The 136,862-nt window shown below is 62.8% G+C and overlaps 6 protein-coding genes and 1 long non-coding RNA gene across 11 annotated transcripts; 2 read left to right on the forward strand and 5 right to left on the reverse strand.

Moving 5' to 3' along the window:
* Nucleotides 1-29,322: 29,322 nt before the first annotated feature.
* SNAP47 (synaptosome associated protein 47) lies at nucleotides 29,323-36,857 on the reverse strand. Its single transcript, XM_039913969.1, is given in 8 exon segments — nucleotides 29,323-29,517; nucleotides 30,510-30,610; nucleotides 31,467-31,720; nucleotides 31,765-31,818; nucleotides 32,742-32,885; nucleotides 32,887-33,209; nucleotides 35,899-36,018; nucleotides 36,819-36,857. Coding segments are annotated over 8 exon segments (1,230 nt in total).
* A 1,100-nt stretch (nucleotides 36,858-37,957) lies between these two features.
* JMJD4 (jumonji domain containing 4) lies at nucleotides 37,958-40,300 on the forward strand. Of its 2 annotated transcripts, none has more exons than XM_029078274.2 (6): nucleotides 37,958-38,224; nucleotides 38,315-38,480; nucleotides 38,592-38,717; nucleotides 39,410-39,644; nucleotides 39,724-39,870; nucleotides 39,944-40,300. In XM_029078274.2, the coding sequence occupies exons 1-6, from the start codon at nucleotides 38,023-38,025 to the stop codon at nucleotides 40,271-40,273; spliced, it is 1,206 nt and encodes a 401-aa protein (XP_028934107.1). In that variant the 5' UTR covers nucleotides 37,958-38,022; the 3' UTR covers nucleotides 40,274-40,300. The 2 variants fall into 2 exon arrangements, with proteins under 2 accessions (XP_028934107.1, XP_039769935.1); XM_039914001.1 differs by having other exon boundaries at nucleotides 38,315-38,429.
* Nucleotides 40,301-40,958: 658 nt separating this feature from the next.
* On the reverse strand, nucleotides 40,959-63,977 carry ALS2CL (ALS2 C-terminal like; the record flags this gene model as incomplete). The annotated part of the gene is given in 21 exon segments (XM_029078072.1): nucleotides 40,959-41,051; nucleotides 41,152-41,248; nucleotides 41,346-41,495; nucleotides 42,830-42,891; nucleotides 43,203-43,245; nucleotides 43,332-43,505; nucleotides 43,811-43,882; nucleotides 43,984-44,141; nucleotides 44,369-44,471; nucleotides 44,561-44,722; nucleotides 44,818-44,948; nucleotides 45,632-45,709; nucleotides 47,346-47,457; nucleotides 47,590-47,671; nucleotides 47,674-47,750; nucleotides 47,851-47,949; nucleotides 49,511-49,576; nucleotides 50,347-50,546; nucleotides 52,042-52,109; nucleotides 54,580-54,684; nucleotides 63,884-63,977. Coding segments are annotated over 21 exon segments (2,214 nt in total), but the record flags the coding sequence as incomplete, so codon positions are not given.
* A 7,263-nt stretch (nucleotides 63,978-71,240) lies between these two features.
* TMIE (transmembrane inner ear) lies at nucleotides 71,241-81,389 on the forward strand. The gene is made up of 4 exons (XM_029077239.2): nucleotides 71,241-71,337; nucleotides 76,120-76,237; nucleotides 77,046-77,195; nucleotides 81,073-81,389. The coding sequence occupies exons 1-4, from the start codon at nucleotides 71,260-71,262 to the stop codon at nucleotides 81,339-81,341; spliced, it is 615 nt and encodes a 204-aa protein (XP_028933072.1). The 5' UTR covers nucleotides 71,241-71,259; the 3' UTR covers nucleotides 81,342-81,389.
* LOC120638785 lies at nucleotides 75,346-86,218 on the reverse strand. The gene is made up of 3 exons (XR_005660727.1): nucleotides 85,868-86,218; nucleotides 76,161-76,318; nucleotides 75,346-75,382 (listed from the first exon to the last, which is right to left on the reverse strand). It is a non-coding gene; the product is annotated as an uncharacterized LOC120638785 (long non-coding RNA).
* Nucleotides 86,219-86,304: 86 nt separating this feature from the next.
* Nucleotides 86,305-88,126, reverse strand: PRSS38 (serine protease 38). The gene is made up of 2 exons (XM_029077241.2): nucleotides 87,152-88,126; nucleotides 86,305-87,036 (listed from the first exon to the last, which is right to left on the reverse strand). The coding sequence occupies exons 1-2, from the start codon at nucleotides 87,286-87,288 to the stop codon at nucleotides 86,667-86,669; spliced, it is 507 nt and encodes a 168-aa protein (XP_028933074.2). The 5' UTR covers nucleotides 87,289-88,126; the 3' UTR covers nucleotides 86,305-86,666.
* Nucleotides 88,127-97,999: 9,873 nt separating this feature from the next.
* MYL3 (myosin light chain 3) lies at nucleotides 98,000-111,813 on the reverse strand. 4 transcript variants are annotated; one of them, XM_029077313.1, is made up of 7 exons: nucleotides 111,745-111,813; nucleotides 102,921-102,948; nucleotides 101,028-101,177; nucleotides 100,773-100,946; nucleotides 99,824-99,901; nucleotides 99,063-99,107; nucleotides 98,000-98,414 (listed from the first exon to the last, which is right to left on the reverse strand). In XM_029077313.1, the coding sequence occupies exons 1-6, from the start codon at nucleotides 111,796-111,798 to the stop codon at nucleotides 99,079-99,081; spliced, it is 513 nt and encodes a 170-aa protein (XP_028933146.1). In that variant the 5' UTR covers nucleotides 111,799-111,813; the 3' UTR covers nucleotides 98,000-98,414; nucleotides 99,063-99,078. The 4 variants fall into 4 exon arrangements, with proteins under 4 accessions (XP_028933146.1, XP_028933145.1, XP_028933144.1 ...); XM_029077312.1 differs by lacking the exon at nucleotides 111,745-111,813 and adding an exon at nucleotides 106,867-107,078; XM_029077311.1 differs by lacking the exon at nucleotides 111,745-111,813 and adding an exon at nucleotides 106,861-107,078 and having other exon boundaries at nucleotides 98,000-98,297.
* Between the last annotated feature and the right edge of the window lie 25,049 nt (nucleotides 111,814-136,862).

Here is a 136,862-nt window from a genome sequence, read left to right on the forward strand (position 1 = left end):
ATTCGCCCAAAGTCACCCAGCGGAAGAGCGGTGGATGAATCATTCATTCATTCAGTAGTATTTGTTGAGCGCTTACTATGTGCAGAGCACTGTGCTAAGCGCTTGGAATGGACAAGTCGGCAACAGATAGAGACGGTCCCTGCCCTTTGACGGGTTTACGGTCTGATCGGGGGAGACGGGCAGACTGTGGGTATTTGTTAAGCGCTTACTATGTGCAGAGCACTGTTCTAAGCGTTGGGGGAGATACAAGGGAATTCAGCTGTCCCACGTGGGGCTGACGGTCTTCATCCCCATTTGACAGATGAGGTCACTGAGGCCCAGAGAGGTGAAGTGACTTGCCCAAGGTCACACAGCTGACAAGGGGCGGAGCCGGGATTAGAACCCAGGACCTTCTGGCTCCCAGGCCCGGGCTCTCTTCACTGCACCGTGCTGCCCAGGCCAGGGGCTCTACGTATTAATGACTGTCTCCCGCCTCCCCCCTCCCCCGAATAATAATAATGATAATGTTGGCATTTGTTAAGCGCTTACTCTGTGCCAAGCACTGTTCTAAGCGCTGGGGGGGAGACAAGGTCATCAGGTTGTCCCACGTAGGGCTCCCAGTCTTCATCCTCATTTCACAGATGAGGTCACTGAGGCCCAGAGAAGTGAAGTGACTTGCCCAGGGTCACCCTGCTGACAAGAGGCAGAGCCGGGATTAGAACCCACGACCTCTGACTCCCAAGCCCGGGCTCATCCCACTGAGCCACGCTGCTTCTCTAGACTCTAGTCTAGACAAGCTCCAGACTTTGAGCTTGTTGTGAAAAAACAGGGAATGCCCGTGTTTATTGTTGTACCTTTCCAAGCGCTCAGTACAGTGCTCTGCACACAGGAAGCGCTGAATAAATACCACTGAATGAATGAATAAACGGATGAATCTGGGGCAAACGAGCACCGGTATGTATTGAGCGCTTGCTGCTACTAATAATAATGATGGTATTTGTTAAGCGCTTACTATGTGCCGAGCACTCTTCTAAGCGCTGGGGGAGATACAGGGTCATCAGGTGAGGCTCCCGGTCTTCGCCCCCATTTTACAGATGAGGGAACTGAGGCACCGAGAAGTGAAGTGGCTTGCCCAACGTCACACAGCCGGCAGGTGCTGGAGCCAGGATTAGAACCCGTGACCCCTGACTCCTAAGCCCGGACTCTTTCCACTGAGCCGCGCTGCTCCTCTATCTGGGAAGAGGGTGGTGGGGGGGGCGGGTCTGGATTAGCGGGGAGGCAGGGGGATGGACTAGATGGGGATGGGGAAGCAGCGTGGCCTAGTGGGCTGTCTCTGTTACCGATTTGTCCATTCCAAGCGCTTAGTACAGTGCTCTGCGCATAACGAGCGCTCAGAGATGCTATTGAATGAATGAAGGAACAAATGCCGGCATCATTACGATCAGAAGGCTCTGTTGCCGAATCGTACTTAGTCCAGTGGTCCGCACACAGCGAGCGCTCACCGAATACGACGGAATGACCGGACGACTCGGGAGGCGGCGGGGTCCGCCCCGGCTCCCTTCCGTCGAACCCTATTTCGTTCACTCATTCGACGGGTCGTATTTATCGGGCGCTTACTGGGTGCAGAGCGCCGCACTAAGCGCTTGGGATGTATTATTATCGTCATTCCCGCATCCCCTCCCGCCCCCTGGGTCAACCGGGGCCTGCCCGGCCCGGGGTGACCTCTGGCCCCGGGATGGCGGGAGGATCCAGGGGCGGTTTCCTTCGAGGGCCGAAAGCCGTAATCTCCCCTCTCCCTTCTTCCGCCGCCGCCTGCGTCTTATCGGGTTTGGCCGGCGGCTCCTCTCTGCTCCCGGTCGTGGGATTCGGCCCGACCTCCCCGTCTCTCCCTCCGTCTCTCCCTCCGGGTCTCTCTCCGGGCCCTCCTCCGTCTCCGGGCGTCTCTCTCCGTGGGCCCGGCTCCCCGTTGCTTTTGTCGCTGGCCCCGTGGCGGTGGGAATCGGCCTCCACCTCGTGCGTCCCCCTGTCTTGGTCGCCGTCCCGGGCGGAGAAGGGGTCCCGACGATAATGATGATTAATAATTACGGTACGTCTTAAGCGCTTCCTGTGCGCCGGGCACTCTGCTAAGCGCCGAGGCGCACGCGAGCAGGGTTGGACGCGTCTCCTGTCCCCCGCGGGGCTCGCCGTCTCCAGCCCCATCTTCCAGAGGAGGGAACGGAGGCCCGGAGAAGTGAATGATAATAATAATAATGTTGGCCCTTGTTAAGCGCTTACTCTGTGCCAAGCACCGTTCTAAGCGCTGGGGGAGAGACCAGGTCAACAGGTTGTTCCACGTAGGGCCCACGGTCTTCATCCCCATTTGACAGATGAGGTCACCGAGGCGCAGAGAAGGGACGGTCACCCAGCAGACGAGCGGCGGAGCCGGCATTAGAACCCAGGTCCTTCTGGCTCCCGGGCCCGGACTCTCTCCTCTACAGTGGGAAGCGGCGTGGCTCAGCGGAAAGAGCCCGGGCTTGGGAGCCGGCGGTCACGGGTTCGAATCCCGGCTCTGCCCCTTGGCAGCCGTGTGACCTTGGGCGAGTCACTTCACTTCTCTGGGCCTCGGTGACCTCATCTGTCAAATGGGGATGAAGACCGGGAGCCTCACGTGGGACCACCCGATGCCCCTGGATCTCCCCCAGCGCTTAGAACGGTGCTCTGCACGTACTAAGCGCTTAACAAACACCGACATCATTATTATTATTATTACACCGCGCTGCTTCTCTAGCCATGGTAGTTGTAGAACTGTAGGTCATTCATTCTTTGATTCCATCCTATTTATTGAGCGCTTTCGGTGTGCAGAGCACTGTACTAAGCGGTTGGGAGAGTATACTATAATAATAAACAGTAGTCACGTCCGCTGCCCACGACGGGCTTCCGGTCTAGAGAGGTTGTGCTCGCGAAAACACGGGAATGCGGAGGAAAGGAAAGAGTAAAATCCTGCCGGAGGGGTGACCAGAAGAGCGATGGAGGGTTTTTGGGAGTAATGGAAGAAAAGGTAGCATTATGAACGAATAAATAGTAAGCGATCCTATTTATTGAGCGCTTACTGGGCGCAGAACACTCTACTGAGCGCTTGGAAAGTACAATTCGGCGGCAAAGAGAGACCATCCCTGCCCACAACGGGCTCACGGGCTAGAAGGGGGGAGACGGGCCTCAATATAAGTAAATAGAATTAGAGAGCTATAAAAATATGGAAGGCTTCAGGAATTTAATAGTAGTAATAATTATTACTATCATGGTATCTGCTGAGTGCTTATTATGTGCCAGGCTCTGTACTAAACCCTGGAGACGAGCAAATCAAGCTGGACACGGTCCCGGTCCCGCCCGGGGCTCGCAGTCTCCATCCCCCTTTTACAGATGGAGGTAACCGAGGCCCAGAGAAGTGAAACGACTGGCCCAAGGCCACGCGGCAGACAAGTGGCGGGGCTGGGGATTAGAACCCATGACCTGCGGACTCCCAGGCCCGGGCTCTACCCATTAGGTCACGCTGCTTCCCAAGAATAATAGTAATAATAGCAGTAGAAATAGCAATAATAATGAGTCGCAGTTTGTAAGAAGCAGCGTGGAGAGAGCCCGAGCCGGGGAGTCAGAGGTCACGGGTTCGAATCCCGGCTCCGCCCCTCATCAGCTGGGTGCCTGGGGGCGAGTCACTTCACTTCTCTGGGCCTCAGTGACCTCATCTGTCAAATGGGGATGAAGACCGGGAGCCTCACGTGGGACGACCCGATGACCCTGGATCTCCCCCCAGCGCTTAGAACGGTGCTCGGCACATAGGAGGCGCTTAACAAACACCAACATTATTAATAATGACATCTGTGTCTTCGTAGCTGATGTAACGATAACGATAAGGGTAATTTGTTAAGCGCTGACTATGGGCCCGGCACCGTCCGAAGCGCTGGGAGTCAGAGGGCGTGGGTTCTACAGCGTGGCTCAGTGGGAAGAGCCCGGGCTTTGGAGTCAGAGGTCACGGGTTCGAATCCCGGCTCTGCCCCTCGTCAGCCGTGTGACTGTGGGCGAGTCACGTCACTTCTCCGGGCCTCAGTGACCTCATCTGGAAAATGGGGATGGAGACCGGGAGCCCCACGTGGGACAACCCGCTTCCCCTGTGTCTACCCCAGCGCTTAGAACAGTGCTCTGCACCCAGTAAGCGCTTAATAAATACCAACGTCATTATTAATCCCGGCTCCGCCGCCTGTCCGCCGTGTGACCTCGGGCCGGTCGCTTCGCTTCTCCGGGCCTCAGTTCCCTCATCAGGAGACCGTGAACCCCACGGGGGGGGGGGGGGGTCAGCGACCGGTTCCAACCCCACGAGCCCGTCTCGACCCCAGGGCCGACACCCAGGGCTCGGCACCTAGGAGGCGCTTGGCGGAGAGTTTCGACGATTATCGTGCTCGACGAGCTGGGCCGAAGCAGAGAGAAGGGAAGCCGCGCCGTGGTCCGAGCGGTGATCTTCTCTTCCCAGATGAAAGCCCTCTTTCCCCTCACCCCGACGGGACCCCCCCCCCAGGCCCGGGGTCCCAGCACCTGCGAGGGGGCTGGGGGAGACGGCCGGGGAGGGGCCCGGTGGCCACCCTGACCTCCGCCGGGTCACCGGTGGTCAGCCTGGGAGCCGGCGGGAGAGGAAGCAATTTATTAGGCCGCCCCCGCCCTTCCCTACCCACAGACATTTCCTCCAGGCCCGCTTCCCCCCACCCCACGTTCCCGGGGGTCCCATCGGCCCGCCGCGGGATGGGCCAGGAAATAACGTCCTCCTCGAGGAGGCCTCGCCCTCCTCCCTCCCTCCCCGCGGCCTCCGGACGCAGACTCTCCCGTCTGGATTGGACGGGATCCGGTTCTCGGAGCCGGGGCGGGGTGACTGGGAAGGGGAAGAAGAATCGTGACGACGGTGGTGTTGGTTGAGCGCTCGCTACGGGGCCGGCCACCGGGCTGAGCGATGGGGTGGAGACGAGCTAACCGGGTCCCCGGCCCACGTGGGGCTCCCGGTCTCCAGCCCTTTTTTCCAGCTGAGGGAACCGAGGCCCCGAGAGGCGAAGCGGCTCGCCCGGGGTCACCCGGCGGACAGGTGGAGGAGCCGGGATTGGAACCCAGGACCTCCCGACTCCCGGGCCCGGGCTCCGCGCACTGGGCCGTGCTAGGACGGAAGCCGGAGAGACCGGGGGGTCTGGGGCAGACACCCCACCTCCTTCCCGCCGCCTAGGTCCTTCTCTGTCACGTATCGAGTGACATCGACGTCTGCCTAGAGGCGGCGTGGCAAGAGCCCGGGCTTGGGAGTCAGAGGTCGTGGGTTCTAATCCCGCCTCCGCCACTCGCCCGCTGTGTGACTTTGGGCGACTCACTTCACTTCTCCGGGCCTCAGTGACCTCACCCGGAAAAGGGGGATGGAGACCGTGAGCTCCACGGGGGTCAGCCTGATGACCTTCCATCTCCCCCCGCGCTTAGAACAGTGCTTGGCACGTAGTAAGCACTTAATAAATACCAACATTCGAGAGAAGCGGCACGGCCTCGTGGAAAGAGCCTGGGCTTGGGAGCCAGAGGTGATGAGTTCGAATCCCAGCTCTGCCACTTGTCAGCCGTGTGACTGTGGGCGAGTCACGTCGCTTCTCTGGGCCTCAGTTCCCTCATCTGTAAAATGGGGATTAACTGGGAGCCTCACGTGGGACGACCTGACGACCCTGTATCTCCCCCGGCGCTTAGAACGGTGCTCGGCACATAGTAGCGCTTAACAAATACCAACGTTATTATTAGGCTGTCAGCTCGCCGTGGGCGGGGAATGTCCATCGCTCGGTCAGAAGGTTGTATTTACTCAACACCTGATAGGCGCAGAGCACTGTAGTAATAATGATGACGATGATGATGATGATGGTATTTGTTAAGCGCTTACTATGTGCCGAGCACTGTTCTAAGCGCTGCGTTAAACGCTTAGACCCATTCCCTGCCCACAGTGAGCGGACGTTCTAGAGGGGGAGACAGACGTGAATATAAATCGATAAACGAGGGATAACCGGGGAGGGGAGGATGAAGAAAGGGAGCGAGTCCGGGCGACGCAGAAGGAGAGGGAGAAGAGGAAAGGAGGGCTTGGTGGGAGGGACTGTGTCTTCCAACTCTGTTGTACTGTTCTACTGTCCTCTCCCAAGCGCTCACTACAGTGCCCTGCACCCCGTAAGCGCTCGATAAATATAACCGATTGATTCCCCCGATCTTGAAAACGCCCACTCTCCCGCGCAGGTGAGGAGCGGAGACTCGATCCATCCCATTCATTTGTTCTGAAATGGTATTTGTTAAGCGCTTACTCTGTGTCGGGCACTGTACTGAGCGTTGGGGCGGATACAAGCTAATCAGGGCGGCCCCGGTCCCCGTCCCCCGCGGGGCTCCCACTCTTCATCCCCATTTTTTACAGATGAGGGAACTGAGGCCGTAAGCCCGTCAGTGGGCGGGGACCGTCTCTATCTGTTGCCGATTTGTCCATTCCAAGCGCTCCGCACATAGTAAGCGCTCGATAAATACGACTGAGCGAACGAATGAGGCCCGGAGAAGTGAAGCGAGTCGCCCAAGGCCACGGAGCAGACAAGTGGCGGAGCCGGGATTAGAACCCAGGGCTTTCTGAGTCCGGGCCCGGGCTCCTTCCGCTAGGGCGCAGACGGGGCCCGCTCATTCGTTAAGCGCTCGCTGCGCGCCCTGTACTAAGCGCTCGGGAGAGGACGACACGACGCTAAAGAGCGGCAGTCGCTGCCCACGGCGAGCTCACGGCCTAGAGGCGGGGGCGACGGACGTCGATAGAAATAAATAAAATGAGAGCGCGACTCCCCCCCCCGCCGTCCACCGCCCGGGTCCGGCCCCTCTGACCAACTTCCAGACACACGCTAAAACCGCAATGGTGTCAGTGGAAACTCCCCGGTGCGGAGGGGCCGGGGCGTCTCCCGGACCCTGGAAGCCCTTCCCGCCCTGGAAAATCCCTCTGTCCGCCCCTTCCCACCCGCCCCGGCCCGCCGTGAGCTCACCTCCCTCCTTTTCCATCCCGCTTCCAGTCTGGGGCTCCTCTCCCGGTCAGCTTCCCCCACCCCCGGGAGAGGCCGGGGAAGGAGGGCGGAGAGGGACCGGGCAGCTGACGGATTCTTGGGCCAGGAGGCCGCCCGGCCTAGCGCTCAGTACGGCGCCTGGCTCCGAGGAAGCGCTGAACAGAGAAGCGTGGGGCGAGCCGGGGCCCGGGAGCCGTTGGGACCTGGATTCTAGGCCCGGCACTCTAATCTCGGCCAGATCGCTTGCATTTGCCCCAGCGCTTAATAATAATAATTGATGACTGCGGGATTCGTCAAGCGCTTACTATGCGCCGGGCCCCGTACGAGGCGCTGGGGTGGATACAAGCAAATGGGGTCGGGCGCAGTCCCCGTCCCACGGGGGGCTCGCAGTCTCCATCCCTATCTTACAGAGGGGAAAACTGAGGCCCGGAGAATAATAATAATGTCGGTATTTGTTAAGCGCTTACTATGTGCGGAGCACCGTTCTAAGCGCTGGGGGAGATACGGGGTCATCGGGTGATCCCGCGTGAGGCTCACGGCCTTCACCCGCCCCCCCCTTCCAGATGAGGGAACCGAGGCACAGAGAAGCGAAGTGACTCGCCCGAAGTCACACAGCTGAGACGTGGCAGGACCGGGATGCGAACCCACGACCGCCGACTCCCAAGGCCGGGCTCTTTCCACTCAGAGCAGTGAAGTGACTGGCCCAAGGTCACACAACAGACCCGGGGAGGCCGGGGGGGGGGATTAGAACCCGTGACTTTCTGACTCCCAGGGCCGTGCTCTATCCGCTGCTTGGCACATGGTAAACACTCAACAAATACCATTATTATTAATAATAATAGAAACCAACCTCCTTTTGTAATAATTATGGTATTTGTTAAGCGCTTACTATGTGCCAGACACGGCGAGATTTGGGAGATGCTGACCAGGAAAACCGAGCAGAATGGCCCGGTTTCCTCTTGCGAAGCAAGCAAAACTGGGTATTTGGGGCGTGGGCGGGTTGGTGGAGAAAGGGAATGGGGTACCCGAGGCTCAGCTGGGTTTTGGGGGTCATCCCTATCCCTGCCCTCGCCGCTGGCCAACTAATAATACAATAATAATGCTAATTGTGACATTTGTTAAGCGATTACTTTGTGCCAAGCCCCGTACTGAGCGCCGGAGCAGCTCCCCGCCATTCAGGTCGGACGCGCGTGAGACTCGCAGCCCAAGGAGAACAGGTTTTAATTCCCCGTGAACCCGACGAGAAGGTCAGAAGGTAAGCACTGGAGTGATAATAATCATAATGCTGGTATTTGTTAAGCGCTTACTATGTGCCGAGCACCGTTCTAAGCGCTGGGGGAGATCCGGGGTCATCGGGTCGTCCCACGTGAGGCTCGCAGTTAATCCCCGTTTTGCAGATGAGGTCACTGAGGCCCAGAGAAGTGAAGCGACTCGCCCACAGTCACCCAGCTGACAAGTGGCGGAGCCGGGATTCGAACCCATGCCCCCTGACTTCCAAGCCCGGGCCCTTTCCACCGAGCCCCGCTGCTTCTCTAATAAAGTTGGCATTTGTAAGCGCTTACTATGTGCACTGTTCCAAGAGCTGGGGGATACAAGGTGATCAGCTTGTCCCACTGGACTCACAGTCTTCATCCCCATTTTACAGATGAGGAACTGAGGCTCAGAGAAGTGAAGTGACTTGCCCAAAGTCACAGAGCTGACAAGTGGCGGAGCTGGATTAGAACCACGACCTCTGACTCCCAAACCCGGGGCTCTTTCCCACTGTGCCGCGCTGCTTCTCTAATGCCGGTATTTGTTAAGCGCTCACTACGTGCCGAGCACCGTTCTAAGCGCTGGGGGAGACACAGGGTCCTCGGGTCGTCCCCCGCGGGGCTCCCGGTCTTCATCCCCATTTGACAGATGAGGGAACCGAGGCCCAGAGACGTGAAGCGGCTTGCCCGGGTCACCGAGCAATAAGCCCTTTACGAACACCCCAGTTACGGATTATCCTCGTTTCCCCTAGGCCACGCTGCTGCGGTTGTCTCCTCGGTGCTCAGTACAGTGCTCTGCCCGAGAAAGCAGCCCGGCTCAGGCGGCAAGAGCCCGGGCCTGGGAGTCAGAGGGTGTGGGTTCTAATCCCGCCTCAGCCGCTTGTCCGCTGTGTGACCTTGGGCCGGTCACTTCACTCCTCTGGGCCTCAGTTCCCTCGTCTGGAAAATGGGGATGAAGATTGGGAGCCCGATGACCTTGTATCCCCCCTCCAGCGCTTAGAACAGTGCTCGGCACATAGAAAGCGCTTAACAAATACCCTCATTATTATTATTATTCTCTGGGCCTCAGTGACCGCCTCTGTAAAACGGGGGTGAAGATTGTAAGCCCCACGTGGGACAACCTGATGACCTGGTATCTCCCCTCAAGCGCTTAGAACAGTGCTCGGCACACAGTAAGCGCTTAACAAATCCCATCATTATTAGTAGTAGTAGTAAGAGTCAGTGACCTCATCTGTCAAATGGGGATGAAGACCGGGAGCCTCACGGGGGGACAACCCGATGACCCCGTATCTCCCCCGGCGCTTAGAACGGTGCTCGGCACATAGGAAGCGCTTAACAAATACCCACATTACTACTGTGAGCCTCACGTGGGCCGACCCGATGACCCCGTATCTCCCCCAGCGCTTCGAACGGTGCTCGGCACAGAGTAAGCGCTTAACAGACACCAACATTATTAGTAAATTCAATTCATTCACTCAGTGGTATTTACTGAGCGCTTACTGGGTGCGGAGCACTGTACTAAGCGGTCGGGAGAGGACAATCCCTGCCCACAGTGAGATCGAGGCGTAGAGCGGGTAAATAACACCGATCGACTGATCGACTGGCAGGGCGACCACCACAGAAGTCACTTCACTTCTCGGTGCCTCGGTTCCCTCATCTGTAAAATGGGGATGAAGACCTGGGAGCCCCACGTGGGACGACCCGATCCCCTTGTATCCCCCCCCAGCGCTCAGAACGGTGCTCGGCACATAGTAAGCGCTTAACAAATACCGGCATTATTATTATTATTATTATCAGTATTGTAAACCAGCCTCCGACGCAGAGGAGCAGCCCGGCCTAGTGGCGAGAGCCCGCACTTGGGCGTCAGAGGACGTGAGTTCTAATCCCGCCTCCAGCCGCCTGTCAGCTGTGCGAACCCGGGCAAGTCGCTCCACTTCTCTCTGCCTCAGTTTCCTCATCTGTAAAATGGGGATTAAGAGTGGAAGCCCCACGTGGGGCGGGGATTGGGTCTAACCCTATCATCACTGTGTATCCACCCCAGTGCTTAGGACAGTGCTAAGCTCATAGTGAGCGCTTAACAAGTATCGCGATAACTATAATTACTCTCTGGGCCTCAGTTGCCTCATCTACAAAATGGGGAGGAAGAGCGGGAGCCCCATGTGGGACGGGGCCCGGGTCCAACCCGACCGCCTTGTATCCACCCCGGCGTTTAGAACAGTGCTTGGCCCGCGGTAAGCGCTCAACAAGTACCACGGGTATTATTATTATCCTCTGGGCCTCGGTTGCCTCATCGGTCAAATGGGGGCGAAGGGTGGGAGCCCCACGGGGGACGGGGGCCTGGGTCCGACCCCATCACCTTCTATCCACCCCAGCGCTTCCAGCAGTGCCTAGCGCATAGTAAGCGCTTAACGGATACCATCATCGTCATCATCATTATTATTATTACTATTATTATCCCAGCTGGGACCCGTGGGAAGGGGGAAGCCACCGGGCCCTGCCCCTTCTGTCCCCCGGGGACCCCCTTTTCTGGGGGGGGGGGGGGAAGGAAGGGATGGAAGAAGGGGGTGGGGGGCAGGGCCGGACCCCCAGGACCACTGAGGCCCAGGGTGTGGATGTGTGTGTGTGTGTGCGTTTGTGTCTGTTTCCATGGAGATAAACACAGGCGGGCGGGCTGCGTTTGCATCGGGTTGTCATGGATTTGAATCATCAGCCTCCCCCCCACCCCTCCCACGCAGCCCCGACCCGTGTTTGCCACCCACGGGGCAAACATTCCTTCCGTCTAACCTGAATCCCTCCCGCTGCAGCCTTGGGCTTAGGCGGGCCCCTCCCTGGGTCTCCCCCCCCCCCTCCGAGGCCCCCGCTCCCCTCAGTCAATCATTCTGTCAATCCGTCGCCCTGGTTGGGCCCTTACTGAGGGTGCAGAGCGCTGCACTAAGCGCTCGGCAGAGGATTGTACGCCAGTGGACGGACGCATTCCCCGCCCACAAGGAGCTTACAGTCCAATCTGTCCATTCCAAGCACTTAGTCCGGTGCTCTGCACATAGTAAGCGCTCAATAAGTACTATTGAATGAATGAATAATAATAATAGCAGTGGTATTTGTTAAGCGCTTATTATGGGCCAGGCACTGTACTAAGCGCTGGGGGTGGATGCAAGCAAACGGGGTGGGGGTCTCCACCCCCATTTTACAGCCCTTACGTATAGATCCGTAATTTTATTTATTTGTATTGACGTCCGCTAATTCGTACTGCCGTCTCTTCTTCCCCCCCCCCCCGCCAAATAATAATAATAATAATAATGATAATGATGGCATCTGTTGAGCGCTTACTATGTGCCAAGCACTGTTCTAAGCGCTGGAGGGGATACGAGGTCACCAGGTTGTCCCCCGTGGGGCTCCCGGTCTTCATCCCCATTTGACAGAGGAGGGAACTGAGGCCCAGGGTATAATAACAATAATAACGTTGGTATTTGTTAAGCGCTGGCTATGTGCTGAGCACCGTTCTAAGCGCGGGGGGAGATCCGGGGTCATCGGGTGGTCCCACGTGAGGCTCCCGGTCTTCATCCCCATTTGACAGACGAGGCAACTGAGGCACAGAGAAGGGAAGTGACTCGCTCAAAGTCACATAGCTGACAAGCGGCGGAAACGGGATTGGAACCCATGACCTCCGACTCCCAAGCCCGGGCTTTCTGCGAGAGCTCGTTGTAGGCAGAGATTGTCTTTCTTTATTGCTGTATTGTAATGATAATAAGGATGGTATTTAAGTGCTTACTAGGTGCCCAGCACCGTTCTAAGCGCTGGGATAGGTACGAGGTCATCAGGTTGTCCCACGTGGGGCTCACGGTCTTCATCCCCATTTTACGGATGAGGGAACCGAGGCACACGGAGGTGAAGTGACTTGCCCCAGATCACCCGGCTGACCAGTGGCGGAGTCGGGACTCGAACTCACGACCTCAGACCCCCAAGCCCGGGCTCTTGCCACTCGAGCCGCGCTGCCTCCGCCCCACATAAAAAATATTGTACTTTCCCCAGCACTGGGTTCAGTGCTCTGCACGCAGGAAGCGCTTAATAAATAAAATTGAATGAATGAATCAATTTTGCAGATGAGGGAACTGAGGCCCAGAGAAACGAAGTGACTCGCCCAAGGTCACAGAGCGGACGAGCGGCGGAGCCGGAATTCGAACCCAGGACCTGCTGACTCCCAGGCCCGGGCTCTCCCCACTAGGCCGAGCTGCCCCGAGCCTCCTTGGGCTTAAGAGAAGCAGCGTGGCTCAGTGGAAAGAGCTCGGGCTTGGGAGTCGGAGGTCGTGGGTTCGAATCCCGCCTCTGCCCCCCGTCAGCCGGGTGACTGGGGGCGAGTCACTTCACTTCTCCGGGCCTCAGTTCCCTCATCTGTCAAATGGGGATGAAGACCGGGAGCCCCAAGGGGGACAAGCTGCTGACCTCGGATCTCCCCCAGCGCTTAGAACGGTGCTTGGCACCTAGTAAGCGCTCAAGAAGTTCCGTCGTTATCATCATTATTATCATTATATGAGGAGGGAGGGCGAGATGGAGGTACCGCGGGCGGGCGGTCGTAAGAAATCAGGGAGGTGAGGCGGGATGGTGGGGGCCGGGGGTCCCTGGAAACCTCCATCCCCCCTCCAGGAGTCTAACCTAAATCCCTCTTCCCGCCGGGGAGATCACGTCGGTGACTTTGGGCAAGTCACCTCCCTTCTCTGGGCCGCGGTGATCTCATCTGGGAAATGGGGATGGAGACCGCGAGCCCCACGTGGGGCGACCCGAAGACCCCGTGTCTCCCCCAGCGCCTGGAACAGTGCTTGGCACCTAGTAGGCGCTTGACAGATACCATCCTCATTATTATTATTATAATATTTTAGGCTCCCAAGCGAGGTCCCGTCCCCTGTCCGGGGGTCTCGGAGTTGGGAACTGCCCAACTTCGGCCTTTAAAGCACTCAGTCGCCTCGCCCCTTTGCTTCCTCCTCCTCACCTCACCCCCTTCTAATAATAATGATGATGATGATGATGATGGTGTTTGTTAAGCGCTTACTATGTAGCAAGCACCGTTCTAAGCGCTGAGGGGGGGGAGTACAAGGTCATCGGGTCGTCCCCCGCGGGGCTCCCGGGCTTCATCCCCATTTGACAGATGAGGGAAACTGAAGCACAGAGGGAGTGAAGTGACCGGCCCGAGGTCACCCAGCCGACAAGCGGCGGAGCCGGGATTCGAACCCATGACCTTCTGACTTCCAGGCCCCGGGCTCCATCCGCTACGCCGGGCCGCTCCTTTAGAGAAGCAGCGTGGCTCAGTGGAAAGAGCGCGGGCTCTGGAGTCAGAGGTCATGGGTTCGAATCCCGGCTCTGCCACTCGTCAGCTGTGGGACGGTGGGCGGGTCACTTCACTTCTCTGGGCCTCAGCTGCCTCATCTGTCAAATGGGGATGAAGACCGGGAGCCCCGCGGGGGACGACCCGATTCCCCTGTGTCTCCCCCAGCGCTTAGAACGGTGCTCGGCACCTAGTGAGCGCTTAATAAATACCGACATTATTATTATTATTATTTAGATTTACTCTCCCGAGCGCTTCCTGGGCGCGGAGTCCGGTTCCGCCACCTGTCTGCTGTGTGACCTTGGCCAGGTCACTTCACTTCTCTGGGCCTCGGCTCCCTCATCTGTAAAATGGGGATGGAGACCGCGAGCCTCACGCGGGACGACCCGGTGACCCCGTCTCTCCCCCAGCGCTTAGAACGGCGCTCTGCCCCTAGGAAGCGCTTAGCAAATGCCGTCATTATTAATTATCATTACCAAGCGCCGGGCGGAGGGCAGTGGAAGGAGAAAGAGACCCATTCCCGCCCACGAGGAGCTGCCGGCGTAGAGGCCGGAGCCGGAGGCCCGCTCCGCGAAAATCCTCGGTCCATCCCAATCCATCAATTACGTGGCTCGGTGGAAAGAGCCCGGGCTTGGGAGTCAGAGGTCATGGGTTCGAATTCCGGCTCCGCCGCCCGTCAGCTGTGGGGCCGTGGGCGAGTCGCTTCACTTCTCCGGGCCTCAGTGACCTCATCTGTCCGATGGGGATGAAGACCGGGAGCCTCCCGGGGGACGACCCGATGACCCCGGATCTCCGCCGGCGCTTAGAACGGTTGCTCTGCACCTAGTGAGCGCTGAACAGATGCCAACGTGATTATTATTATTATTATCATTACTAACCCCCGGGTCCCCCTCGGACACCAACCCCCCTCCCCAGAGCTCCCCGGCCCCCCTCGCCGCCCCCAAACCCCGCCTCGGCGACTGGGTCCAGACCGGCTGAACTAATCTGTTTTTTCACCTGCAGGAGGAGGGCGGCCCAGGAGACGGATTCCAAGATGCACATGTGAGGTTTGGGTCAGAAAAATGTTGTGGTGACCCTCTATATTATTTTTTATGCGGACGCTTAACGCGGTGTAGTTTATAAACCCGCGAAGCCCCCATAAATCACCGGCCGCCGCGGTCGGGGGGCTCCGCGGAGGGGGAGGGCCGGACCCCCCCGGCCGCCCTCCCGGGGGTCGGAGGGGGCGGCGGGGACCCCGGCCCCGGGTTCCGGGTCGCCGGGCCGGCCGGGCGGCCGGCTGGGAGGTCCTGGATCATCTGCAACTTGTTAGGCGTCGGAAGGGAAACGGCCGGGGCCACCGGGGAGAGACAGCCGGGCGGTCTCCGGGGCGAGAGGGGGTCCTCAGAGGGGTCCCGGTCATCCTCCCCCCGCCCCGCCCCCCCCCCAGCACCGAACGAGGGGGTAAAACCGGAGGCGGAGGAGCAGCGCGGCCTAACGATGCTAACGTTGGTATTTGTTGAGCGCTGCCTAGGTGCCGAGCGCCGTTCTAAGCGCTGGGGGAGAGACGGGGTCGTCAGCTTGTCATTCGATAGTATTTATTGAGCGCTAAGTGCGGAGCACTGTACTAAGCGCTTGGAACGGACGGTTGGGCCACAGATAGAGCCCGTCCCTGCCCGCTGACGGGCTTATAGTCTAATCGAATGATGACGTTGGTATCCGTGGAGCGCTTCCTACGTGCCGAGCGCCGTTCTGAGCGCCGGGGGAGATTCGGGGTCATCAGGCGGGGCCCACGTGAGGCTCCCGGTCTTCATCCCCATTGGACAGATGAGGGAACTGAGGCCCAGAGGAGTGAAGTGACCTGCCCACGGTCAAGAGCGCGAGCCCCACGGGGGACAGGGACCGGGTCCAGACCGACCATCTCGTGTCGACCCCAGCGCTCAGTACAGTGCCTGGCCCGGAATAGAAACCAATGCCCCGTTAATGAGGATCGATCGGCTTAAGCGCTAGTACTCAGTGAGCGTCCGCTGGGAGCGCGCGCTGTACTGGACACCGGGGAGAGGCTGGCGGGGAGTTTACGGTCGACTGGGGGCGGAGCGCTAATAATGACAATGGGATGTGCTAAGCGCTACGTGCTAAGCACTGTTCTAAGCGCTGGGGTAGACTCAGGGTAATCAGGTTGCCCCCCGGGGGGCTCCCGGTCTTCATCCCCATTGGACAGATGGGGGAACTGAGGCGCGGAGAAGTGAGGTGACTTGCCCGAGGTCACACAGCCAGACAGGTGGCGGGGGCGGGATTAGAACCCAGGCCCTCTGACACGCTGGGGAGAGTTCGGGGGAGTGAGTCGAGATGATCCCCCCCCCCCCGCCCTCGAGGAGCTGGGCGCAAAGCACCGTACCGAGCCCCGGGGAGAGTACGGTAGAGTAAAGATGACCCCTGTCCTCAAGGAGCTTGGCGTCTATTGCGTGCAGAGCACTGTACCGAGCACCGGAGAGAGCACAATAGAGCGGGTAAATACGATCCCTCCCCTACCGAAGCCCACAGTCTCCCGCGTGCAGAGCACTGCACCGAGCACCGGGGAGAGTAGACCCAAACCCTATCCTCGAGGAGCTTCCACTCTATCGGGCGGGGGCCGGTTGTCTCGGGTTCGAATCCCGACTCCGCTACCGGTCCATCGTATTTCTCGAGCGCCTACTGCGTGCCGAACGCTGCGCTAAGCGCTTGGGAGAGTGCGGAATGCCAACGGACACATCCTCCGCCCACAGCGAGCTCACCGGGCCGCTGGGCGGCCTTGGGCAGAGCACTCCACCGCTCTGATCCTGTTTTCTCCTCTGCAGGTGGGGTCTATCTGTTGCCGAACGGGTCCGTTCCAAGCGCTTGGTACAGTGCCCTGCACCTAGTAAGCGCTCAGGAAATACTACTGAACGAGAAGAGCCGCATCGCGGCCGTCAGGCGGACGTCGATCATCGATACGACCAATACGATCGACTGGCTAATTGATCCATCGATGTGGAGGTACAAAGGGGAGGTGTTAATACGGGTCGGGGGGCCAGAGGAAGGTGGACCGGGAAATGGGGGGGACCCAGAGTCCGGCGATGGGCAGGGATGGTCTCTCTCTCTCTCTGTTGCCCCAATTGTCCACTCCAAGCGCTTAGCACAGTGCTCTGCACATCGTAAGCGCTCAGTAAATAGAGAAGCAGCGCGGCTCAGGGGAAAGAGCCCGGGTTTGGGAGTCAGAGTTCATGGGTTCGAATCCCGGCTCTGCCACTTGGCAGCTGGGTGACTGTGGGTGAGTCACTGCATTCATTCATTCATTCATTCAATAGTATTTATTGAGCGCTTACTAGGTGCAGAGCACTGGACTAAGCGCTTGGAACGGACAAATCGGGAACACTTCTCTGGACCTTCAGTGACCTCATCTGGAAAATGGGGATGAAGGCTGTGAGCCCCACGGGGGACAAGCCGGTGACCCTGTATCTATCCCGGCCCTTAGAACGGTGCTCGGCCCCTAGTAAGCGCGTAACAAATGCCGACATTATTATTAAATACTATGAATGAATGAATGAAAGGACAGGAAATGGGTGGAGCCAGAGGGAAGCGGGACCCGGAAATGGGTGGAGCTGAAAGGAGGCTGTGACAGGAAATAGGTGGGGCCAGAGGGAAGCGGGACCCGGATGTGGGGCTAAAAGGAGACCGGGATGGGGAAATGGGTGGAGCCAGGGGGGAGCTGGACAGGAAGAGGGTGGGGCTAAAAGGCTGGAAGAGGAAATGGGTGGGACCAGAGGGGGGCGACAGGAGATGGGTGGAGCCAGGAGGAGGATGGACCCGGAAATGGGTGGGGCCAGATGGAAGCGGAACCCGGAAATAGGTGGAGCCAGAGGGAGGGTGGACCCGGAAATGGGTGGGAGCCAGAGGGAGGGTGGATCCGGAAATGGGTGGAGCCAGAGGGAAGCGGAACCCGGAAATGGGTGGGACCAGAGGGAGGATGGACCCGGAAATGGGTGGAGCCAGAGGGAAGCGGAGCCCGGAAATAGGTGGAGCCAGAGGGAAGCTGAACCCGGAAATGGGTGGGGCCAGAGGGAAGCGGAACCCGGAAGTAGGTGGAGCCAGAGGGAAGCTGAGCCCGGAAATGGATGGAACCAGAGGGAGGGTGGACCCGGAAATGGGTGGGGCTAAAAGGAGGCCAGGCCAGGAAATGGGTGGAGCCAGAGGAAGCTGGACCCGGAAATGGATGGAGCCAGAGCCAGTGGAGAAGAGGAAATGGGTCACGGGAAGTGGGCCGCAAGACCCGCTTCTGCCACAGATTCATTGTGTGACCACGGGCAGGTCGCTTTCATTCGATAGTATTTATTGAGCGCTCGCGATGTGCAGAGCACTGGACTAAGCGCTTGGAATGGACAAATGGGTACGAGATAGAGACGGTCCCTGCCCTTTGACGGGCTCACGGTCTAATCGGGGGATGCCCTGGGCCAACTGCTCCCTCGGAGAACATCGGGGAGAAGCAGTCAGGCCCTGCCCCGCCGGGATGCAGGGAGGACAGCGTCAACCGTGCGAAAGATGGGGAGACGATAGGACCTCTGCACCACAGAGTCACTGCGTGACCTTGGGTAAGTCGTTTCGCTTCTCCGGGCCAACCGCTCCCTCGGAGAACATCGGGGAGAAGCGGTCAGGCCCTCCCCTGCCCCGCCGGGATGCAGGGTGGACAGGGTCAACCGTGCGAAAGATGGGGAGATGATAGGACGTATGCACCTTAAAAAAGAAAAAAAAGATATTCCGCCATCTCCAGATTGCAAGCTACGCCGAGGGCAGGGATCGGGTCCGCCAGCTCCGTCGCGCTGTCGTTTCCTGAGCGCTTGGTACAGTGAAGTCTACGTAGTAAGCGCTCAACGGATACTTCTGACCGATCGGGGAGGAGCTAGAAATCCCAACACCTCCGGATTAGCCGAGAGAGGCCTCCCCGGACGGGGACTGGCCGGGAGGCCGGGAGGAGGGAGAAGTCCGGGACGAGGTGGACACGGGCCGGACACGTGCTAGCCTCCGAGGCGTCGTGGGCAGGCGGGAGTCTGCTCGTTGTCGTCGAGTCCCTTCCCGGGCGCTCAGTCCAGTCCTCTGCCCACAGTGAGCGCCCCATAAATACGACCGAAGGAATGAATGAAGGAATGAACGGACGCACCCTCGCGCGCTTCGGACCGGAGAGGTCGGGCGACTGGCGCGGGTCCTCCCGGCCGGGGCCCGGTGGAAGCGGCCGGTGTCTGGAGTCGCCGGCGTCTGCTTCCTGTCCGGGGTGTGGCCGGCCGGCCCGGTGACCTCATCGCGGGCCCAGGTGCCCGGGGGCCGGATCCGACACAAGGGAAAGCTTTCACCGCCCCCGCCGCGGGCAGGGCACCCGGGGCCGGGCCGGCTCCGACCCTTTCCTTCCGCCCCGGTCGGTCGGTTCCCCCCTCGGCCGTCCCCCCTCGCTCTCCCACCCCTCGGGGCCCGGGTGGAGGTGGTCCTCGATGCCACCTGCTGAGGCACCCCACGCACACGTCGCTGCAGGCGCGGACGTCGTCACCCATCCGCGCGAGCTCCCGTCCACACGGACGCCCGGGCAGGCCCGCGATGGCTGGCACGCCTAATCGTCGTAATCACGGCCCTCGTTCAGCGCCTACCCCCCCGCCGGGCCCCGGACCGAGCGCCGGCGTGGAGACAGGCGAACGGGGTCGGACACGGTCTCCATCCCCGTTTTCCAGATGAGGGAACTGAGGCCCAGAGAAGGGAGGTGACTGGCCCGAGGTCACACAGCAGGCAGGCGGAGGGATTAGAACTCACGACCTTCCGACCCCCAAGCCTCCCGCGTCTCCGGGGCGAGGCCCGGTGAGATCGGGGTAGATTTTCCCACCTTTCCGCGGCGCCGGGAATTCCCCGAATCGGGAATCTTTGGTCGGGAAGCCGGCCGACGCCGCCCTCGGCCCGGCAGGGGACGGAGCACCGGGCTGGGAGAGTCGGTCGTATCTATTGAGCGCTTAGGGCGGGCGGAGGAGCGCTGGACTAGGCGCTGGGGAGGGGACGGCAGAGCAGTGAGCGGACACGTGCCCTGCCCACACCGAGCCGACCGTCTAGAGGGGGAGACGGACGTCGACGGGAATCGAGGAGTAACAGCTTGGCTGTGAATGGTTCGGGGCTGGGACCGGGGCGGAAGAGCAGAGGGAGAGCAAGGGGGGGACGCAGAAGGGAGCGGGAAGGGGGGGGGGGCGCAGTCAGGGAAGGCTTCTCGGAGGAGGAGGAGATGGGCCTTCCATAAGGCTTTGGAGGGAGGGGGAGCAACGGTAAGAGGAAGAGAGTAAAAAGGCTTAACCTCTCTAGTCCTCAGTCTCCTCTTCTATGTAATGGGGATGAAGTCCCCTCCACAGACCCCTGCCCTCTACAATCCCCTCCCCCTCTCTAAGTGCCCCCCCTTCCCCCTCCCTCCCCTCCCTCTCCCTTCTTCCTGCCCCCTCCCCTTCCTCCACCCCCTACTTCCGCAGCCCCCCCCTCCCCACCTCTCAGCCCCCCTCCCCTTCCCCCTTCCTTCCTCCTTCCCCTCCCTCTCCCTTTTTCCTGCCCCCTCCCCCCCAAGTGCCCCCTCCCCTCCCTTCCTCCTTCCCCTCTCCCTCCCTTCTTCCTGCCCCCCCTCTCTAAGTGCCCCCCTCCCTTCCTCCTTCCCCTCCCTCTCCCTTTTTCCTGCCCCCTCCCCTCCCTCCTTCCCCTCTCCCTCCCTTCTTCCTGCCCCCCTCCCTCTCTAGGTGCCCCCTCCCCTCCTCCTTCCCCTCCCTCCTTCCTGCCCCCTCCCCTTTCCCACCTCCAAATGCCCCCTCCCCCCTCCCTCTGCAGCCCCCTCCCCTCCATCCCCACCTCTCAGCCCCCCTCCCACCACTGCCCCCTCCCCCTTCCCTTCTTCCTGCCCCTGTCCCCTCCAAGTGCCCCCTCCCCCCTTCCTCCCCCCCCTCCCCTTTTGCGCCTGCGCCTTGGCTGGCCCGCAGCCCCGCCCCCCCGCCGTGGGTGTGGTCACGTGCCCCCGGGGGGGCGGGGCCTGGCCCGGGCGCGCGCCCCCCTCCGGACCACCCAGCGCGCGCGCGCGCCCCGAGGCCCCGCCTCCCCCCCCGCGTCCGGCGCGCTCTGCCTCCCCCTGGCGGCCGCAGCGGGAAGGGCGGGCAGGCCGGCGCGGGGGATTGTGGGTGGGCCTCGGCCCCCCTCCCAGCCACCCTCCGTTCATTCATTCAATAGTATTTATTGAGCGCTTACTCAGGGCAGAGCACTGGACTAAGCGCTCGGAATGGACAAATGGGTAACAGATAGAGACGGTCCCTGCCGTTTGAAGGGCTTACGGTCTCATCGGGGGAGACGGACAGACAAGAACAGCATTGTCACCTCCCAGCACACTGTGCTAAGCGCTGGGGAAGGGGGGACGCAGTCCCCCCCCCCCCCCCCCCCCCCACACACGAGGGGCTCACTGCCTGCCCTTCCTGCTGATCCTTCTGTTTCTCCAAGATAGACAGAGTGAGCGCTCAACCAGCCCTACCATGATCCGCCTGATGGTTCAGTCGTACTTATTGAGCGCCTGTTATACTTATTGAGCAGACTATTGAGCACTGGCCTCGGGCCTCAGTTCCCTCCTCTGTCCCATGGGGATGGAGACCGGGAGCCCCACGCGGGGCCTCCCGATGACCCCGTCTCTCCCCCAGCGCTCAGAACAAGGCCGGGCCCATAGGAAGCGCTTAATAATGTTGGTATTTGTTAAGCGCTTACTAGGCGCAGAGCACTGTTCTAAGCGCTGGGGGAGACACGGGGTCATCGGGTCGTCCCACGGGAGGCTCCCGCTCTTCATCCCCATTCGACAGATGAGGCGACCGAGGCCCGGAGAAGTGAAGTGACCTGCCCACGGGTCACCCAGCCGACAAGTGGCGGAGCCGGCATTCGAACCCATGACCTCTGACTCCCCAGCCCGGGTTCTTTCCACCGAGCTACGCGGTGTGATTACTAAGCGCTTATTATTAACCAGGAAGCGCGGCCCTTGTCCGCTGGGTGACCTTGGGCGAGTCCCTTGGCTTCTCTGGGCCTCGGTTGCCTCCTCTGTCAAATGGGGATGGAGACCGGGAGCCCCACGGGGGGCAAGCCGATCACCCCAGCGCCTAGTTAGAGTGCCCGGCCCGTAGCGAGCGCTTAACGGATGGCATCGTTATCATCATTCCAGGAGGGCCGGGGCCGGGGCATCCCCGGGAGTGGACCCGCCGAGTGCCGACCCGGCCCGGAGGAGTTTTCCGATAAGGCTCCAATCTCAGGAAGCCGCACCCGGAGCTTCTCCTTTTCCTCGCGGCCTCCGGCCCCGGGAGGCGGAGGGCGGCGGGGACGGGGAAAAATAAAATCAAAACAAATAAATTATGGCATTTGTCAAGCCCCTTCTATGTGCCGCGGACTGTTCTAAACGCCGGGGTCTTATGTTGGTATTTGTTAAGCGCTTACTATGTGCCGAGCACCGTTCTAAGCGCTGGGGTAGACATAGGGGAATCGGGCTGTCCCACGTGGGGCTCACAGTCTTCATCCCCATTTTACAGATGAGGGAACTGAGGCCCAGAGAAGTGAAGTGACTCGCCCACGGTCACACAGCCGACAGGTGGCGGAGCTGGGATTCGAACTCATGAGCCCTGACTCCGAAGCCCGTGCTCTTTCCACCGAGCCACGCTGCTTCTCTTGATGCAAGGTCGATGGAAGGTCGTCGGGACGCCCCCCGTGGGGCTCCCGGTCTCCATCCCCATTTTCCAGATGAGGTCACTGAGGCCCGGGGGAGTGAAGTGACTCGCCCAAAGTCCCCCAGCTGACAAGGGGCGGAGGTGGGATTAGAACCCACGACCTCTGACCCCCATACCCGGGCTCTTGCCACTAGGCTACGCTGCTTCTCTGTTATTATTACAGCAATAATAATAATAATACTGTTGGTATTTGTTAAGCGCTCACTATGTGCCGAGCACCGTTCTAAGCGCCGGGGGAGATACGGGGTCATCGGGTCGTCCCACGTGAGGCTCCCGGTCTTCATCCCCATTTGACAGATGAGGAACCTGAGGCCCCGAGGAGTGAAGTGACTCGCCCACGGTCACACAGCTGACAAGTGGCGGAGCCGGGATGCCCAGTACAGTGCTCGGCACACGGTAAGTGTCCACTACAGAGCTCTGCGGACCCAGAGGGCACCCAGGAGAGGACTGTCCACACAGTAGAAGCTGTGAGGCCGTCTTTGGGCCCGGATGGTCTCTATCTGTGGCCGAATCGTCCATTCCAAGCGTTTAGTCCAGTGCTCTGCGCGTACTAAGCGCTCAATAAATACGACTGAATGAATGAACGAACGAACCACGGTGTTCTGCATAGCCAGCAGGCGTCCAGTACAGTGCTCTGCACACCGGAGGAACCCAGCCCAGGGCTCCACGTAGCACTCGGTACGCTCGCCTGCTGTGTGACCCTGGGCAGGTCCCTTAACCTCTCTGTGCCTCGGTTTCCTCTCCTGTAAAATGGGGATTAAATCCCCGTTCTCTCTCCTACTTAGACCGTGAGCCCCATGTGGGACAGGGACCGTGTCTGACCTAATTAGCTTGTGTCCGCCCCAGCGCTTAGCACGGCGTCTGACACGTGGGAAGCGCTCCACAGACGCCACAAAATAAAAGCAGACGTCGGGGTTTTCCGATACAAGAGAGGCAGTACGGAGGCTCAGAGGACAGGCCGGGGGGGCTCAGCGGAAAGAGCCCGGGCTTGGGGGTCGGAGGACGTGGGTTCTAATCCCGGCTCCGCCGCTTGCACGCTGCGTGACCTCGGGCGAGCCGCTTCACTTCTCTGGGCCTCGGTGACCTCATCTGCAAAATGGGGATGAAGACCGGGAGCCTCGCGTTGGACAGCCTGATGACCCTGTATCTCCCCCAGCGCCTAGAACAGTGCTCTGTACATAGTAAGTGCTTAACGAATACCATCATTATTATCATTACCCCAGTACTTAGAACAGGGCTTAGCATATAGTGAGTGTTTAACAAAAACCACAGTGATTATTATTATTAAAAAAGCACAGGCTTCTTGAGGCTAAATTCCTCTTCTTCTTCATTTTCCTCCCTCGCTCTTTTTTTCCATTCCTCCCCCTTTTTTCATTTTTTCTCCCCCTCCCCCTTTTTCCATTTTTTCTTCCCCTTCCCCTTTTTCCATGTCCCCCTTCCCCTTTTTTCATTTTTTCTCTCCCCCCTTTTTCCAATTTCCCCTTCCTTCTCCTCATTTCATTTTTTCTCTCCCCCCTTTTTCCATTTCCCCTTCCCCTTTATTCATTTTTTCTCCCCCTTCCCTTTTTTCCATTTTCCCCTCCCTCGTTTTTCATTTTTCTCCCCCTCCCCTTTCCCATTTCTCCCTCCCCCTTTTCCCATTTCTCCCTCCCCCTCCCCCTTTTTCCATTTCCCCTTCCCCTTTATTCATTTTTTCTCCCCCTTCCCTTTTTTCCATTTTCCCCTCCCTCATTTTTCATTTTTCTCCCCCTTCTCCCATTTCCCCCTCCCCCCTTTTTTCATTTTTCTCCCCCCCCTTCCAGTTCCCCCTCCCCCTTTCTCCATTCCCCCCCTCCCCCTTTTCCCATTTCTTCTCCCCCTCTTCCCATTTCCCCATCTCCCTTTTTTCTTTTTTCTCCCCTTCTTCCCATTTCTCCCTTTCACAATTTCTTCGCCCCCTCTTCCCATCCCCCCCTTCCCCCCCCCCATTTCCTCCTCTCCTCTCCTTCCTCATCCCCACCGTCCCCCCCAAAAACTCCCCCGCCAGGCCGGCCGCCCCCCGGCCCCCCGGCCCCTGGAAGGAAAGGACGAGAGGCTCGGGGGGCTCGTGGAAGGGGGGAGAGGGGGACCCTCCCAGGCCCCAGGCCCCAGGCCCCAGGCCCCAGGCGACTGACGAAGGCCGGGAGGCCCGGGGTCCCGTCGCGGGGGTCCCGAGCCGTCTGCCGACCCTCCCCCCACCCCCCCCAGACCGGGCAGGGACCCTTAAATCCAGCAAGACGCTCAAAAATGTGATGACTTGTCATAAAGGCAGGCCGGGAGGTGTTTAAGACATGAATTTCTCCCCCAAGGAGGCCCCGAGAGGCCGCGGGTGAGGGCCGGGCCGGGCCCGGGCCATGAGGACGCCAGATTTCCCGGCCCCCAGGGCCCCCCCATCATCACGACGGGCTCCGTTAGGCCCTTGCCGTGGGCCGGGCACCGCGGCTCCGCGGCGAGAGCCCGCGCTTGGGAGTCAGAGGTCGTGGGTTCCGATCCCGCCTCCGCCCCGGTCAGCGGTGTGACCTTGGCCCAGTCACGCTCCTCTGGGCCTCGGTTCCCTCATCTGCAAAACGGGGATGAAGACCGTGAGCCCCACGCGGGACCACCCGATGACCTCGGATCTCCCCCCAGCGCTTAGCACAGTGCTCGGCCCCTAGGAAGCGCTTAACAAATACCAACATCAGTAGTACTATGATATGGCCAGAGCCTCGGTTCCCTCACCTGGAAAACGGGGGTGGAGACCGTGAGCCGCACGTGGGACCACCCGATGACCTTGGAAGCGCTTAGAACAGTGCTTGGCACCTAGGAAGCGCTTAACAAATACCAGCATTCTTATTAGAACAGTGCTTGGCACATAGTAAGCGCTTCATACCATCATTAGTATTATTATTACATGTCCAGATCCGTCCCTGATTGATTTCCACTGACGTCCGTCTCCCCCTCTAGACTGTAAGCTCGCTGTGGGCAGGGAACGCGTCCGATCCGTTGGACTCTCCCAAGCGCTTAGTACGGAGTTCCGCACCCGGGAAGCGCTCGATAAATACCACTGAATGGGTGAAGGAATGCCAACTCTTGCAGGGTACTCTCCCAAGCGCTTAGTACGGAGTTCCGCACCCGGGAAGCGCTCGATAAACACCACTGAATGAATCCCAGCCCCACGGCCCTTCCGTCCCTATCTGTAATTTATCGATTTCAATTAACGTCGCTCGACCCTTCTAGATTATAAGCCTTTCGTGAGTCCGATGCCTTCTTGGACTCCCCCAAGCGCTTAGTCCAGTGCTCTGCGCCTGGTTAGCGCTCAGTAAGTCCCACGGAATGAATGAAGGCCACCTCTGTTGTACAGTGCTCTGCACACGATAAGTGCTCAATAAATCCCTCTGATCGAGAGATCCGAATGTATAAAGAATGCCCACCTCTGCGCTTACTGTGTGCAGAGCACTGTACGGGTTGATGGCAGTACTTGTTAAATATGAATAGAACAATATAGACAATCAATAGAAATGTCAATATTCAGAATAAATATAACAGTTCACAGAAACAACAGACTGTGAGGCGCTCGTGGGACAGTCCCCGGGTCCAGCCTGAGTAGTTTGCATCTACCCCAGCGCTCAGTACGCTCCTGGGCACAGAGGAATCGCTTAAAACACCCCGTGATAATAAATAGGATGATCATTATGTACCGTCTCTGCCCCGGCCCTTAGTAAACTCTTGGACACGGAGAAATTGCTTAAAACACTCTGTAATAATAAATGTTATCATCGTTATGCACTGGATCTACCCCGGGGCTCAGTAGAAAGCTGGGCACGGAGTAATCGCTTGATATAATTAAAATTATTATTATTATTATGCACTGTATCCACCCCATCGCCTGAACACTGAGGGGGGGGATAGATGGAAACGGGGCGGGACGCGGTCCCCGTCCCACGCGGGGCTCACGGCCTCAATCCCCATTTTCCCGAGGAGGGAGCCGAGGCCCGGAGAAGCGACCGGTCCGGGGTCACCCGGAGGACAAGTCCACCCCAGTCCTAACGCAGTGCTGAGCGCCGAGTGGTCGCTTAATACGATCCAAAACAGAAAGGGAAAAGAGTCTGGGTCCCCAGGGACCACCCCAACGCCTTCCCCGTCTCTGGGCTGCCCTTTTTTCCCTTTTTTTAGCCGTTAAGCGCTCACTACGTGCCAGGCCCGGGACTGAGCGCTTGGGGTGGGTACCTGCGGACGGGGTTGGACCCGGTGGGGCCTCATCCCCGTTCTCCAGATGAGGGAACTGAGGCCCGGCGAAGGGAAGTGACCGGCCCAAGGTCGCCCAGCGGACGAGGGCCGGGATTAGAACCCGGGACCTTCTGACTCCCGGGCCCGGGCCGGCGCCGCCGCGCCGCGCTAGACCGTAGGCTCAACGCGTGCGGGGAATGTGTCTGCTCACTGTTGTACTGGACTCTTCCGGGCGCTCAGTGCGGTGTCAGAAGGCCCTGGGTTCTAATTCCAGCTCCGCCACTCGTCTGCTGGCTGACTCTGGGCGAGTCCCTTCACTTCTCGGTGCCTCGGTTCCCTCATCTGTAAAATGGGGATTAACTGTGAGCCTCACGTGGGACCACCTGATGACCTTCCATCTCCCCCAGCGCTTAGAACGGCGCTCGGCACCTAGTGAGCGCTTAACAAATACCATTAGTAGCGGTATCATCATCTACCCCAGCACTCAGTACGGTGCCGGGCGCATAGTCGGCGCCTAACCGATCCCCTAAAAAGAAAAAATGAGGGTGAAGACCGTGAGCCCCACGGGGGACGGGGCCTGCGTCACCCTGCTTGGCTCGTATCTTACCCCGGCGCTCAGCGCGGCGGCCGGCCCAGAGTGAGCGCTCAACGAATCCCCCCCCCCCACCCCCCCAAAAAGGCAGGGCCGGGATTCGGGGCTGGGCCGGGGGGTCCCGGTTCCCTCCCTCCCGCCCGCCGGGACTTCAGGGCCGTGGCCGCGGCCCACCACCACGTCGACCGTTAAATCGAAAACACGCTCGGCCCGTGGAATCCATCACAGCCCTTCCCGGTCCCGAGGAGGAAAAGGAGGCTCCGTTTCCCCCCCCCGTCCACCCTCCTCAAGCCCCCCCGGCTTCTTTCTCAGCGGGTTCAAGGGTTCCCCGAGGCCCGGCCCCCATAACGTCCGCGGCGCGGACTTAATAATAACCTTGGTACTCGTTAAGCGCTTACTATGTGCCAAGCACCGTACTAAGCGCCGGGGTAGGTACAAGGTCATCAGCTGGGACAACCTGGGGCTCCCCCTTTTACAGATGAGGGAACCGAGGCCCGGAAAAGTGAAGCGACTTGCCCAGGGTCACCCCGCTGCCGAGCGGCGGAGCCGGGAATCGAACCCACGACCTCTCCCAACCCGGGTTCTTCTTCAACCCACCGAGCCACGGCGCTTCTGCTCGTCTCCCTCCAGATGGGGTCCGTCCCCCCCCCGCCTCCGCGGCCCCCGCGTCCCCCTAAAAGCCGCCCTGGGGAATCTTGGGCGGGGGGGGGGGCCGGGGACCCTCCCCACTCCCCGGGTCACTTAGCCAGTCGGTCGTACTTACTGGACGCTCAGCGGGCGCACAGCACCGGTCTCAGCGCTCGGGAGAGGACGCCGTAACAGCGAGCCGGGCGTGGGCGGGGAACGTGCCTGCTGCTGCACTGTCCTCTCCCGAGCGCTCAGTACAGCGCTCCGCGCCCAGTAAGCGCTCCATAAGGGCGACCGAACCAAGGAATAACGGTGTCTGTTAAGCGCTCCCGAGGTGCCGGGCGCCGTTCTAAGCGCTGGGGTAAAGTCAAGATTATCCGGTGGTCCCACGGTGGGGGGGGGGGGGGGGGCTCGCGGTCTCCATCCCCATTCGACAGATGAGGGAACCGAGGCCCAGAGAAGTGAAGCGGCTCGCCCGAGGTCACGCAGCCCACAGGCGGCGGGGCCGGGATCAGAACCCGCGACCCCTGAGGCCCCAGCCCGAGGGGAGACCGACATCGATAGAAATGAATAAATCAAGGGGTACGGGCCGAAGCGGAGAGGAGGAGAAGGGGGTGGGGGGGGGGTGCGGTCAGGGAAGGCCTCTCGGAGGAGGCGGACCTTCAACGAGCAGCGGAAAAGCCCGGGCCGGGGAGTCAGAGGTCGCGGGTTCCGATCCCGGCCCCGCCGCCCGTCGGCCGGGTGACCGTGGGCGAGTCGCTTCGCTTCTCTGGGCCCCGGTGACCCCGGCTGGAAAAGGGGGATGAAGACGGTGAGCCCCGCGGGGGCCGACCCCATGACCCCGTCTCCTCCCCGGCGCTTAGAACGGTGCTCGGCACCTAGGGAGCGCTTTACAGACGCCATCGTCGTCGCGATTATTCTGAGGCCTCGAAGGCGGGGGGGGGGGGGCGGGTTCGAGGAGGGACGGCCTTCCGGGCCGGAGGTCGGCGGCGAGCCGCGCGAGCCGGGGGCCCGGGGGCAGGGTCGGCACCGGAGGAGCCGGGTGCGAGGGCCGGGATGGAGAAGGGAGGCGAGGTAGGAGGCGGTGGGCGGCTTTGAAGTTCGATCCGGAGGCGGACGGTCGACCGCGGGAGGTCGGCGAGGAGGAGGGGTGACGGGGCCTCGACGTCTCGGGGCGGCGGCGGGAAGGCGGGAGGGACCCACCGGGCCGGGCGGAGGCGGAGGCGGGGAGGCCGACACGATAACCAAGGCGGGCCGGCGCGAGCGCTCCGTGGGTAATTTACCGCGTGCCGAGCGTCGCTCCCGCCCCCCTCGGCGACGCGGACCGCCGGGAGAGCGGGCCTCGCCCGGGACCCCCGGGCCGGGACCCCTCGGTGGATGCCGGCCGCGTCGGGGGAGACGCCCCGCCCGGGCGCGAGGAGGGCGCGTCCGGGGGCCGCTTCGGGGTCCGGGGGCCCGGGCCGAGCCTCCCGAGGAGAGGCCGGGCGGGGGAGGCTCTCCGGCCGGGGCCGGGGGTCCCCCGCGTCGGCCCCTACGTGAGCCCCCGGATGCGTCGGGTCTGCCCGTCCAGGGCGAGCGTGGCCCGGTCCACCTTGTCCGTGAGGCCGGCCGCCACCTCGTCCTGCCGCTCCAGTTCCGTCTCCGCCTCCGGGGCCAGGCCCTTGAGCTCGCTCAGCATCTGCGGGGGGAAGCGTCCGGGCCCCGTCGGCCCCGGCCCCTCGCCCCCCGAGGGGTCGGGAGGACCCGGGTTCCGATCCCGCTCGCCGGCCGCGGGACCTCGGGCCGGTCACTTCCCTCCCCGGGGCCTCGGTCCCCTCGGGGGACGGCATCCGCTAAGCGCCTCCCGCCTGCCGGGCGCCGTCCGGAGCGCCGGATAAAGCGGGGCTCGACGCTCTGGGCCGAGCACCCTGCTAAGCGCGGGGCGGCGTAAGCGGTCCGGTTATTTTGACGACGACGACGACGGGGATCGGAATTCTGGTATTCGGGAAGCGCTTCTGGGGGCCAGGCGCCGGTCTACCGTGACGCCGCCGCCGCCGCCCGGGCCGGGCGAGCCGGGCCGACTGCTGGAAAGGGTCCCGGGGAAGGGGCCGGGTCCCGTGATCCGGCCCCGTCCGTCTCTCGCGTCTATGACCTCGCGTGGCGGGCGTCCGGCCGGCGCCGTAAAAGCCGAGGACGTCGGGGTTCGTTCCCCGGGCGCCGGGGGCGGCTCGGCTCGGCCGCGGTAGCGCGTGGCTCGGCGGCAAGAGCCCGGGGTTCGAATCCCCGCTCCGCCGCCCGTCAGCCGGGTGACTGTGGGCGAGTCCCTTCACTTCTCGGGGCCTCAGTTCCCCCGTCTGTCAAACGGGGACGAAGACCGGGAGCCTCCCGACGACCCTGTCCCTCCCCCGGCGCTCAGAACGGCGGTCGGCCCCTAGTAGGAGCTTAACAGATACCAACGCGATTGTCGCTCTCGGACCGAGCACGTCTCCGGGTCTCCACGGCGAGGACGGAGGGGACCGGATCCTCCGCGGTCCGGGATCCCCGACCCCCCCCGGGGGGGTCCCGGGCCCGGGGGGTGGGAGAGGGTCTTCCCGCCGAGGGCCAGGCGGGGAGGGAGAGGCCGCCCCCGACGCCCCACTCGCGCCCGGCCCTCGGGGAGCCGGACGAGTCGCGCCGGGCGCCGGGGCGGCGCGGGGGGGCACCCGGGGGGTCCGCGACCGGGCGGGGGGGGGCACGTACCTCACTCAGCTCCCGGGGGCCTCCCCCTCCGTCGCCGCGGCCGCCCGGGCCCGGACCCCCTCCTCCTCCGGCCCCCGGGATCTCCTCCGTCGGGCCGCCGGCTGCAGAGACGCGGCCGAAGGGGGTCGGTGTCCGGCCCCCCCCCCCCCGGCCCCTCCCGCCCGGCCCGGGATTCAGCGGCACGTAAGGGGCGCTGACTGCGTGCGGGACACTCCGCCAAGCGGCAGAGGAGCGGCGCGGCTTAGCGGGCTCGGGGGGCGGAGGCCATGGGTTCCCTCGCGTGTCGGCCGTGTGACTCTGGACCGGTCACCGCACTCGACTCCCCCCGTGTCTCCCCCAGCGCTTCGAACGGTGCTCGGCACATAGTAAGCGCTTAACAAATACCAACGCTATTACTTCCCCGGGCCTCGGTCCCCTCGTCCGTCAAACGGGGACGGAGACCGGGAGCCCCGCGTGGGACGGCCGGGCGACCTCGTCTCTCCCCCGGCGCGCGGCACAGAGTGGGCGCTCAACGGATGCCAACGTTATTGCTGTCTTCCTCATCATTCTGTAATGAGAACCATCGGCCGCCGACCCCGGGGGGCCGCGGCTGGGCTGAACTCCGGCTCCGGCCGGCTCCGATCGGGACGACGGTTCTCGCCGAGCGCCTGCTCCGCGCCGAGCACCGCGGTCGATACGCGTCGTGGAGGGCGCACCCGGTGCCCCCCGTTACGCCTTCGACCCCCATTCTCCGGATGAGCTGAGCGAGGCCCGGAGAAGGGAAGGGACCCGCGCCGGGTCGCCGGGCGGGCGGGAGCCGGGAGGAGGACCCAGGTCCTCCGAGTCCGGGCCGGGGCCCTGCCCGCTAGGCCTCGCCGTCCCTCCCTCCTGGTCTCCGGGGCTCCTCGGGGGAAGGGCAGGGACCCGCCGACGCGGGGCACGGCGTCCCCCACGGCCCCCGCCCGGACGAAAGCTTACCCCGGCTCGGGACGGGCTCCCCGGCGAGGCCCGGCCGTTCCCCCGCGGCCTCCGGGAAGGCGGCCTCCCGGCCGAAGCGCGCCCGCAGGAGGGGCAGGAGGCCGGGCATGTGGGCGGACAGCAGGCGGCGGGCGACGTCCGGCCGGCCGACCCGGCGCCGCGGCACGGTCACCTCGAACGGAGAGTGCACGCGGACCCCGTCCGCCAGGCCCGGGGCGTAGCGGTGCAGGAGCCGGCCCCCCGGCGTCCCGGACCTCCAGCCCCGGCCCCGGCGCCTCCGGCCGCCCCGGGGACCCGCCCGGCGCCCCGGCCCGACGGCCACCAGGTCGGAGACTCCAACGCTGTCAGGATCCTGCACGGGGCGGGGGCGGAGGGAGGGGACACGTGGAGCCCCGGGTCAGTCCCGGCTACCGGCCGCGACGAGGCCGTCGGATCGACGACGATGACGCTGAGGATGACGACCCTATCGGTTTAAGCGCTTACTGTGGGCCAGGCACCGTTTTAAGCGCCGGGGCAGATGCGGGGTAGATGATGATGGTGATAACGATGACGATGATGATGCTGACTGTGCCCTCACTGTGCGCCAAGCGCCGTTTTAAGCGCCGGGGCAGGTACGAGGTGGAGAATGATAACGATGAGGATGACTGTGGCATTCGTCAAGCCCTCGCTATGCGCCAAGCGCCGTCCTACGGGGAGCAGCGCGGCTCGGTGGCAAGAGCCGGGGCTTGGGAGTCAGAGGTCATGGGTTCGAATCCCGGCCCCGCCACTCGTCGGCTGTGCGACTGTGGGCGAGTCACTTCGCGTCTCTGGGCCTGCAGTGACCTCATCTGGAAAATGGGGATGAGGACCGGGAGCCCCACGGGGGACCACCCGATTCCCCTTTGTCTACCCCAGCGCTTAGAAGAGTGCTCTGCACATAGTCAGCGCTTAACAGATACCAACGTTATTAGAGTAAGCGCTTAACAAATACCGACATTATTATTATTATTATTATTATTATTCTAAGCGCTGGGATAACGATAAGGTTGGAATTTGTTAAGCGCTACGCGCAGAGCACCGTTCTAAGCGCCGGGGGAGATCCGGGGTCATCGGGTGGTCCCACGGGAGGCTCCCGGGCTTCATCCCCGTTTGACAGATGAGGGAGCCGAGGCCCGGAGAAGCGACCTCCCAGCTGAGTGGCAGAGCCGGGATTCGAACCCTCGACCTCTGCCTCCCCGGCCCGGGCTCTTGCCACCGAGCCGCGTGAGGGGCCCGGCCCCCCCCGGGGTCGGGTGCCGGTCAGTCACGTCCACGTCGGCCTCGATGCGGTCCGGGCCTCCGGCCACGCGGTCCAGCTGTTCTCCCTGCCGGCGGAGGACGTCGGCGGCCGACCGCGGCCGCGGGCGGGGGTCGGCCGGCAGGCCGGCCAGCCGGCCACCCGCCCCCGGACCCCCCCGGGCCCTCCCCGCCCGCCGGCCGCTCGCTCCAGAAGTGGCGGACGACGGCGTGGACGGCGTCGCGGCCCGGCCGCGGGGACCCGAACCAGTGCTTGGGCCCGCCGCCCGCCTCGGCGACCGTGACGGAGGCGAAGAGGAGGGCCGAGGCCTCCCCGCGCACGGCGGCCGGGCCGGCCAGCGCCAGGACGACCGCGGCGTCCGGGTGAGGAGGCCGGGCGCCCACCGCCGCTCCGACGCCGCGTAGTAGGAGCCCGGCCGGCTGGCCACCCGCTCCTCCTCCTCCTCCTCGTCGTCGTCCATCGGCCGGCTGGGACCCGGGGACCCGGGAGGGTCGGTGGGGCCGCGGCCCCCTCCCCGCCGCCGCGCCTCCGCCCCGTCCCCCCCGTCCCCGTAGACGGCCCCGCCGTCCCCCCTTCCCCCTCGACTCCTCCCTCTCCACCCCCCCCCATCCGTTCCCCCGCTCCATCCCGTCGCTCCCGCCTTCCCAACGCGCCCCGGATCGGCCCTCTCCTCTCCGTCCCAACTGCGACCGCGTCAGTAAGAGTGACGTCGGTATCTGTTGAGCGCTTCCTACGGGCGGAGCGCCGTTCTCGGCGCCGCGGGGGGGGGGGATACGGGGTCAGCGGGGTCGGCCCACGTGGGGCTCCCGGTCTTCATCCCCGTTGGACAGATGAGATGGCCGAGGCCCAGAGGAGTGACTCGCCCACGGTCGCCCAGCTGACCCGGGGCGGAGCCGGGATTCGAACCCATGACCTCGGACTCCCAACCCCGGCTCCTCCCACTGAAGGATAACGGAAGATGATAGAAGATGACCTCGGCCGGCACCGTTCCCGCCCCGCGCCGGCTCCCGACCTAACGGGTCTCGAATCCCCATTCTACAGGGGAGGAGACCGAGGCCCAGAGACGTGCAGCGACTTGCCCAGGGTCACGCAGCAGGCCGGCGGTGGCGCCGGGATGAGGATCCGAGTGACCCGACTCCCGGGCCTGGGATCGGAGGGGCTCGGTGCTGGCGGGGAACGCGTCCCCTAGTGCGCTTCCCCCACCGTTGAGTAATGACGACGATGGTAACGACTGCGATATTTAAGCGAGCAGCGCGGCTCGGTGGCCAGAGGCCGGGCTGGGGAGGCCGAGGTCGCGGGTTCTAATCCCCGCTCCGCCGCCTGTCAGCTGGGTGACGTTTGGGCGAATCGCTTCACTGGGCCTCGGTGACCTCATCCGTCAAGCGGGGGTGGAGACTGTGAGCCCCAGGGGGAACCACCTGATGACCTTATATTGAGAAGCAGCGCGGCTCGGTGGCAAGGGCCCGGGCTTCGGAGTCAGAGGTCACGGGTTCGAATGCCGGCCCTGCCACTCGGCAGCCGGGGGACCGGGGGGCGAGCCGCTTCGCTTCTCGGGGCCTCGGTCCCCTCGTCCGTAAAACGGGGCTGAAGACCGGGAGCCCCGCGGGGGGGACGACCCGACTCCCCCGCGTCTCCCCCGGCGCTCGGGACGGTGCTCGGCACCTAGTGAGCGCTTAACCAACGCCAACATTATTGTTATATCCTCCCCAGTGCTTAGAACGGTGCTCTGCACATAGTAAGTGCTTAACAAATGCGATGATCGTGGCCTCCAAGAGGCCTTCCCGGACTGACCTCCCCCCTTTTCCCTCTGCTCCTCCCCGCCGCACTGTGCTCATTTGTCTGCACTATCTGTGACCCGGTTAATTTTGTTAACGAGGTGTCCATCCCCTTCCTCCTATTTATGGGGACGATGATGTTTTTGTTCCGTTCCGTTTCGCCCAATTAGACCATCAGCCCGTCCCTGGGCAGGGACGGTCTTCTATCTGGTGCCCGATGGTCCGTGCCGGGCGCTCAGCACAGTGCTCTGCACGTAGTAAGCGCTCAATAAATACTATCGAAGGAATGAATTATAACGATGCTGGTATGTGTTAAGCGCTCACTGCGTGCCGAGCACCGTTCTGAGCGCTGGGGGAGATACGGGGTCGTCAGGTCGTCCCACGTGGGGCTCCCAGTCTTCATCCCCCTTTTACAGATGAGGGAACCGAGGCGCAGAGAAGCGAAGTGACTTAATAATAATGTTGGTATTTGTTAAGCGCTTACTAGGTGCAGAGCACCGTTCTGAGCGCTGGGGGAGAACCGGGGGTCATCGGGTCGTCCCACGTGAGGCTCCCGGTCTTCATCCCCATTTTCCAGATGAGGTCTGGAGAAGCAGCGTGGCTCAGTGGAAAGCGTAGGGGCTCTGGAGGCAGGGGTCGTGAGTTCGAATCCCCGCTCCGCCACTTGTCAGCCGGGTGACCGCGGGCGAGTCACCTCACTTCTCTGGGCCTCAGTGACCTCCTCTGTAAAATGGGGATGAAGACCGGGAGCCCCACGGGGGACCACCTGATTCCCCCGCGTCTCCCCCAGCGCTTAGAACGGTGCTCGGCACCTAGGAAGCGCTTAACAAATACCAACAGTATTATTATTATCAGGTCACCGAGGCCCAGAGAAGTGAAGTGACTCGCCCACGGTCACACAGCTGACCGGGGGCTTCCGTCTCTATCTGTTGCCGACTTGTTCATTCCAAGCGCTTAGTACAGTGCTCCGCACACAGTAAGCGCTCGATAAATACTATGGAATGAAAGTGGCAGAGCCGAGATTCGAACTCATGACCTCTGACTCCGAAGCCCAGGCTCTTGCCGCTGAGCCACGTTGAATTATTATTATTATGATGATGATGATTATTGTCATCATCATCCCCCATTTTGCAGCTGAGGCCCAGAAAAGTGAAGTGACGGGTCCAGGGTCACACGGCAGGCCGGGGGCGGGATCGGAACCCAGGTCCCCCTGACTGTCCAACCCGGGCTCTCCCCGCTGGGGGGGTGGGGGGGCGCTGCTGCTCCAAGCACAGCGCTCAGTACAGTGCACAGCCCCTAGGAAGCGGCCAATAAACAGCCCCCGATCGATCGAGGGCCGGGTTCCCCCCAGGCCTCCCCCCGCGTCCAATCAGCTTCTCACCTCGTGGGCGGGGCGGGCGTTGCCACGGCAACCGGGGCTGGGGGGGGGGCCCGCCGGACCGGAAGCGGAAGGGAGGGGCGGAGGGGCGAGGCGGCGGGCCCGCGGGTCTTCCAGCCGCACCTGCGGCGGCGGGGGAGAGGAGGGAGACGCCTGGGAGCTATCTACTGGCCGCCCCCGGGGGGTGGGGGAGTGGAGGCGGAGCCGGCCCCGTGTGCGCAGGCGCGCCCGGCCTCGTGGCCGGCGGGATCGGGGACTTCCGGCCCCCGCCAAGCCCCGGCCGGCAGGGGGCGCCCCGGGCTCCCCCCCGGTCCGTCGCCTATTTCGGCCCGGTCGGAAAGCGGCTCCCCAGCGTCTTCCGTTCCGGCCGGTCGCTCGCCCGTCCGGAAGGCGGGGCCGCGGCCGCTCTGCGCAGGCGCGCCGCCGGGCCTCCCACTGCGCCTGCGCCGGCGGGGCCCCTCCCCCTCCCCTCCCCTCCCCTCCCCACGTGGTTTGGCGTCCTGTCCAGCCCTCCTCCTCCTCCTCGCCCCCGAGGATCCGACGTCCTGCACAGCCCTCCTCCTCCCCAGGAGGTTTGACGTCCTCTCCAGCCCTCCTCCTCCTCCTCCTCCCCCCCTCGGGATCCGACGTCCTGCACAGGCCTCCTCCTGCCTACGAGGTTTGGCGCCCCCTACCGGCTTTCTCCTCCCCTCGGGATTGGGCGTCCTCCACGTCCCCCTTTCTCAGGCGGTTTGACGTCCTTCCCGGCCCTCCTTTTTCCCCACGTGGTTTGGCGTCCTCTCCAGCCCTCCTCCTCCCCTCGGGATCTGACGTCCCTCACGGCCCTCCTCCTCCTCCCTACGAGCTGTGACGTCCTCTCCAGCCGTCCTCCTCCTCCCCTCGGGATTGGGCGTCCTCCACGTCCCCTTCTCACGCGGTCTGACGTCCTTCACGGCCCTCCTTTTCCCCACGTGGTTTGGCATCCTCTACAGCCCTCCTTCCTTCGGGATTTGGCGTCCTCCACAGCCCTCCTCCTCCCTACGAAGTTTGGCGTCCTCCACGTCCTTCTTCCCCACGAGGTTTGGCGTCCTCTCCAGCTCTCCTCCTCCCCTCGGAATTGGGCGTCCTCCAAGTCCTTCTTCCTCACGAGGTTTGACGTCCTCTACGGCCCTCCTTCTCCCGCGAGGTTTGGCGTCCTGCACATCCCGCTCCCTTCGGGATTTAACACCTTCCTCCTCCTCACGAGGCTGGACGTCCTCCACGTCCCCCTTCTTCCCCCGGAGGTTTGGCGTCCCCCCCGTCCCCGTCCCCGTCCTCCCGGTCCCTCACATCCCTCCTCCTTCCTCCCCACGAGGTTTGGCGTCCTCCACAGCCCTCCACCCTTCAGACTTCGACACCCTCCTCCCCACGGGTTTGGGCGTCCTCCACATCCCTCCTCCCCTCGGGATTTAACTCCCTTCTCCTCCCCAGGAGGTTCGGCACCCTCCACGTCCCACTCCCTTAGGGATTTAAGGACCTCTTCCCCTTCCTCCCTCGAGGTTTGACGTCCTCCACGTTCCTCCTCCTCCTCCTCCTCCTCCCCACGAGGTTTGACGTCCTCTACATCCCTCCTCCCCTCGGGATTTGAAGTCTTCTTCCTCCTCCCCATCCCTGCCCCCCGGCATTTGCCGTCCTCCTCGTCCCTCCTCCTCCTCCTCCTCCACGAGCTTTGACATCCCTCACATCCTTCCCTCTTTCTCCCCAGGAGGCGTCCTCCACAGCCCTCCTCCTCCGCCCTCCTGCCCTGGAGGTTTGGCGTCCTCCACATCCCCGCCCCGTCCTCCTCTTCCCTCCTCCTCTCCACGAGCTTTGACATCCCTCCCATCCCTCCCCGGGCGACGTCCTCCACGAGCCTCCGCCCTCCTCCCCGGGAGCTCGGCGTCCAACACAGCCCTGCCACCCTTCAGGATTTGCCACCCTCCTCTTCCTTCCTCCTCCTCCTCCTCCTCCTCCCCACGGGCTTTGACATCCCTCCCGTCCCTCCCCGGGAGTCATCCTCCACGGCCCTCCTCCTCCTCCTCCTCCTCCTCCTCCTCCTCCTCCTCCTCCTCCTCCTCCTCCTCGTCCTCCTCCTCGTCCAGGGTCCGGCCCGGCTCGTCCCCGGCGCGGATGGGCGGCCGGCGGACCCGGGGCGCGGTGGACTTCATCGCGGAGGCCGGGACGTTCGGCTACTGGGACTTCTTCCGCGGGTACCTGCTCCCCAACCTCCCCTGCCTCTTCTCCGCCGACTTCACCGAGGGCTGGGGCAGCCGGCGGCGCTGGGTGACGGCCGACGGCAGGCCCGACTTCGACTACCTGCTGCGCCGTTTCGGTGGGTCCCCGCCCCGGGGGGGGGGGGGCGGGGGGCGGAGGGGGTCCCGGGTTCCGATCCCGAGGTCCGGCGACGGCCCGGCCGTTGCAGGGGACGCCGTGGTGCCCGTGGCCGACTGCGACGCCCGGGAATTCGACGCCAACCCCAAGGAGCGCATGCCCCTGCGGGACTACCTCGCCTACTGGACGGAGCACATCCGCCGCGGGTACGCCTCCCCGCGGGGCTGCCTCTACCTCAAAGACTGGCACATGACCAGGTGGGCCGGGCGCCCGGGGCGCGTCCGACGGAGCCGGCGGGTGGGTCCGGGCCAGCCGGGCCGGACCCCCGGCGGCCCCGGCCCGTGACGCGCGTCCCTTTCCGGCGCCAGGAGCTTCCCCCGGCACGAGGCCTACACCACCCCCGTCCACTTCTCGTCCGACTGGCTCAACGAGTACTGCGACGCGCGCGGGGCCGACGACTACCGCTTCGTCTACATGGGGCCCCGGGGGTCCTGGTCAGGCGCCCCCCCTCCCCCCCGCGGTCCCCCCGCCCCCCCCCCCCCCCCCCCTTAGGATAACCGTCCCTTAAGCGCTCGGCAGGGCCCGGCGACGCCGCGTACGCCGCCGGTCTCTGTCGAGCGCTCACCGGGCGCCCGGCGCGGGGGAGACGCGGGGTCACGGGGTGGGCGGTCCCCCGCGGGGCTCGCGGTCTCCGTCCCCCTTCTCCGGACGAGGGAACCGAGGCCCGGAGGAGTTACGTGAGTTGCCCACGGTCACACGGCGATAACGTCGGTGTCCGCCGAGCGCCGTTCTAAGCGCCCGGGGCGGGGGGGGGGGGGATGCGGGGTCATGGGGTGGTCCCCCGTGGGGCTCCCCGTCTTCGTGCCCTTTTGACAGATGAGGTCACCGAGGCCCAGAGAAGCCAAGTGACTTGCCCCAAGGGGCGGAGTGGGGATTAGAACCCACAACCCCTGACTCCCAGGCCCGGGCTCCTCGCACGCCGCTGCTTGAGAAACCGGGCCCGGGAGTCACGAGGCCGCGGGTTCTAATCCGGGCCCCCGGAGAACGGGGACGGAGAGCGCGAGCCCCGGGCGGGCCGGAGCGGGCGCTCGACGGGTCCCTCCCCGCCCCCCCGGCCCGGCCCCCGCCCCCCGGCCCCCCCCGGGCGCACCCCGACCGGCCCCCCCCCGCCCGCTCGGCCCCGCAGGACGCCCTTCCACGCGGACGTGTTCCGCTCCTTCAGCTGGTCCGCCAACGTCTGCGGGAGGAAGCGGTGGCTGCTCTTCCCGCCGGGCCGGGAGGACCTCCTGCGCGACGGCCACGGCCGCCTGCCCTTCGACGCCACGGCCGCCGCCCCCGCCCCCCCTCCCCTGGAGGTGATCCAGGAGGCCGGGGAGGTGGTGTTCGTCCCCAGCGGCTGGCACCATCAGGTGTACAACCTGGTAGGCGCCGTCCGCCCCGGCGGGGGGGGGGGGGGGGCGGGGGCCGGGGGCGCGCGGCTCGAGCCCGGCCCCTCCGCAGGACGACACCATCTCCATCAACCACAACTGGGTCAACGGAGGCAACGTGGCCGGCGTGTGGAGCTTCCTGCAGGCCCAGCTGGGGGACGTCCAGCGCGAGGTGGCCCAGTGGCGGGACGCCATGGACGACTGGCCTCGCCACTGCCAGGTGCGGCGGACGGGGCGGGGGGCCGGGGGGCCGGGACGGGGGCGAGGAGGCCACGGCCGTCCCCCTCCCGCAGCTGATCCTGAAGGCCTGCGCGGGGATCGACTACCTGGAGTTCTACCGCTTCCTCCGGACCGTCGCCGAGGCCCGGCTGCGCCCGCCCGCCGCCCTCCCCGGCCCCGCGCACGCGGCCTTCGACCTGGACCGCATCGCCGCCGTCCTGGCCTCGCTGCTGGCCGACGAGGACTTCCGCGGGCTGGAGGCCGAGCTGGCCGTCCCCCCGCCGTCCCCCCGGGAGCTGCTGGCCCGGCTGACCGAGGCCCCGGGGACGGGCCGGCGGGAGGGGAGAGACGGCGACGGGCCCCCGACGGCGGGGGACGCGACTCCCGGTTCCGCTGTACCGTAATAAGAACGTGCGGCGTCGGTCGAGCGCGTCCCGCGTGTCCGGCGCCGTTCTAAGCGCCGGGGTCCGGACGGGGTCCGGACGGGGTCCGGACGGGGTCCGGACGGGGTCGGACGGGGTCGGACGGGGTCGGACGGGGTCGGGGCTCCCGCTCCGCCGCGTGACTCCGGGCGAGTCGCTGCGTTTCCCTGGGCCTCGGTTCCCTCGTCCGGAAGACGGGGACGAGGCCCGTTTCCCAACGGGTGGACCGGGGGCGCCGTTGTGATAATCACGGTATCCGTCGGGCGCTCACCATGGGCCGGGCGCTCGGCGATCCCCGTTCGACGGGTGAGGGAACCGAGGGGGCCCGGAGAAGCCGAGCGAGTCGGCGGAGGGCCCGGGCTCTCCCCGCCGGGCCGCGCCGCGTCCTCTCCCGGGCGCTCGGCCGATGCCGCGGAGCGACGGACGAGGCCCGGGGGTCGCCTTCTCGCCCCCGGGGCCGAGAACCCCCTCCGTTTTCGGCCCGAGGGGCGACGCCCGCCCGCCTCCCCGAGGGCAAAGCACGGCGGAGACCCGGCGGCGGCGGCAGAGCCGTTTATTGAGGCCCGCGGGCCGGGGCGGGCGCCTCCCGCCGGCCCGGACGCGCCGGGGAGGGAGGGCGTGGACAAGGGGGGTCTGCCGGGGAGCCCCCCGGGGCCGGACCCCCGCTCCCGGCCGGGGGCTACCGGGAGCCCCGCGGGCTCGTCAGGGCGGGCGCGCGATGGAGGCGCATGTCTTCCCTCTGGATGTGCTCGTAACACGACTGGCAGAGTTGGGCGGGGGGGAGAGAGGAGCCGTTAAAGGGGGCGGGCCGGACCCCCGTCCCCGTCCCCCCCCGCCCCCTCCGCCCCCCCCCCGCTCACCTCCAGGGCCGTCAGCAGGAAGTCGAACATCCCCCCTTGGTGGACGGGGTCCATCATGTCCCTGATGAGGTGGATCTCGGCCCCCAGGTGCTGGATCCTGGGGAAAGGAGGCGGCGGGAGGCCGCCGGGGTCCGTCCGGTCCCTCCGGTCCCCCCCCCCCAACCCCCCCAGACCCCCGCCCCGCCGGGCGCTACCTGGCCCGCGACACCACGTAGATGAGCAGGGGCAGCAGGTCGTCCATGGGCAGCTTGTGGTCGCGGCCCAGGACGCGGGAGACGGTGGCCTCGATCTCGCCGTACGTCTCCTCCAGGATGTCCAGCTTCTCCCGCGGGTCCACCGTGGCGCTGCCGGGGGGCGGCGGACGGTTTCGGCCCCTGCCCCGTCCCCCGTCCCCCGTCCCCCGCCCCGAGCCGAACCCGAGGGCCCTTTTGGATTCGGGAATTCGTCTCTCTGTGGCTGTTTGGTCCCCTCCCAGTGCTCGGCGCGGTGCCCTGCACTCAATACATACTAATACCGTCGGTGTTCGTTAAGCGCTTACTGAGCGCCGGGGGAGATCCGGGGTCATCGGGTCGTCTACACGGCCTTCGCCCCCATTTGACAGATGAGGTCGCCGAGGCCCGGAGAGGTGAAGCGGCTCCCCCGCAGTCACCCAGCTGACGGGCGGTGGAGCTGGGATTCGAACCCGTGACCTCCGACCCCCAAGCCCGGGCTCCCTCCCCTGAGCCGCGCCGCTTCTCGAATCCAAATGGCCAACCGGGAAGTCCCGCCTGTCTTTCCGACGCGTTCACTCGATCGATATCTACCGGGCGCTTACTGTGTGCGGAGCATTGCAACGACGGTAATGTTGCCGTTCGCCAAGCGCCTGCTACGCGCGCAGGGCACCGTTCTGAGCGCTGGGGTGGATAGGAGGCGATCGGGTTGTCCCCCCGCGGGGCGCGCGGGCTTCACCCCCACTTTACGGATGGAGCAACCGAGGCCCGGAGGAAGCGGCGCGACCCGCCCTAAGCCACGCGGCCGCCGCGCGGCGCCGTACCGGGCGCCTGGGAAGTATAATGCAGGAACCGTCTCCGCTCCGCCCCTCGTCTGCCGTGTGACCTCGGCCCGGCCGCCTCGCCTCCCCGCGCCTCGGTTCCCCGGTCCGTGAAACGGGGGCGGAGACCGGGAGCCCCGCCTGGGCCGACCCCGTCACCTCGATACCTCCCCCCCCGGCGCTTGGGACGGTGCTCGGCCCCCGGCCGGCGCTTCGCAGACTCCACGGGGATGAAAACGGCGAGCCCCACGTGGGCCAATCCCGCAGCTCAGGGGAAAGAGCGCGGGCTCGGGCGTCGGAGGTCGCGGGTCCGAATCCCGGCCCCGCCGCCCGTCGGGCGCGCGACCGTGGGCGAGTCGCTTCGCCTCCCGGCGCCTCAGTTCCCTCATCTGGAAAACGGGGATCCGGACCGTGAGCCTCACGGGGGACGACCCGATGAGCCCGGATCTCCCCCGGCGCTCGGAACGGCGCTCCGCACGGAGTAAGCGCCTAACGAATACCGACGTTATCGTTATCAACGGTAGCTCGGATCCCGCCCCCCCCCACCCCCGGCCACTCGCCGGGGGCCCGGCCCCCTCTCCCGCCGCCGTCTGGGCCCAGCCCGCCGGGACCCCCGTAGAGGCCGCCCGGGGGCCCCCCGAGACTCACATCATCTTCTGCAGACACTCGGTGGCCGAGAGGAAGCACTCGTCTCTGACGAGGGAGCGTCTCTGCAAGGCAGACCGGGCCGGGGGGCCCCCCCAACCCTGACCCACGGGCCCCAGGGAGACCCCTCGGGCGCCCCCGCCCCGGACGAGCCCGCCGGAAGCCACCGAGGCGTCGAACCGTCGCACGGCGGCCGTCGGGCGCTCCCCGTGGGCCGGGCGCCGTGCCGAGCGCCGGGGGGGGGGGGGGGGGGGTCCCCACGAGGGACTCACGGTCCCGGGTCCCGTTTTAGAGACGAGGGAACCGAGGCCCCGAGAGGCCAAGGGGCTGGCCCGGAGCGAGGAAGGGAAAACCGTGGCCCGCCCCCCGCCCTCACCTGATCGGTGGTCAGGGTGAGGTCCTTGAGGGGCCACAGGCGTCTGAAAAGGGACGTCGGTCACCCCGGGGGCGGGCCGGGCCCGCCGCCTCCCCGTCCGTCCCTCCGCCCGCGCCCCCCGGGGCTCACTTCTGGACGTGGAGGAACCGGAGGAGCCGGGTGTCGGGGAAGAGGCTGAGGTGGGCGATGCCCCGCCCGTAGAGGCCGTCCTCGCGCTCGTGGCGCAGCATGTACAGCAGGAACAGGTCGGGGTGGAAGCGGGGCAGGACCAGGGGCAGCACCAGCCCGCGCGCCTGCCGCTCCCTGGGGCCGAGGGGCGGGAGCGCCGTCCGAGGGGGCACCGCGCGCGCGGGGCGGGGGGTCCGGGACCCGGAGGGGGACGGGGGCCGGAGGGAACGGGGCAGGGGGCCCGGGGGATCGGAGGGCAACGGGATCCAGGGGGTCGGGGGCCAAAGGGCACGGGGGGAGGTCAGCGGGCACGGGACCGGGGAGTTGGGGCGGAGGGCCCGGGGTCGGCGGATCCGGCGCGTGGGGGGGATCGGGGGGAACCCCGGGTTGCGGCCCCCCCAGGGGGGAGGAAGAGGAGGCCTCGCCGGCCGCCCACTCACCCGTCCTCGGGGTCCTCGGGGGCCCCCTCCGCCGTCCGGCCCTGCCGCTCCAGGGCGAGGCCCAGCAGAGCCCTGGCGACGGAGGCCGAGACCCGCCGCTGCCTCCGGGGCCGGGACCGGACGCGCGCCCCCGCCCCGCCCCGCCCGCGCCGGGCCCCCCGCCGCCTCCTCACCGGTACAGCTCCCAGATGCGCCGGGCACAGTGCTTCACCTCGCCCTGGGCCATGGCCAGCAGGTGCTTGTTGGCGCCCACCCCGGAGTAGGTGGCCTGAAAGGCCAGCGTCAGGGCGGCCAGCAGCTTGCCCAGCGGGTGCACCGACGACCGCAGCGCCTGCCGACCGAGGCGCCGCGCTGAGCGCCGGGGCGGGGGCCGGCCCGGGGCGCCGGAGCGCCCGTCCCCGTCCCCCGGGGGGGGGGGGCTCGCCCTCTTCCCGTTTTACGGAGGAGGGGACCGGGGGGCGGCGCCGGGACGGGGACCCGCGACCCCCCGGGCCCGGGCTCTCCCCGCCGGGCCGTGCCGCTCCTCGCCCGTGAGCCCGACGGTCTCCGTCGCCTCACCCCGCGCAAGTAGTCCCGCAGCCGCTCCTCGGGGGCCCGGTGCCGCGGGATCTCCGCCAGGACGTCCTCGATGCTCCCCGCCGCCTCGTCGCCGGGAGGGGTCCTGCCGGGGGTGGAGGGGACGGGGCGTCGGCCGCCGGAGCGGACGCCCGCCCCCCGGCCCGCCCCGGCCCCCCCCCCCCCCCGACTGACCTCCGCGGTCCGGCCGGAGGCGGCTCCCCGGCGCTCCGGACGTGGAAGCCCATGCAGGCCTCCTCGGCGCCCGCCGGCGCCCCGGCCCGCACGAAGTCCCGGAAGGGGCCGAAGACCCCCGGCCAGCGCGTCTCCGCCGGGAACTCGGCCTCCCCCAGCTGCCTGCGGGGCCCGGGGAGAGACGGCCGCCGTCGGCGGGGGCCCGGCCCGTCCGGCCCCGCCCGGCCGCCCGGGCCCCCCCGGGGTCGGCCCCTCACCGTCCGCCGACGGACCGCCCGTCCGGTGGGCGGCCGCCCGTGTCCAGGACGCCCTGCGTCTGCAGCCCGCCGCCCGTCCTGCCGCCGAAGGTGCCTTCCAGCGTGAAGCCGTTGGGGAAGGTGACCTTGCCCTGAGGTCAGAGGTCACCCGCGAGTCGGGGGGGGGGGGGGGGGGCAGGGGACCGCGATCGGTGACGGAGAATAACCCGTCCCGTCGTATTTAACGACGACGGTATCTGGTCAGCGCCTACTACGGGCCGGGCACCGTTCTGAGCGCGGGGGAGAGACGAGCTCGCCGCAATCGTGACGATAGTCGATACCGATAACGGTACTTGTTAAGCAGCGCTTACTACGGGCCGGGCACCGCTCTGAGCGCCGGGGGAGGGACGAGCTCATCGTGATCCTAACCGTAAGCCCGTCGCACGGCAGGGGCCGTCTCTGTCGGTTGCCGGCTCGTCCGTCCCAAGCGCTCAGTACCGTGCTCTGCACATGGTAGGCGCTCGATAAATGCTGTCGAATGAATGAATAACGCTATCAAGGCTACTAATAATAATGGCACCTGTTAAGCGCTCACTGTGTGCCAGGCACCGTTCTCAGCTCTGGGGCGGACAAGCTCTTGATAATCCTAACGCTATTGATGATGATAACGGTACTGAGCGCCCGATCGTCCGTTCCGCGCGCCCGGGCCAGCGCTCTGCACGTAGTAAGCGCTCACTGAACAGGACTGAACGACTGGATGAAGACGGGGGGGGGGGCGGGAGGGGGGAGGCTCGGGTCCGGCCGGGCCGGGGTGACCCCCGCCGCGACCCCTGACCTTCCCCACGAACTCCAGGTCCCCGGAGAAGCTTCCTTCGTAGAGCGAGTCGTCCTCCGTCAGCAGCAGGCCGGGGCCCTGCGGGGCGGGGGGCGACCGAAGGGTGAGGAGGGGTCCCGGCGCGGGGGGGGGGGGGGCGGCGAGGGTAGGTCGGCGCCCTCCTGCCGACGGCGATGATAACCGCGGTCTTCCTTAGGCGCCTACCACGCGCCGGGGCGGTTACACGCTCGTCGGGTCGGACGCCGTCCCCGTCTTAAATCGCGGGAGCGCTCGATAAATACGACCGGAAGAAGAAGGACCATGAGGGCGTATCGGAAGCGCTTACTACTAATAATAACGTCGGTGTCCGTTAAGCGCTTACTACGTGCGGAGCACCGTTCTAAGCGCCGGGGTAGACACGGGGTCGTCGGGTCGGCCCGCGCGAGGCCCCCGGTCTTAATCCCCGTTTTCCAGATGAGGTCGCCGAGGCCCAGAGAAGCCAAGCGACTCGCCCACGGCTGACGCGCGACGGAGCCGGGAGTCGAACCCGTGACCTCTGACTCCGAAGCCCGGGCTCTTGCCACTGAGCCGCGCTGCTCAGTGGGGGCCGAGCGCCGTCCCAAGCGCCGGGGGAGAGACGGGGGTCATCGGATCGTCCGACGTGGGGCCTCGCGGTTTTTCCAGATGGGGCGACCGACAGAAGCGAAGTGACTCGCCCGAGGTCACGCAGCAGACGCGTGGCGGAGCCGGGCTTCGGACCCACGACCGCCGACCCTCGGGCCCGGGCTCCTGCCGCTGAGCCGCGCCGCTTCGCTGCCGAGCGCCCACCGGGTGCGCGGCCCCGGACTGAGCGCTTTAGAAGAAGAACGGTGGTATCTATTAAGCCGTGGCTGTACTGAGCGCCGGGGTGGAGGCAAGCTCCTAATAAATAATAGTAATAGCGATTATGGTATTTAAGCCCTTACTGGGTGCCGGGCACCGTTCTAAGCGCTGGGGGAGACGCCGGCTCGTAATGATAACGGCATCGATAACGACGACGCCGTTCACGACGATGATAGTAACGGCACCCGTCAAGCGCTCACGACGTGCCGGGCACCCGTCCGAGCGCTGGGGGAGATACCGGCTCATAATAATAACGGTATCGATGACGCTAATACCGTTAGTAATGATGACCACGGCATCTGTCAAGCGCTCACGACGTGCCGGGCACCGTTCTAAGCGCTGGGGGAGATACGGGCTCATGATAACGACAGCGGCATTAACATCGTCAACACCGGTGACGACGGTACGCGTTAAGCCCTCCCCGTGTACTAAGCGCCGGGGCGGATCCAAGCGGCCGGGGTGGGACCCCCCGGCCCACGTGGGGCTCCCGGTCTTCGGCCCCGTTCGCCAGGTGAGGTCACCGAGGCCCGGAGAAGGGAAACCCATCCGTCCGATCGTATTTACTGAGCGCCTCCCGGGTGCGGAGCGCTGCGCCGAAGTGACCGGCCCGGGGGGGGGGGAGGGGAGCCCGGGATTAGAACTCGTGACCCCCCCCCCCGACTCCCAGGCCGCCCCGCCGCCTCCCGGGGAGGGGGGGGTCCAGAGGGTCACCCGTGGGATGGGCCCGGCCGGTTCACTGGGGCCCGGCTGCCGAGCGCTCGCCGGGCGCTCGGGGGAGGGAAGGGCGTAAGCCGGGTGGGGGTCCCGGGGGAGGAGGCCGCCCGCCCGCCCGCGCGCCCGCGGGCCCGCTCACCACCATCTTGCCCGCGTGGAACGTCCGCCGGTAGCAGATGCCCGACTGGGTGACGACGACGCCCTGGCCGTGCCGCCGGTCGTCCCGCCACGTGCCGATGTAGCGCTCCCCCCTGGCCCCGGGGCGAGGCGACCCCGCTTCAGGCCCCCGGGCCCGAGGGGGAGACCGAGGCCCGCGGCGGGGCCGGCCCGCCCTCCCCCACCCCGGCCCCCGGCCCCCGGCCCCCGGACCCGGGACGGGGCACCTGCGCCGGTCGTCCCAGACGCCGTAGCCGTCCTTGCGGTCGTGGGCCCAGTGTCCGGTGTAGCGGAAGGGCCGTCGTCCGGCGGGGCGCTCTCCAGGACGCCGAAGCCGTGGCGCCGGCCGGCCCGGAAGTAGCCCCTGTACACCGGCCCGTCGCCGTACCTGGCCGGGGGGCGAGGGACGCGCCGTCGGCCCCGGGGAGGGTCCCCGGCCCCCCCCCCCCCCGCCCGCCCCCCGCCCGTCGCCCCCGGGGGCCGCTCACTCGCAGATGCCGTAGCCCTCCATCCGGCCGTCCCGCCAGTGACCCTTGTAGCAGTCGAACCGGTCTTCGGTCCCGTGCGGGATCAGGCGGATCCCGAACCTGCGGGGGAGGCCCAGCCCGGTTCCCGTCGTGTCCGTTCGTTCGACGGTATCTACTGAGCGCTTCCTCGGCGCGGAGCGCTGGACGGAGCGCTTGGAAGGGGCCGTTCGGGGACAGAGAGGGGCCCTCCCCGCCCCACGTCGGGCTCGCGGTCTCATCGGCGGAGACGCGCCGACCGGAACAAGACGCCGTCGCGCTAATTTAAGGGGATCATCACCGGGATCGTTCGTCATCGTCGTTACGCTGACGGTAACAAGGATGAGGGTGTTTCCGAAGCGCTTCCTCTGTGCCGAGCAGCGTCCCGGGGGAGCTACGGAGAAGCCGCGTGGCTCGGCGGCCAGAGCCCGGGCCTGGGAGTCAGAGGGCGTGGGTTCCGATCCCGACTCCGCCCCTTGTCGGCTGGGTGACCGTGGGCCAGTCGCTTCTCCGGGCCTCGGTTCCCTCATCTGGAAAATGGGGGTGAGGACCGGGAGCCTCACGTGCGACCAACCTCTTTCCCCTGTATCTCCCCCAGCGCTCAGAACAGTGCTCTGCACCTAGTAAGCGCTTAACAAATACCAACATCGTTATCATTCCCGGGTCATCGGACTGTCCCCCTTGGGGCTCACATCGTTTTAATTCCCATTTGCACAGATGAGGTCACCGAGGCCCAGAGCAGTGAAGTGACTCGCCCACGGTCACACAGCTGACCGGAGCCGGGATCAGAACCCACGACCTCCGACTCCCAAGCCCGCGCTCTTCTCTCGTTCTCTCGATCCTATCTATCCTGGTGGTATTTACTGAGCGCCGACGGGGCGCCGGGCGCTGTCCCGAGCGCTCGGGATGGCCAATGGGGCAACGGAGAGAGGCCATCCCCGCCCGACGACGGGCTCGCGCCGACCGCGAACGAGGCGCCGGGGGGAGAGGACGGCCCGACGACACGAGAGCCGGGAGACGACGGTCCAGGCGTCCGGCCCGTCGCGGGCGGGGGATGTCACTCTTCGTCGGCCCGCTGGACCCCCCCGAGCGCTTAGTACGGCGCCCCGCCCCCGGTGAGCGCTCGATAAATACGACCGGAGGAATCAACGGACGCCATCCCCGCCCACAGCCAGCTGACGGTCTGTTCGTCGCCCCCCCCCGGCCCAGCCCCACACCAGGCTCGGGGGTCGGAGGTCACGGGTTCTAATCTCCGCTCCGCCGCTTGTCGGCCGGGTGACTGTGGGCGAGTCGCTTCGCTCGTCTGGGCCTCGGTGACCTCCTCCGGAAAATGGGGACGAAGGCGGCGGGCCTCACGGGGGACCACCTCATTCCCCCGTTATCTCCCCCGGCGCTCAGAACGGTGCTCGGCGCAGAGGGAGCGCTCAACAGATACCGACCTGATTCTGATTTTCCAGAGGAGGCCACGGCTTCCCGGGGAAGGGGAGCGGCTCGAGGCCACCCGGCAGACGTGCGGCGGAGGCGGGATTGGACCCCCCAGGCCCGGGGATCTAGACCTACGCCACGCCGCTTCTCTCCCCCCGCCCGTCCCGGCCGGCCTCGGCCCCCCGGGCCGTCCACCCCCCAGCCCCCGGGGTGTCCTCACCCGTGCTCCAGGCCGTCCTTGAAATCCCCCACGTGGTTGGAACCGTCAGGCCACATCAAGGCGCCCCTGCAACACAAGCCCCCGGAGGGCCGGAGGCAGGGGGATGGACCCGACGACCTCCCGGGGGTCCCCCCCCCCCCCCGGCCCCCTTCCGACCCCGCGATCCTCAGGGGCGGCCGGGGCCGCCGCCGGAGGTCACTGATCCCCCCCGACCCTAGAGACCCCCGGCTGGAAGGTCAACCCGTCCATCCCCCTGCCTCCCGCCACCATCCCCGGGCCCCTCGCCCCCCGGTTTCCCAACCCACCCGGCCGACAACCTCCCCCGGGCATCTAACTTAGATCCCTCCAGTGCTGACGACGATAAGAACGACAGCGGCATCGGTGATCGTAATAACGTTGGCATCCGTTAAGCGCTCACTAGGTGCCGCGCACCGTTCTGAGCGCCGGGGGGGGGGGAGGCGGGGGGGGGGGGGTCGTCGGGTGGTCCCACGGGAGGCTCCCAGTCTTCACCCCCATTTTACAGACGAGGGAACGGAGGCCCAGAGAAGTGAAGCCGCTCGCCCGCGGTCACCCAGCTGACGGGCGGAGCCGGCATTCGAACCCACGACCTGGGACTCCCCGGCCCGGGCTCTCGCCAGCGAGCCGGCGCGGCTCCTCGTCAGGCGCTTAATAATCAATGATGATGGCGGTACTGACGGGGTCCGGTGAGCGCTCACCACGCGCCGGGCGCCGTTCTGAGCACCGGGGGAGATCCGGGCTCAGCGGGTGAGACCCCGGCGGGGAGGTTCCCGCGAGCGAGCGAGCGTCCGCCCGAACGCCGTCCGGCCGCCACTCACTTGCCGTGGGGCTTCCCCGCGCGCCACTCGCCGTCGTAGGTCGCGTGCTGGAATCGGCCGCCGGCGCGGAAGGTGTGGACGCAGGAGCGGTCGGCCGGGGGGTCCTCCGCGGCCCGGCCCGGCCCCCCGGCCAGGGGGGAGTCCCGCCGCCCGTCCAGGGCCTGCCGCACCGCCTGCCTCAGTTTCCACCGCCACAGCGCCTGCCGGGGTCAGCGCGCGGCGGGCCGGGGCCCGTACGGAAATGATCGAGACGAGAGGCCGCCGGGGCCGGGCGACGCGCCGCCCGGGGCCCGGGGCCGGGGGCCGGGGGGAGACGCGAGAGCTCATCGGGTTGGACGCGGTCCCCGCCCGTCCCGCGCAACGCTTGGCACCGGGTGAAGCGCTTAACGGAACGCGTGATGACGAGAACCGCGGGATCCGTGAAGCGCTCGCTACGTGCCGGTCACCGGACCGAACGCCGGCGTGGATTCGATCGGGTTGGACGCGGGCCCTGATCCACGCGGCGGCGATACCGATTCAGCGGTGTTGATCGAGCGCTCACCACGTGCGGAGCACCGGACTAAGCGCCTGGGACGGACAAGTCGGCAGCGAGGACGACTCTGGTATTCGATCGTATTTACTGAGCGCCTACTGTGCGCGGGGCACCCGACTAAGCGCTCGGCAAGTACAATGCGGGCGCTTACTACGTGCCGGGCACTGTGCCAGGCGCTGGGGTGGACCCAGGCACGTGTGGTTGGAGCTCCCGGTCTCCGCCCCCCTTTCCCAGAGGAGGGAACTGAGGCCGAGAGGAGGGGAGCGACTAGCGGGGGGGCGGGGATCAGAACCCAGGTCCCCCGGACGCCCACCCCGGGCTCCGTCCGCTCCGCCGGGCTGCTTCTCGCTCGGCACGTGGTGGGCGCCTCCCGAGCGCCGTCACCGTTAAAACGCCCGGGGTCCGTCCGGCGCCGGACGCCCTCCCCGTCCCCCCCGGGGGCCTCTCGGTCTCAGGCGGAGGGAGGAGGGGCGTTCGAGCCCCGCTTTCCGGATGAGGAAACTGAGGCCCGGGAGGAGCGGAGGGACGGATCGTGTTTTCTGAGGGCCCCCGGGCCCCCGACCCCCACCCCGGCTCTCTCCGCTCGGCCGTGGCGTCCGCCGGGAGGGACGGAAGGGGATGACGATGGTGGTATTTAAGCAGCGCGGCTCAGCGGCCGGAGCCCGGGCTTGGGAGTCGGAGGCCGTGGGTTCGAATCCCCGCTCCGCCCCCCGGCAGCCGTGGGACCGGGGCGAGTCACTCCTCTGGGCCTCAGTTCCCTCATCTGTCAAATGGGGATTAACCGGGAGCCTCACGGGGGGCCGCCCGGTGACCCCGGATCTCCCCCGGCGCTTAGAACGGTGCTCTGCGCGTAGGAAGCGCTTAACGGATACCGACGTTATCATTCAGCGCTTACGAGGTGCGACGCGCCGTTCTAAGAGCTGGGGAGGATACGAGGTGATCAGGTCGCCCCCCCCGCCGAGGGGCTCACGGTCTTCGTCCCCCTTTTCCGGACGAGGGAACCGAGGCCCAGAGGAGCGAAGTGACTCGCCCGAGGTCACCCAGCTCGGGATTCGAACCCACCACCTCCGACTCCCCGGCCCGGGCTCTCGCCACTGAGCCGCGCTTTCGGAAGGAGGGACGACGGGAATCCGGGGCGCCGAGCCCCCCCACCCTCAACTCACCCTTGACTGAGGCTCCTTGGCGGACGGGAAGAAGTCGCCCTCCGCGGTGACGATCTGCGGCCTGGAAACTGCGGAGGGGGATCGAACGGGGGATGATGATAACAATAATTATTAATAATAATATAATGATGATGATGATGACAGCATTTGTTAAGCCCTTACTATGTTGGCCCAGCACCGTCTAAGCACTGGGGGGGATACGACGTCATCAGGTGGTCCCACGAGGGGCTCACGGTCCTTTTCCCCATTTGACAGAGGAGGGAACTGAGGCCCAGCGGCATAATAATTGTAATAATGTTGTATTATTGCTTAATAATATGTTGGTATTTGTTAAGCGCTTACTATGTGCAGAGCACCGTTCTAAGCGCTGGGGGAGACACGGGGGAATCGGGTCGTCCCACGTGGGGCTCCCGGTTCTTCATCCCCATTCACAGAGGAGGGGAACTGAGGCCCAGAGAAGTGAAGGCGACTCCCCCGCGGGTTCACCCGGCTGACAGGTGGCAGAGCCGGGATTCGAACTCACGACCCCCGACTCCAAAGCCCGGGCTCTTTCCACTGGGTGCCGAGCGCCGTTCCAAGCGCCGGGGGAGATCCGGGGTCACCGGGTGGTCCCACGTGGGGCTCGCCGTCTTCCTCCCCATCTGACAGATGCTGACGAGCGGCAGAGCCGGGAGAGCCCGGGCTGGGGAGTCGGAGGTCACGGGTTCGACTCCCGGCTCGGCCGTCAGCCGTGTGACCGCGGGCCAGTCGCTTCGCCTCTCTGGGCCTCGGTGACCTCGTCTGTCAGAGGGGGATGAGGACCGGGAGCCTCCCGTGGGACGACCCGATGACCCCCGGATCCCCCCCGGCGCTTAGAACGGTGCTCGGCACCGAGCGAGCGCTTAACGGAGACCGACGTGAGTATTATTGGAACCCACGACCTCCGACTCCCGGGGCCGGGCTCCACCCCTTAAGCCACGCTGCTCCTCGGGCGGGAAGAGCCGCCGGGGAGGAGACGGGGAGGGCTGGCAGAGGATCCGGGCGGGACGACGAGGATCGTCGATAATAATAACCGGGCTGTTCGTCGAGCCCTGGCTAGGCGCCGGGCACCGTACCGAGCGCCGGTCCCCATCGCACGGGGGGCTCCCGGCCTCCCTCCCCATCTTAGAGGAACCGAGGCCCGGAGAATGCGAAGCGGACCGCCCGGGTCGCCCGGCGGACGAGGGGCGGAGCCGGGATCGGGACCCGGCCCTCCCGGGTCCCGGTTCGGGGGGGGGGGGGGGGGTCCGGCCCAGGGCCGCTGACCTGTCGGGTCCGGGCCGTCGGCCGGGGGGGCGTCCTCCACCCAGACCGGCTTCAGATCCGACGTCTGCCAGGCGGGACCCTGGGAGAGACCCGGGCGGGGCCGGATGAGCCCCCCGGAGCCCCCGGGGACGAGGGGCCGGACCTCGCCGGACGCCACCCCCCGACCCGACTCCTCCCCGCCGCCCGGGGCGCTCGGGCTCCCGTCAGTGGTGATCAAGTATCCGTCAGGCGCTTATCAGGTTCCAGGCGCCGCGCTAGGCGCCGCGGTGGATAGAGGCCTCCCGAGCCCGGCCTCCCGCCACCGGGCCCCCGCCGCTTCTCGCTCCTCCACCGTGAGCCCGTCGGCGGGGAGGGAGCGTCTCTTCCCGCGGCCGGATCGCGCTCTGCGAGCTCTGCACCCGGTGAGCGCTCCGTAAATAACGGCGGCATCCGTCGAGCGCTTCCTACGTGCCGAGCCCCGTTCCAAGCCCCGGAGCAGGTGGGGGCCCATCGGGTTGGACCCGATCGCCGTCCCGCACGACGGCGGTATCCGTCGACGATCACGTCGGGATCTGTTAGGCGCTTACTACGGGCCGAGCACCGTTCTAAGCGCCGGGGGGATACGAGGTGATCAGACTGTCCCCCGTGGGGCTCCCGGACTTCATCCCCGTTTTCCCGACGAGGGAGCCGAGGCCCAGAGAAGCGAAGCGACTCGCCCACGGTCCCGCAGCTAAGCGGCGGGGCCGGGATCCGAACCCGCGACCTCCGACCCACCCCCCCCCCCAAGCCCGGGCCGCTTCTCCGTCGGGCGTTTACTACGCGCTCGGCGCCGGGGCGGACACCGGGTCCCGCGGGGGGGGGGGCGACGGGCTCCGTCCCCGTTTACGGGCGAGGGAACCGAGGCGCCGGGGAGCGAGAGGACCCGGACGGGGGGGGGCGGAGCCGGGATCGGAACCCAGGACCCCGGGCCTCCCGGCCGCTCCTCCCTCGTCCGGCGGATCCCATCCATCGACTCACCCGCCTCCAGGAGAGGCCGGAGGAGGAGGGTGTCGACGCGGGCCAGGGAGGCGGAGAAGGCCTCCTCCAGCCGCAGCAGCGCCATCTCCTCGGGGGCGCACATCGGCGGCGGCGCGCTGCCTGCGGGAAGCGCCCCGTCCACACCGGCCCCGGGCCGGGGGTCCCCCCCACCCCCGGCCTCGAACCCGCGACCCCCCCGAGAGATCCGCGGTCCCCCGCCCAGCGTAAGCGCCCGCTAAACGCCGTCGGACGAATCACCTTTAATTCCCGGAGATCCCGGGCCGCCGCCCCACGCCGAGGGTCCCGCGGCGGGTGGGCTCCGTCCCGGAGGGGGGCCGGCCTGGCGGGGACGGGAGAGCCGACCTGAGAGTAAGAACGACAATTAGCTGCCGATGTTGGTATCTGCGAAGCGCTCACTACGCGCCGAGCGCCGTTCTAAGCGCCGGGGGAGATCCGGGGTCATCGGGTCGTCCCCCGGGCGGCTCCCGGTCTTCAACCCCATTTTCCAGATGAGGTCACCGAGGCCCAGTGAAGTGACTCGCCCACGGCCCCGCGGCTGACGAGGGGCCGAGCGGGGATTCGAACTCACGACCTCTGACGCCAAAGCCCGGGCTCTTGCCACTGAGCCACGCTGCTGTCAGGCGCTCACTATGCGCCGAGCGCTGCGGTTGATGCGGGGTCATCGGGGGGCTCACGCCCATCGACCCCCATTTGAGAGAGGAGGAAACTGAGGCCGGGAGAAGCGACGCCACCCCGCCCCAGGTCACCCGGCAGGCAGAGGGTAATAATAACGATAATGATAATGTTGGTATTCGTTAAGCGCTTCCTACGCGCCGAGCGCCGTTCTAAGCGCCGGGGGAGATCCGGGGTCATCGGGTCGCCCCCCGGGCGGCTCCCGGTCTTCAACCCCATTTTCCAGATGAGGTCACCGAGGCCCAGAGAAGTGAAGCGACTCGCCCACGGTCACCCGGCTGACGAGTGGCCGAGCCGGGGCTCGGACTCATGACCACTGACTCTCGGTGCCTCAGTGACCTCATCTGGAAGAGGGGGATTAACCGGGAGCCTCCCGGGCGACGACCCGATGAGCCCGTTATCTCCCCCGGCGCTTAGGACGGTGCTCGGCGCCGAGTAGGCGCTTAACAGATACCGACATTATTATTACTATGTGCGGAGCACCGTACCGAGCGCTCGGGAGAGGACGCTATGAGGGAGTTATAACCGCAGCCCCACGATGGGCTACTCCACGCCCGCTCCCTCCCGCCGCCCTCCTCCCTCCTCTTCGAGGTCACCCCGGGGCTCCCTGTTCGTTAAGCGCTTACCACGCGCCGGGCGCCGTACTAGACGCCGGGAGAGATCCAAGCTCGGCGGGTTGGACTCGGTCCCTGTCCCACACGGGGCTCTCCGGACGAGGGAACCGAGGCGAGCCAAGCCTCCGGCCCCAGGTCGCCCGGCAGACGAGTGGCGGGGGCCGGGATGAGATGCTCTGGGCCTCGGCGACCTCATCCGGAAAATGGGGATTAACGGGGAGCCCCACGGGGGCCACCCCGATTGCCCCGTATCTCCCCCAGCGCTCAGAACGGTGCTCGGCACATAGCGAGCGCTTAACAGATACCAACGCGATTGTGATTAAGCAGACACAACCTCCGCACGGAACGAGCTCGCGGTCCCGAGGCCGGGGAGGAAGCGGACGCTAATACAAATAACGGGACAGACTGCTCCGTTTATGGGAAATTCGATCGATCCATCCATCGATCGGGACGTCCAAGACGCCCGGAGGAGGAGGAGGGGGGGGACGGGGCGAGGCCCGGCCGACCCGGCGTCCCTGCCGGGATGCGTCACCTCCCTGACTGACCTGACGGGAGGAGGAGGGGAGGCTCAGCGGAGCCATGGTGATAATGCTAATTATAATAATCCTACCGATTCCATCTCTTAAGCGCTCACCAGGTGCCGGGCGCCGTACTCCGCGCCGGGGCGGGTGCGAGCCGCCGGGGTCGGTCCCGGTCCCCGTCCCACGTGGGGCTCGCGGCCTCCATCCCCGTTTCCCAGACGAGGCCGCCGAGGGGAAGCCGAGCGACTCGCCCGAGGTCCCGCGGCAGACGAGGGGCGGGATCAGAACCCGGGACCCCGCGATGCCCGGGCTCTCCCCGCTCCCCTCTCTGCAGGGGGGAGGACGGAGGGGGTCGTTTCCCCTCCGCCCCCCCCCCCCCCGGGTCCTGCCTCCAGGAGGCCGTTCTCGGGGTCGACCCGCCTCCGGGGGTGGGATCGGGACTGTGGATTCGCTTCCCGGCTCTCCTTGGAAGACCGGGGGCGCCCGGCCCAGGGAGCAGGCGAAGAGGTTGTACACGCCCCTGCCTGCCCGGGGGTGTGCGTGTACACGCCTGTGTGCGCACGTGTGTGGACACCGCTCCATGTCGGCCCGTGGACCCACCTGTGTGCGCGTATGTGGACACGGTTGCGTGCGTGTCCGTGGACACGGTTGCGTGCCTCCCGGTGGACCCGCCTGTGTGCGTGTGGACGCGGCTGCGTGCCTGCCCGTGGACCCGCCTGTGCGCGTGTGTGTGTGGACCCAGCTGTGGACGTGTGTGTGGACACGCCCGCGTGCGTGTCTGTGGACCCACCTGCGTGCGTGTGTACAAAGCTTAAGGTCGGGGGTCTAGCTCGGGGGTAGAGCATCTGACCGCAGATCAAGAGGTCCCCGGTGCAAATCCGGGTGCCCCCTCGAAAAGCCTCATTTTTAGAGAAGCGGCGTGGCTCCGTGGCAAGAGGCCGGGCTCGGGAGGCGGGGGTCATGAGTTCGAATCCCGCCTCTGCCACTTGTCAGCTGGGTGACCGTCACTGGGCCTCAGTTCCCTCATCTGTCAAATGGGGATTGACTGGGCGCCTCACGTGGGACCACCTGATCCCCCGGTGTCTCCCCCAGCGCTTCGAACGGTGCTCGGCCCACAGGAAGCGCTTAACAAATACCAACGTTATTAAAGCCGCGTGCCAGCCCGCGGACCCCCACCTGTGTGCGTGTCCGTGGACCCTGATGGCCCTGGAGGAAGGGGAGGAGGCACCCCGGCGTGGCTCAGTGGAAAGAGCACAGGCTTAGGAGTCGGAGGTCGTGGGTTCGACTCCCGGCTCTGCCCCTTGCCGGCTGTGTGACTGCGGGCGAGTCACTTCACTTCTCCGGGCCTCAGTTCCCTCATCTGGAAAGTGGGGATGAAGACTGTGAGCCTCACGTGGGGCGACCGGTTCACCCCGTGTCTCCCCCAGCGCTTAGAACGGTGCTCGGCACATAGGAGGCGCTTAACAAATACCAGCATTATTATTATTATTACCTGTGTGTGTGGACCCACCTGTGTGTGTGTGTGTACCAAGCCGCGTGCCTGCCCGTGGACCCACCTGTGTGCGTGTGTGTGTGTACAAAGCCGCGTGCGTGTCCGTGGACCCACCTGGGTGCATGTGCGTGGACACGGCCGCAGGCCTCCCTGTGGACACACGGGGGCGCGCGTGCGTGTCCACTGCCCACCCCCCGCCCCCTCCGCTCGCCCCCCTTACCTCGCCCGGCCGGACCGAGACGCTCCCACGCAGGCGCGGCGGCCGCCGGACCACGTGGGCCCAACAGCCCCTCCCCCCAGAGCCCCGCCCACTCACCGACCCCGCCCCTCTCCTGACTCCGCCCCCTCGATTCCGACGAATGAGATTCCTCCGGCCCCGCCCCCAGTCACGTGTCCGGCCGTGACCACCACCGGGCACGTGACCACGCTAGCCACGCCCCCACGAAGACCTCGCCCCCAAACACGGGCCACGTGATGAGCGCAGGCCCCGCCCCCCGGCTCCGTGGAAACCAGACGTCTCCGGCCCCGCCCCGACGCTGACCACGCGATCACACCTCCCTTCGATCGCGTGATCACCACAGGCCCCGCCCCCCGGCTCCATGGAAACCAGACGTCCCTGGCCCCGCCCCTGATCACGCGATCACCACAGGCCCCGCCCTCCGGCTCCATGGAAACCAGACGCCTCCGACCCCGCCCCCAGGCCCCGCCCTCCGACGCCGGCCACGTGACCCCACGGCCCCGCCCTGCCCACGTGATCGCCACGGCCCCGCCCCCCGACGATGGACACGTGACCGCCCCCAGCCCCGCCCCCTGTGGCCCGTCTCCATGGAAACCAGACTCTCCATGGAAACCAGACGCCTCCGACCCCCCGCCCGTCGACACCGGCCACGTGATCACCACATTTTCCCCCCCCCGGCCACGTGACCCCGCAGGCCCCTCCCCCAACGCCTTGCACACTGTGCCGCACCCTGACACCTTTCATTCAGTCATTCCTTCATTCATCCAATTCGTATTTACTGAGCGCTTACCCTGCTCCAAGCCCGGGGCCTAGCTGTCCAAAGGTCCTGGGTTCTAATCCCCCTCTACCCCGCGTCCGCTGTGTGACCCTGGGCGAGTCCTTTCGCTCCTCTGGGCCTCAGTGACCTCATCTGTCAAATGGGGATGAAGGCTGGGAGCCCCACGTGGGGCCACCTCATTCCCCTGTGTCTCCCCCAGCGCTTAGAACGGTGCTCGGCACAGAGTAAGCGCTTAACAAATACCAACGTTATTATTACTCTACGCAGAGCACTGTACTAAGCACTTGGAATGTGCAATTGCGCCTCCCCTCCATCCCCTCCCCCTCTCGCCCTCCTCCCACCCCCCTCGAGAGGAAGCGGGACGAGAGCTGCAGCGGGAGGGAGCGGGGTTAGACCGAGGCAAGCGCTTCCCGTCAGTGGGCGGAGGGCAGGCCGTGAAGCTGCTCTGGACGCCCCTTGGGGAGGGGTCAGGGGACCGATTTCTCCATTCCGAGCGCTTAGTACAGTGCTCTGCACATAGTAAGCGCTCAACAAATACGACTGAATGAACCAGGGACCCTCCCCGACCCCCAGGGTCTCTCCGGGAAACCCACCTCGGGCCGCAGCGTGGGTGCCGGGGTGGGAGCCCGAGGCTCACGGAGCTTGGAACCTAGTCAGCGCTTAACAAATAGCCTCGCGATTGTCCTCCGTGGTATCTACTGAACGCTTACTGTGTGCAAAGCACCCGCCTAAAGCCCTTGAGGTCACAGCGTTTCGGGGAAGGGAGAGGCGAGCGGGTCGTGGGCAGGGAAGGCGTCTGGTTAATAATGTCGGTATCTGTTAAGCGCCTACTCTGGGCCGAGCACTGTTCTAAGCGCCGGGGGAGATCCGGGGTCATCGGGTCGTCCCACGGGAGGCTCCCAGTTCATCCCCATTTGACAGATGAGGTCACTGAGGCCCAGAGAAGCGAAGCGACTCGCCCACGGTCCCCCGGCTGACAAGTGGCAGAGCCGGGAGTCGAACTCATGACCTCTGCCTCCAAAGCCCAGGCTCTTTTCCACTGAGCCACGTTGCTTAGTACAGTGAGGATGATAGGTTCTGGGAGGCAGAGGACCTGGGTTCTAATCCCGGCTCCGTGGCTCGGCTTGCTGGGCGGCCTTGGCCGGGTCGCTTCTCTGTGCCTCGGTTTCCTCCTCTGTGAAATGGAGCGGCAGCGTGGCTCAGTGGAAAGAGCCCGGGCTCGGGAGTCAGAGGTCACGGGTTCGAATCCCGCTTGTCAGCTGTGGGACTTTGGGCCCGGTCACTTCACTTCTCTGGGCCTCAGTGACCTCATCCGTCAAATGGGGATGAAGACCGGGAGCCCCACGGGGGACCACCCGATGACCTTGTGTCCCCCCCCAGCGCTTGGAACAGTGCTTGGCACGTAGTAAGCGCTTCACAAATGCCATCGTTATTATTAAAATGGGGAAATCGATCCCTGTTCCCCCTCCTAGTTCGACCGTGAGCCCCACGTGGGACGGGGACTGGGTCCCCGGCTGATCGTCTAGTCTCTAGCCCAGTGCCGGGCACAGAGTTTAGTGCTTAAGAGGTACCGTAATTCTTATAATTATTTCACACAGGCACTAAGTTAGCCCTTAAAAGGTACCGTAATTCTCATAATCCTTACACATGATCCCTCGTCTCCCTCCTAGTTCGACCGTGAGCCCCACGTGGGACGGGGACTGCGTCCCCGGCTGATCGTCTTGTCTCTAGCCCAGTGCCGGGCACAGAGTTGGCGCTCAAAAGTTACCGTAATCCTTATAATTATTTCCCACGGGCCCAAGAGTGCAGTCGTGACGGTCGACTTTCGATTCTTGGCTTGGGCGGAGAAAGAGGACCGGGCAGATATTCTTATTTATAGCGATTTATTTTTATGAACGTCGGTCTCCCCTCTAGACCTTCAGCTCGTTGAGGGAATGCGTCACTAATTCTGTGTATTGTCCTCTCCCGAGCGCTCAGTACGGTATCCTGCACACAGTGAGCGCTCAATAAATACGGATGAATGAATGAATGATTACTCTTATGGTGTCTGTTAAGCGCTTACTATGTGTCAAGCGCTGTTCTAAGGGCTGGGGTAATAATGATAAAGATGGCATTTGTTAAGCGCTTACTATGTGCGAAGCACTGTTCTAAGCGCCGGGGGGGGGGAATACAAGGTAATCAGGTTGTCCCACATGGGGATCGCGGTCCCCATTTTCCAGATGAGGTCACTGAGGCTCAGAGAAGTGAGGTCACTTGCCCACCGTCACCCGGCTGGAGCCGGGATTAGAACCCATGACCTGTGACACCCAAGCCCTGGCTCTCGCCACTGAGGCACGCGCTACGGTCACACGCGGGGGAGGCTCGGGGCCGGAGGTGCTTCCGTGGAGGCCGGAGGCCGGTCCCGGCCCCAGGGGAGGAAGCTGAAGGCGGCCCTTCCCTTTCCTGCGGGAGCCTGTGGCCGGGGAGCAGGGAGTCCTGCCAGGAAACTTCTCGCCCCATCTCTTTCCCTCCGCCCCTCTCCCCTCACCACCCCGGCCTCCGCTCCTCTCCCCCGGAGGCCCGGCCTCCATCCCTCTCCTCTCGGGACCCCAGACTCTACCTCTTTCCCCCGGGGTCCCGGCCTCCGCCCCTCTCCTTCCAGGACCTCGGCCTTCGCCCTTCTCCCCTAGGGACCCCGGCCTCCGCCCCTCTCCTCTAGGACCCCGGCCTCCATTCCTCTCCCTCAGGTCCCCGGCCTCCGTCCCTCTCCTCTCAGGACCCGGCCTCTACCTCTTTCCCCCGGGGTCCCGGCCTCCGCCCCTCTCGTTCCAGGACCTTGGCCTTCGCCCTTCTCCCCTCAGGACCCTGGCCTCCGCCCCTCTCCCCTCAGGACCCCGGCCTCTGCCCCTCTCCCCCAGAACCCCGGCCTCCATTCCTCTCCCCTCAGGACCCCGGCCTCCGTCCCTCTCCTCTCAGGAGTCCAGCCTCTACCTCTTTCCCCCAGGGTCCCAGCCTCCGCCCCTCTCGCTCCTGGATCTCAGCCTCTGCCCCTCTCCCCCGGAGCCCCGGCCTCCCCCCGCAAGGACCCCGGCCTCCCCCCCTCTCGCCCAGAGCCCCGGCCTCCATTCCTCTGCCTTCAGGACCTCGGCCTTCACCCCTCTCCCACAGGACCCCAGCCTCTGCCCCCTCCTGTAGGACCCCAGCCTCTACCGCTTTCTCCTCAGGACCCCGGCCTCCACCCCTCTCCCACAGGCCCCGGCCTCTGCCCTTCTCCCCTCAAGACCCTGGCCTTTGCCCCTCTCCCCCATGACTACGGCCTCCTCCCTTCTCCCCTCAGGACCCCGGCCTCTACCCCTTTCCCCTCAGGACCCCAGCCTCTACCCCTTTCCCCCAGGATCCCGGCCTCCACCCCTCTCACTCCAGGACCTCAGCCTCCGCCCTTCTCCCCCAAGACTGCGGCCTCTACCCTTCTCCCCTCAGGACCCCGGCCTCCGCCCCTCCCCCCCAGGACCCCGGCCTCCGCCCCTGTCCCCTAAGATCCCGGCCTCCGCCCCTCTCCCCTAAGATCCCGGCCTCCACCCCTCTCCCCCAAGACTTTGGCCTCCGCCCCCTCCCCTAAGATCCCGGCCTCCAACCCTCTCCCCTAGAAACTCGGCCTCCATCCCTCTCCCCCAAGACCCCGGCCTCCCACCCTCTCCACTAGGACCCCAGCCTCCACCCCTCTCCCCCAAGACCTGGCCTCCACCCCGCTCCCCCAGGACCCCAGCTTCCGCCCCTCTCCTCCAAGACCGTGGCCTCCACCCCTCCCCCTAAGACCCCGGCCTCCACCCCTCTCCCCCAAGACCCCAACCTCCATCCCTCTCTCCCAGGACCCCGGCCTCCATCCCTCCCCAGCACCCCAGCCTCCATCCCTTTCCCCCAAGACCCCGGCCTTCACCCCTCTCTCCCAAGACCGCAGCCTCCATCCCTCTCCCCAGGACCCCGGCCTCCACCCCTGCCCCCCCAGGGCCCCGGCCTCTGCCCCCTCCCTCAGTGCCTCACCCGGTGGCACCACCTAAGGCCCCCTCTAGGCTCTTTGGGCCCAGAGAAGAGTGAACGGCAGTGAGGCCAGAGCCACGTGCCCTGAGCCGGTGGTGTTCCCCCCCGCAGCTGGTGGTCTTAGGCTCCAGTTTCCATTTTTTCCCTGTCGGGGTAGAACTGGCCTCCTTGGAGAGGGGAGCAGGGGATGAGGATGACCAGGGCCAGTCCCCGCCACATAGGAAGCGCTCGACCAATGCCATCGTGGCCGAATTAGAACCCGCGACCGCTGACTCCCAAGCCTGGCTTTTAATAACAGTTAAGTGCCTCCTACGTGCCGAGCACTGTTCTAGGCCCGGGGGAGGACGCAAGGTGATCAGGTTGTCCCCCGTGGGGGCTCCCAGTTTTTAATCCCCATTTTCCAGATGAGGTCACTGAGGCCCAGAGAATAATAATGACGGCATTCGTTGAGCGCTTACTATGTGCAAAGCACTGTTCTAAGCGCTGGGGAGGATACAGGGTCATCAGGTTGTCCCCCGTGGGGCTCTCCGTCTTCATCCCCATTTTCCAGATGGGGTAAGTGAGGCCCAGAGAAGTGAAGTGACTTGCCCAAGGTCACCCAGCTGACAAGCGGCAGAGCCGGGATCTGAACCCATGACCTCTGACTCCCCAGCCCGGGCTCCCTCCACCGAGCCACGCTCTTACCCCGAAGCCAGGTCGCTTCTCACAGTGTGCCCGCTTAGTGTCGGCCGGTCCTCTCCCAAGCGTCCAGTACAGTGCTCTGCGCACCCTGAGCGCGCAGTAATAATAATAATCATGCATTCATTCAGTGGTATTTACTGCGCGCTCAGGGTGCGCAGAGCACTGTACTGAGCGCTTGGAATGTGCACCGCGGCAATTAGGGAAGCAGCGTGGCTCCGTGGAAAGAGCCCGGGCTTGGGAGTCCGAGGTCCTGGGTTCGAATCCCGGCTCTGCCACTTGTCAGCTGGGTGACCGTGGGCGAGTCACTTCACTTCTCTGGGCCTCAGTGACCTCATCTGGAAAATGGGGATGAAGACTGGGAGCCTCCCGTGGGGCGACCCCATGACCCTGGATCTCCCCCGGCGCTCAGAACAGTGCTCGGCACAGAGTAAGCGCTCCACAAATACCAACATTATTATCGTAAGAGGGCCGGCCGGAGTGTGGGTGTGAGTGTGCGTGCGTGTCCCCCCTCCCCCCGGCTGCACTTACCTGCCCTCCCGCCAGGGGGCTCCGGGCGGGGAAACTGAGGCTGCGGGAAACTGAGGCTGGAAAGAGCCCGCAGCTGGCGGGGGCAGAGGCGGGAGGGAGCCGGTCAGAGGGGCGGGGCTTAGCGAATGACGTCAGCCTACGGGGCGGGGTCTGTCGTGGGCGGGGCTTTAGCGAGTGACGTGGACCAATGGGGAGGGGATTAGCGAGGCGCCTACGGGGCGGGGGTCTAGTGGGCGGGGAGTGAGGGGCGGAGCTTAGTGATTGACGTGAGCCCGCGCGCGGGGATTGGTGAGCGAGGCCTGAGGGGGCGGGGCTTCGCGGGGCGGGGCTTTGAAGGACCGTCTCTGGGGGCTGGGCATGCGCCGTGGAGGTGGGCCCGAGGGGGGCGGGGCCTGCGCGGAGGAGGCTGGGCATGCGCAGTGGAGGCGGGCCTGCGGGGGGCGGGGCCGGTTCTGTGGAGACTGAGCATGCGCTATGGAGGCGGGGCTGGAGGTGGGGTTTCCCCTTCCCTTCCCTCCCCCCCTTCCCCTTCCCTCCCCCCTCCCTTCCCCTTCCCTTCCCCCTCCTTTCCCCTTCCCTCCCCCCTCCCTTCCCCTTTCCACCCCCCACCCAGACCCTTCCCTCCCCCCGCCCATCCCCGCCCCCCGCGCGAAAGAAGGAGGAAAGAGGAGGAGGAGGGGCCCGGGGCCAGCTGGCTCCCCTCTCCGGTGGCCAAACATTCCCCGTGACCATGGAAACCGCTGGCCTTGGTGCAGGGCTGGCCCAGGTCCAGTCCCGTCGGGCCCGAGCTGGGCATTCGTCTTTCAACAAGCCCCCGCCGCCCCAGCTCCCACCGTGCACCGCGCTTAGCCTGGGCGGACACCAGGCCCGACTCCCACAGTGCATTGCGTTTAGCATGAGGCGCGCAACCGCCCCGACTCCCGCAGTGCTTTGCGCTTAGCATGAGGCGCCCAACCGCCCCGACTCCCGCAGTGCTTTGCGCTTAGCATGAGGCGCCCAAGCGCCCCGACTCCCACAGTGCTTTGCGCTTAGCATGAGGCGACCAAGCGCCCCGACTCCCACAGTGCTTTGCGCTTAGCATGAGGCGCCCAAGCGCCCCGACTCCCACAGTGCTTTGCGCTTAGCATGAGGCGCCCAAGCGCCCCGACTCCCACAGTGCTTTGCGCTTAGCATGAGGCGCCCAACCGCCCCGACTCCCACAGTGCACTGCGCTTAGCATGAGGCACCCCAACCGGCGAGGCCTAGTCATAATGTTGCTATTTGTTAAGCGCCTACCGTGTGCCCGGCACCGTTCTAAGCGCTGGGGGAGATACAGCGGCAGCGCGGCTCAGTGGAAAGAGCCCGGGCTTGGGAGTCAGAGGTCATGAGTTCGACTCCCGGATCTGCCACTTGTCAGCTGGGTGACCGTGGGCGAGTCGCTTCACATCTCTGTGCCTCAGTGACCTCATCTGTAAAATGGGGATTAACTGGGACCCTCAGGTGGGACCACCCGATGACCCTGGATCTCCCCCAGCGTTTAGAACGGTGCTCGGCACAGAGGAAGCGCTTAACAAATGCCAACGTTATTATTACAGGGTCATCGGGTGGCCCCCCGGGAGGCTCACAGTCTTTATGCCCATTTGACAGATGAGGGAACTGAGGCACGGTGAAGTGACTTGCCCAAAGTCACCCAGCTGACAGGCGGCGGAGCCGGGATTAGAACCCATGACCGCGGGGCTCTTTCCACTGAGTCACGCACCTGGCGAGGCCCTGCCCGGCCCCGGCGGCGGGAAACCTGGGTCCTAATCCCCCCTCTACTGCGAGACCTTGGGCAAGCCACTTCCCTTCTCCGGGCCTCGGTTCCCTCGTCTGTAAAATGGGGTTGAAGACCGTGAGCCTCACGTGGGACAACCTCATGACCTCGTATCTCCCCCAGGTCTTAGAACAGCGCTTGGCACCTAGTAAGCGCTTAACAAATACCATCATTATTAATAATTCTTATCATCTAATGCCGGCACTGCCATTTGTGTGCCGTGTGACCTCGGGCAAGTCAGTTCCCATCTCCGGGCCTCAGTTCCCTCCTCTGTAAAATGGGGATGAAGACCGCGAGCCCCACGGCAGTCCAACTTGATCTGCTGGTGTCCATCCCCGGGGTTTAGTAGAGTGCGATTCTGTCCAGTCCGATGATCTCCTATCTCCCCCAGCGCTTAGAACGGTGCCTGGCACACGGTAAACGCTCAACAAATAGCACAGTGATGATTATTATTATAGTGCATGGCGCATAAGAAGCGCTTAACCAATATCAATTTAAAAAAAAAATGCAGACAAAGGAGAAAAGCAGCAGGGCGGAGTCAGGTTAGGCAAATCTCCCCGCGGGGAATATTTCCCTGGGAAATTTGGTGATTCATAATAGGTACAAGAGGCCCCACCCCATTCAGAGGCAGGGGGATTGATCTGTGGCCAAGTTGTACTTTTCCAAGCGCTTACTACAGTGCTCTGCACACAGTGAGCGCTCAATAAATCCGACCGCATGAATAAACGATGACTTTGGAGGGGCCATTCTGACTGGGACCTAGCTGGTCTCGTCCGGGCCAGGATTTTTTTTTGGTATTTGTTAAGCGCTTACTATGTGCAGAGCAGTGTTCTAAGCGCTGGGGTAGACACAGGGGAATCAGGTGGTCCCCCGTGGGGCTCCCGGTCTCCATCCCCATTTGACAGATGAGGTCACTGAGGCACAGAGAAGTTAAATGACTTGCCCACGGTCACACAGCTGACACGTGGCAGAGTGGGATGGCCAACTGGATCTCTGCCTGCCTCCCCCTGTGAGCAGGGAGTGGGTCTCTTTATCGTTCTATTGTCCTCTCCCAAGCGCTTAGTACAGTGCTCCACGCAGAGAAAGTGCTCAATAATTACAACTGATTGATCGACCGGGGCGCTGGGCACCACCAGCCACAAGGAATCACATGTTCAATCAATCAATCAATCAGGAAACCTTGGGAAGTAGCAAAGCCTAGCCGGCCCGGGGCCCGGAAGTCAGAAGGAGCCGGGTTCTAATCCCGGCTCCGCCTCTTGCCTGCCGGGTGACCTCGGGCGAGTCACTTCACTTTTCTGGGCCTCAGTTCCCTTTTTCGGGAAAGGGGGATGGAGACCGCGGGACCCCACGTGGGACGGGGACCGGGTCCAAACCCGACGATCACGTTTTGGGGATCAGCGCGGCGCTCGGCACATGGCGAGCGCTTAACAAGTACCGGTAAAAATAAAAACCCGTGGTATTCGGCGGTCTAAAGGAGGTCCTGCCCGGGGGGGACGTGGTGCCTGAGCGGAAGGGGCGACTGAGAGGGGGGAAGATGAGTCTAGGATCGGGCTGGCTCATTCGTTCAATCGTCCTTATTGAGCACCTACTGTGTGCAGAGCACTGTACTGAGCGCTCGGGCGAGGACGACAGAGGGACAGAGAGAGACAACCCCGGCCCACGACGGGCTCACACTCCAGTCTAGTGATGATGCTGCTACCTTCAACGGTATTTATCGAGCGCTTTCTGTGTGCAGAGCACTGTACTAAGCGCTTGGAATTCGTTAAGCGCTTACTATGTGCCAAGCACCGCTCTAAGCTCTGGTGCAGTTCCCGGCACATAGTAAGCGCTTAACAAATAGGATTTGGGGGAAGCAAATCCACGGTATTGGGCAGTGTGAGGCAGGTCCTGCCTGGATGGGGAGCAGTAGTCTGGTGGGAAGGGGAGACGGATGACTGATGAGCGAGTCTAGAATCAGGCGGGGTCCTGTCTAGTACGGTTCCGGACACATCATGATGATGATGACGGCATCTGTTAAGCGCTCATTATGTGCCGAGCACCGTCCTAAGCGCTGAGGGGGGGGTACGAGGTCATCAGGTTGCCACCCCCCCGCGTGGGGCTCACAGACTTAATCCCCATTTTCCAGATGAGGGAACCGAGGCCCGGAGAAGCGAAGCGACCGGCCCGAAGTCACCCAGCCGACAGGAGGCGGGGTCGGGATTAGAACCCACGACCTCTGACTCCTCAGCCCGGGCTCTTTCCACTGAGTCCCGCTTAACAACCAAAATGTTTAACAAAATGCTTAACAAACATTATTCAAATAAAAAACCCCCACGGTATTAGGCAATCTAAAGCACGGCGAGGCGGCTGATGTCTAGTCATTCATTCAACAGTATTTACCGAGCGCTTACTCTGTGCCGAGCACTGTACTAAGCGCTTGGAATGGACAATTCGACACCAAATAGAGACGATCCCCGCCCAACGGCCGGCTCGCAGTCCCATCGGGGGAGACAGACGGCAAAGCCAAACAGAACAAAACAAAAACAAGCAAGTAAATCGACGGTGGTATTTGTTAAGCGCTCACTATGTGCAAAGCACTGTTGACATCAGCAAGATATCTAAAATCATGGGGACGGACACCTCATTAACGAAATAAATAGGGTAATAAATAATAGATACAAATGAGCACAGGGCCCAGGGGAGGGGGAGGAGCAGAGGGTGGGGGGGAGGGGGGTTATTGTTCACCGTCCTCTCCCAAGCGCTTAGTACAGTGAAGAGAAAGCAGCGTGGCTCCGTGGAAAGAGCCCGGGCTGGGGAGTCAGAGGTCATGGGTTCGAATCCCGGCTCCGCCACTTGTCAGCCGGGTGACTCTGGGCCAGTCGCTTCACTTCTCTGGGCCTCAGTTCCCTCATCTGGAAAATGGGGGTGAAGACCGGGAGCCTCAAGTGGGACCACCCGATGACCCTGGATCCCCCCCGGCGCTTAGAACAGGGCTGGGCACGGAGTGAGCGCTTAACAAATACCATCATCAGTCCAGGGCTTAGAGCAGGAACTGAGAAGCGGCGTGGCTCAGTGGAAAGAGCACGGGCTTTGGAGTCAGAGGTCATGAGTTCGAATCCCGGCTCCGCCCCTTGTCAGCTGTGGGACTGTGGGCGAGTCACTTCACTTCTCAGTGCCTCAGTTCCCTCATCTGGAAAATGGGGATGAAGACTGTGAGCCCCACGGGGGACAACCTGATTCCCCCGTGTCGACCCCAGCGCTTAGAACAGTGCTCGGCACGTAGTAAGCGCTTAATAAATGCCAACATTATTATTATTATTATTAACAGTGCTCGGCACATTCATTCAATTCATTCATTCAGTGGTATTTACTGAGCGCTTACTGTGTGCAGAGCACTGTCCCAAGCGCTCGGTAAGCCCGTCAGTGGGCGGGGACGGTCTCTATCTGTTGCCGAATTGTCCATTCCAAGCGCTTGGGACAGTGCTCTGCACATAGTAAGCGCTCAATAAATAGACTGAATGAATGATAGCAGAATTCGGCAACAGATAGAGCCCGTCCCTGCCCGGCGACGGGCTCCCAGTCCAGAAGACACATAGTGAGCGCTCAACAAACACCATCAATATTACGCTTATCGTTAAATACGCTCGAACGAGTGGATTCATTCATTCAGTGCCATTTACTGAGCGCTCAGTGCGTGCACAGCTCTGTCCTAAGCGCCCGGAAAGTACAAGTCGGCCACAGATAGAGCCCATCCCTGCCCGGCGCCGGGCCCCCAGTCGAGAAGACACATAGTAAGCGCTTAACGAGTACCTTCAGTGGTGTGATTATTATTATTATTATTATTATAAATACGCTCGAACGAGTGGATTCATTCATTCAGTGCCATTTACTGAGCGCTCAGTGCGTGCACAGCACTGTCCTAAGCGCCCGGAAAGTACAAGTCGGCCACAGATAGAGCCCATCCCTGCCCGGCGCCGGGCCCCCAGTCGAGAAGACACATAGTAAGCGCTTAACGAGTACCTTCAGTGGTGTGATTATTATTATTATCATCCTTATTATTATTACTATAATAAATACGATCGAATGAGTGGCTTCATTCGCTCGTATTTCTTGAGCGCTTACTGCGCGAAGGGAAAGATGGGTCTAGAATCAGGCCGGCCTCGCCAGACCGGGCAGCACAGCGGTGCCGTTTTGCTGAGCCGGTGCTCTTCAAGGGCAGACAGGTTAGGGAGCACTGAAGCGGAGTCGAGTACATCCCCCCTCCCCTCCCCGGGCTTGTACTGGACGCCCGCCCGGGGCCCCGGACAGGAATTCTCCCTCGCACGGCCGGAGGGGCCCCGCCGCAGCCCCCAGGCCCAGCCTCCGCGGGCCTGATGATGATGATGATAACGGTATCTGTTAAGCGCTCACCACGTGCCAGGCGCTGTACTGAGCGCCGGGGTGGACACAAGCCCATCGGGTGGGACACGGTCCCCGCCCTACGTGGGGCTCGCCGTCTCCGTCCCCGTTTTCCAGAGGAGGGAACCGAGGCCCAGAGAAGTCAAGCGATCCGCCCGCCGTCCATCCGGTGGGATCCGTTGAGCGCTTGCTGCGCGCGGAGCATCGTACGCGGCGGACAAGTGGCGGAGCCGGAATCGGAACCCGTGACCTCCTTGACCCTCAGCCACCAGCCCAAGAGCCGCTTGGCTAACGATGGTATCTGTTAAGCGCTCACTATGTGGCAGGCACTCTACTAAACGCCGGAGTGGATACGGGCAAATCGGGGTGGACGCGGTCCCCGTCCCACGTGGGGATCCCAATCTGGGGGGGGGGGGGTCCATCCCCCAGGTGACCCCCCAAACCGTGTCTCTTCCCAGATCATCCCCGGGGGGGACGTTGTCCCTGTGATAATAATAATGATAATTATGATGGTTTTTATTAAGTGCACACTAGGTATCAGGCACTGGTCTAAGCGCTGGGGTGGATACAAGCAAGTCAGGGCGGACACAGTCCCCGTCCCTCATGGGGATCCCAATCTGGGGGGGGTCCCTGCCCCTCGGTAACCCCCCGAGGGGCGTCCGTCCCCCCCCAGCTGACCCCCCAGACCCTCCCTCTCCCCAGGTGACCCCCGGGGGGGCGTCGTCCCAATCCCCGGCCACCCCCAAGGGGTATCCAACCCCCCGGGTGACCCCCAGACCCTCCCTCTCCCCAGGTGACCCCCGGGGGGGCGTCGCCCCCCTTCCCGGTAGCCCCCCGAGGGGTGTCCGTCCCCCCGGGTGACCCCCAAACCATCCTTCTGCCCAGATGACCCCCGGGGGGCGTCGTCCCCCTTCCCGGTAGCCCCCCGAGGGGTGTCCGTCCCCCCCAGATGACTCCCCCCCCCAACCATCTTTCTCTCCAGATGACCCCCCGGGGGGGGGGGCGTCGCCCCCCTTCCCGGTAGCCCCCCGAGGGGTGTCCGTCCCCCCGGGTGACCCCCAGACCCTCCCCCTCCCCAGGTGACCCCCCCCGGGGGGGCGTGTCCCCGAGGGGGCGGGGCCCCCCGGGGCCCCCTCCCCTTCCCCGGGGCGGGAGCGTAAGCGACCCCTCGGAGCCGTCCGGCAGCGCCGGAGCGTCCGGGACGAGGATGCGAGGTTCGGGGCGGGGGGCGGCCGGCCTCCTCTGGCCCTTCGTGCTGGGGGCGGCGGCCGCTCAGCTGGTGCAGGTAAGAGCCCCCAGCGCTTAGCGCGGGGCTCCGCGCCCCCCGACCCCGACCCCGACCCCTCCCTGCCCGGGGCCGCGGGGGACCGGCCGCCTCTCCCCAGCGCTTACCGCGGGGCTCCGCGCCCTCCGAGCGCTCAGTTCATAGTCCTGGATGACAGGGAGCGTGTGGGCGTGTCTGTTTACTCCTCTGCCTCCCCTCTCCCCAGCGCTTACCGCGGGGCCCTGCACCCTCCGAGCGCTCAGTTCATAGTCCTGGATGACAGGGAGTGTGTGTGTGTGTCTGTTTACTCCTCTGCGTCCCCTCTCCCCAGCGCTTACCGCGGGGCCCTGCACCCTCCGAGCGCTCAGTTCATAGTCCTGGATGACAGGGAGCGTGTGTGTGTCTGTTTACTCCTCTGCGTCCCTCTCCCCAGCGCTTACCGCGGGGCCCTGCACCCTCCGAGCGCTCAGTTCATAGTCCTGGATGACAGGGAGTGTGTGTGTGTCTGTTTACTCCTCTGCGTCCCCTCTCCCCAGCGCTTACCGCGGGGCCCTGCGCCCTCCGAGCGCTCAGTTCATAGTCCTGGATGACAGGGAGCGTGTGTGTGTCTGTTTACTCCTCTGCGTCCCCTCTCCCCAGCGCTTACCGCGGGGCCCTGCACCCTCCGAGCGCTCAGTTCATAGTCCTGGATGACAGGGAGTGTGTGTGTGTCTGTTTACTCCTCTGCGTCCCCTCTCCCCAGCGCTTACCGCGGGGCCCCGCACCCTCCGAGCGCTCAGTTCATAGTCCTGGATGACAGGGAGTGTGTGTGTGTCTGTTTACTCCTCTGCGTCCCCTCTCCCCAGCGCTTACCGCGGGGCCCTGCACCCTCCGAGCGCTCAATTCATAGGCCTGGATGACGGGGAGACAGGGCGTGGGTGGGTCAACCCTTGTGGGCAGGAGATGGATCTCTTTGGTCCTCTCCCCGGCGCTTAGCACAGTGCTCCGCACCCCGGAAACTTCCGATAAATCGGATTGATGAGGGAGAGACTGCGTGTGAGCTCCTGTGGGCGGGAATCGTGTTTATTATTCTGTTTCTCCTCTCCCCAGCGCTTGGTAATAATAATGATAATGATGATGTTGGTAGCTGCGAAGCGCTCACTACGCACTAAGCGCCGGGGGAGATCCGGGGTCATCGGGTCGTCCCCTGTGAGGCTCCCGGTCTTCATCCCCATTTGACAGACGAGGGCACTGAGGCCCAGAGAAGTGAAGTGACTCGCCCACGGTCACACGGCTGAGGGGCAGAGCCGGGATACGGTGCTCCGCACACCCTAAGCGCTCAATAAATAGCACTGACCGAGTGTGGGGGGGGGGGGAGGTAAGCTCGTGTGGGCAGGGGATGGGTCTCTTTATTATTCTGTCGTCCTCTCCCAGCGCTTAGTACAGTGCTCTGCACACAGTAAGCGCTCAATACGTAGGATCGAATGAGAGAGTGTCCAAGCTCGTTGTGGGCGGGGGCTGGGTCTGTTTATTCTTCTGCTTCCCCTCTCCCCGGCGCTTACCACAGTGCTCTGCGCGCCGTAAGCGCTCAGCACGTGTGAGAGAGGGTGTGCAAACTCACCGTGGGCGGGGAATGGGTCCGTCTGTCGCTGTATCGTCCTCCCCCGAGCGCTCAGCACGGTGCTCCGCGCCCAGCAAGCGGCTCGGTAAATTTGAGAGAGCGTGAAAGCTCGTCGCGGGCGGGGAATGTGGCTATTTATTGTTCTACTGTCCTCTTCCAAGCGCCTAGCGCAGCGCTCCGCACTCGGTGAGCGCTCAGGCTCGTAGTGGGCAGGGAACGTGTCGGTCTACTGGCCTCTCCCCAGCGTTTCGTAATAACCGCGGTGTTTGTTGAGCGCTCGTTACGTGCCAGGCGCCGTACTAAGCGGCGGGGTGGATACGAGCAAACGGCGTTGGACACGGTCCCTGTCCCACGTGGGGCTCGCAGTCTTCACCCCCATTTTACAGATGAGAGAAGCGAGGCCCGGGGAAGGGAAGCGACTCCCCGGAGGACACCCGTGACCTTCTGACTCCCAGGCCCGGGCGCCGGCCACTGCGCCGTGCTGCTCGGTACAGCGTCCGGAGAGGCGTCTGGGACGCCCCGGCTGGGGCGGGGGGCCGAGGACGAGGCAGGGCAGGGGTCGGGTTTCGGTCTCCGTGGCCGCCGGAAATGCGATCCGGCGTCCGGGCCTAGAGGACGCCCGGACCAGAGTCCCGTCCGAAGGATCGCCTTTCCCTCCGCCGGGAGCACCCGCACGCGGATACGCACCCGGTGCGAGTCTGCGGATGGCTGTGGCATTTGTTAAGCGCTCACTACGGGCCGGGCGCCGTCCCGAGCGCCGGGGTGGAGAGGAGCCGGTTGGGCACGGGCTCGGGCAGACACGCGGGCACGAGGAGATAAGCACAGATCGGCGGGAGAAGCAGCGGGGCTCGGTGGCCAGAGGCCGGGCCGGGGAGGCAGAGGTCGTGGGTTCTAATCCCGGCTCCGCCGCCCGTCCGCTGGGGGACGTGGGGCGAGTCGCTTCGCTTCTCTGGGCCTCAGTGACCTCAGCCGGAAAATGGGGATGGAGACTGGGAGCCCCGGGGGGGGGGGGACAAGCTGATCACCTTGTCTCCTCTCCAGGGCTTAGAACAGGGCTCTGCGCATAGTAAGCGCTCAGTAGATACTACTGAATGAATCGAATGAATGAGCAAATGCCATTATTAAATACATATATATATATACACAGTCACACAAACATACACACACAGAGATGCACGTAAGAATAAGATGCGCATTAACTGAGGCCCAGAGAAGTGAAGTGACTTGCCTAAGGTCACACAGCAGACACGTGGAGGAGCTGGGATTAGAACCCAGGTCCTTCTGACTCGGGTGTCCGGGCTCTGGCTACTGAGCCACGCTGCTTCTCAAGTGCAAATATACACACACACACACACACACACACACACACATATGCATATATATATCTGTGTATATATATGTATATTTACATAGGCATATATGTGCAAAAATATATGTATATATATACAAATATATATTTATATTTATACACACAAAACATAAGCAAAAATAAGTGTATATATAATACTAATATAATACTTATACTTATATGCTAATATAATACATATATACTAATATAATACTTATATACTAATATAATACTTATACTAATAAGCATATATATATGTATCTGTATCTATCTATCTATCGATATACCTGTCTATATCTATCTATGTATATATCTATATCTATCTACGTATCTATCTATATCTATCTATATCGAGATATATCGAGATATATATATGTATATATGTATGTATGTATGTGTATATATATCTATATATATGTATGTATATATGTGTGTATATACATATACACACATGCAAAAAACCAAATGTGCTCGGGCAGATTCAGTCCCACGTGTGAGTACATGTAGACGCCCGGGGCTGTCACGTACACCCCCGGGACTGTTTAGCGAGGGGTTTACGAGGAAGTGGACCCCCTTCTTCCCAGGCTGGGGCGGGGGGGCGGGGATGGGGGAGGCTCCTCTCGGGACCCCCCAGCCCCTCCGGCCTGTGTTTCCACCCGCCCCCCCCCCCCCCCGGGGTGGGGGGAGCCTGCAGCCGAAATCTACCCTGGTGTCGTCCCCTCCCGAGCGCTCGGTACAGCGGGCCGCGCCCAGTAAGCGCTCAGTAAATACGGCCGAACGGATGAAGGAAGGATTCCCCCCCCCCCCCCCGCCCCCGGCCCCGGCCGGGCCGCCGGGCCGGAGAGGATGCTAGGAAGGCGGCGGCCGGGGGAAGACGGCTGGGAACGAGGCCTGCTTCCTCTCGGGTTGTGGTAATCGAATCACGTCAACGAGGCCGGACTGGCCGACGCCATTCCGGTGTCTCGGAGGAGACGTCCGAGCCTCAGCCGAGGGGGAACGGCGCTCCCCCGCCCCTCCGGAGCCTTCCTGAAGGCCCGCCTCCTCCCGGAGGCCTTCCGCTCGTCTGCCGTGGGACCCCGGGCCGGTCGCTTGGCTGCTCTAGGCCTCGGTTCCCTCCTCTGTAAAATAATAATAACGACGAGGGCGTTTGGTAAGCGCTTCCCATGTGCCGAGCGCCGTTCTAAGCGCTGGAGAGGCCGCGAGGTCATCGGGTCGTCCCCCGTGGGGCTCCCGGTCTTCGTCCCCATTTTCCAGACGAGGGAACCGAGGCACGGAGAAGCGAAGCGACCCGCCCACGGTCACACAGCTGACGAGTGTGGATGCGAACCCGTGACCCCCCCGGCCCGGGCTCTTTCCCCAAAAGGGGCGTGAGCCCCTTGGGGGTCGGGGACTGGGCCCAGCCCCGTTTGCTTCTGTCCACCCCGGCGCTCAGTACGGTGCCCGGCACGGAGTTGGAGTTTCCCGGGAGGGAGGAGAGGGATCGCGTCCCCACGGGTTCGAATCCCGGCTCTACCGCTTGCCAGCTGCGCGACCGGGGGCGAGTCGCTTGGCTTCTCCGGGCCTCGGTCCCCTCGTCTGTCAAATGGGGACGAGGACCGGGAGCCCCACGGGGGACGGCCCGGCGACCCCGCATCTCCCCCGGCGCTCACGACGGTGCCGGGCGCATAGGGAGCGCTTAACCAATCCCGACGTTATCGTACGGACGAGGTGACGGGGGCCCAGAGAAGCGACGGGCCTCGCCCGGGGCCGCCCGGCAGACGGGCGGCCGAGCCGGGCCCGGAACGCGGGTCTTCCCGGCTCCCGGGCCCGGGCTCTCTCCGCTAAGGGTCGGGATCTGGGTCGTGTCTCCCTGCAGCCTTCCACGGCCCCGCCCAAGCCGAAGCCGCCCCCGCTGACCTCGGAGACGGTGGTCTTCTGGGGGATGAGGCTGTGGCAGGTGGTCGGCATATTCGCCCTCTTCGTCCTGTCCGTCGGTGAGTGTCCCGCCGTGCCACCTCCTCTCGCCGTCGCGCCTCCGCCCCGGTCGCCGGCCCCAGGCTTGGCGCAGGGCGGCCCTTTAATTGATGCCCCGGTGACGGGATTATCGTTACCCACCTCCCCCGAGCCCTGCCCCTCATCCTGCCCCTCACGCCCCCCACGTTCAGCAGGGCCCGGCGCGGACCCTCCCACCCCCTGACTGTCCCCTCTCCATCCCCGACTGGCCCCCCCAGTGACCCGGCACGGACCGTCCCACCCCCCGACTCTCCCCTCTCCATCCCTGACTCTCCCCGGTGACCCAACACGGACCGTCGTCCCCCCCCCCCCCCCCCCGCCCCTCCACGGATCACCCCAGACCGCTCGGGACCTTCGGGCGTTTCCGGCCGCCGGCTCCCCGGGGGCAGGGGGAAGGGGGGATGGATTCCGGGTTCACCCTCCCCCCTTGTGGGGGGCAGAGACGTTTCCTCCTGTTGTTTCCCACCCCCCCCGCCCTCCGGTTCCGGGGGGATCCTCACCCCGCCAGGGAGAGACCCAACGGAATGGTAATCCCGCACCTCCACAACTCCCGAATTTCCCGCTCCTGGAATGCCGGCCCGGCTCCATCCGCCCCGGGCCACCTCCCCTCCCGGCCCTCACCTCCTCCGGCCGGGCCTCCCCGTCTCCCCTCCGACCAGGCGGAGGCGTCCGGGTCGGGCGGCCGGTCCCCCGGAGCCCCCGAGGCCCTCCAAGTCGGGCGCGTCGCGGTGCGGCCCGAGAGGCCCGCCGCCGACCTCTGCCCTCTCTCCCCCGCGGACCCTCCCTCAGTCGTCACCCTCTGCTGCGTCTTCAAGTGCCGCGTGCCCAGGACCCGCAAGGAGATCGAAGCCCGCTACCTGCAGAGGCAGGCCGCCAAGACCTACGCCGACAAGCTGGAGACGGTGCCTCCCCTCAACGAGCTGACCGAGATCCCGGGAGGTGGGTGACGTGCCCCCCCCCCCCCCCCGGGCCCCTCTTTTCATCACCTCCCGCCGCTCGGTCCCCGCGCGCCGGACGCCGTGCCGAGCGCCGGGGTGGATCCGAGCCGATCGGGTCGGACCCGACCCGTGTCCCGCGTGGGGCTCGGCGTCTTCCTCCTCGGAACGCCCTCCCTCCTCCCGTCCGCCAGACGGTGACTCTCCCCCCTTCGGCGCCTTATTAATAATCATGATGATGATGACGACGGTTAAGCGCTTACTGTGAGCCAAGCGCCGAAGGCCCACCTCCTCCGAGAGGCCTCCCCCGCCTGCGCCCTCCTCTCCTCCCGCTCCCTTCCTTCCTCCCGGCCCCACGCCCCTCACGTCCGTATCGCTCGTTTATTAATTTCTATTAACGTCCGTCCGTCCCCCCCCCCACCAAGGCCGTCAGCTCCCCGTGGTCGGGGCACGCGCCGGCTTACTGTCGTATCGCCCGAGCGTCCGGTACGGTGCCCCGCGCGCGCCGAGCGCTCGGCGCAGACGATCGAGTGGACGGCGGAACGGGAGAACCGGGGCACACGGAAGTGAAGGGACTCGCCCGAGGTCTCGCGGCAGGCGAGCGGAAGCCCGTCGTGGGCAGGGAAGGTGTTCATCGCTATATTCGTTCGGTGGTATTTACTGAGCGCTTACTGTGCGCAGGACACTGTACAGTAGACGATAAACGGGTCGTCTCCCAAGCGCTCGGTACAGCGCTCTGCACACGGCCAGCGCTCGACCGATACGACCGGATGCACGAACGGCAGCCGCGGGGCGGAGCCGGGATCTGAACCCAGGTCCTCTAGTTCCCGGGCCCGGGCTCCCTCCGCTAGGCCACACCGCTTTTCGCCCCCGCGGAACGCCAGGGGACGTTCGGTCGTGTTTACGGAGCGCTTACCGGGCGCCGGGCGCCGTACTGAGCGCTCGGAAAGCGCGGTTCGGCAACCGACGGAGACCATCCCCGCCCGACGACGGGATCCCGGTCTAAAAGGACAACGGAACGGAAGAGGTATTCGGGCGTCGATAGCGTCCAAAGAGAGGAATCGAATTCTAGAGGCGTACATGTTATTAATAAAATAAATAGAATAATAAATAGGTACAGATATACAGGGGGGCTGGGGGAGGAGTCCCTCGATTGGCGGTCGGAGGCGGGGACCGAGCCGTGAGCACCATCTTGTAATAATAATGACCAGGTTCACCACCCTAGGGGGGAAAGGCCCGGGCCCGGGTTCTAATCCCGGCTCTCCCCCACGATTAGTCATTCACTCCGTCGTATTTATTGGTACTACGAATTATAAGAGTGACGACGGCATCGGTGAAGCGCTTACCAAGTGCCAGGCGCTGTTAGAGAAGCGGCGCGGCTCGGGGGAAAGAGCCCGGGCTTGGGGGTCGGAGGACGGGGGTTCTAATCCCGGCTCCGCCGCTCGTCTGCTGGGTGACTTTGGGCAAGCCGCTTCACTTCTCCGGGCCTCGGTGACCTCATCCGTCAAATGGGGATGGGGACCGTGAGCCCCACGGGGGACGGCCCGATGGCCTCGTGTCCACCCTAGCGCTTGGGACAGCGCTCGGCACCTAGTCAGCGCCTCACGAGGACCGTCGTCGTCATCTAAGCGCCGGGGGGAGATCCAAGGACGCAGCGGGGTTCAGCGGGAAGAGGCCGGGCTGGGGAGTCAGAGGTCACGAGTTCGAATCCCGGCCCCGCCACTTGTCAGCTGACTGTGGGCGAGTCACCTCACCTCTCCGGGCCTCGGTTCCCTCGTCTGCAAAACGGGGACGAAGACCGGGAGCCTCACGCGGGACGACCCGATGACCCCGGATCTCCCCCAGCGCTTAGAGCGGTGCTGGGCGCAGAGGAAGCGCTTAACAGATTATTATTACGAGCCAAGGTCCCACGTGGGGCTCTCCATTTTCCGGAGGAGGTCACCGAGGCCCAGGGAAGCGAGGGGACCCGCCCAAGGTCACCCAGCGGACGAGCGGCGGAGCGGGGATTGGCACCCGAGCCGGGGCTCCGACCGGGCGCCGAGCACCGTACCGAGCGCTGGGGAACGACAGCGCTGAAGAGCGCCGATCCCCGCCCGTCGCGGTCGCCGGACGCCCGTCCCCCGCCTCCCGTCCCCTCCTCGCTGACCTCTCGCCCGTTCTGCCCCGCAGACCCCTCGGACAGCTTCCTTCTCCCCCCGTCCGGCCACGTCCCGTCCAGGTCTCTGCCCGCCGTGAAGGAAGAAGACGAGACGCTGTGACCCCGCGGGCGGCCTCGCTCTCTGTCCCCGTCCCTCCGCCTCTCTCCGCCTCCTCTCTCCGGCCTCCCCGGCCTGGCCTCCCCAGAGGAATCTGGGCCTCCATCATTCCCTCGGCTCTGACCCCCCTCCCTCCCAGACTCCGCCCGTCTCCGAGGACCCGCCGGCCGATCCCGTACCGTCGCCGAGGCCGCCCCGACGGGCCCCGGCGTGGGGCCGCGGGGAGGGGGTCCCGGTGGGAGCTTGGGTGGGTCAGGGGTTAGGCTCCGAGCCGACGGAAAGAGGCCGGGGAGGGCCCGGGGCCCCCCTCCGATCGGTCGCTCCGCCGTCCCACCCGCTCTCCGTGGACGGAGCGCTGCGCCCGGCGCCCGGGAGACCGCGACGGAACCGGTAGACGCGATTCCCTGCCCGCGGGGAGCCGACGGTCTACTGGATTCGGAGCGCTCTTCCGAGCACCTGGGAGAGGACGGTCCCAGTGAGTAGTCGGGATCCCTGCCCCTTAAAGAGCCGACCGTCTGCTGAGTGCCGGGCACCGTACTGAGCGCTGGGGAGCGTCTGGTAGAGTTAGGCGGCACCGTTCCTCTCCTCGAGGAGCTCAGAGTGCGTGTGCTGTACTGAGCGCCGGGGAGAGGACGCTAGAGTTCGCAGACACAATCTCTGCCCTGAGGAATGAGCATCGCGGTACCCGTTCAGCGCCTACTATGTGCCGAGCGCTCTTCCGAGTGCTGGGGCGGGTACAGGTTAAGGGGGTCGGACACCGTCCCCCGTGGGGCTCGCGGTCTTAAATCCCCATTTTTCACAGATGAGGTGACTGAGGCCCAGAGAGGTAAAGCGACCCGCCCGCGGTCACGCAGCAGAGTTTCCAGTCCGCCGTGTGCCGGGCGCTGTGCTGAGCGCTGGGGCGAGTACCTCAGAGTCAGCGGAAGCCATCCCTGCCCTCCCAGAGCTTCCATTCGTCCATCCATCCGATCGTATTAAGCGCTTACCGTGGGCAGAGCGCCGTGCTGAGCACTTAGTCTAGCGGGCTCAGAGATTGAGACCGGGGGCGGCGGGGGCCGTCCCCTCCGAGGGCTACGTCGGCCCAACCCCCACCCCTCGGTCACCCATCCCGCTCTCTCCCCCACTGACCCACCGAAGGGGATGGGGAAGCGGCCCGGCTTAGCGGGAAGAACCCGGGCCCCCGGGAGTCAGGAGGTCCCGGGTTCTAATCCCGGCTCTCCCGCTCGTCTGCTCGGTGGCCTTGGGCGAGCCGCTTCGCTTCTCCGGGCCTCAGTTCCCCTCACCTCTAAAACGGGGACGGAGACGGGGAGCCCCGGGCGTCCGGCCCGATTCGCTTGAATCCGCCCCAGCGCTCAGTACGGCGCCCGGCACGTTCATTCATCCGTCCAGTCGTATTTATGGGGCGCTCACCGTGTGCCGAGCGCCGGACTGAGCGCTTGGAGAGCCCGGTTCGGCAACGGATGGAGACGATCCCTGCCCGCCGACGGGCTCGCGGTCCGGAAGGGGCACGTAGTTAGCGCTTAGAAAATAGAACGCTAATTATTGTTATTATTACTACCCCGGGGAAACTCATTCCGCCTCAGCCTCGCCCCACGGAGTTGTCTCTGTCTGTCCTCTTCCGTGCAGAGGGGAAGAAGAAGAAAGCCGGCGTGGCCACCGTCTCCGAGACGGTGGACGAGGCCGAGGGCGGCAAGAAGGCCGAGAAGAGGGGGGACGTCAAGGAAGAGCCCGGGGCCGAGGACCGAAAGAGAGAGAAGAGAGGCGGCGGAGGAGACAAGAAAGAAGGCGGCGGCGGGGAGAAGAAAGGCGGCGGCGGGGAGAGGAAAGCGGGCAGCGGGAAGAAGAAGGCAAGGGAAGGCCCCAGGTCCGCGAAGAAGAAACGAGTGCCCTCCTGAGCGAGGTGCCTCCAAGGGGGCATCGGGGCAGGGGGGCGTCTAGACTTCTCCTCGCCCTGTGCCCACCCGGGCGGGCGGGTGGGAGAGGGGCAGAGGGGGCGGGACGGCTCGGGCCGGGGGCAGAGAGGAGGCCGGGATGGAAAGGCCGCAAGGGAGGAGGGGAAGATGGGGCCGGGCGGGGGGGGGGGGGGGCGCAGAGAAGCGAGGCGGTGCCGGGGGCCGCTGGCATCTCGGGGGGCACCGGGGGGGGGGGGTTACCCCCACGCACCCTCAGAGCCCAGGGAGCGAGCTCTGGAGACGGGGGGCCGTGGCCTCGCCCCGGGGAGCGAGATCCGCGCCCCGGAGAGGCGGGAGGCCTCGGTCGTATCCACCGAGCGCTTACACTGGGTGCGGAGCACTGTACCGAGCGCCCGGGAGAGGACAGAACAACAACGGACGGACACCGTCCCGCCCCGCAACGGGCTCGCGGGCTAGAGGAGGAGGTTTACGGGCCTAGAGGAGAGGTGGGAGTCGGGTGAAGGGAGGAGCGCCTCCTCCCCCTTTCACATTTACCCGCTTCTTAGGCCCGGGGTAGATGATCCTCACGGTCAGATTGGTTTAGCGTTTACTCTGTGCCAAAATCACCGCGCCCGGCCCCGGCGCCGATGCAGTCGGGGCCCTTTCGCCGAGTCTGAAAGGGGCGGGAGAGAGCGGTTATCGCATCCCCGTTCTCCAGAAGGGGAAACCGAGGCACGGAGCGTCGAGTGAGGCGACCCGGGCCTCCCAGCAGGCGGGTAGCCAAGCTGGGAAGCAGCGTGGCCCAGTGGAAAGAGCCCGGGCTTGGGAGTCGGGGGTCACGGGTTCGAATCCCCGCTCTGCCACTCGTCGGCCGGGTGACCGCGGGCGAGTCGCTCCACTTCTCTGGGCCTCGGTTCCCTCAGCTGGAAAATGGGGATGAAGCCCGGGAGCCTCAAGTGGGACAACCCGATTCCCCCCGTGTCTACCCCGGCGCTTAGAACAGTGCTCGGCACATAGCAGGCGCTTAACAAATACCATTATGTGGGAATCAGGATTTCCGGAGGCTTCCTTGGGGGGACGGAAGGGGGCTCGGGGGGTCAGACCCCCCCGGACCCCCTTCCAAGGTGCCCGGGTGTGAGCTATTCAGTCTCCTCCTGCTCCTCCTCCTCCTTTATTGTCATTTACCGTGTGCACAGCGCCGTACTAAGCGGTTGGGAGAGGAGGCTACGACAGAGTCAGCAGGCACGTTCCCTGCCCCCGACGAACTTAGGGTCTGGGGGCCGCACGTTAATATAAATAATCTATAACGTACAATTTAAAGACGCGCGCGTAAGGGCCGCGGATATTTGGGGGTGGGGCAGGTGGCAAATGACCCGAGGTCGCGGAGCCGAGAAGCAGCGTGGCCTAGCGGGCGGAGCGCGGGCCTGGGAGTCGGGGGGACCCGGGTTCTAATCCCGGCTCCGCCCCTTGTCTGCCGTGGGCCCCGGGACGGGTCACTCCCCCGCTCCGGGCCTCGGTTCCCTCATCTGTAAAACGGGGATGGAGACCGGGGGCCCCGCGTGGGACCACCTGATGACCTCGGGTCGACCCCCAGCGCTTAGAACGGCGCTCGGCACAGAGTGAGCGCTCAACGGATACCGTCGTTAGTGGAGGGGTCCATCTCGTCCCAGGCGGTTCCTTGTGGGAGTTGGGGGGGGGGGGCCCTGGGTGTCTCGAGGGCAACAAACGGTCAACAACAGGGGGCGCTGCGGTGCCGCGCTCGCATCCGTCTTTCCCAATGGGTGGAGGGTGACCCCCGTGGCTATTATTCTTAATACTAATATTCGTTATTTTAGTATTAGCAGTAATAACTGTCTCTGTCGAGTGCTTACTTGGGGCCAGGCGCTGTACTAAGGGGTGGGGTGGACACGGGCAAATGGGGTGGGACACAGTCCCCGTCCCGCGTGGGGCTCGCGGTCTCCCCATTTTACAGAGGAGGAGAAGGAGGCCCGGGGAAGCGAAGCGACTTGGTCAGGGCAAGCGGCAGGGCCGGGATTAGAACCCCTGACCTTCGGACTCCCAGGCCCGGGCCCTACCTCACGGTGCTAAGCGCCGGGGCGGATACAAGGTCATCAGGTCGGACACCGTCCCCGTCCCACGTGGGGCCCACGGCCTTCATCCCCATTTTCCGGATGAGACCTTCCGCCTCCTAGGCCCGCGCTCTATCCCCTCCGCCGCGGTCCTCGGGCCCGGAGTCCGGAGACCCGGGTTCGAGCGCCGGCCGCGGGGGAGCCCGTCCGACCGCTCGGGTCCTCCCCACCCTTGACCCCTGACCCCTGACCCCGAGGCGCCGGCAGGAGGAGGCCGCTGGGGTCCTCCGGAGACCCCGAACGGGGGCGAGGCGGGGGCGTCGAACGAGGGGGGCAGAGGCGACCCGGGGCACTGGTGGGGCAGGGGAGGGGGGTCTCTCCCCGGGCCCCCCCCCAACCCGGAAAGGGCGGAGAGGGGGTCTGGGGGGGAGGGGGCCCGCTCAGGGATCCGGGGGAGGGGGCGGCAGGAGGCGCAGCGGCGGGGTCAGGGGCCGCGGCGGCGAAGGTGACGTCGGGCACCCGGTCGGCGATCCACTTGGCGAAGGGCGCCGCTTGGGCGGCGACGACGGGCGCGTAGGGGGGCTCGCCGCAGGTCCGCCCCCACCTCACCACCCCCGCCTGCACCCAGCGGCCGCCCAGCTCGCACGCCAGCGGGCCTCCGGAATCCCCCCGGGGGAGGCCGGGCCGGGGCAGGGGGGCGACAGGAGGAGGAGGGCGAGGGGGCCCCGAGACCCTGGGAAGGGGACCCCCTCCCCGACTCCCCCCCCCCCCCGCAACACTCACACACAGACCTGGAGAGAGAATCTGCGGGCGGGAGAGGGCAGGGCCGATGTGGGCATCCCCGGGATGGGGGGGACGACGACCCCTGGGGTGGGGGCGAGGGAGGGACCCGGGAGGTTCCAGGGGGCACAAGGAGGGGACTCCCTGGGGCCTAAGACCTTTGGGGCTCAAGGGTGGGATGGGACGGGATGATGCCGGGTGGGTTTGTCCCCCTGGGGGGGTGGTCCCAGGGGTCTGGCGGGCTCTCTGTCTTCCTCTCTGTATCTCCCTGTCTCTCTCTTTCTCTGTCTCTCTTTTTCTCTCTCTCTGCCTCTCTGATTCTGTCTCCCTCCCTTCCTGCCACTCTTTCTGTCTCTCGTTCTTTCTCTCTCTCTCTCTGTCTCCCTCCCTTCCGCCCACTCTTTCTGTCTCTTGCTCCCTTTCTCTCCCTCTTTGTCTCTCTGTCTCTGCCTTCCGGTCTCTCTTTCCTTCCCTCCCACTCTTTCTGACCTTCTGTCTCTCTCTCTCCCTCTCTCTGTGTCTCCCTGTCTCTTCCTCCCTCCCTCCCACTCTTCCCGTCTCTCGTGCTTTCTCTTTTTGCCTTTCCCTCTGCCTCTCTCCCTCTCTCTTTATCTATTTCTGTCTGTCTCTTTCTCTGACTCTGCAGGGGTTCTTCGATCCCTTGGGGTCGGGGACTCTTGGGGGTGAAGGGTGGGATAAGGTGGGGTGCGGCCGGGCGGGTCCCCCCCAGGGGAGGGGTCCCAGGGGTCCGGCAGGCCTCGGGCTCTGTCTCTCTCTCTGTCTCTCTCTCTGTCTCCCTGTCTCTTCTCTCCCTATTCCTCTTTCTCTGTCCCCCGCCCTTTCTCTCTTCCTCCTTTTCTCTATGTCTCTCTCTCTTCCTCTTTCTTTGTGTCCCTCGCCCTTTCTCTCTCTTCCTCCCTCTCCCTTCCCCTCCCTCTGTCCCTCTCTCTCTCTCTCTTCCTCCTTTTCTCTGCTCCTCGCTCTCTTTTTCTCTCTCTCTCTCTCTTCCTCCCTTTCTCTCCATCTCTCCCTCCCTCTGTCCCCCTCTCTTTCTCTCTTCCTCCTTTTCTCTATGTCTCTCTCTTCCTCTTTCTCTTTGCCCCTCGCTCTCTTTTTCTCTCTTCCTCCCTTTCTCTCTCCCCCCCTCCCTTCTTCTTCCTCTTTCTCTCTGTCCCTCGCTCTCTCTTTCTAGCTTTCTCTCTCTCTCCCTCCGTCCCCCTCTGTCCCTCTCTTCTCTCTTCCTCCTTTTCTCTCTGTCTCTCTCTTCCTCTTTCTCCGTGCCTCTCGCTCTCTGTCTCTTTCTCTCTCTTCCTCCCTTTCTCTCTATATCTGTCTCTCCCTCTGTCCCTCTCTCTCTCCCTCCTTTTCTCTATGTCTCTTCCTCTTTCACCGCCCCTCGCTCTCTTTTTCTCTATCTCTTCTCTTTCTCTCTATCTCTCCTTCCCTCCGTCCCTCTCTCTCTTCCTCCTCTTCTCTCTGTCTCTCTCTTCCTCCTTCTCTGTGCCCCCACTTTCTTTTTCTCTCTCTCTCTCTTCCTCTCCCTCTTTCTCTCTGTCCCTCGCTTCTCTTTCTCTCTTCCTCCCTTTCTTGCTCTCCCTCTATTTCTCTCCCTCTCTCTGTTTCTCTCCCCCCCAACCCCACCCCGGTCTCTCTGTCTCTGTGTCCTTCCCTCTGTCTTACTCTGCAGGGGTTCTTCAGCCCCTTGGGGTGTCTCCGGCACAGATCTTGTCCTTGGTGACGACGGGCCTGTAGGAGGGCTGGAGCCCAAAGATTTGGAGGTAGGTCCTCTCGCAGGCTGTCCTGTCCACCAGGGTCAGCTCCGCTTCCTGGAGGGCCAAGGGCCACGGGAGACTCACTGGGGAAAGGACAGGGTTCCCCAGCCGGACACCGCCGGCTAAGGACGCAGGGCAGTGACCGGTGGACCTCACCCCCCGGCGCTCACTACGGTGCCCGGCCCACGGTAAGCGCCTAACGCCCAGAAGCAGCGGCACGGCTCGTGGCTGGGGCCCGGGCCCGGGCATCGGAAGGTCGTGGCTTCGAATCCCGGCCCCTCCACGCGTCTGCCGGCTGACTTCCCTTCTCCGGGCCCCGGTTACCCCATCTGGAAAATGGGGGTGGAGACCGTGAGCCCCACGGGGGACGGGGACCGGGTCCGACCCAGTGCGCTTGGATCCGCCCCGCAGATTACTCTAGCGCTTGGCACATAGTAAGCACTTAACGAATTCCATGATAATACTATCGGTAGAAGCGACGGCACTTATTAAGCGCCGACGGCGTGTGGAGCGGATACCGAAACCGTGACCTCGTGGGATCTCTGCCCCCCGGCGCGCCGGGGGCCCCGGAAATCATAATGATGATAACGGGCGTCGTCTGTTCGGAGTTTACGGCGCGCGAACCACTGCGATAGACACCGGGGAGGATCCCGGCGCGTCGCGTTGGACGCGGGTCGCGCCCCGTTGGTCTCCCAGCCTTCGTCCCCTTATTCCGGGGGAGGGAACGGAGGCCTGGAGAAGGGAAGCGACTCAAACCGGGTCACCCAGCGGGGGCGGATCTGTGGACTCCTACCGGGGGGCTGGGGGAGACCCTCACCCTCCTGGGAGATGCGCCCCCAGCCAGTCACCCAACAGGAGGCCTTCCTCCTCCTCTGCAGGCAGACGGCCAGGCTCCGGGGAGACAGCCGCACGGCCGGCTGGAGCTTGACCGGGGCCAGGTCGGCCCGTGGGTAGCCGCCCCGGGAGCCGTCGGGGTGGATCGCCGCCTTTTCCACGGAGGACGCGGAAGGGTCGCCGGGCTCCGAGAAGGGGGTCAGCTCTCCCGCGAGGACCGAATAGGGGGAGACGTCCTCCGAGCTGTGGGGAGGAGAGGGGGGTCCCACCTCCAAGACCCCGCGAGGCCTAGAGATGAGGGAGGACCCTTTCCCTCCGACCGTCGTGGGTCAGCCCAGGGCGGGGAGGGGTCTCTCACCTGTTGAGGCCGTGGGCCGCCGTGAGGATCCACCCCTTGTTGACCAGGGAGCCTCCGCACACGCGTCTCCCGTCCGGCTGCGGGCTCACTTGCCACGGCCATTTCCCCTCCAAGCTCTGCTGGCCCCCCCCCCCCATCTTCTGCAAAGTGTGTGACTGACCGCAGGCTGGAGGGGGGACGGAGGTGGGGAAGGGGCCCGAGACGTTGGGGACCCAGAGGTCCTGCCCTCCGGCACCCTGAGGCAGTGGGAGGATTCCCCCCCCCCCACCAAACTCGGGGTGCGGAGGGGGTGGGGTCTGCTCTCTGCCTTCCTTGGGGGGGGGTCCCCGGAATCTCGGGGTGGGGAGGGGGAGGGAATCCGTTCTCTGCTTCCTTTGGGGATCCCTGGAATCTCGGGGTTGGGTGGGATCTGCGCTCTGCCTTCCTGGGGGGGGGGGGGTCCTTGGAACCTCAGGACGGGGGAGGTCTGCTCTGTGCCTCCATTGGGGGGCCCCGGAATCTCTGGGTGGGGAGGGGGGATGGGGGGGTCTCCCTCAGCCCGCCTTGGGGCTCCCCGGCACCTCGGGGGCGGGAACAGAGGCCTGGGTCCACTCCGACACCGCCCCCCTCCATCCTCCTGGCCCCCTCGCCCACCATGATCACCGGCCTCGCTCTCCAGTCCACCTGAGGGAGGGGAGAGAGTCAGGGAGGCAGCGGGAGATCTCGGGGAGGGGGGTCGCAGGACGGACCCCCCCCCCCCGACACCCCCCATCCCAGCCAGCGCCCGAGCTGGTGGTCTGGGGTCGCACCGCGCAGCGGCAGCATCGGGAGGGGCATCGGGAGGGGAGGCGGGAGGCCGTTTGGGGGTTGGGGGTCCATGCCACCCCTCGGGCACAGTCGCCCCCCGCTCGCTGAGCCCCGGCCGGGGCGAGACCGTCTGCGGCCTCCGTCCTGGCGACCCTGGACCAACGGCCGCCCCCCACCACGTCGCCATGGCAACGGCCGGATGCTCCCCTTGCTCCTGCCGGTCTACAGCACCCCCCTGCGGACGGGCACGAACCCCCGCCCCCCCCCCCCGAATCAGCATCATCATCATAAAGATTTGTGAAGCGCTCACTACTAATAATTTGTTAAGCGCTTACTCTGTGCAGAGCACTGTTCTGAGCGCTGGGTACTAATCATAACGTTGGTATTTGCTAAGCGCTTACTCTGTGCAGAGCACCGTTCTAAGCGCCGGGGGAGATCCGGGGGCATCGGGTCGTCCCGCGTGAGGCTCCCAGTTAATCCCCACTTTACAGATGAGGTGACTGAGGCACCGAGAAGTGAAGTGACTCGCCCGCAGTCACCCAGCTGCCAAGGGGCAGAGCCGGGATTCGAACCCATGACCTCTGACTCCAAAGCCCGGGCTCTTGCCACGGAGCCGCGCTGCTTCTCCGAGGGCACGGTAAGCGCTCGATACATAGGATTGAAGGAATGAATGAATGTCAAGTGCTTACTACGTGCCCGTGGCTCAGTGGCAAGAGCCCGGGCTTTGGAGTCAGAGGTCATGAGTTCGAATCCCAACTCTGCCACTTGCCGGCTGCGGGACTGTGGGCGAGTCGCTTCGCTTCTCTGGGCCTCGGTTCCCTCATCTGTAAAATGGGGATGGAGACCGTGAGCCCCACGTGGGACGACCCGATTCCCCCGTGTCTCCCCCAGCGCTCAGGACAGTGCTCCGCACACAGTAAGCGCTTAACAAATACCAACATTATTATTATAAGCACCGGGGGAGGCGGAAGATAATGAGGTGAGACAAACAAACTGCAGAAAAACAGAAATGACCGGACCTCCATCTTACACATGAGGAATCCCGGCTCCGCCGCGCGGCCGCTGTGTGACCTTGGGCAAGTCCTTTCACTTCTCTGGGCCTCAGTTTCCTCATCTGTAAAATGGGGATCGAGACCGTGAGCCCCATGTGGGACGGGGACTGTGTCTCACTTGGTTTTCTTGTATCCGCCCCAGCGCTTCGTCCAGTGCCTGGCACAAAGTAAGCGCTTAATAAAGGAGAAGCAGCGGGGCGCAGTGGCAAGAGCCCGGGCTTGGGAGTCAGAGGTCGTGGGTTCTAATCCCGGCTCCGCCACCAGGCAGCTGGGTGACTTTGGACGAGTCACTTCACTTCTCGGTGCCTCAGTGTCCTCATCCGTAAAAGGGGGATGAAGACCGGGAGCCCCACGTGGGACCACCTGATTCCCCTGTGTCTCCCCCAGCGCTTAGAACGGTGCTCGGCACGTAGTAAGCGCTTAACAGACACCGACCTTATTATTAACAAATTCCACCATTATTATGATTCTTCTTCTCTGGGCCTCGGTGACCTCATCTGGAAAATGGGGATGAAGACTGTCAGTCCCGCCCGACGACCTCGTATCAGAAGAGTGGGAGCCCCACGCGGGACCCCCTGATGACCCTGGATCTCCCCCAGCGCTTAGAACAGTGCTCGGCACATAGGAAGCGCTGAACAAATACCAACATTAGTACTATTATTATTACCCCCAGGGCTTAGAACAGTGCTTGGCACCTCGAAAGCGCTCCACAAATACCATTATCGTTATTATTATTAATAATAAATAACAAATTATTAATAAATACCGTTATTATTCACTTCTCCGCCCACGCGCGCTCCGCCTGGGGGCCGCAGTACCGGCTGGCGCCAGGAGGGGGCGCCAGGACCCTGCGCCGCCGAAGATTATTGAATTCGATTCGAATGAATTCAATTCAATCCTATTTATTGGGCGCTTACTATGTGCGAAGCACTCTGCTGAGCTCCTGGGAGAGGACCGTGCCACATCAGACGCGCTCCCCGCCCGCAACGAGCTGTGAAGCGCTCACTATGTGCTGAGCACCGGGGTAGGAGCCACAATGCGTCCACCTTGTATCCCGCCCCCAGCGCTTAGTACAGTGCTTCGCACACAGTAAGCGCTTAACAGATGCCATCTTTCTTGAGCCTGGCTCGGTGGCAAGAGCGCGGGTTGAGGAGTCAGAGGTCATGGGTTCTCATCCCGGCTCCGCCACCCGTCAGCTGGGTGACCTTGGGCGAGTCGCTTCGCTTCTCGGTGCCTCGGTGACCTCATCTGGAAAATGGGGATGAAGGCTGGGAGCCCCACGGGGGACCACCTGATGACCCTGTATCTCCCCCAGCGCTTAGACCAGTGCTCGGCACCTAGTAAGCGCTTAACAGATACCCACATTATTATCAGGTTCGACACAATCTCTGTCTCACGCGGGGCTGGCAGAGGAAATAGCAGGGAGAACAACTGAGGCACGGGGAAGTGATTGAATAATTACTAATGATGGCATTGGTTGAGCCCTTACTATGTGCCAGGCACTGTACTGAGCGCTGGGGCGGATACAAGCGACTCGGGTTGGGCACAGTCCCCGTCCCGCGTGGGGCTCGCAGTCTCCATCCCCATTTTACAGATGAGGGAACCGAGGCCCAGAGAAGTGAAATGATTTGCCCGAGGTCACCCAGCAGACAAGGGGCGGAGACGGGATTAGAACCCAGGTCCTTCTGACTCGCAGGCCCACTAGGCCACGCTGCCTCTCAGTTGTTCGGGGAAAGGAACGCGTCCCCTTATTGCTACACGGTCCTCTCCCAAGTGCTCTGTACAGGGTTCGGCACACAGTAAGCGTTCGATAAACACCATTCATTCAATTCAACAGTATTTACTGAGCGCTTACTGCGTGCGGAGCACTCGCTGTGCTCATTTGTATGTATTTTTATGGCCCTATTTATTTTATTAACGAGGTGTCCATCCCCTTGATTCTATTTATCGTGATTAACTTGTCTTGTTTTTGTCCGTCCGTCTCCCCCGATGAGACCGCGAGCCCGTCGATGGGCCGGGGCGGTCTCTCTCTGTTGCCGAATTGTCCGTTCCAAGCGCTTAGTACAGTGCTCTGCACCCTAGTAAGTGCTCGATAAATACTATTGAATGAATGAATGAATACTAACCACCGCCTGACTGCTCTGCGCCTAGTCAGCGCTCGATAAACACTATTGAATGAATGAATGAATGAATGAATGAATGAACACTAACCACCGTCTGTCTGCTCTGCACCTAGTCAGCGCTCAGTAAATACTGTTGAATGAATGAATGAATACTAACCACCGTCTGACAGCTCTGCACATAGTAAGCGCTCGATAAACACTACTGAATGAATGAATGAATGAATGAATGAATACTAACCCCCATCTGACTGCTCTGCACCTAGTGAGCGCTCAAAAAATACTATTGAATGAATGAATGAATACAAACCCCCATCTGACTTCTCTGCACCTAGTCAGCGCTCAATAAACACTATTGAATGAATGAATACTACTAACCACCGTCTGAATGCTCTGCACCTAGTCAGCGCTCAGTAAATACGGTTGAATGAATGAATGAATGAATACTAACCCCCATCTGACTGCTCTGCACGTAGTCAGCGCTCAATAAACACTATTGAATGAATGAATGAATGAACACTAACCACCGTCTGACTGCTCTGCATCTAGTCAGCGCTCGATAAATACTATTGAATGAATGAATGAATACTGACCACCGCCTGACTGCTCTGCACCTAGTAAGCGCTCAAAAAATATTACTGAATGAATGAGTGAATACAAACCCCCATCTGACTGCTCTGCACCTAGCCAGCGCTCAATAAACACTATTGAATGAATGAATGAATGAATGAACGAACATTAACCACCGTCTGACTGCTCTGCACCTAGTAAGCACTCAGTAAATACTATTGATTGAATGAATGAATGAATACTAACCACCGTCTGACTGCTCTGCACCTAGTCAGCGCTCAAAAAATACTATTGAATGAATGAATGAATACAAACCCCCATCTGACTGCTCTGCACCTAAGTCAGTGCTCGATAAATACTATTGAATGAATGAATGAATGAATGAACGAACATTAACCACCGTCTGACTGCTCTGCACCTAGTAAGCACTCAGTAAATACTATTGAATGAATGAATGAATACTAACCCCCGTCTGACTGCTCTGCACCTAGTCAGCGCTCGATAAACACTATTGAATGAATGAATGAATGAACACTAACCACCGTCTGACTGCTCTGCATCTAGTAAGCGCTCGATAAATACTATTGAATGAATGAATGAATGAATGAATACTGACCACCGCCTGACTGCTCTGCACATAGTAATAATAATGCTGGTATTTGTTAAGCGCCTACTATGTGCCGAGCACTGTTCTAAGCGCTGGGGTAGACGCGGGGTCATCAGGTTGTCCCCCGTGGGGCTCACAGTCTTCCTCCCCATTTGACAGATGAAGTAACTGAGGCCCGGAGAAGTGAAGCGCCTCGCCCACAGTCACCCAGCTGACGAGTGGCAGAGCTGGGATTCGAACCCATGACCCCGGACTCCAAAGCCCGGGCTCTTTCCACTGAGCCACGCCGCTTCATAGTAAGCGGTCTAAATGCGATGGGTGGATGGAGTGGTTGGCTCCCCGCCCTCCGGGCCCGGGCCGCGGCCGGAGAGGACAGAGGGAGACAAACAAGCGGCCCCTTTGCCAGGGGATGAGTCCACGTCCACCGCCTTCCGTCCGGCCTCGTCCGGCTCCCGGCCCGGAGGGGCGTCTCCCCCAGTCTCCCCCGAGCCAGGCTTCTCTCTCTGCTCCGGCCGTTTGGACCCCTGTCCGCACCTCTCCTACTCCGGCCCGGCCCGCACGCTCCGCTCCTCTCACGCCGACCTTCTCACGCCCCCTCTCCCTTCCCCTCCCCTCAGCACTGGGCTCTCATTTGTATATATTTTTATTACCCGATTTATTTTGTTCGTGATGTATCCGTCCCCTTCATTCTATTTACTGCGATTAAGTTGTCTTGCTCTTGTCTGTCTCCCCCGATTAATAATAATGTCGGTATTAAGCGCTTACTATGTGCGGAGCACTGTTGTAAGCACTGGGGGAGATCCGGGGTCATCAGGTCGTCCCACGTGAGGCTCACGGTTCATCCCCATTTTCCAGATGAGGGAACTGAGGCGCAGAGAAGTGAAGCGACTCGCCCAAAGTCACACAGGTGACTTGGGGCAGAGCCGGGATTCGAACCCTTGACCTCTGACTCCCAAGCCCGGGCTCTTGCCACTGAGCCAACGCTGCTTCTCTGGTCTCAAATCCCACAGACCATCACTCTACCCTCCTTCAAAGCCATAAGGCAACTCCTCCAGGAGGCCTTCCCTGACTGCACCCTCCTCTCCTCTTCTCCCGCTCCCTTCCGCGTCGCCCCGACTCGCTCCCTTTCTTCCTCCCCTCTCTCGGCCCCGCACCCCTCAGGTCCTCATCCCTCACCGATTTCCTTCTATTCATGTCGATGAATCAGTCCATATCCCTCATTTTTTTTAAATTTATATTAATGTCTGTCTCCCCCTCTAAGCTGTAAGCTCACTGTGGGCAAGGAATGCGTCTGCCGATTGTTCTATTGTCCTCTCCGGAGCGCTTAGTACCGTGCTCTGCACCCGCTAAGCACTCGATAAATACGATTGACTGATTGACTGACCCTTTCCCCCTTCAAAGCCTTATCGAAGGCCCACCTCCTCCAAGAGGCCTTCCCTGACAGGCCTCCTTTCCTCTTCTCCCGCTCCCTTCTGCGTCGCCCTGGTACTTGGATTTGTTCCCTTTATTAACCCCTCCCTCAGACCCACAGTACTTAGGGAAATATCTGTAATTTATCTTTTTATGTTGTCTTTCTCCTTCTCCTCTTCTTCCTCCTCTTCCTTCTCCTCCTCCTTTTCCTCCTCTTCCTTCCCTTCCTTCTCTTCTTCCTCCTCCTCCTTTGCCCTCCTCCTCCTCTTTCCTCTTCCTTCCCTTCCTCCTCCTCCCAATCCTCCTCTTCTTCCTCCTCCTCCTCTTCCTTCCGTCCTCCTCTTCCTTCCCTTCCTCTTCTTCCTTCCCTTCCTCCTTCTCCCCCTCCTCCTCTTCTTCCTCCTCCTCCTCCTCCTTCGCCCTCATCCTCCTCTTCTTCCTCTCTCCTCTTCCTTCCCTTCCTCCTTCTCCTCCTCCTCCCAATCCTCCTCTTCTTCCTCCTCCTCCTCTTCCTTCCCTCCGTCCTCCTCTTCCTTCCCTTCCTCTTCTTCCTTCCCTTCATCCTTCTCCCCCTCCTCCTCTTCTTCCTCCTCCTCCTCCTCCTTCGCCCTCATCCTCCTCTTCTTCCTCTCTCCTCTTCCTTCCCTTCCTCCTTCTCCTCCTCCTCCCAATCCTCCTCTTCTTCCTCCTCCTCCTCTTCCTTCCCTCCGTCCTCCTCTTCCTTCCCTTCCTCCTCTTCTTCCTTCCCTTCCTCCTCCTCCCCCTCCTCCTCCTCTTCTTCCTCCTCCTCCTCATTTTCCCTTCCTCCTCTTCCTCCTCATTATCCCTTCCTCCTCCTCCACTCGGCCGGCCTACTCCCCCTCAACAAGCCCGAAGCCCAGAGCCCCCGGGATACGATCCGACCCGGGGGAGCCGGGGTCCGGCGGGACCCCTGGGGGCCTCGCGGGGAGGACGGGAGCGGGCCGGGGCACGTTTGGGGTGGGAAAGGCGGGGGACCCCATCCGCAGCGAGCGGGAGCCCGGGCGGACCATCCCGAGCGGCCCGGAGGTGGGGACGGCCGAGGACGCCGCCAGGGGTCACAGGGGTCACGGCTCCCGTCCCACCGGGCAGGGTGGCTCGGCGGCCTCCTTGGGATCCCGGGGATTCCGCCCTCCGGCCCGGCGGGGGCCGGGGGAACGTGGCAGAGGGGGACCCCCCCCCCCCGGCGCCGGCCCCTCGCGCCCGAGGAATGCCAGTCGGGTTCCTGGCCGTGCCCCGGCCGGGCAGTGCCAGGAGCTTCCCAGAAGGGGTGAGTCAGCGCTGCCGGAAACCCGGGGAAAGTCTCCAGGCCCGGGGTTTGGACGGGCCCTGCCTGGCCCCGAAACCGAGGGGGCCTCTCTCCCCTTCCCCCTCTCCCTTCCCTTCCCCCCCCCGAGACCCCCATCCCCTCTCCCCACGTCTACGGCTCCGGGGTCGGGGGGAGGCCGGCAGCCTCTCGAGGGCCTCCCTTTTTCCCTCCCTCGGGGTCCACCACAGAGGGGGACAAAGTGCGACGTCCGCCACGGAGGGAGAAAGCGTCGGTGTCCGTGCGCGTGGCGGCTCCTCGAGGGCAGGGCCGTCGCCGGACGGACCCGCCGCCGGACGCCCGACCGCGTCGAGCCGTCTCTTGCCGGCCGGGCCGGGGAGGATCCCGGGGCGGGGAGGGATCGCGAGCCCACGGCCGGGTCTCCGGTCCGACCCCGCTCCCCTGTCCCCGAACGGAAACCCGGGGGAGACCCCCTCGATCCCCGCCGCTCCGCCCGGCCCGACCCCCGGAGGGGCGGGGGGCCCCCCATCGATCCCGGACCGTTCTGCCCCCGAGGCCCCGTCCCGGAGAAACGATGAGAAATCCCGGTGCTCCTCACGGGCCGACCCCGGGCCCGGTAGATCCGGGTTAATCGGATCTTGTCCCGATCGTCCCACTTGGGCCTCGGGCTCCCGATCCCCGTTCGACACCCGAGGGAACCGAGGCCCGGAGGAGGAGACGACGGATGAGGGTACCCGTTAAGCGCTCGCCGCGTGCCGGGCGCCGTACTAAGCGCTGGCGTAGATACGAGTCGATCGGGTTGGACACAGTCCCTGTCCCACATGGGGCTCACACTCTTCATCCCCGTTTGACACCTCAGGGACTGAGAAGAATAATAATAATAATAATGATGTTGGTATTTGTTAAGCGCTCACTACGTGCAGAGCGCTGTTCTAAGCGCTGGGGGAGAGACAGGGTCATCGGGTCGTCCCACGTGGGGCTCGCAGTTTTCATCCCCATTTTACCGAGGAGGTCGCTGAGGCCCAGAGAAGTGAAGCGACTCGGCCACAGCTGCCAAGTGGCAGAGGCGGCATTCGAACCCATGACCTCTGACTCCCCAGCCCGGGCTCTTTCCCCTGAGCCGCGCTGCTTCTCTAAGTGAAGCGAGAAGGGAAGTGACTTGCCCAAGATCACCCAGCAGACGGGGGGGGGGAATCCGGGATTAGAACCCAGGTCCTTCAGAACTCCCCGGGCTCCCCGACTCGTCCATCCCCCCGCCTCCGGCTTTTCCCGCACCCACTCCCCTGCCTACTTGGGTGCGGGTCACTGGGTTGGGCAGGCGTGCGTGTGTGATTTTTTTTTTTGCCCGTAGTACCTTTTCAAGCGCTTACTCTGTGCCGGGCACTGTACCGAGCGCTGGGGTAGATAGAAGCTGATCAGATTGGACACAGTCCCTGTCCCGCATGGGGCGCCCAGTCTTCATCCCCGTTTTCCAGAGGAGGGAACTGAGGCCCAGAGAATAATGACAATAATGATGATGGCACTTGTTAAGCGCTTACTACGTGCCAAGCACCGTTCTAAGCGCCGACGGGGGGATCCGGGGCGATCAGGTGGTCCCCCGTGGGGCTCCGGGTCGTCATCCCCGTTTCCCAGACGAGGTCACTGAGGTCCCCCAGCCCGACAAGGGGCGGCGCCGGGATTAGAACCCACGACCTCCGACCCCCCCCAGCCCGGGCTCTCGCCGCTGAGCTCCTCCGCTTCTCCGCGTGAGGCGACCTGCCCACGGTGACCCCAGCAGAGAAGTGGAGGAGCCGGGATTAGAACCCACGACCTTCGGTCCCCCGGGCCCGCGACTGATGACCTTGTACCCACCTCAGTGTTTAGGACGGCGTCTGGCCCATAGTAAGAGCCTGCCGGGCTCGGTGGCGAGAGCCCGGGCTTTGGAGTCAGAGGTCGCGGGTTCGAATGCCGGCCCGGCCACTCGTCGGCTGGGTGACTTCGGGCAAGTCGCAACTTCTCGGTGCCTCGGTTCCCTCCTCCGTAAAATGGGGATGAAGACGGCGAGCCTCACGGGGGACGACCCCGTATCTCCCCCAGCGCTTAGGACAGTGCTCGGCACAGAGTAAGCGCTTAACAAATACCGACATTATTATTATTATTAATTATTATTATCACGGGAAGGGGCAGGTCTTCCCGGGCCCGGGGTCCCCCATCCTCTCTGCGGCTGGGGGTCCGGAGACCCCCTCGGTCAACCGCGCTGACCGGGGCCCCGGGGGCGGCCGGCCAGTGCCAGTCGGTCGGCGGTAACGGCGCCCTGCGGACGGTTAGGCGCTCGGTCAATGCAACCCACTGAACGAATGAAATTATCGAGTCCTGCCCGCGTGCGGGGCACCGGGCTAAGCGTTTGGGACGGGGCACCGGAACGACGGTCTCCGCCCACAACGAGCTGACAGTCCGGAGCGGGAGATTGACATTAATATAAAGAAATGAAGGAGGGACACGGACATAAAAGCCGTGCGGTGTTGGGAGGGGGGAGAGGAAGTCGCTCGGTACAGCGCTCCGCACATGGCGAGCGCTCAGTAGATACGATCGGATGAACGGATACGAGAAAGGGAGGGCGGCCTAGGATGGAGGCGGGACGTGGGCCGGGGGTCGACGGCGGCGCTTTCAGCCCCCGTGAGACGCCGGCGGGAGCGTGGCTCGGTACGGCGCTCTGCACGTAGTGGGGCGCTCAATAAATACGACCGAATGAACGAGTGGCCCACCCCCCAAACGCGACCCTCTTCCGGAGCGGACCGGCCCCCCCGGCGGCCCGGTGATCCGCGGACCAGTCCCCCCACCGGATTCCGGTTGGGCCGGGAGACCCTGCCCGCCGGGACCCCCGACTCCGAGAGCGAAGCCGCCCCCTCCCCGCCTCGCCCTCCCTTCCATCCTCCACTCCGGCAGCACCTCGGGACGGGGGGCGGGGAGGGGAAGGGCAGACGAGCGCTCAGTACAGTGCTCCGCGCACAGCGAGCGCTGAAGAAATACGACCGGAAATGCGGTTGGATGGACCAGGCCTTTAATGGGGGCAAGAGGGATCCCGGGAGGGGTGGGACGCGAGGAGGGGGAGCCGGAGACGCCCCCCGCCCCTCGGGCAACCCCCTCCGGGAGCCCCCCCCCCGTCCCTCCGTCCCAGGAAGGCCGCCTCCCCGGACCCCGGCCTCCCCCGTCCCCCCGATTTCAGGCGGGCGGAGGAGCTCCGCGGGAAGGGGGGCCGGGCTGGAGGACGAAGACGCGGCCCCCTCCCCGTGGGGTCCAGACACAGGCTGGCGGGCCGGGGGAGGGACTGGACCTCCTAGAAGAGAAGGAAGCGCAGCGTGGGCGCACAGCGTTTGGCCTGGGGAAGTCCGACCCGGATCCCTCCCGCCGGAACGGAAGGCCCCGTTCCCTCGGGCCTGGTCCGGACGGGAATCTACTCGGGAAAAAGAGGGAGAAGCTCTTGATGGAGGGGGTCTCCCCCCCCCCCGCCATCCTCTCCTCTGCCCCCCGTCCCGCCCCACGGGAGCAGCGCGGCCTTGTGGGTAGAGCCCGGAGGTCGGAGGGCCCCGGGTTCTAACGCCGCCTCGGCCGGGCGGCCCAGGGCACGTCGCTTCACCGGCCTCCCTTCCCTCACGCGCCAAACGGGGACGGGGAGCGGGTCCGATCCGACCCGCCCGTTTCCACCCCGGCGCCCAGAAGCGGCGCGGCTCGGCGGAGAGGGGCCGGGCCGGGGAGTCAGAGGTCACGGGTTCGAAGCCCGGCCCCGCCACTCGGCGGCCGGGCGGCCGGGGGCGAGTCGCTTCTCTGGGCCTCGGCGGCCTCATCTGTCAAATGGGGGTGAAGCCCGGGAGCCTCACGGGGGACCACCCGATGACCCCGTGTCTCCCCCGGCGCTTAGATCGGTGCTCGGCGCACAGTGAGCGCCTAACGGATACCGACGTTATCAATAATGATGTTAATAATAATGTCGGTATTTGTTAAGCGCTTACTAGGTGCCGAGCGTTATTAACGGAGAGCCCGACTGTTACCGGGAGAAGGAAGGAGCGGCGCCAGGGCCCGGGCCCCGAGGCCGCCCACTCACCTGGATCCCTCCGGCTTCAGTTGGCCATGATGTATTTGACGAAGGCTGGCGACGAGGGGGGAGAGAGAGGGGGCGGGGGTCAGCGATCCCGACCCCGGGGGGGGCCCCTTTCCGGGGCAAAGCGGGGCGCGGAGCCGCGACTCTCGGGGGTCCGGTCGGGACGGGGGGGGGGGGGGACGGAGGTTGGGGAAGGGACGGGGTCAGAGGGCTCCGGGAGTCGTTTGGCTCACTCGGCTCTAAGCGCCCGGGAGGGCCCGGAAGGACAACGAGCGGACAGGCCGGTCTCTCCGGAGGCGTGGGTTCGATTCCCACCGCTGCCGCTCTGCTCTTAGAAAACGGCCCGGCCTTGGGACTCAGAGGTCACGGGTTCGAATCCCAGCCCCGCCCCTCAGCTGGGTGACCGCGGGGGGACCGGGCCCCGGTGACCTCATCTGTCAAATGGGGATGAGGACCGGGAGCCTCGCGGGGGGACGGCCCGATGACCCGGCCTCTCCCCCGGCGCCCGGAGCGGTGCTCCGCACGGAGCAGGCGCTCCACAAATACCGACATCATTATTATTAATCCCCTCCCACAAGGAGCTTCGAGGCTGGGGCTCCCCCCGATCCTCTTAGACCGCGGGAGCGGGCGGCCAAACCAACGGCGCGGTCCCCACCGCGGCGCTCGGCACAGGGCCCGGCGCCGGCCCTCTAGACCGTACGCTCGCCGGTGGGCGGGGGACCCGCCCGTGGTGGGCACGGCGCCGCGCGGGGAGTGGCGCTCACCTTCGTAGTTGATGTTCCCGTTGGCGTCTTCCTGTCCCGCCATCAGCTTCTCCACTTCCTCCTCCGTCAGCCTCTCCCCTGGCGGGGCGGGGGAGGACAGGGGTCAGTTTGGGGGTCTCCGGGGGGGGGGGGGGCGGAGAGGCCGCGCGGCCTAGCGGGCCGAGCCCCGGCCTGGGAGGCGGACAGGACCGGCCTTCATTCGTTCGTTGCTATCTGTGGGGCGCTCACTGTGCGCTAAGCGCCGGGCGAGTAGAACTCGGCGGTAAAGGGAGACAATCCCCGCCCGCAACGGGCCGGCGGCTTCTAACCCCGGCTACCCCGCCCGCCCGCCGCGTCGCCCCCGTGGCCCGGTGGCAAGCGGCCGGGCTGGGGAGGCAGAGGTCGTGGGTTCTGATCCCGGCTCGGCCACTTGTCGGCTGGGTGACTTTGGGCCGGTCACTTGGCTTCTCCGGGCCTCGGTCACCTCAGCTGTCCAATGGGGACGGAGACCGTGAGCCCCACGGGGGACGACCTGATGCCCGGGCATCCCCCCCCCCCCCGCCCCCGGCGCTTCCGTGGCTCACTGGCAAGAGCCCGGGGTTGGGAGTCGGAGGTCATGGGTTCGAATCTGTGTGACCGTGGGCGAGTCACCTCACTTCTCCGGGCCTCGGTGACCTCATCTGTCGAATGGGGATTAACCGCGAGCCTCACGGGGGACGGCCCGATGACCCCGTTTCTCCCCCGGCGCTCGGATCGGTGCTCCGCGCCCAGTGAGCGCTCAACAAATGCCAACATCATCACTGCTCCGTTTCCTCTCCCCTCCGCCCGACTTGGTTCGGCTCGCGGCCCGCTCTCTCTTTCTCCGTCGCCCGGGCGCGGGGTCGGGCCGGGTGGGAGGTGGGGGGGTGGGGGGGGACAGACTAGACGACCTCTCGAGGGCCGCCCCGACCGGCCGGGGGAGTCGGCTCACCCAGGGTGGCCAGCACGTGCCGGAGCTCGGCGCCCATGACGGTGCCGTTGCCCTCCTTGTCGAAGACGCGCAGCCCCTCCACGAAGTCCTCGTAGGTGCCCGTGTCCTTGCAGGTGGCCACGTGCTGCAGGCGCGGCAGGAAGGCCTCGAAGTCCATCGTCTTCGAGGTCAGCTCTGGGGGGCGGAGGGGGACGTCGTCGTCGCCGCCTCCGGGAAGCCCGCCCCGCGCCCCCGCCCCGGGCCGCCCCTCCTCACCTTCGGCCTTGGGGCGTCCGAGGACCCGGTGGACCTCGGCCTGGGTGGGGTTCTGCCCCAGGGCGCGCATCACGTCCCCGCACTGCCCGTAGCCGATCTTCATCTCGCACTTGGGCGTGCGGTCGAAGAGGGAGAAGGCTTCCTTGAACTCTGCGGGCGCGGGCGGAGCGGGTGGGCGCCCCGCGTCGACCCGCTCTCGCCCACCCGGGGGGGACGCGGGCGTCACGGACGCAGGCGCGCGCTCCCTCGCCCCACGGCCGGGGGGGGGAGCAGCGCGGCTCGGCGCGGAGAGGCCGGGCTCGGGACTCGGAGGCCGCGGGTTCTAATCCCGGCTCCGCGGCCGGGTCATCTGGGGCCGGTCGCGTCACTTAATAATAATAATAATAATAATGTTGGTATTTGTTAAGCGCTTACTGGGTGCACTGTTCTAAGCGCTGGGGGAGATACGGGGTCATCAGGTTGTCCCACGTGGGGCTCACACACTTTTAATCCCCATTTTACAGATGAGGGAAGTGAGGCACGGAGAAGCGAAGTGACTCGCCCACGGTCACCCGGCTGACGAGTGGCAGAGCCGGGAGTCGAACCCGTGACCTCCGACTCCGAAGCCCGGGCTCCTTCCACTGAGCCACGTCGCTCCCGTCCGCCGCGGGGGACAACCTGATTTCTATCCACCCCCGCGCTCGGAACGGTGCTTGGCACATGGTCAGGGCTTAATAAATACCGCCGCTATTATGTCGGACCAAGGACCCGGTTTCTAAGACCGTGAGCCCCACCGGGGGGCAGGGACTGTGTCCAAGTCGATTGGCTCGTATCCACCCGGGCACATAGTAAGCGCTTACAAATACAATTATTAGTATTATTATTATTCCTAATCCCAGCCCCGCCACTCGTCCGCTACGATAATAACAACGTTGGGATTTGTTAAGCGCTTACTCTGTGCAGAGCACTGTTCTAAGCGCCGGGGGAGATACAGAGAAGCAGCGTGGCTCAGTGGAAAGAGCACGGGCTTGGGAGTCAGAGGTCATGAGTTCGAATCCCGCCTCTGCCACTCGGCAGCTGAGGGACTGTGGGCGAGTCACTTCACTTCTCTGGGCCTCAGTTCCCTCATCTGGAAAATGGGGATTAACTGTGAGCCTCACGTGGGACGACCTGACTCCCCTGTATCTCCCCCAGCGCTTAGAACAGTGCTCGGCACCTAGTAAGCGCTTAACAAATACCAACATTATTATTATTATTATTATTATTACAGGGTCATCGGGTTGTCCCCCGTGAGGCTCACGGTCTTCATCCCCATTTTGCAGATGAGGTCACTGAGGCCCAGAGAAGTGAAGCGACTCGCCCACAGTGACACGGCTGCCGAGTGGCGGAGCCGGGATTCGAACCCATGACCTCTGACTCCCAAGCCCGGGTGGCCGGGAAGGGAGGGAGAAGCTTGGGAAGCCCCAGCCGCCGCCGACTGAATCCCAATTTAACCCGAAAGCGCACAGGCGCTGGCACACGTACACGGGGCTCAGTGGCAAGAGCCCGGGCTGGGGAGTCAGCGATCACGGGTGCGAATCCCGCCTCTGCCCCGCGTCAGCTGTGTGACCGTGGGCGGGTCGCCTCCCCTCTCTGGGCCTCAGTGACCTCATCTGTCAAATGGGGATCGTGAGCCTCACGGGGGACCACCCGATGACCCCGGATCTCCCCCGGCGCTTAGAACGGTGCTCTGCACGTAGGAAGCGCTTAACCAATACCGATAATTATCATCATTACGCACGCACGCGGCCTGCACACGGACGTCGACGTTTCCGCCCCGAGGAAGCGTGGAGCCGGGGTCAGCGGCGGGCTGGGCGGGGGTCAGCCGGGTCGGACCCCCGCCGGGGAAGGGGACGGACGCGGACACGGACCCACCTTCTATCTGGTCGGGGGTGAACTCGATCTGAAAGAGAACCCAGAGAGGCGTCTCTGAAACAGCCGCTCAAAATCAAATAAATAAATGGTAGTATTTGTGAAGCGCTTACTATGTGCAAAGCACTGTTCTAAGCGCTGGGGGATACAAGGTGATCAGGTGGTCCCACGTGGGGCTCACAGTTTTCTTCCCCATTTTACAGATGAGGTAACTGAGGCATAGAGAAGTGAAGTGACTTGCCCAAAGCCACACGGCTGGCAAGTGGCGGAGCCGGGATTCGAACCCATGACCTCCGACTCCCCAGCCCGGGCTCTTTCCACTGTACCACGCTGCTTCTCTACTGACAGGGGAAGTGGCGAGCTGTGCTGGACGCCCACCGGGTGCAGGGCGCTGTGCTGGACGCCCACAATCTGCGGAGTGTGCTTTCATTCATTCGGTCATTCACTCGGTCGTATTTATCGCGCGCTTCCTCAGGGCAGAGGACCGTACTAAGCGCTTCGATAGTACGATTCAGTGGCAGAGAGGGACCATCCCTGCCCACAAAGGGCTCACAGGGTAGAAGGGGGGAGACGGATATCAAAACAAGTAAACAGGCACAGACATAAATAGAATTATAGATATATATACACGTCGAAACAATAATAATAATGTTGGTATTTAAGCGCTTACTCTGTGCCGAGCACCGTTCTAAGCGCTGGGGGAGATACAGGGTCATCAGGTGGTCCCCCGTGGGGCTCCCAGTCTTCATCCCCATTTTCCAGATGAGGTCACTGAGGCCCAGAGAAGCAAAGTGACTCGCCCAAAGTCACCCAGCTGACAAGCGGCAGAGCCGGGATTTGAACCCATGACCTCCGACTCCCCAGCCTGGCCTCTTTCCACTGAGCCACGCTGCTTCTCATGGCATTTCTTAAGCGCTGAGGTACACCCCACCATATTTGTCCATTCCAAGCGCTTAGTCCAGTGCTCTGCACATAATAAGCGCTCAATAAATACTATTGAATGAACCAAATTGCACACAGTCCCTGTCCCCCGTGGGGCTCACAGTCTGCACCCCCATTTTCCAGAGGTGGTCACTGAGGCCCAGAGAAGTGAAGTGACCGGCCCAAGGTCACACAGCAGGCAAGTGGCGGGGGCCGGATTAGAATCCAGGACCTTCGGGCTCATAGGCCCGAGCTCTATCCATCAGGCCACGCTGCTGGAGGAATAAAAATACTTCATTCAAATATGAAAGAGAGAAAGAGAGAGAGAAGAGAGAGAGAGAGAGAGAAAGAAAGAAAGAGAGAAAGAAAGAGAGAAAGAAAGAGAGAAAGAGAGAGAGAAAGAGAGAGAGAAAGAGAGAGAGAAAGAGAGAGAGAAAGAGAGAGAGAAAGAGAGAGAGAAAGAGAGAGAGAAAGAGAGAGAGAAAGAGAGAGAGAAAGAGAGAGAGAAAGAGAGAAAGAAAGAGAGAAAGAAAGAGAGAAAGAAAGAAAGAAAGAAAGAAAGAAAGAAAGAAGAAAGAAAGAAAGAAAGAAAGAAAGAAAGAAAGAAAGAAAGAAAGAAAGAAAGAAAGAAAGAAAGAGAGAAAGAGAGAAAAAGAAAGAGAGAAAAAGAAAGAGAGGAAGGAAGGAAGGAAGGAAGGAAGGAAGGAAGGAAGGAAGGAAGGAAGGAAGGAAGGAAGGAAGGAAGGAAGGAAGGAAGGAAGGGAGGAAGGAAGGGAGGAAGGAAGGGAGGAAGGGAGGAAGAAGGATGAACGAATGAATGAACGAATGAATGAATGAACGAATGAATGAATGAGTAGGCCATTCTGGTTGGCACATGGAGGGGGAAGATGGGCGGCAGATGGGCCAGACCCCGTTCTCCCCTTCCCCCTCGCCTCTTTGAAGCTATTTTCGTGTATGTGGGGGCCGGGGGCGGGGGGTAGTCTGCGGGAATCCCGCCACAATCCCCCCGAAAATGGCGCAGGCCCCCACGGCGCCCAGAAAACGTGCAGGCCGCACGGCGGGAAACGCCTCTGCGCCTGCGCGGCGCTCCGGGGACTGGGGCGTGTGCGCACGCGCGGCTCGGATGACACACGCGCGCGCCCCGCGGGGGGAACGGGGACAAGGAGGTGTGCGCATGCGCGAGACCCCCCTCAATGTGCGCATGCGCGGCTTTGGAGCCCCCGCGCCCACCCTCCCGCCCCCGCCGGGAGGCGTTTATGTGCGCATGCGCGGCGGGTCTATGGCAATAATGATGATGATAATAATGATCAGGGAATTTGTTAAGCGCCTACTATGCTCTGTAAGCACTGTTCTACGCGCTGAGCCCTGTTCTAAGCGCTGGCACTGTTCCCTGTAATAATAATAATAATGATGATGGTATTTGTTAAGTGCTATGTGCCAAGCATTGTGCTAAGCGCTGGCACTCTTCTCTGTAATAATAATAATAATAATGATGATGATGGTACTTGTTAAGCGCTGACTATGTGCCAAGCACTGTTCTAAACGCTGAGCCCTGTTCTAAGCGCTGGCACTGTTCTCTAGAATAATAATAATAGTAATGATGATGGTATTTGTTAAGCGCTGACTATGTACCAAGCACTGTTCTAAGCACTGAGCAGCGTGGCTCAGTGGAAAGAGCCCGGGCTGGGGAGTCAGAGGTCATGGGTTCAAATCACAGCTCAGCCACTTGTCAGCTGTGTGACTCTGTGAAGTCACTTCACTTCTCTGGGCCTCAGTTACCCCATCTGTAAAATGGGGATTAAGGCCGTGAGCCCCACGTGGGACAACCTGATCACCTTGTATCCTCCCCAGCGCTTAGAACAGTGCTTTGCACATAGTAAGTGCTTAACAAATGCCATTATCATCATCACTGAGCAGTGTACTAAGCACTGGCACTATTCTCTATAGTGATAATAATAATAATGGTATTTACTAAGTGCTTACTGTGTGCCAAGCCTTGTTCATTCATTCATTCAATAGTATTTATTGAGCACTTACTATGTGCAGAGCACTGTACTAAGCGCTTGGAATGGACGATTCGGCAACAAAGACAATCCCTGCCCAATGACAGGCTCACAGTCTAATCGGGGGAGACAGACGGCAGAGCAAAACAGAACAAAACAACACAGGGTCATCAAGACAAATAGAATCAAGGAGATAGACACCTCATTAATAAAATAAATAGGGTAATAAATGATATATGCAAATGAACACAGTGCTGAGGGGAGGGGGAGGGGGAAGAGCAGAGGGCGGGAGGGCAGGGGGAGCAGAGGGAAAGGGGGGCTCTACGTGCTGGGTAATAATGTTGGTATTTCCTGAGCGCTTACCATGTGCAGAGCACTGTACTAAGCGCTTGGGAGAGTACAATAGAGAAGCAGCATGGCTTAGTAACAAGAGCACGGGCTCGGGAGTCAGAGGACGTGGGTTCTAATCCCCGTTCCTCCACCTGTCCGCTGCGTGACCGTGGGCAAGTCACTTCACTCCTCTGGGCCTCGGCGCCCTCATCTGGAAAATGGGGTTGAAGACTGGGAGCCCCACGCGGGACGACCCGATGACTTTGGATTCATTCATTCAGTAGTATTTATTGAGCGCTCGCTACGTGCAGAGCACTGGATTAAGCGCTTGGAATGGACAAGTCGGCAACAGATAGAGACCATCCCTGCCCGACGACGGGCTCCCGGTCTAATCGGGGGAGACGGACGGACAAAAACAAGACAACGTCATCACGATCAAGAGAACCAAGATGTCCCCCAGCGCTCAGAACGGCCCCTGGCACATCGTAAGCGCTTAACGGACCCCGTCATCCTCACGATCGCTATTTACAGTCCGAGAGAATTAGCGGACGCTTTGCCTGCCCGTGACGGGCATCCCGCCGCCCTCCCCTCTGGGTGGTTCTGCCCATCGTCCAACCCCTCCGTCCTCGTGCCGTAGCGTGGACGACCTCCCGTCCCCAGCCGAGGCCCGGCCTCTCCACCGGACCTACTTTGACCTTGGACGGGTCGAACTCCGCCTCCTTGGGGGCTTCGGGCTCGGGGGCCGGGGCCGGGGCGGGGGCCGCGGCGGCCTTGGGGGCGGCCTTGGGGTCCTCTTTCTTAGGGTCCGGCTTCTTGGGGGGCATGGCGGCGAGCGAGAGGTCGGGGAGGGAAACCCGTCGGGGCGTCTCGGGGCCCGGGGTCGGCGAGGAGGACGGGGGGCCGGGGGCCGGCCACCTGCCCTATATCCCTCCGGTCACCCCCCGCGGCCGGGGTCACGTGCTGGGCCTCACAGTAGAAGATGCCTATAAAAGGACAGGATCGGCCCGGCTATTTTGGAGCGGACGGATCCTGGCATTTTGGATCCACTGGAGGTGGAGGGGTGAGGGCTGTCCAGGACCGGACAAGAGTCAAGTGTCCCTGGCACGTGCGCGCGGGCGGTCTGTGTGTGTGTGTGGGGCCCAGGTTCCCGTCACCCGCGTCTGCTCATTCTGTCGTCCTCTCCCAAACGCTCAGTACAGTGCCCCGCACACGGTAGACACCGCCCAACGACTAGATCCGACCGAATGAATAAACCGCTGGGTTAGGCCCACCTGTTTCCCAAATGCCTTCGCTCTGCACACAGTGAGCGCTCGATAAATTCAAGTGAATGAGTGAAAAGAAATCAATGACAGTCAAGCAGACGCTGATAGTAACCAGCAGCCTTATGGAATGGCTAGTACATCTTTTCCCAGAGCCCTCCGCTTCCTCCCCGTTTTCCCCGCCTCGCCTCGGAAAGCCCCTCGTTTATTCTTAGAACGAGAAGAGGCTTGAAGGGGAGAGACATCGTCTATTAATAGTCTCCCCGCCCCGCACCCCACCCCGAGCTGGTTAAAGTGATTTTCCCTGGGGAAATTGGTTCCGGCTAGGGAAACCGGGAGAACAAGTCAGATGGTCCGGATGCTGTCCCGTGCTGCGCGACCTTCCGGAGGTTACCGTCCCTCTCTGGGCCTCTACTGCTCCATTTGAAAAGGGGGATGCAGGAGACGGGGGGGGATGTCCATTTCGAGGTGGGGTGAGCCCCCAGCCCTCCCCCTCACCAAGCCCCTGTTTAAAGAGGCGGCTGACTGATCCTCAAGTGGAAGGGGAGGCTTTTCCAGGTCCGGTCCCCAGCCTGCAGCGCTTAGTACAGCGCTCGGCACGCGGTAAGCGCTCCACGGATACAATCGCCTGACTCGACCGGCCGTTTCGGTCTGAGGCCCAGGGTCTCCGGGAGTGCGAAAGCCACTTCCGGGGCCCCTGAACGAATCGGGAGGTCCGGGAGAGCCAGGACTACTCTAATTGTGATATCTGTTGAGCGCTTATTACGTGCCAAGCTCTGTACTGAGCGCTGGGATGGATAGAAGATCATCGGGTCCCACACGGGGCTCACAGTCCGAGCGGGAGGGAGAACAGGGATCGAATCCCCGTTTCGCAGAGGAGCGGCCGGCCCGAGGTCACACAGCAGACAGGCGGCGGTGTCGGGATTAGAACTCAGGTTCTCTTGACTCCCAGGCCCGGACCTTTCCACTAGGCTTCCCTCGAGGCCAGGGCCGCGCCCCTTTCCCCCTCCTTCCCTCTCCTCGGGACCCTCCAAGGGTCACCCATCCTCCTCCGCATGGGACAGAAACCCCTCGCCGTCGGCCTGGAATAATAACGGTGGCGTTTCTTAAGCGCTCACTCTGTGCCGAGCGCTCTTCTAAGCCCCGGGGGAGATACCGGGGAAGCGGGTTGACCCCCGTGGGGCTCCCAGTCTTCGTCCCCATTTTCCCGATGAGGTCACTGAGGCCCAGAGAGGTCAGGCAGCAGCCAAGCGGCCCAGCCGGGATGAGAACCCGCGACCTCAGCCGCCCAAGCCCGCTTCGATCGGCTGGCCCCCTCGCCCCCCGCCTCTGCTCTCCCTCTAACGCCGACCTACTCGCCGGGTCTCCTTCTCGTCTATTTCAGAGCCTGGGGGGGACGGGGGGGGGGGGTGTCTGGGCGAGGTTGGGGGGGCACGGGGGGGCTTCCCCGGAGCAGAAGCAGCAGCGGGCCGGGCTCTCCCCGTCACCCCAAGCGCGCACATTTGGCTTCCACGTCCGGCCGCTTGACGCCGTATGTGCCCTTCCTCCCGGAGGGTGCGGACCCTCTATAAAGCCCCTTTGATAACCCCCTCCGGCATATGGTGTCCCACGTCCCCTCCCCTGGGGTCCCCGGCAGGAGAGGCCATACGCCACCCCCCCGGCCCGCCGCGGGAGGGTGAGGGAGGCGCTTAACGAGTACCGGAACTCTCATGGTTATTATTCGGTGCCCTGCGAACAGTAAGCGCTCAGTAAGTAGGATCGATCGACTAACACACCTCACCGCCTCCCATCTGGGACCTCGTCACCCCTCTGGACCGTGAACCCGCTGTGGGCAGGGGTGGTCTCTCTCTGTTGCCGTTACTTTCCAAGCGCTCGGGCCAGCGCTCTGCCCACAGTAGGCGCTCAATAAATAATAATGCCGGCATCTGTTAAGCGCTCGCTACGTGCAGAGCACTGTCCCGAGCGCTGAGGTGGATACAGGGTAATCGAGTCGTCCCACGTGAGGCTCCCGGTTAATCCCCATTTTACAGATGAGGGAACTGAGGCCCAGAGAAGTGAAGTGACTCGCCCACGGTCACCCGGCTGACAAGCGGCGGAGCCGGGATTGGAACCCATGACCTCTGACTCCCAAGCTCGGGCTCTTTCCACTGAGCCACGCGGCTTCCCGAAATCCGATTGAATGAATGAATGGATGGTCTGCCCGCCCGGCGGGAGGTCGTGGTGGGAAGGGGGTCCATTCTCTGTGCCTCAGTTCCCTCATCTGTAAAATGGGGATTAACTGTGAGCCTCACGTGGGACGACCTGATGACCCCGTATCTACCCCAGCGCTCAGAACGGTGCTCGGCACATAGTAAGCGCTTAACAAGTACCAACATTATTATCCGGCCACTCGTATAATAACAATAATGATGATGACGGCATTTGTTCAGCGCTTATTATAACGATAATAATGTTGGTATTTGTTAAGCGCTTCCTACGTGCCGAGCACCGTTCTAAGCGCCGGGGGAGACAGAGGGGAATCGGGTCGTCCCACGTGGGGCTCACGGTCTTGATCCCCATTTTACAGATGAGGTCTCTGAGGCCCAGAGAAGTGAAGTGACTCGCCCACGGTCACCCAGCCGACAAGTGGCAGAGCCGGGATTCGAACTCATGACCGCCGACTGCAAAGCCCTTGCTCTTTCCACTGAGCCAGGCTGCTTCACTGAGCCGCGCCGAGCACCGTTTTAAGCGCCGAGAGAGATACGAGGTCGGCAGGTCGGCCCCCGTGGGGCTCACGGTCTTCATCCCCATTTGACGGATGAGGTCACCGAGGCACAGAGAAGTGAAGTGCCTGGCCCAAAGTCACACAGCCGATAAGTGCGGGGATTAGAACCCACGACCCCTGACTCCCAGGCCCGGGCTCTTTCCGCTAAGCCAGGCTGCTTTATTGATTAATATTAGTGTCCGTCTCCCCCTCTAGACTGTCAGCGCGTTGCGGGCAGGGAATGTATTGTTCTACTGTCCTCTCCCAGACAAAAGTGCTCAGTAAATACCACCGACTGACTCCCTTTACTCGACCCCCCTTTCAGCCCCAGACCACTTATGTCCACATCACTAATTAATCGATTTATATCGCTATCTGTCCCCTCCTAGAGCCTCTAAGCCCGCTGGGGGCAGCGAATGTTTATTTACTGTCCGACTGTCCCCTCCCAGGCGCTTAGTACAGAGCTCTGTACCCCGTAAACGCTCAATAAATACCATTTAATGACCGACTGACTCCCTTCATTCGTCCCCGGTCCCAGCCCCGCAGCACTCTCATTTATTATTATTATTTATAGAGAAGCAGCGCGGCTCAGTGGAAAGAGCCCGGGCTTGGGAGTCAGAGGTCGTGGGTTCGAATCCCTGCTCCGCCACTTGGCAGCTGGGTGACCGCGGGCGAGCCACTCCCCTTCTCTGCGCCCCAGCGACCTCGTCTGAGAAGCAGCGTGGCTCAGTGGAAAGAGCATGGGCTTTGGAGGCAGGGCTCATGAGTTCGAATCCCAGCTCTGCCACTCCGTCGGCTGTGTGACCGTGGGCGAGTCACTTCACTTCTCTGTGCCTCAGTTCCCTCCTCTGTAAAATGGGGATGAAGACTGTGAGCCCCACGTGGGACGACCCGATTCCCCTGTGTCTACCCCGGCGCTTAGAACGGTGCTCGGCACATAGTAAGCGCTTAACGGATACCAACATCATTATTATAATTAAAATGGGGAGCCTCACGAGGGACAGCCTGATGAGCCCGTATCTCCCCCAGCGCTTCGAACGGCGCTCGGCACACAGGAAGCGCTTAACAAACGCCAACGTTATTGTTATCGATTTACGTTAACATCTGCCTTCCCCTCCAGCCCGTCAGCTGCTCGGGGGCAGGGAACGGGTCCGTCGAATGTTCTGAGCGTCCTCTCGGGGCGCTCAGTCCAGCGTTCTGCACCCTGGAAGAGCTCAATAAATAGGATTGAATGAACGAAAGAGTCTGAGACGGGCGGGCCCTCCCCCGAAGGGGGCGGAAGGGTGGTCCCGGGAGCAGGGGGATGGCCGCGTTGACCCCGGAGGTCCTCCCCCTCCCCGCGGCCCCCCGCCCGGGGACCGGGATGGAGCCCGGCGGTTTGCGGCCGGGGGCTCCCAGGAGCAGCGTCGAGCATCCGCCGTCGCCGCCGTCTTGGGTTGGCAGGGCCGGACGCGGCTTTGAAATCGGACCGTGGAATTGCGGTTGCTGGCGGGGGGCCGGGGCTCCGCCTCTCCCTCGCCTCCCACCCCCCCAGGAATGAGGGACGGACCCCACCCCCCGAACCCCCTCACCGCAGGGGCTCCGCGCCGGGAGGAAGGGGCCGGGCCGGGGACGACAGGAGACATCTGCTCGCGGAGCTGCCAGCGGGGCACAGACCGACGGCGTGGACTGAGCGCTTCACTGTGCGCGGAACCCTGTAATAATAACAATCATGTCGGTATTTGTTAAGCGCTTACTCTGCGCCGAGCGCTGTTCTAAGCGCTGGGGGAGATCCAGGGTCATCAGGTGGTCCCACGCGAGGCTCCCGGTCAATCCCCATTTTACAGACGAGGTCACTGAGGCCCAGAGAAGTGAAGTGACTGGCCCCCGGTCACCCAGCTGCCAAGTGGCGGAGCCGACGTTCGAACCCCCGACCTCTGACTCCCAAGCCTGTACTGAGCGCTTCGGAGGGGAAAGCGGGGCCTAGTGGGTAGAGCCCCGGCCCGGGGGTCGGAAGGACCTGGGTTCTCGTCCCGGCTCCGCCGCTCGCCTGCTGCGTGACCTCGGGCGAGCCGCTTCACTTCTCTGGGCCTCCGTAACCCTCGTCTGGAAAACGGGGACGAAGACCGTGAGCCCCACGTCACCCCCACCTGATCAGCTCGTATCTCCCCCAGCGCTTACAACCGGGCTCGACACATAGTGAGCACTTGACGGATGCCATCGTTATGATTAGGATTACAATATAATAACACACGTCATTACGATATAGCTATACATATGTAGCTACGATTATATTACAATATAATAACGATAACCGTGGTTGATAGATGTATTCCCGGCCCACAGTGAGCTCGCTGTCTAGCGGAAAGTCGGGGAGGGCTCTCTGGAGGGGTGGGGCCAGTGAAGTCTAAGGGGAAAAGATAAAGCGCTTAGTACAGTGCTTTGTAGGTGCTTAACAAGTACCATCATTCGGTATCTGAGCCCGGACGCCCGAGTCCGAATCCCGCCTTCGACGGGCCGGGTGTCCCCGGGGCAAGCGACTTGGCGTCTCTGGGCCTCGGAATAACGAAGAGGCCGGTCCTGTTTCCCTCGAAGGTGCCGGGAAGACGGATGGGTGACCCGTTTGTCTTCACCCCTGCAGTTAGCACAGTGCCTGGCACACAGTAGGCGCTTAGCAAATACCACCATTACTATTATTACAGCGCCTGGCGCACAGTAAGCGCTTAACCAATACCACAGTCATTACTATTACTGGGCGAGGACGACAGAACAACAAACGGACTCAGTCCTTGCCCGCAACGAGCTTCCAGTCTGGACGGGGGGAGACGGACGTTAACGCGAACAAATAAATCAATTCCAGATGTCTCCCTCGGCCTCCCGGGCAGCCCGGCCCCGCCAACCACCCGAGGCTCTCCCGCCGTCCTCCGTCCTCGCCCGCCCTGGGTCGCCTCGGTGGATAGAGAAGCATCCGCGGAAAGATCACGGGCTTGGGAGGCAGAGGTCAGGGGTTCAAATCCCGGCTCCGCCACTCGTCAGCTGCGTGACTGTGGGCAAGTCACTTCACCTCTCTGGGCCTCGGTGACCTCATCTGGAAAATGGGGATTAACTGGGAGCCTCACGTGGGACGACCCGATGACCCTCTATCTACCCCAGCGCTTAGAACGGCGCTCTGCACATAGTAAGCGCTTAACAGATAGCAACATTATTATCTTGGCTTCGACGGGGACTTCAAAATAGTTCTCACCTTCCCGCTCCCGGGGAGTGCCGGGGAGGAGCCGGAAGGACGGGAGGGCCTCTTCCCTTTCCCTCCGGATTCTCGCCGGGAGGAAAGTCGCTTGCGAGGTAACCTCACGTGCTTGGAAGAATAATAATGTTGGTATCTGTTAAGCGCTTACTATCTGCAGAGCACCGTTCTAAGCGCTGGGGTAGACACGGGGGAATCAGGTCGTCCCACGTGGGGCTCACAGTCTTCATCCCCATTCGACAGACGAGGGAACTGAGGCACAGAGAAGTGAAGGGACTGGCCCAGAGTCCCACAGCTGACAGGTGGCAGAGCGGGGATTCGAACCCATGACCTCCGACTCCCAAGCCCGGGCTCTTTCCACTGAGCCCCGCTGCTTCTAATAATAATGTTGGGATCTGTTAAGCGCTTACTGTGTGCAGAGCACCGTTCTAAGCGCCGGGGGAGATCCGGGGGTCATCGGGTGGTCCCACGTGAGGCTCCCGGTCTTCATCCCCATTTTGCAGATGAGGTCACCGGGGCCCAGAGAAGTGAAGTGACTCGCCCACAGTCCCACAGCTGCCAAGTGGCAGAGCCGGGATTCGAACCCATGACCTGGGACTCCCAAGGCCCGGGCGAAGCGGCTCGGGCCCCTCCCGGCGGTGGACCGCGGCTTCCGGAGATTAGGGATATGATGGAGGGAGGGGTGGGATGGGGTGGGATGGGGTGGGAAGGGGTGGGAAGGGGTGGGGATGGGGTGGGAAGGGGTGGGAAGGGGGAGAGGGCAGGGGGATAACCACCAGAGGGCATCAGTGCCCCACCTGGAGAGTTGGCAGGATGGAGGCGGCCCAGTCTTCCCCAGGAGGCAGCCTTTAGGAGGTTATTGCATCCCCTGCTATTAGCGATCATTATCATTATTAATAATAATAATAACGGTGGTATTTGTTAAGCGCTTACTAGGTGCCAAGCACTGTCCTAAGCTCTGGAGGAGATACGAGGTCATCGGGTCGTCCCACGTGGGGCTCCCGGTCTTCAACCCCGTTTTCCAGATGAGGACACGGAGGCAGCTCTGCCACTTAATAATGTTGGTATTCGTTAAGGGCTTACTGTGTGCAGACCACCGTTCTAAGCGCCGGGGGAGATCCGGCGTCATCGGGTCGGCCCACGTGAGGCTCACGGTGAATCCCCATTTTACCGATGAGGGAACTGAGGCCCGGAGAAGTGAAGCGACGCGTCCACAGTCGCACAGCTGACACGTGGCAGAGCCGGGAGTTGAACCCATAACCCACTTCACTTCTCTGGGCTTCAGTTCCCTCATCTGTAAAGTGGGGATGAAGACCGGGAGCCTCACGTGAGACGACCCGATGACCCTGTATCTCCCCCAGCGCTTAGAACGGTGCTCTGCGCATAATGAGCGCTTAACAGATGCCAACGTTAGTATTATTATTAAGTGACCTGCCCAAAGTCACACCGCTGCCAAGTGGCGGAGCCGGGATTCGAACCCTTGAGCTCTGACTCTCAAGCCCAGGGTCTTTCCACCGAGCCACGCCGCTTTTCGTACTAATAATCGTGGTATTTGTTAAGCGCCTACGAAGAGCTGGGGTGGACACGAGCAAGTCGGGCCGGACCCAGTCCCCGTCCCCCGGGGGGCTCCCGGTCTCAATCCCCATTCAGCGGACGAGGGAACTGAGGCCCTGAGAAGTGAAGTGACTTGCCCAAGGCCACCCAGCAGGCAAGTGGCGGAGGCGGGATTAGAACCCACGACCTCCGACTCCGGACCCCCGGGCTCTTGCCACCGGGCCACGCTGCCTCCCCTGGACTCCCCCCAGCCACTCGACGCAGGGATCTCTCCGCACGTAGTACCCGCCGCTGACAGTGCTTAGCACAGGGTAGATGCGGGGGTCCAGGCGAGCAAGTGACCGGGAACCAGTGCCGAGAGTGACAGGGTGTGCAAGAGAAAGAGAGAGACGGGAGGGGCGGACGATGTGGGTTCGAATCACAGATGGCGGACACCGTTGCTCAGGCTCCAGAGGCCGAGAGTCGGCCTGTGACCTTGGCTGACCTTGGGGGGGGGAGGTCAGTCCTGGAGAGGTTGCAGGGACTTTTCCTGTGAAGGGCTTCCAGGGGTGAAGAATTTGTCACCTCCCCGTGACCAGCACCCTGCGGGGCAAAAAATGTCACAGCTGATAGAGTGCTGGTCCCTCTCCAGGGCAGGGGCTGGGCTGGGCAGACCCGGAGGGGGTGGGTTAGCGGGGAGGGGGTCCGGCGGGGCAGGGTCTCTGGGCCGGGCTGGGAGGGAGAGGAGGAGGAGGAGAAGGTGAAGGAGAGGAGGAAGAGGAGAAAGAAGGAGGAGGAGAAAGAGGAAGGAGAAAGAGAGGGGGAGGAGAAGATGGAGAAAGAGAAGAGGAGGAGGAGGAGGAGGAGAAAGAAAAAGGAGGAGAAGGAGAAGGAGAGGAGGAAGAGGAGAAAGAAGGAGAAAGACAGGAGGAGGAGGAGGAAATGGAGAAAGAGAAGAGGGGGAGGAGGAGAAAGGAAAAGGAGAGGAGGAAGAAGGAGAGAGAGAGGAGGAGAAGATGGAGAAAGAGAAGAGGAGGAGGAGGAGAAAGAAAAAGGAAGAGAAGAAGGAAAAGGAGAGGAGGAAGAGGAGAAAGAAGGAGGAGGAGAAGGAGGGTAAAGGAGGAGAAAGAGAGGAGGAGGAGAAGAAGATGGAGAAAGAGAAGAGGAGGAGGAGAAAGAAAAAGGAGGAGGAGAAGGAGGAGGAGAAGGAGGAGGTAGAGGAGGAGGAGAAGATGGAGAAGGAGAGGAGGAGGAGAAGGAGGAGGAGAAAAAAGAGGAGGAGGCAGAGGAGAAGGGGAAAGAGAAGGAGGAGGAGAAAGAAGGAAGAGGAGAAGGAGAGGGAGGAGGGGGAGAAAACAATGAAGAGGCAGAGGAGGAAGAGAAGGAGAGGGAGGAGGAGAAAGAAGGAGAAGGAGGAGGAGGAGAAAGAAGAAAGAGAGGGAGGAGGAGGAGAAAGGAGGAGGAGGAGAAGGAGGAAACAGAGGAGGAGAAGGAAAGAGAAGGAGGAGGAGGAGGAAGAAGGAAGAGAAGAAGGCGAATGAGGAGAAGGAGGAGGAGAGGAGGAGGAAGAGGCAGGGGGCTAGCCAAGGTGACCTCTGGAGTCCCACCTCAGTCCTCCCCTTCTAGACAGTAAGCTCGTTGAGGACAGGGAATGGGTCTGTTCTATTGTTCCACTGTCCTCTCCCCAGCGCTTAATACGATGCTCTGCATTCGGGAAGCGCTCAGCAGATACAATCGACCGACTGAGCGACGGAGTTGAGGGAGGAGACCAGCTGCCCTGCGCTGACGGAGCAAAGAATTCTCGCCTCGTGGCTTGCGATCCACGGGGCTTGACAACTTCAGAAGAGTTTTCTGGGCTGTGGGAATGGTCAGCCGTACTCCGGAGCACCCAACTTCCCCCAGATACAGGATAGGAGTCCTCGCCCTGGAAGGAGTCTCGGGGGGAGTCGGGGTGGGGATGAGGAACACTGTCAATCGATCAGTGGTATTTATTGAGCGCTTACTGAATGCAGAGCACTGAACTAAGCACTCGGGAGAGGACAGCACGAGTCGGCCGACACAGTCCCTGCCCACAACGCCCTCGCGGTCCGGAATAGCCTAGAGAACTAGAATACCGTGGATTGGTCGATGGATGATAATGATGTTGGTGTTTGTTAAGCGCTTACTACGTGCAGAGCGCCGTTCTAAGCGCCGGGGTAGATCCAGGGTCATCGGGACGTCCCACGTGAGGCTCACAGTTAATCCCCATTTTCCAGATGAGGTCACTGAGGCCCAGAGAAGTGAAGTGACTCGCCCACAGTCACACAGCTGCCGAGTGGCGGAGCGGGGATTCGAACCCGTGGCCTCTGACTCCCAAGCCCGGCCTCCTGCCACTGAGCGGGCCGATGGTGATGAGGATGATCGTGGCATCCGTTAAGCGCTCACTATGTGCCACGCACTGTACTCAGCGCTGGGGTAGAGGCAAGATCATCAGATCCCACATGGGGCTGAGAGTCCAAGCACAGGTTTTGAACCCCCATTTTGCAGATGAGGGAACTGAGGCACAAAGAAGGGAAGTGACTTGCCCAAGGGGACAGAGAAGAGCTGGGATTAGAACCCAGGACCTTCTGACTCCCAGGCCCGGGCTCCTTCCACTCGGCCACGCGGCTTCTTGCTCGATGTGAGCCGCCTTTTTTTTTTTATATTTATTAAGTGCTTACTATATACCAATCGCTGTACTAAGCGCTAGGGTAGATATGTCTTTTAGACTACATCTGAGCGTGGCTCAGTGGCAAGAGCCCGGGCTTGAGAGTCAGAGGTCATGGGTTCGAATCCCCGCTCTGCCACTTGGCAGCTGTGTGACTGTGGGCGAGTCACTTCGCTTCTCTGTTCCTCAGTTCCCTCGTCTGTGAAATGGGGATGACGACTGTGAGCCTCACGTGGGGCAACCTGATGACCCTCTATCTACCCCAGCGCTTAGAACAGTGCTCTGCACATAGTAAGCGCTTAACGAATACCAACATTACCATTATTATTATTCCTCCTGTCTACATATTGTCATCTGTTTCCTAGGCTAGACTACGAACTCCCTGAGAACAAGAATTACGTCTACTACATCGTAGTCGCCCAAGCGCTCAGCCCAGAACACGCACGTAGTAGACGCTTGCGACGTAGGACCGATGACTGATGGTTTGAAGTCACCGTCTCCGCCACCAAATTTTCCTTGAGGGCAGGAATCGAAACTGGGGTTCAGAGAAAACTCCCACCACGCCCCATCGCTCCACCTGAGCGATCTAATAATAATATCCGTGGCATTTATTAAAGCCTTGCCGTGTGCCAAGCACTGTACTGAGCGCTGGGTAGATCAGTCGGGAAATGGGATATATGGAAGGTAATAATAATAATAATTACGGTGTTTGTTAAGCGCTTACTATGTGCCAAGCACCATTCTGAGGTAATCAGGTTGTCCCCGCGGGGCGCTCACAGTCTTAATCCCCATTTTACAGAGGAGGGAACCGAGGCAAAGAGAAGTTAAGTGACTTATCCAAGGTCGCACAGCAGACAAGTGGCGGAGCGGGGATTAGAACCCACGTCCTCGGACTCCCTTTCCACTAAGCCCCGCTGCAGAACACTGTACTGAGCACTTGGGAGAGTCCAGTAGAACAATATAACAGACACACTGCCTCCTCGCAACGAGCCGACAATCTAGAGGACAGAAGGTAATCGGTCGGACGCGGTCCCCGCCCCACCCGGGGCCCCCGGTCTAAGGGAGAGGGAGAAAAGAAATCGAATCCCCATTTTATAGATGAGGAAACTGAGGCACAGAGAGGTTAAGGGACTTGCCTTAGTCTCTCACTGCATAGCAACCGATTCTGTTGTACTGGACTCTCCCAAGCATTTAGTACAGCGCTCCGCACGCAGTAAGGGCTCAGTAAATACTGACTGATTGATCGAAACGGCGGAGCCGGGAGAGCGTGGCGTAGCGGAGAGAGCCCGGGCCCGGAAGTCAGAAGGTCGTGGGTGCTAATCCCGGCTCCACCATTTGTCTGCCGTGCGACCTTGGGCAAGTCACTTCACTGCTCCGTGCCTCAGTTCCCCCCTCCCTGTAAAACGGGGATTGAGACCGTGAGCCCCACGTGGGACGGGGACCGTGTCCAGCTCAATTTGCTCGTCCCCCCCCCCCCCAGCGCTCAGTCCAGCGCCTGGCACGTACTGAGCGCTTAACGGATACCATCGTCGTCAATATGATCATCAGCCCCAGGTCCCTGGGCTCCCAGGCCCCAGGTTCTTTCCGCTAGGCCGTGCTGCTTCTCCTCTGCCCTCCCAGACCGCGGCGTAGAGAAATAGCGCTAATAATAAAGGAAAGATTTATCCCCGGGGTTGGGAGATTAGATTACAGGGAGCAGAATTCATAAGGGAGAGGGATTTATAGAGCGCTTTGCGGTGAGAACGGCAGAATTGCTCCCAGTCCCTCTCCCGGCCGTGAAAGAAAAAGGCTCCGGCTGTGAGGGGGTGAGGGGCAGGAGGAGGCGGGGGGCTGCAGAAGGGGGTCTCCCTCTCTCCAAAACCTCCCTCCCCCTCCTGTCTCCCTTGCAGAGTGGCCCGAATTCGGTTCCTCCCGGCCCCTCTGCCTCAGTTCCACCGGACCCGCTCCTGATTTCGTCCTCCTACTTGTGGAGCGCTTACTGTGGGCTGAGCACTGGACTAAGCGGTTGGGAGAGTCCAGTAGAGCAACAGAACAGACACATCCCCGCCCCCCCCTCACGGGGGGCTTACAGTCTCTCCGCTCCCGAGCCGGGATGACGGGGAGAGTCTATAATAATAACAATCATATTGGTATTTGTTAAGCACCTACTATGTGCCAGGCACCGTACCAAGCCCTGGGGTGGATAAAGCAGACCGGGTTGGACACGGTCCTGCGAGCCCCAGTCTCAATCTCCATTTTACAGATGAGGAGACTGAGGCACAGAGAAGTGGAGTGATTCGCCCCGGGTCACCCCGCAGACACGTGGCAGAGGCCGGATTAGAACCCATGACCCGCCGACTCCCAGGCCCGGGCTCTAGCCGCCGGGCTCTTCCGCTTCTACTTATTCCATGCTGTAAGTTCATTATGGGAAGAGAATGTGTTCGTTTATTGTTCTATTGGCCTCTCCCAAGTGCTTAGTAAGTGCACGCAGGAAGCACTCAATAAATACTTATTTTTCAAAAAGGAGATGGGCGGAGGGAGGCGTCCCTGTCCGTTCTCCCCGTGTGCGTGAGGGATCTTCTCCTCATCCCTGTCTATCATCATCGTCCTCCCCCAAGCGCCTAGTACGGGCTTCGCACCCAGTAAGCGCTCAATAAATACGATGGAACGAACGGACGACTCTGCCCGCTTGGCAGGCCTACCCGGGGCCGTGCCCCCGGGGGAGGGGTTTGGAGGCAGGGGGATGGCCCCGCTGACCTCTCCAAGACCCTCGCGAAGAGCCGAGGGAGCCGGAGAAAGCCGGTGCCTGCAGGAAACGTGAGGGAGAGCGGCCAGAATCATTTCCTGGCCGACGTTTGACGACTGATAAGTATCGCTACGGATGACGGCGACGGGGCCTGCTCCTCAGCATCCCCCTCCCCATCCCGCCCCGCCCCCGGCCTGTCCCCGGGGAAGGGCCTCCGCGGACCCTCCGCACCCCTCGGTCGCTCAGTCCACCCCCCAGCCCTCTCTCACCCTCCACCTGCCAAGACACGGTCGTCAGTCGATCGTGGTGACGGAGCGCTTACTTCGTCCAGCGGGCTGGACTGAGCGCTCGGGCGAGGACGAGACGCGGACACGTTCCCTGCCCACAACGTCTAGAGGGGGAGACGGACAGGAATAGAAATCAATAAAGGACGGCTATGAGCGTATCGGATTACGGACGTGAGAAAGGACAGATATCCTCTGGCTTTGCTGGCCAAGAGTGGACATTAGCGGGGGGTCACAGAGGGAGGCCGAGGGCCCAGGGGAGGGACACGGGCAGTTGGATGGAGCGGGTATAATCTTTCCGCTAAGCTCTGCCTTCCTCTTGTCCGGACGCCTAAATTTGGAGGGGTGGGGAGGGACGGGAGCCGACCGGGCCCGAGAAGCCCCCGCCCCGTCCTCCCCGGCTACCGTCGGAGGCTACCGTCTCCCGGGCCCAGAGGAGCCGCCCCGGGACCGTCCAGCCCGCGGCCGGAGAGGCGTCCGAGGCACGGCCCTCCGCGGGGTCGGGGTGGACAGAGCAGGGACTGTGTTCCGTCCCCGGAAAATAGCTCCTTCTCACCCTTGCGTAACAAACCCGCGAGCCCTGGCACTTATTTATAGCAGCCTGGACTTCTGCAGGCTGGAGCCGCCACCTCGTTGACTTGGCCTGGAGGTGGGGGTGGGCGTGCGATCGTGTGCCCGCGTGTTGTATTGACGTCTGTCTCCCCGCCCTCTAGACCGTAAGTTCCTTGTGGGCAAGGGATGTCACGGTTTATTGCCGCGTTGTCCTCTCCCAAGCGTTTAGTACGGGGCCCCGCACGCAGTAAGCGCTCAATATATACGATTGAATAGAATGAACCAACGTATGCGTATTTTCGCTGATATTTGCTAACGCGCTTTCTGTGTGCCAGGCCCTGTTCTAAGCGCCGGTGTGGAGCCAAACTCATCAGGTTGGACCCCGGCCCCGTCCCACACGGGGCTCGCAGTCTCCGTCCCCATTTTACGGAGGAGGGAACTGAGGCCCGGAGAAGTGAAGTGACTCGTCCGGGGTCACCCGGCAGACAAGTGGGGGAGCCGGGATTAGACCCCCCGGGGTCCTTCTGACTCCCGCGTCCCTGGCTCTATCCAGATGCGTGCATAATGATAACGATAATAATTGTGGGATTCGTTAAGCGTGTACTAGGTGCCGGGCAGTGTACTAAGCGCTGGGGTGGATACGAGCCAATCAGGTTGGCCACGGTCCCTGTCCCACATCGGGCTCACAGTCTCCGTTCTTATTTTACAGAGGAGGGAACTGAGGCCCAGAGAAGTGAAGCGACTTGCCCGAGGTCACGCAGCAGAGCGGCGTGACCGGGCCGAGAACCCAGGTCCTTCTGAGTCCCGGGCCCGGGCTCGACCCACTAGGCCACGCTCCCTCTCCAGAACTGACCCCCGCTTCCCCTCCCCACGTCCCTCTCCCGCCGCAGCTCGACTCGGGCGGGCGTGGGGGCCGAGAGCCGGGGTGGGGGCCGTTCGACCTCAGCCGGGCTAATCCTGGCCGTGGCCGCCCCCGTCCCCCGGTCCCCCCTCCGGCCCCCCCACATTCCAGGCTGACCCAAATCACAGGTTCCCACCCTGCCGGGACCCCCCGCCCTCCCTCCGTGGTCTCCGGAGGCTGCCAGCCACCGGCCGACTTCCCGGACCCTACGTCGCCCAGGCCAAGTGCGGTCGGGGCCGGGGCCCGGGACATCTGAGGGGCCGGGACCGGGCTTTTTTTGAAGGGTGTCTGTTAACTGACCGATCAGTCTGTGGAGCGATCGATTCGTTGAGCGCTTACTACGTGCAGAGCCCCGTCCCGAGCGCTCGGGAGAGTACCCTCCAACGGGATCGGCGGAAACGCACCCCCCGCCCATAAGGAGCCCTCGCCACGAGCCAGACGCCGTACTAAGCGCTGCGGTGGATGCGAGCTGATCGGGTCGGACACGGTCCCCATCCCCCGTGGGGCTCACGGATTTCAGGGGGTTGTCCGAGCGGCCCCCGGGGGCCGTGGATCGGCGGGGGGGGGGGGGTGGTGTCTGTCCTTCGAGGCCCGGCCCTTCCGGACACGTCTGAGGAAATTCTATCCCCTCCTCAAACCCCCTAATTACAGACCCCGGGCCGGTGGGCCCGGCCCGCCTCCCGGCCCCTCTTCCCCCTACCCCCTCAGTCCTGGGCTGCTTCTATTTTGGAACCCTCTGGACGAAACCAGATACCCCGGCCTGGACTTGGGGAGTTGGGGAAGGGGGGGCCCGCTAGCAGCTGGGATCTGTGGAAGGGTTTCATCGTCTGAGCTCCAGTGGCGGCAACCGTCTATTCATTACGGTATCCGGGAAGCGCTTACTACGCGCCGGGCCCCGGCCTGGGCGCTGGGGCGGATACGGGCAAACGGGGACGGACGCGGTCCCGGTCCCACGTGGGGCTCGCAGCCTCGATCCCCAGAGGAGGTCACCGAGGCCCGGGGGAGCGAGGCCACTCGCCCGGGGTCACCCGGCCGACCGGTGGCCCGGCCGGGATTAGAACCCGGGTCCCGCTGACTCCCGGGCCCGGGTGCTACCCGCTAGGCCACGTTGCCGCTCGAGCCCTGGGTCCAACCTCTGCTTATGGTGGCTGGGGAGGGAGGGGAGGGCAGAGGGGAGAAGGGGGGGCCGGGATGGAGGGGAAGGGGAGGGGAGGGGGCTCACGGACCAGCCCCGACCACCAATTCCAACCGCATTCCCGGCCGGGCGGCGGGTGGGGGGGTGAACGAACTCTTTCTCTCCCTCTGAAGAGTCTGGAAAATCCCAGCCGGCCGGAGAGGGGAGGGCAGGGGAGGGGGGGTGGGAGGGCCAGCCCGGGGCCTGAGAGAGGACCAAGGAGAGAGAGAGAACATCCCAGCCTGACACACCCCAGCCACCGACCTCCCCTGCCGCTCCGGCCCCTTTTCCCGATGCTCGCCCCGGGCCCGCCGTCCCCTTCTCTCTCCTCCCGCTCCTTCTCGTCCTGCTCTTCCTCCTCATCCATTCGATAGTATTTATGGAGCGCTTACTATGTGCAGAGCACTTGACTAAGCGCTTGGAATGGACAATTGGGCAACGGATAGAGACAATCCCTGCCCTGTGACGGGCTCACAGTCTAAACGTTTGCTACAACTTCTCCTCCTCCCTCTCCTCTTCTTCCTTCTTCTCTTCCTCCTCCTTCCCCTCTTCTTCCTCCTTCTCCTCCTCCTCTTCCTGTTCTTCACCCTCCTGTTCCTCCTGCTCCTCCTCCTCCTCGTCCTTCTCTTCCTCCCTCTCCTCCTCTTCTTCCTTCTTCTCTTCCTCCTCCTTCTCCTCTCCTCTTCTTCCTCCTCCTCTTCCTGTTCTTCACCTTCCTGTTCCTCCTGCTCCTCCTCTTCCTTTTCTTCCTCCTCCTTCTCCCCCTTCTCTTCTTCCTCCTTCTCCCCCTTCTCTTCTTCCTTCTTCTCTTCCTCCTCCTTCTCCTCTCCTCTTCTTCCTCCTTCTCCTCCTCCTCTTCCTGTTCTTCACCCTCCTGTTCCTCCTGCTCCTCCTCCTTCTCTTCCTCCTTTCTTCCTCCTCCTCTTCCTGTTCCTCCTGCTCCTCCTCTTCCTTTTCTTCCTTCTCCCCCTTCTCTTCTTCCTCCTTCTCCCCCTTCTCTTCTTCCTTCTTCTCTTCCTCCTCCTCCTCCTCTCCTCTTCTTCCTCCTTCTCCTCCTCCTCTTCCTGTTCGTCACCCTCCTGTTCCTCCTGCTCCTCCTCCTTCTCTTCCTCCTTTCTTCCTCCTCCTCTTCCTGTTCTTCCTCCTCCTCCTCTTCCTGTTCTTCCTCCTCTTCTCCTCGGCTCGCTTCTCCTCCTCCTCCTCCTCTTCCTCATCCATCATCTCCCTTTTCCTCTCTCTCTTCCGCCGGGCAGGGGCCAAAGCCAACGGCCCCTTCCCTTCTCTGGCCTTAACTCGTGGCCACCACGTGGGATCCTCCTGAGGAGACACATGGAATTTCACTTTGGGATCTGCGGATCCCATGGGCTCTTCTTGGAGCTGGGAGAGGGAAGGACACACACGCACAATGACACACAGACAGACCCCGCAGTGACACACCCAGACACTGACAGGCACACGGTGGCACACACATATCCACAAACATTTTCACACGCACACACAAACCCTGCCACATCCCCAGTGCCCCACACAATGACACTCATATACACCCAGACGCATATGTGTGTGTGTCACATTCGCGCACACACACACTCAACACATAACCTGCAGGGAGGCAGGCAATCAAATTTATTGAACGCTTACCGTGTGCAGATCACTGTACTGAGCGCTTGGGAGAGGACAGTAGAACAGTAGAACAGATGCATTTCCTCTCCACAAGAAGCTGACAGTCTAGAGGGGGAGACAGATAGTAATACCGATAAATAAAATCACAGATCTGGACGTAAAGGCCGTGGAGCCGGGCGGGCAGATATTCCCATGGAATGTCACTCACGCGACGGGGGCGCGGGAGAGACAGGGAGGCAGAGACCAGAGAGCAACGTTCAGTCATTCAGCGCTATTTATCGAGCGCTTACTGCGTGCAGCGCAGCGTGGCTAGAGCCCGGGCCTGGGAGTCAGAAGGACCTGGGTTCTAATGCCGCCTCCGCCACATGTCCGCCGTGTGATAGACTTCTCCGTGCGTCAGTTACCTCATCTGGAATATGGGGATAAGAGGGCGAGCCCCACGTGGGACAGGGACTGTATCCGACTTGATTAATTTACACCTATCCCAGTGCTTAAGAACAGTGCTTGGCACGTAAGGAGCGCTTACCCAGTGCCATAATTATCAGGATTATCATTATTATTCTCTGGGCGTCAGTTACCTCATCTGTACAACGGGGATCAAGAGTGTGAGCCCCACGTGGGACAACCTGACCACCCCAGCGCTTCGAACAGGGCTCGCTACATTGTGAGCGCTTAACGATGATGATGATGGTGACGATGATGGTGTTTATTAAACTCTTACTATATTTATCATTTATACAATAAATAATACATATTATAGTTGATAATTTTTCATGTATTAAATGTATTATTCGTATCTTCTTTATTTTTCAATCTCGTATAAAATATATAATATACTTCTATGCTACGTTATTTTAATTATTAATATATATATGTATATTTGTTAAGCTCTTTTCCACCCCCCCCCCCAGCCTCCGGCCAGTGGAAGCTCTTGGGGGTTTGAGGCCGATGGGAGGAGGACAGTCTCCAGTCCTAGCCAGGGTCATCTGCTCTGGTCATCCGGTCAACGTTTGGGGGGGGTCGGTCTGAGCTAAAATTCATTCATTCATTCACTCGGTGGTATTTATTGAGCACTTACTGTGTGCAGAGCACTGTGCTAAGCTCTTGGAAAGTAAAATTCAGCAACAAATAGAGCCAATCCCTACCCAACCACGGGTTCACGGTCTAAAATCCAGCCCCGGGCCACGGCACAGATGTGAGCAGAACTCCTGAGGACCAGAGGAGACCCCGGGACCCCCAGCTACGGCCAGGACCCCCGACGATCATCACAACTGTGGTATCTGTTGAGCGCTTACTCTGTGCCAGACACTCTCCTAAGCGCTGGGCTGGATCCAAGCAGATCGGATCGGACACAGTCCCTGCCCCCGTGGGGCTCACCGTCTCCATCCCCATTCTACAGATGAGGGAACTGAGGCACGGAGAGGTCAAGTGACTCGACCGAGGTCACCCAGCAGACAAGTAGCGGAGCCGGGATTAGAACCCGTGACCTTCTGTCTCCCAGGCCCGGGCTCCCTAGAGACTCGGAGGAGACCTCAGGACCTCCTCCCGGGGGCCACGGCCGGGACCCCCCGAGGCTCGGAGGAGACCCCAGGACTTCCCGATCTCCAGGTCACCGGCCCAACGCAGCGTCAGCCAGCCGGGCAACGGAGTCTTCGCTGTAGAGCTGCTTTCTCATGACCCTTGACCCTCAGGCGGGGGCCTGCGGAGATACGTCAGAGCTGGCTCCCCGGGAATTTACATTTCCCCCGTCCCCGGGGGGTGGGGACGGTGCCTCCTCCGCCCCCGTCCCCGCCCAGCACCCAGCACAGTGTGCGTGTGTTTATACGCCTGTATGTCCTGTCTCCCCATCGGACCGGCAGCCCCCGAGGGCAGGGTCTCCGTCTGCTCCTCACAGCCGCCGACTCAAGGGGTTGGACCGATTACGTCCAGGGACCCTTCAAACCCACCCCTTGCCCCCCCCCGAACGCCTGACCACCTCTCCCCTAAAGGAGCCCCGGGACCCGCCAATCCGAGGGCCCGGGTTCTAAACCCGGCTTCGCCCCTCGCCTGCTGCGTCACGTTGGGCACGTCGCTTCTCCGGGCCTCAGTTTCCTCATCGGTCGAATGGGCGTCCGGTGCCCCATTCTCCCTCCCTCCCCTTGTAGGCGGCCGGACCGTCGTGTCAAGCCCAGCGCTTAGCGCGGTGCTCGGCCCAAAGTAAGCGCTTCGAAAAGACCCCAGCGACGATCCCAACCTCACCTTCTCCTCCGGGAAGCGTGCCCCGATCTCATTCCCAGAATCCCGGCCGCCTCGGGCCGACACCACTGACTCTTCTGCACTTGAACCCAACCCCGAGCACTTGCGAAAATAAGCTCGCTTTTACTGGGTCATTATTTCTCGGAACATTCAATTATCTTTGGGCTTGTTTGTCCGGCCGTGTTTCTGTGGCTTTCCTGTTTACGCTGCTTCTTCCTGCCCTTTCGCTATCTGGAAGTCCTTCCGTCCTTCTCCCCCCAGCCCCTCCCGGGGGGTGGAATTGTCCGCCGGAGGGCCGGGGGCCTGGGTCAGCACAGTGGTCGGCACGGTGCGCGGCACTCAGAGGGCGCCTGGGGCCGCGGATCCCCCCGCCGTGGCCGGAGGGAGCCCAGAAAGGGGACCCCGGGCTCGCCCCCTCCCCAGATCCCGGGTGCAAATCGTGTGCTCGCCAGTGTCCCCCTCGATCAGTGCACCTGGGGTGCCTACTGAGCGTCCATTATGCGCCCGGCACTTGACTGAGCGCTCGGCAGAGCAAAATGGAGTTATTCATTCATTCGACCATATTTACTGAGCGCTTACTGTGCGCGAAGCACCGTACGAAGCACTCGGGAGAGGACAATATAACAGACACATTCCTGCCCACAACGAGCTCGCGATCTAGAGGATGGTACTTGTGAAGCGCTTAAAACGTGCCAAGCACTGTTCTAAACATCGAGGTAGATCCAGGTTAATCAGGTTGGACGCGGTCCCCGTCCCACGGGGGGCTCACGGTCTCGATCCTCATTTGACAGAGGAGGTCACTGAGGCACAGAGAAGTGAAGTGACTTGACCGAGGTCACGCGGCAGACAAGTGGAGGGGGCCGGGATTAGAACCCAGGTCCTTCTGACTCCCAGGCCCGGGCTCTACCCACTAGGCCTCGTCGCTCCTCCGAGTTCGTCCTCTTGACTCTGGGCTTATTGTGGGCGGGGAATGTGTTTGTCGTTCTATCGCAATAATAATAATGATGATGCCGGTATTTGTTAAGCGCTTACTACGTGCTGAGCCCTGTTCTAAGCGCTGGGGTAGATACAAGGTAATCCGGTTGTCCCACGTGGGGCTCATAGCGTTCATCCCCATTTGACAGATGAGGGAACTGAGGCCCAGAGAAGTGAAGCGACTTGCCGAAAGTCACCCAGCTGACAAGTGGCGGAGCCGGGGATTAGAACCCACGACCTCCGACTCCCAAGCCCGGGCTCTTTCCACTGAGCCGCGCTGCTTCAGTCGTACTCTCTCAAGCCCTCAGTGCAGGGCTTTGCACACAGTAGGCACTCAATAAATAGCAGACACGATCCTTGCCCTCGAGGAACTTAGTCTACCGTTTGGACCACTGTACTGAGCACTGGGGAGAGCACGACAGAGGAGTTAGTAGACAAAAATCCCAGCCCTTAAGGAGCTGAGGGTCTACTGTGTGCAGAACACGGTACCAGCGCTTAGAACAGTGCTTGGCACATAGTAAGCGCTTAATAAATGCCAGCATCATCATTATTATTATTATTATTCCTGAGCACTGGGGAGGGGACAGAAGAGTTAGCAGACACCATCCCTGCCTTCAGGGAGTTGACGGTCTTGCAGAGAGAAGAGAAAGGAAAAAAGGATCTGGAGACGAAGGAGTGTTTAGCAGAGTGTGTGAGTGAACCAAAGTGCTTCAGGTGGATGCAAGGAGGCTGGGGGAGTCTATTGGCGGGGGGGGGGGGGCTCTGATCGGGAGAGATGAGTGATCAATCAGGGGATCGAACATATTTATTGAGCGCTCACTGTGTGCAGAGCGCTGTAATAATGATAATAATTGTGGTATTTAAGCGCTTACTTTGTGCCGAGCACTGTTCTAAGCGCTGGGGTGGACAGAAGCTAACGAGGTCGGACACAGTCCCTGTCCCACCCGGCGCTCACGGTCTTCGTCCCCGTTTTGCCGACGAGGGAACTGAGTCGCGGAGAATAATAATAATAACGCTGGTATTTGTTAAGCGCTTACCACGCGCCGAGCGCCGTTCTGAGCTCTGGGGGAGATACAGGGGCATCAGGTTCGGTCTTCATCCCCATTTCACAGATGAGGTCACTGAGGCACAGAGAAGAAAAGCGACTCGCCCAAGGTCACCCAGCGGACAAGCGGGGGGAACCGGCATTAGCACCCAGGCCCTTCTGACTCCCAGGCCTCTGCTCTACCCGCTAGGCCACGTTGCTTCTCCCCTCCCCCGCCGACGGCGAGCTGACAGTCTAGAAGGGGAGACGGACACCTTTCAACCTCAGGAATTCCTGTCCGGAGTCTCCCCCGCATCCCTCCTGCTGCAGCCTGACCTAACGGGGCGCGTCGGGATCCCGACGGAGCGGCGGCGGGTCAACGGGACCCCTCTGTGCGTCCCCGAAGCCCCCCGGCTGCCCCAGAAGGGGGTCGGCCCCGCGGCTAATCTTAGGCTGCCCGGAAAGGGCACCGGTGCCCCCCTCTCCCTCACCCGGCCTGCCGCCCGCCGCCCGCCCTGGGAGAGCGGAATTCCTGAATATCTCATTAAACACCGGCAGGAATGTTATTGGAACCTGACAGCGACAGAGCTGAACTTTGGCTTGTGTCTGCGCCGGCGGGGGCCGGGGTCGGGGGGCGCGCAGGAAGCGGGGGCGGGGAGGGGGCTCGTGACTCCCAGAGGGGCGTCCGAGGGGCCTGACCGGGGGGGTGTTAACAGCCGGGGGGTCATTAACAAGTAACAGTCCGTCCGGAGAGGGGGGGAGACGGTGAAGGTGGCGTTGGGGGGGGGGCTCCCATTAAGAACTGCCCTCCAGGGTCAGGGGAAGGACGAGGAACAGCTCTAGATTCATTCGTTCGGTCCATTCATGGAGCGCTTTCCTATGTACTGAGCGCGGTGATAATAATAACGGTCAGAGCTGTGGTATTTGCTAAGCGCTCGCTATAGGCCGGGCACCGTACTAAACGCTGGACGGGGGGATCCGAGCGGATCGGGTTGGATCCGGGCCCTGTCCCGCCCGGCTCGCCGTCTCAATCCCCGTCCGGCAGATAATCATGATGATAGTGGTGGTGTTCGTTAGGCGCTTACTATGTGCGGAGCACTGTTCCAAGCGCGGGGGAGATACAAGGTGATCGGGTGGTCCCGCGGGGGGCTCCCAGTCGTAAACCCCATTTTTGCAGATGAGGGAGCGGAGGCCCAGAGAAGCGAAGCGACTTGCCCAAAGTCACACAGCTGACGGGCGGCGGAGGCGGGATCGGAACCCACGACCTCTGACTCCCCAGCCCGGGCTCTTGCCACTGAGCCACGCCGCTTCTCGGAGGAGGTCACTGTCCCCCAGAAAATAATAATAATTGATAATAGTGAAGACGAGGATATCTGTTAGGCGCTCACTATGTGCCGGGCACTGTACTGAGCGCTGGGTGGGATACAAGCAGATCGGGGTGGACCCGGTCCCCGCCCCACGGCGGGCTCACGGTCTCAATCCTCATTTGACAGATGAGGTCACCGAGGCACAGAGAAGTGAAGCGACTTGACCGGGGTCACCGAGCCGACAAGTGGCGGGGGCCGGGATTAGAACCCACGACCCTCTGACTCCCGGGCCCGGGCCGGAGCCGTTACGCCGTGCTGCTTCCAGTCGCCTAACCCTAACGTACTCTCTCCAGCGCTCAGTACAGCGTTCCGCGCGGCGTAAAGTGTAAGCTCCTCAAGGGCAAAGCTCAGGTCCACTAACTGTATGGGACTCTCCCAAGCGCTCCCTCGAGGACCTGGGTTCTAATCCCGACCGCACCACTTGTCTGCTGCGTGACCTCGGGTAGGTCACTTCACCTCTCATCTCCTCAGTCCCCTCACCCCGTAGAACGGGGACGGAGACTGCGAGCCCCACGTGGGACGGGGACCGGGCCCGACCCGCTCGTCCCGTATAATAATGTTGGTATTTGTTAAGCGCTTACTATGTGCAGAGCACCGTTCTAAGCGCTGGGGGAGATCCGGGGTCATCGGGCGGTCCCACGTGAGGCTCACGGTTCATCCCCATTTTACAGGTGAGGTAACGGAGGCCCAGAGAAGTGAAGCGACTCGCCCGCAGTCACGCAGCTGACGAGTGGCAGAGCGGGATCCACCCCGGCGTTTAGAACAGTGCTCGACGCATAGCGAGCGTCCAACAAATGCCCCAGTTATTACTGCTCTTTGGTTCCATAATCCACAACGTGGCGGAGAGGAGGGGGCGGATGTCCGGCGGCCGTGGAGCCTCCCCCAGCTCGGTCCCGGGAACGGACGGATCGGAGCGGAGAGGGAATCCTGACTCGGAATCTGCATCCGGTCGAGTTCCCGTTATCCGCGGGGATGGAAAGGCTCAGGGAGAGGGAAGCGCAGGACGGCAGAGAATCTACACGGGTCCGGGCCTCGGGCCCGGGAATGACGGTGAGCCCGCCGTGGGTGGGGATTGTCTCCCTTTATCTGCCGGACTTTACTCTCCAAGCCCTTCGTCCAGTGCCCTGCGCACGGTAAGCGCTCAATAAATGGGAAGCGGCGCGGCTCGGCGGAAAGAGCCCGGGCTCCGGAGTCGGAGGTCGGGGGTTCTAATCCCGCCTCTGATCAGCTGTGTGACCTCGGGCCGGTCGCTTCGCTCCTCTGGGCCTCAGTTCCCTCACCTGGAAAATGGGGATGAGCCCCGCTGGGGACAACCCGATGACCGTCTATCTCCCCCAGCGCTTAGAACGGTGCTCGCCACATAGTAAGCGCTTAACAGATACCCTCATTATTACTACTATTATTAACTACGATTGACTGAATGACAGAGCGTAATCATTCCATCACCCGATCCCTCAGTGGTATTTACCGAGCGCTTACTCCCCGTGCGGAGCATTCATTCATTCGATCGTATTTATTGAGCGCCTACCCTGTGCAGGGCACTGAACTAAGCGCTCTCCCGCCTCCCGGGTCTGGTTCGGAGTCCGGTCTCCCTCCACTATGGGCCTCCTCACACAAATACACACACATACGCGTGTACACACACATGCACACTCACCTCGCACACCCCCTCCCACACCCAAACCATGCGCTCAACACACCTACCTTGGACACCCACCCCCCACGCACACCCCGCGCACATAACCGTGAGCCTCCCGTGGGCCAACCCGACGACCCCGTATCTCCCCCGGCGCTTAGAACGGTGCTCTGCACATAGTAAGCGCTTAACAGATACCCACGTTGTTATTCTAAGATGCACACACACCGTGCACGCCCACACCGTAGATCGACGGCCCCACGCGAGCACACATCTCCCCCATACCTTGCACACCCACCATGCACACCCCACCCCGGGCACGCCCACTGGCAGACTGTCACCTCAGGCATGCCCGGGCCTTGCACGGACAGACGGACAGAGTCACACTCACCGGGCGGGCTCGCACCCGTTCCTTGCGCCATTCCCTCTTTGGGCGGGGTGGGGGTCCGGCTCCCACCTCCCCGGGTCCGCCCGAAGCCACAGGGCTGGACCCGCGGGGCCCGGACGTTGGGGCTTGGCCGGGCCTGGGTGATATTTTGGGCAAAAGCAAACTTTCCAAGGAGCGGCAGCTCTTAAAGGCTATAAATAGCTCGGGGAAGCGGCCCCGGGGGGCCTGAGGGGACCCAAAACCGCGCCCCGGCCGTGGCTGCTGCAGAAAAGAGGCCGGACCCCCTTCCCCGGGGACCCCCCCGCATCCTTCCCGCGGCCCCAACCCGGACCCCGCGGGACCTGGAGGCTCGGGAGACCGTGCGGAGGGAGGAACCCAGCAGGGGAGAGCGGCGGAGTCTAATAATAATAATAATAACGACGGAATCTGTGAAGCGCTCCTTACGTGCCAGGCACCGTACTGAGCCCCGGGGTGGATAGCGGCAGATCGGGACGGACGCGGTCCCCGTCCCGCGTGGGGCTCACGCTCTCCATCTCCATTTTCCAGATGAGGGAAGTGAGTCTCGGAGACGTGAAGTGACTTCCCCGAGGTCCCCCGACGGATGAGTGGCCGAGGCTGGATCGGAACCCACGCCCTTCTGACTCCCAGGCCCGGCCTCTACCCGCTGCGAAGGGGGATTAAGACTGTGAGCCTCACGTGGGACGGGGATTGCGTCCGGCCCGGTTCGCTTGTCTCCACCGCAGCGCTTAGGACAGCGCCTGGCACACGGTAGGCGCTTCACAGACGCTCTGATGATAAATAATGATAATTAGTGTCACTACCGTCGTCATCTAGAAATCATAAAGGCCTCGGCCTGAGCCACGAGCAGTGGAAACCCTGGGGGATCTAGTCCGCCTGACCTTGGACGGGTCACCTAACCTCTCTGGGCTCGTCTCCCCGGCCTCTACGAGCCTGACCTCCGGGGTCCGTCAGGGACGCCGAGGGAAACCGGGGTCCACGGGGGAACGGGGAGGAAACGAGGGACCCGGGAAGTGAACTCCGCGTCCCGGCTGCCGGACGCAGGCCGGCCCAACCAGAAATGGGCAGAGTCCAGCCCTCGAAGAGCCCCGATCGGACGGGACGGATGGACGCCGTCCGGATCTCGCGAGCCTCTCGGCCCTCCTTCGGCCTCCTAACCCCCTCGCGGGCCAGGAAGCCCTTCCTAGAGTCTAACTGCAGCCTCTCTTGCTTCACCCCTCGCCCCCTCGCCCTCGTCCTCCCCCTCGAGCCCCCGGCCGGCCGAGGTGGGCGGCGGGGGAGGGTCAGGGCGCCGCTGGGCCGGGTGGCCCGCGCAGTTTTCCTGGGGAATTTCACGAGGTGTCAGCAGGTTTTAAATGCGCTGGGCTTGCAGGGTGTGAAGCCAAGAGGGACATATGAATTTCCATCCTCCCGGGGAGAACTGTTGACCCACCACGGGAGCGAACGGCGCCGGAGACGGAGTCCGGTCTCCCCCGGGGGGGACGACCCCCGGACCGGGGTCATCCCGTCCATCCCCCTCCCTCCGTGCGGCCTGGGAGTGGCCGACGGAGGCGGGAGACGCGATCCCTGCCCTCCTGAAGCTGACAGGATGGCGGAGTTTGCAGCCCAATGGGACCCTCTAAAATATGGTGCCTGGGGGTCAGTGTGGACCCTCTCGGACCCGGGGAGCCCCCAGGCCCGTCTAGGAAACCCCATGAACCCCCAGCCCACCTCCGGTTTAGGACTACCTCGCCCGCTACAGCATTCAGTGCAGAACGTTTATGTGTGTGTGTGTGTGTGTGTGTGTTGGGGGGAGGCGAGATTCCAGGAGGAGGAGGAAGAGGAGGAGGAGGGGAAGGTAAGCTCCTTGTGGGCAGGGAATGTGACTACCAACTTTGTTTCATTGTCCTCTCCCAAGTGTTTAGTATAGTGTTCTGCACACAGTTAGCGCTCAATAAATATGATTAATTGGTGGAGGGGGAGGAAGGGGGGAGAAGAGAAGGAAAAGGAGGAGGAGAAAGAGGAAGAGAAGAACGTAAGCTCCTGTGGGCAGGGAGTGTGTCTACCAACTCTATTAGATCGCCCTCTCCCAAGCGCTTAGTACAGTGCTCTGCACGCAGTAAGCGCTCGATAAATCTGATTAATTGATGGAGGGGGAGGAAGAGGCAATAGAAGAGGAGGAAGAGAAGGAGGAGAAGGGGAGGAGGGAGAGGAGGAGGAGAGAAAGAATGGGAGGAGGAGGAGGGAGAGGAAGAGAAGGAAGAGAAGGAGGGATGGGGGTCGGGGTGGGAGGGTTAACTCACCATGATTAAGACCGTATTGCTGTATTCTACTTTCCAAGCGCTTAATACACTCTGCTCACAGTAAACGCTCACTAAATACGACTGAATGAAGACCCGGAGTCCCATGAGGGACAGGGACTGCGTCCAACATAATTAGCTTGTATTTTCCCCAGCGCTTAGAATCGTGCTTGCCACACAGTAGGCACTTACCAAATAGCATCACTGTCATCCCCGCCGCCCCTCGGGGGTCAGCAGGGGCCGGAGCGCTCAGCACAGCTCCCGGCCGGGGCTGAGAGGGGCCGGGGAAGTCGGGGGGCGGGGGGGAAGCTTGGGAGTCCAGGAGGGTGAGAGAGATTGGGGGGCAGTTGGGGAGCTAGGGATGGACGGGGGGAGCAGAGGCTCCGACCTGAGGCCCAAGGCTGGCCGGAAAGAAGAAGTCACCGTGCGAAGAGATGGTACGCGGATGACCCCGAACGACCGGGGGAGGCGTGGGGAGCGGTCAATCAGGGAAGACCTCCTGGAGATGGGGGGTCTTCCGAAGCTGCGAAGGCCGGGGGGATCGCCGTCGGGTAGACTCGAGGCCGGAGGGACTCAGAGGGGGAGAGCGAACGACCGGACGTGGTCCGCAAGATGTGTAGAATGAACGCAGGGAGAGGGTAGATGGGTAGGAGGAGGTGGCCTGCTGGGTGACCCTGGGCAAGTCACCCGCCCTCTGGGGTCCCCAATCTTCCTCTATAAAATGGGGATAAATTCCCCGCTCTCCCTCCCTCTCGGGCTGTGACCCCCACGGGGGATGGGGTCTGCGTCTGAAAGAAGAAGAAAAACTAGTTGTTAAGCACGTACTCCGTGCCAAGCACTGTACCGAATGCTGCGGTAAGAACAAGATAAGCAGCTTAGGCACCGTCCCTGTCGTCCGTGGACCTCGCGATCTAAGAAGAGGGAGAACAGAAACTGAATTCCCAGGGAGGAAACTGAAGCAAAGTGAATTATTATCACTATTATTACGCTATTTGTTAAGCGCTTACTATGTGCCAAGCACTGTTCTAGATGCAAGATAATCAGGTCGGACACAGTCGCCGCCCCAGGTGGGACTCCCGGTCTCAACAGTCATCGATCAACGGTATTTACTGAGCGTTTACCGTGGCAGAGCGCTATACCGAGCAACTGGGAAAGTACAGTGCGACAGATTTGGCAGACGCCATCCCTGCCCCGCCTTCAAGCGGAGACGAAGAAGTGAAGTGACTGGCCCGAGGTCTCCCAGCAGACGAGTGGAAGAGGCGGGATCAGAACCCGGGTCCTCCTGACTCTTTCAACTAGGGCACGCCGCTTCCGGTGACCTTGCGTCGGCCCCAGCGCTTAGCGTAGCGTGCCTGGTGCAGAGTAAGTCCCGGGCCAAGACTCGGGGGAATTCCCACCTGCTCTGAGAGGCCGGCGGCAGAGGGCCTGTCGACGTACCCCTCGGTCGCACTTACTGAGCGCTTACTTGGTGCAGAGTAGTCATTCGATGTATTTATTGAGCGCTTACCGCATGCAGAACACCGTACCAAGCGCTTGGGAGAGGACAACGCAACAGAGTCGGTAGACACGTCCCCTTCCCTCGGTCAGCTTCCAGCCTAGACGACGTCTCGTCCGTTCCCGGTCCCCGGTCTCCCGGTATCTCCCCCGGCTCGACCGTGTCTGATCTGCTCACCCTGTATCTCCCCCCAGCGCTTCGCACAGTGCGGAGCGCGCCCCACCGTTGTCGTTGAACCGCCCCTCCCCGAGCCCCGGCGAGGCCCATCCTGACAGTCCTGCCCCTCCTCTAACCACCGTCCCCCTTGCCGCTCAGTCATTCAGTCGTATTCATTCATTCATACTTACTGAGCGCTGGCTGTGCGCAGAGCACTGGGCTAAGCGCTCGGAAGAGTCCAAGAGAACAATAAACGGACACGTGCCCTGCCCACAGTGAGCTTACGGTCTAGAGGGGGAGCGCGCGTGAATAGAAATAAAGGGCAGATTTGGACAAAAGCGCCGCGGCGCTGGGAGGGGACGATGAGGCCTCGCTAATAATAATAATGTTGGTATCTGTTACGCGCTTATTATGT

Source organism: Ornithorhynchus anatinus, chromosome 13 (assembly GCF_004115215.2).
Source record: "Ornithorhynchus anatinus isolate Pmale09 chromosome 13, mOrnAna1.pri.v4, whole genome shotgun sequence".
Taxonomy (NCBI): domain Eukaryota; kingdom Metazoa; phylum Chordata; class Mammalia; order Monotremata; family Ornithorhynchidae; genus Ornithorhynchus; species Ornithorhynchus anatinus.

What these genes read in the sequence shown, in the direction of transcription:
- MYL3 (XM_029077311.1), bottom strand. Translation starts at nt 106,995, where the DNA reads ATGCCCCCCAAGAAGCCGGACCCTAAGAAAGAGGACCCCAAGGCCGCC. An exon ending in CACCCCCGACCAGATAGAAG is followed by an intron (nt 101,178 to 102,920) that starts GTGGGTCCGTGT and finishes CCGCGCCCGCAG; the next exon opens with AGTTCAAGGAAGCCTTCTCC. An exon ending in CGGGAACATCAACTACGAAG is followed by an intron (nt 99,108 to 99,823) that starts GTGAGCGCCACT and finishes CCTCGTCGCCAG; the next exon opens with CCTTCGTCAAATACATCATG.
- PRSS38 (XM_029077241.2), bottom strand. Translation starts at nt 87,288, where the DNA reads ATGGGGGGGGGGGGCCAGCAGAGCTTGGAGGGGAAATGGCCGTGGCAA. An exon ending in GCGGCCCACGGCCTCAACAG is followed by an intron (nt 87,037 to 87,151) that starts GTGAGAGACCCC and finishes TCCTCCCCACAG; the next exon opens with CTCGGAGGACGTCTCCCCCT.
- TMIE (XM_029077239.2), top strand. Translation starts at nt 71,260, where the DNA reads ATGCGAGGTTCGGGGCGGGGGGCGGCCGGCCTCCTCTGGCCCTTCGTG. An exon ending in CGGCCGCTCAGCTGGTGCAG is followed by an intron (nt 71,338 to 76,119) that starts GTAAGAGCCCCC and finishes GTCTCCCTGCAG; the next exon opens with CCTTCCACGGCCCCGCCCAA. An exon ending in GCTGACCGAGATCCCGGGAG is followed by an intron (nt 77,196 to 81,072) that starts GTGGGTGACGTG and finishes TCTTCCGTGCAG; the next exon opens with AGGGGAAGAAGAAGAAAGCC.
- JMJD4 (XM_029078274.2), top strand. Translation starts at nt 38,023, where the DNA reads ATGGGCGGCCGGCGGACCCGGGGCGCGGTGGACTTCATCGCGGAGGCC. An exon ending in CTACCTGCTGCGCCGTTTCG is followed by an intron (nt 38,225 to 38,314) that starts GTGGGTCCCCGC and finishes CGGCCGTTGCAG; the next exon opens with GGGACGCCGTGGTGCCCGTG. An exon ending in ATGGGGCCCCGGGGGTCCTG is followed by an intron (nt 38,718 to 39,409) that starts GTCAGGCGCCCC and finishes TCGGCCCCGCAG; the next exon opens with GACGCCCTTCCACGCGGACG.